Genomic DNA, 121,896 nt, shown 5'->3' with positions numbered 1-121,896 from the left:
AAGCCAAAGGAGTACACACCACCATCATGTCCATCGTCCATCGTCCCACCAGCCCCCACAACTTCACTCCCCCAAACAAAAAAAAAAAAAGCCCCGTCCATACTTTTTAACTCCCCCACGAATTTTCAACACGAAATCAAATCTTTCCTGCCACCACTCGACCCATCGCAAACGGGGGCCCCCCCGCTTGCTACCCACCGAGGCGACAACCCATTGGCAGTTTCTTTTCCTAAATTATCAGTTGAGGCTTGCCCCTACCCTACCTCCTTTCTGTTGGGAGGATACAGCAGAAACCGAATACCTTTGGTTAAAAAAAAAAAATTATCAAAAGAAAGTCCAAATCCAAGCTCATCAAAATATCCAGTCGAACCCGTCTTCACTCGAAAGCTTAAAACAATCGAGTTATCGACCGAATTGGATATATTAACTGCTTCACGTCACGCCAAACTCTTCGATGCAAGACTTTTTTAACACAACTCTCACGTGCATCTCAACACTTTCCACATGATTTCCACCAATTTTTCTTGCTCTTTCAAATTTTGGGTTATTGGTTTTGCATGTGAATCCTTCATAAACATGCCAAGCCCAAAAAAAAAAAAAAAAAAAAAAAACAAGGAGAATCACCAGCAGGGGATCCACCCCCAAGGATCAGATGGGCGAAAGCCCAGTCTCTGTACCAACCTCCACAAGTTAGCAGGCATGCATGCAGTGGATACATTGCATCTGTCCTCTCTGCTTCATTCATATTTACACTATCAACTCTGTCCACCCAGTACCTACGACTCTCGCATGACATTATAGAGCATCACCAACAAAAGCAGACCTGTTTCATATCTTCTCCCCCACATAATCTAGCAGTCCTACTTTATCATCAGAAGTCGTTCCATCAGATTTGTTCACTGAAGTTGCATAGCTAATGCATGCTAATTTTGTACAACCATATGCTTAGTCAGGAGCTTACCGAAACACTATAAGTTCGGCTTACACATTAGCACTGCCGATCCTACGGAAACTAGCGGGTTCATTTGCCACTACATGTTAAGCTAGCTCTTCACAGAAGATTTAAGCCACATACACCGAGAATGGTCAATCTACAAACCTGAGCTTCTCAATGTTTCATCCTTATGCTTGGGCGGCGGATGCTTTGGTTGCCAACAACACTGGTGATCCTCCACATAATAACCACAGAGAGCACTCTTCTTTCTCACAGGCTGGTCAACTTTCGATTGCTCAAGCTGGAAACTCCTCTTGGTCAAGAACATGGTAGACGGATGATCTGCATTTTCCCAGCGTAAGAATGGGAGTTTGCAATCTCTTCCCCGTCTTTGGTCACAAAATATGTTCACTTCCCGAGCACTATCGCGGCCCACATCTACAATCTCTCGAGGCTGACTTCTTTTGGCACCAATGCCATCGGCCAAATGAGGGCCCAATCGCAAAGACAGATCGCAACCAATCTCAGGAGGCGGCTTGAATATAGCTGATGCATCTAAGTTTTCAACTGGGTAGCTTTGAAAATTTCCCACGGTGTTGGACTGGGAGCACACTGCTCCGAAATGGGATAGATTTCTTTCGGTTTGGGGGCGACTGCCGTGATAATACAAGGGATAAACCGAGTACGATTTCGATGCAGTGTGAGCTTGGGTGGGTGACGCCTGGTTCAAAGTACGGTTAAAAGATGTGTAGTTCGGTTTAGCTGAATTAATAGGCTCAAATCTCGAATGATTCAGATACAACAAAACCGGGTCTGAAGTAATAGTCTGATTTCCTGGACTAGACTTCTCCATAATGGCATGAGGATCACCGGTCTGTTCTTGAGAATTCGCTCTCAGATATCGCTGAGGGCTATTGTTCCTTTGGCTCCTCGAGGCTCTTCTCGGAGTGCAGCCGAGAGTAAGGGCCGCTACAAGAACAGCCATAAGGAATCACAAAAAGAGAATCAACGGATTATACAATTTGACTTAGAAAGGTGAAGGGTCGGAAAAATTAGCTTGGATGCAAACGACATTAGGAGAGAGAACATAGGAAATCACATCACATCACACAACAAAGTGAGCCTGAACATAGACATTGCAACTCGAGAATCCACACCAACAAAGCAAGATATACCATACATTGCAAGAACCCAATCACAAGGAAGATGAAGGCGAGACCTTTACAAGAAAACCAGAAAAAAGAAAAAAAAAAAGATGAACTCAGGTTTTGTAACCTTCAATGCATGGCTGAAGTAGCTCTCCAGTTTCTGCACTCTCATCAAGTCTGATTATTGTGTTGATAGCATCGTTTGTACGCTCCAGAAGCGTTTCAAGATCCATGTACTCTGCCTATTCCGAATGTTTTCGAGATAGCCAAAAAGAAATCAATCAATGCACACCCTCCACTATGTACAAGACTAGGTTCAATTGCTGAAATTCTCTGTCGACAGAATACTTCGAGGTTGGAGAACAAAGAAAGAATTACAAGTACCTCGGAATTAGCTTTGGAGTACATGATTTCTTCAGCTTTCAGGGCAACAACAGGAAGCTTCTCTTGCCATTCTTTGTTCTTCTTCGTAGACGAGCTATGAACCTCGTTCACGACTCTAAAGATTTGCAACAAACCAGCACATATTACAACCAACCCAGACAAAGCATTTTCCAGAAGAAAACAAAGCGGAAAAGGAGGAAACAGTCGAAAGTCAAAAAGACGGACCTAAAAATTTCCTGGATGAGAGAACCTCTAATGGGTTGGTGCCTCTCACTGTGCCAAGCTTTCCTAACGCATTCGTAAGGTCTCGGGCCAGGTCTAGGCATCCTCTCCAAGAAAAGAACAGGGAACGCACAGCAATATGGAACGAAACAGAGAGCTCCGCTTCCTCGCGAGGAATGTGAAGGAAAAAAAAAAAATCAAAGCTTCGCGGTAACTTGCGGTGACCTCAGCCTCCTCCTCCTCCTCCTCCTCCTCCCTCCTCCTTCCTTGTGACTCTGAGCACTCGCTCTCACGCTTTTTTCTGATCAGCGCAGTACAAAAACTAAGCAAAGACGTATGGGGGAAGAGATGGAAAGAGAGAGACAGAGACAGAGCGAGAGGAAACAATTTTTTTTGGTGCAGAGCAGAGAGCGCAGTTGAAGAGGACCCATTTCCATTATTAAGAAAAAGAAGAAGGAATTGATGTTTTTGGTTGAAATCTGCTCGTCACGTTATCTTAAACAGACACCCCCCGGCCGCCCCCCCACAACATTCCTCAAACAGAAGATGCAGAAGATAATCCCAGAAAAATTGGAAAAAAAATCCATGCTTTTGAGTATGGTTTTCTCGTTACAAGAGAGCATAATCCAACTCTTTTTTTTCCCAAAGCTCGGTATGTTTCCATCTTTGATGGGCAGGCATCTTCCTATTTTTGATCAAAATACTATGATTCTTCTCTTAATTTTTTCTTCTTTTTTTTCTTAATCATTATATTTAGTTGTCGAGACCAGGCACTCAATTATTTGGGGAAGAGAGAGGGGGGGGGAAGGTTTGAATTGATATGATGGCTTGGGCGTGTCCCCCACTCATCCACATGCCTGCTTCCCCTAGCCCCCCACGAGTCTCTCTCTCTCTCTCTCTCTCTCTCTTCTTTTTCATTTATATGTTTTTTTTATTTCCTATCACAATTGGAAAAAAGAAGAAAAAATTACACGATGGGGACCCGTCAAGTAACTAAAAGGGATTCAGGGTACGATAAAGTTGCGGGGATTCGACTTCCGCGCTCGGTAGAGAAAGCAATGCAAAAAGTAAGAGAGGAAGAGCCAGGACAGGACATGTCTGAAAAAAAAAAAAAAAAAAAGTATCTAAAAGGAAGATTTTACTGAAAACAACAGCTGCTCTTAAAAAAAAAAAAATTGAAAGTAGGTATTCAGTACTCTTTTTCAAAAAAGAAAAAAAAATACTAACTCGACAGTCGGACAATAATATGATTATTTTTTTTATCGCACGATATCCCAATCAACGAGTACTTTATGTAAAATACGCGGTGATGATACGTGAAACTACGGTTAAGATTGTACCGCTTCTGACGGAATTGTCGGGAAAGCATCATCTTTCCAAAATATGTTGAAAAAGAAAAATTCAATTAAAAAAAAAAGGATCGAGGTATATGGAGAAGCGTAGTTGTTAGAAACGGTCGTGGCTCGTAACTTATTTAGGTGATGTGCATGCTTTTTACATACACGTGATCTACCCAAACCTACAAATTGAGTTCTTGGATGGGCGTTCTGACACGGCTCGTGAGTCGGGTTCCGACTAGAGATGAAAAAAACCGAATCGATCCGGACGGAGAATGGGTGATTTTCGATCCGATTCCCTGTTCTAGAAGGAACAGGACCCGCCGGATCGGACCAGCTATTATTTAATCCTATTTTTTTTCCTTAAACGCAAACTTAATTTTAGCTTATATATTAAAATTAAAGCACGAGTTTATCACCTTATAACAATCTACCGATTCTATTGGAGCGGCTGAAAATCGGACCGGAACGAAAACCGATCAAATCTCTAATTTCGGCCTAAAATTTATCTTGAGCAGAGAGGCTCACAGTTCGTCAGACACCAGATGTCGTTCTCTCGGGTTTGCTTGCACGTCAAGAACACGACGTTAAATTATTTCAAGCTCCTCTTATTTATAAAGTTTACATATTTTTCATGAAGTTGTACATTAATTTTATATACATATAAATATATATAAAATAATTTAAAAAGAGGATGGTAGGGGTCGCTATCGGTGGAGGACGGGGTAGGGGTCGCTAGCAAACCCCAACCTCTATTCAGCCGCTCTTTCTTGGTGAGGCTCGCAAGGCCTTTTTTTGTGACAGGACAATCAAAAGTCTCTCCCATTTGTTTTTTTTTTTTTACCTTGTGGGTAAAACAAAAACTTACCGCGAAAATACAAATCAAACCCTAAAATTTTTAAATCTCACAATCGAGTTTCACAACTTGTCACAAAGTTGTAATTGAATTCTAAAATTTTCAAAAAGTACAATCGATGGAAGGGATTTGATTTCATCGATTCGACGAGTCTTTAAGATCCGATTTCGCTTTCTTTGAAATTTTAGGGCTCGGTTACACCATCTGATTATGTTTTCGGGGACTTCCAACACACTTATCCTTTATTTTTAAAAATATGAGGTCGACGGCAGTTATTATTAAGTCTCCCATAAACATAGCATTTTGAGAAATTGAGAAGTAGAACAAATAGGCTCTCGGAGCATGCCGCGTCTCAAATCAATCTCCACCTCACCGGCCGACCAATCCTTGGCCTGCCGGCGGGGCCGCACCGCACCGCGCGATGCCTTTCCACGCCACGGCGAGGGGCATTCTCGTCCGGAGACTTTGTTTTTTTTTTTCCTCGCATGGGTGTTAACGTGCGCCATGGCGATGTCCTTCCCTTCCTTACACAACTCTCTTTTGCACATGATTTTAGTCCTATTCTTGGATGGAAAGCCTGAGGGAGTTACTAGTTAGGGTTGTCTTATTGCTTTTTGATGAGTCTTATCAAACGTCTGGTTTGATACTCAATCCCGTGAAGACAGACATCTATCCATTTAGCTGGTCTTGCTGAAATTACAGGAGAAATCTCAGCCCAAGCAAAAAGGGATAGTCCCACTTAAATAATTGGGATGCCTTCGATTTCGGAGAAATTAACGGTGAGAGTATCAGCCATTAATGTTCGACCGGTCAAATGTATGGGTCGGATCATAATCATGACATATTTATTGTAATGTAAATTTCTCGACCCATAAACCGATCAGGTCATATTGGTAAAACGCTTCCATATTTAATCCAATATAGGAAACTTGTTTCTTATAATTTTTTTTTAAATTGTAATTGCAAAAAAAAAATATGGACAATTTTTGTAATTTAAAAAAAAACATGATTTTTTTTATTTTGGGATGCAAAGTGCTGGTTCCCTTTGGGTAGCTTTGGATTGACATTGACAAACCAAAAGGGGAGGAGCTATTATTCCTCTTCCCCATTACAGCTTCCTCTCCTTATTCATGGAGAGAAATTTCCAAATTAAGAAAGCTTGCCAAGGCTTCGATTGAAAAGATCATTGGCAATGGCGATAATACTTTTCTCTAGCACGATCATTAGCACTTTAGATGACCCTCTTCCGGATAGATACGGTTTCGGAGATTATTCATGAATCTGGCTTTGTCTTTTCCAAGCTAAGGTTGCTGCTGTGATTGCCAAGCCTGCATCGGGTGTGTCCTAATGCTCGATCTGATGTTCTGGTTCGCGTTCGAGCTGCTGTCTCTTTCGAATTCTTATTTCCTAATGCTAATGAAGGCGGGACAAGTTGGAACTTGTCCGGCGGCCCCGTCCACTGTTCATGCGATGTCGTCGCTGAATCGAGGGATCATCTCTTCACCGAAGGTTCTTTCGCGAGGACCGTATGGATTTCCATTCGGACGGCTCCGGCTTCCCCGGGATGTTGTTGAGCTAGCTTGGACTCTGTCTTGCTTCCATGGTCCCTCTTCCCTTGTATCTTGCACGAGCTTAACTTGGAATGGCTTCTTCAAAGTGCAATGTTCATAGGTCCTTCTGCTGTCACATTCTTGTCGTGCTCGTGAGAGTTTTGTGAGCAGAGCACACTTGCTTTGGGAATTTGGTGATATAATTTCTTACTTTTTGAAAGAGATTAAAAGGATAAAATCATCCAAACTCGGGTTTATATGGCGAGAATTTGAACTTTTGAACTTTCTTGTTGAATCCAAAATAATCACATTAAATAACAAATATCTTGATATAATTCTTGTCCGCCCTACACTGAATTCCCTCATTTACTATAATTGTACATTTAATTTTGAGAAAGTGTCAAATAATAGCTTGAAGTGACTGATCTAATTTCAAATAAGGGACCGACAGCCAAATTTTTGCCGGTCGGCGAGCATGAGCGTATCATGTGCCATTTTCCTAGTCATGACTAGGGGCATTTTTGTCCAAGAAATGTACTTCTTCTTCTTCTTTCCTCCTTTTTCTCTTGCCCTTTTTTTCTTCTTTCTTCGGCTTGGGCTTAGACAGTGGCTAGTCACGAGCAATTGGAGGACGTGACCACATCGGCGACCCCAAATCTGAGCCCTACGGCTCGATTTCGGCCGTGATTCAAAACCATGCGGCGGAGGCGGCGGCGAGCCCTCCAACGGCAGTGGTAACGATAAGGCGATCCTAGCAGCGATTTCCTAGAAGCGTCCCGGCCACGACGACATCCGATGAGCGCGACTCTTTGATAAGTACATTGCTCGTGTGTGGTCTGATTTAGGACGATTGTTGGGCTTAGGTGCGTTAATTGCGTGGTTTCCGTTTGGGATCCGCTGTTTTGGGGCTGGTTTGGGGCCGAGACACATCGCTTTGTTAATAAGAAATGGTCTTGAAATAATCCAACAAAGCAACATGTTAGAAGACATGGCTCTGAAAATAGACCTATCGCGAGCGAACTCGCATCATCTCGTTCACTTCATCCACGGGAAAAACCCATACGTCCTCTCCAGATCGCGACGGTGTATCGGGCACCGGGCATCGTCGACGAACCAAGCTTGGACACAAGCTCTTCTCGGCCGAGATAGAGCGAGAATAAGTCAGACGGCCGGCACGATCAGTCAATCTTTTCTTAAACCCGTTATTTATTTTTCCACGCTTAGCTCCAACCGCTTCAAGCTGCAACAGAATGTATAATTAGGCCCGGCACAAGACAACTAAGATGATCCCATATGATAATTCGCAGAATTGTTGCATTAGATCACATTGTCGCGGATTGTTTTCCAACCTCAAAGCAAGTTAATCAGACAGAATTGTAATGGCCCACGAAAGAGTATTGAACAAACTGAAAAGACAAAAAAAAAAATTGAAAAATAGAAGGGGAAGCTTTGTACTACTCCATATAAGCAAGTTCCCGCCATAAAGCAGTTTAAAGCTAAGAGAGCAAGAGAAGGGAGAAAGGGAGAGCGTGAGGAAGTGCGCAAATCTATCGGAAGAGTGAACGAGCGTAAACTGAATAGCATGAGAAGTGTGAGATTTGAGCCTCACAGGTTAGCGGGCGGCAAAGTTTTAAATAAGGATCTAAAGTAAAAGTCGTTTCTCAAAAGAGAGGGGGCCTAGAACTGGATTTTAGCCGTGATTCAAAATCGGGCGGCGGCGGCAAGATCTCCCGAACGGTGGTAGTGCGAATGGCGGTGAAGGCCCAAGTGGCTTCCACAGCGACAAAGGCAGATGGTTTTGGCATGGTGCAACTTATAGACTATGTCCTAGGGCTTGATCTAGCGGCGCTTTTTTTTTTTTTTTATGGGAAATAAATGGTTTGAAATTTTTTTTTCCTGAAATTGATAGCTCATATCGCTTACAAAAACGATTGAACGAAAAGTATTTTGATCTTTTGCAAAAATGTTTAAACATGAATTGGTGTAAATAACGAAACCATCTTTCATTGACTAATTATTTCAAGCGATATGAGCCATCTTTTCCAGAAGAATGTCTTTCAAATCACTCTTTTTTTTTTTTTGCGAAACAAACGGAGCCAATAGTAAAACTCGATTTTCGCTACTCGATTCAACAATTCTTTTTCCTTTAGTCGTTTTCTTTACGTGGTACCCAGTTTTTGAACCATTTCCATGCGGATCCCAATCAAACCGCGCAGGTAATTCGGAACCGATCGAACAAACCCGATCGGCCAATCCGATTTGGAAATCACCGATGTGCGAGGAGATGGGAGGTCGGAATCAATGCGGGTCCAGGTACAAATTCCACGGCCCCGGTAAGTTCAACTTCAGATAATGGCATGTCTTTGATCCCTTTTGTGCGACAGCGGATAGAATTGCCCACCGCAAAAAGGATCGATCGACACTTCGACGCCTACGTACAACTCACGTGAATCGAATCACGAGATAAGACACATACGAACCAAATTAGCCTCCCACAACATCCCAATTCCTTCTTTCATAATCTTGTGATTCATACTAGCTACTCAAAACCTGTTTTGCGCCGGTCCTCGTTAGCCGCGGGGTCACGCGTTCGGGCCCCGTCACGAGCGCGATTCCTAACGTTACGAGGAGGAGAGTCCCGGTCCCCCCGGACGAGGCCGAGCTCGTTAAAACGTGACGGGCCCCCACGCATTATAGGCACCAGCATCGCACGAACTCAGGCAAAAAGGAGTGGGGCCCAGGGTGGGGCCCTGCATGGCCGACACGTAAGAGGGGCAAGAACAGAGCAGCTGCTCCCTCGCCAGTGTACTTGTGGAAACGTGCAGTGTCTGAAACCCCCGCCACGTATCATCACGAGGAAGAAACTAGTCACGTCATCGATTAAGGCAACAGCTTCAATTTTTTTTTTTCCAAATGTAATTCCTCAATTTTGATTTGTTCAAGAAAAAATTTCAAAAAAAAAAAACTCAAAATACTTTCAATTTTTTAAAAAATTCTCGAAATGAATTTTATTTCAAATAAAGATCTAAAATATTCTTTTATTTCAAAAAATGACCTGAAGAATAATATTTTCGTTTTTTACTTTTTAAAACTTATTCATTCTTTTTTATTTTTCTATTTTCCTTTTCCTTTTTTTTTTTCCCCTCTCCACTCTCCCGCCCATCGCCGGTCTTAGTTTCTCTTCAATGGTGGGCATCAGCTTGCCGGGTGACACGAGCGACGTGCGGTTGGAGGTCCTCGTAGGTGATCACGGGCATGGTTTTTTTGAAGGGCTCGCGATCGATCCGGCCGTCGAGGTCGTAGCGACTCACGTACTCGATGCGAGCATTGCGGCAGAGGATCTCGTTGAGGACCAGCCTCTAGACCTCATTGGCGGCGGTGACGTCTTCGATGAACTGGAGGGCCTTCTTATTCTTGTCGTGGAGGTTGTGGTCACCTTGGATCGAGGAAGGTGACGTAAGAGCGGCAAGAGTTGCAGAGGCCATTGTAGGCGAAGCCCTTGGTGAAGTTGTCGTTGGTGGTGTTGTCGCAGGCAGCTACTTGTTGATGTAGACTTGCTGAGAGAGGAGGAGGAGAGAGTTTAGAGAGAGATGGCGGACCCCATGAATCCCTCTGTTGCTCAAAGTAAGAATTGGAGTTGCTGGAGGAGGAAGATGAAGAAGAAGAAGCCGAGGACGACCTGCAATGGAGGAAGGGGGAAAAAGAGAAAAGGAAAATAGAAAAGAAAAGAAAAAATAGAAAAGGAGAAAAAGAAAAGGAAAATGAGAAAAAATTTAAAAAAAATGTAAAAAGACGAAAATATCCCTGCTACAATCCTTTATTGAAATAAAGAGAAGACTTTAAGTCCTTATTTGAAACGACGTCCACTTCGGACTTTTTTTTTTAGAAAACGAGAGTACTTGAAGTCTTTTTTTCGAAATCAACCCTTTATTCAATAATGAATATCCTTTTCGAATTTTAAATTTATTCAACAAAATCCTTGATTTTTTTTTATATGTTCAAAATGTAGTCTTTAAATTATATGAACATGTTTAACGTTGTCCTCTTATTAATTCAAATTTAAAAAACGTATTGAATATTTTCTTGCAATTCAGCGATTAAATTAAACATGGATCAAAAGTTTATGAACCATATTGATAAATAAATGCAAAGTTCGGAAGACAACGTTGCAGGTTCAAATAAATTTTAGAGACCTCACAGCAAGTTCGGATACCATTTGTGTGGTGGTCATCAAGAATCAATGACAATTAGAGTTGCAAAATTGCAATCTCTAACTGGAATCAGCAAAAGACCTTCCCGACATGGAATTGGAAAACAGGGCACCATTGCCACAAAAAAAAAAAAAACAGAGGAGTGGTTTTTCATGTCTGTCTCTGCTCTTTTTTTCGTTTTTTGGAGGGGGGCGGGGGTGGGGGAAGGAATCCATTAAGGACTGTGCTTAACGCAATCTCAGCCGTCAATTTAGCATAAGAACAGCCTTAACCCCGATCCGACCACCGTCTTCTCGCTCCAAAATCCCACTCCTCTCTCTCTCTCTCTCTAGATTTTCTCCCTTTCGATCGCGGTCACTCGCTTTCCCTTTTGCCCTTTTTCTTTTTCGGGCCTTCTTCTTCTTCTTCTTCTTCTTCCTTCCTTCCCCACTGGAGAGCTGAGTTGAGCGACAGGTATGTTGTCGCCGAACCCGCTCTCTCTCTTCTGTGCTCTGCTTCTCTGCTTGCCCTTGGCCATTGTCTTCACCATCAACACCGCCCCCGCCACCACCACCTCCTCCTCCTCCTCCGCCGCCGCGGACGAAGACGGCGACCCTGTGCCCGTGTCGTCGACCCCATCGCCGAATGCCCGATTCGACATCAAAGCCAACCTTGAAGGCAGGATCTTAGAATCAAGACTCCCGATTGATGAAGCCCCGCCACCGCCCATGGTCGCTGACGCCAACAACGCCGCCTCTCACCCGCCCCCTCCACCGCCCCCGCCGCCTCCGCCTCCGCCGCCGGTCAGTTACGACGATCCGGAGGACGAGGCGCTCTTCCGGGTGGCGGCCCTGGTCAGCCCGAAGCCGAATCGGCCCAAAAAGCTGGCCTTCATGTTCTTGACCACAACGGGCCTCCCATTCGCCCCACTATGGGAGGCCTACTTCAGCAGGACCCCAAAGGGCCTCTACAACATCTACGTACACGCCGACCCGACCCGACGACCCGGCCCGCACTTCACCGGCGTGTTCTCCGGCCGCGTCATCCCGTCCAAGCCTTCCCGCCGGCACACCCCGACGCTCATCTCGGCGGCGCGGAGGCTGCTCTCCCACGCGCTCCTCCACGACCCGGGCAACTCCATGTTCGCCCTCCTGTCCCCGTCGTGCGTGCCGCTCCGCTCCTTCAACTTCACCTACCGGACCCTGGCCAAGTCGCGGAGGAGCTTCATCGAGATACTCAAGAACGAGGTGGGGACGTACGACCGGTGGGCGGCGCGCGGGCCCGACGCGATGATCCCTGAGGTGGGCCTGGAGGACTTCCGGATCGGGTCCCAGTTCTGGGTGCTGACGCGGCGGCACGCCCGCGTGGCGGTGGGGGACACGCGGCTCTGGTCCAAGTTCAAGCTCCCGTGCGTGCACCGCGGCACGTGCTACCCGGAGGAGCACTACTTCCCCACCCTCCTCAGCATGCGGGACCCGCGGGGGTGCGTGCCGTGCACACTGACCCACGTGGACTGGAAGGGGCGGACCGACGGGCACCCCCGGACTTACCGGGCGGACGAGGTGGGCCCCGAGCTGGTCCGGCGGCTCAGGAGCGAGCGGCCCAGGTACGGCGACGACGGGGCCAACGGCACCGATCTGCTGGCGAGCCGGAGGCGCGACCCGTTCCTCTTCGCGAGGAAGTTCGCCCCAGGGGCGTCGGGAGCGCTGATGGCCATCGCGGGCGACGTCCTGTTCAAAGACTAGGGTGGCATTTTGGTAAATCTCTCGTTCCTTAAGGGGCGATTTAACTGTATAGAGATCGGGCAAAGCTTTATATCGCGTCGTTTCGTTTGTGATGATGATGAGTCATTGAACTGTACATCTGTTTCTGCTTAATCTAAGATTTGGTGGAACGTTTTTTATTGCTGTCAGTGTCATGTCATGGGTCTCTGCCGCTCGAGAAAGAGTGTCGTTGACTTTTGTGTCGTGTTGTGCTCTGGGGGTTTGACTGTGTTATCCGCCGCACGTGGCCAAGTGATGGCGGGTTCCTGTGAGGTCAGTAGGTACGTGGTTGAAAATGACTGGAGCGCTCTCCAAAAGTCCACGCAACCATTCTGGTCCATTCCACCTTCGTTGACTTTTGAGAGCACCCATTGATGAAGCCTTCAGTTTCTGTCGTTTTCGGATTGAATTGAGAGAGAGCGTGGGTGAGTGAACTTCCGTTTATACTTGAGAAAGCTTCTAAATATTCGACCCCAAAAAAAAAAAAACAATTCTACGAGAGGGGAAAAAAAAAAAACTGTCCTTAACCATGAAATCAGTGTTCTCCGTCTCTCGTACAACATCGACGTCGATGCCATTAAGGTCAAAGAACTTGTTGGGTCAACCACCGTTGTCGACATTCAAGTCCCATAATGACTTGACAACCTATTTTGTTTTTCTTTTTAAATTTGGGCCACCGGTGGCCCATCTTCACATCGGCCCAAGTCCCGTTCTGAGAGGATGAGGTTCATCACGTGCCGCATATTCTTAATCCTACGGCCTCAGATATGCGCAGCTTAGTTAATCCAATCCGACTTGATTTTTAAATTGTGAACATCTATTCCACCCTACAACAGTCTAACGAGGATCCATCATGGTTCAACACTTACTTTTATACAACTTATGCTTGTTTTAGGCTAAAATCACTCCATGTTAACCTTAAAAGTGGTCGACAGCTATGCGAACCGACACTTTCCAAGTGGCCTTTGTATCATGTCCGACACTCCCCGATACTACAACACTCTCCGGCATGTAATCGACATGTGATCAACACTTCAAACATGTCGGTGATACGCGAGTCCAGCATCCCGACATACTATTTCGATACGCACGAGATCAATTTTGAGCATTTTCAATAAATTAGGGATCAATAAAGATTTATAAAAAATATTTATACTTAAGTCATATACCTAGCCATCTCAAAATTAATATACCCAGCCAAAAAAAAAAAAAAAACCTAATCGTGCATCTCTAGTAGAAAAAGATTTTATATATTATCATGTATATATAAAAATATACTTTTAATATACGTTCTTGATTTTTTAGAAATCACGTGTCCGCATGACTTTATCATGTCGTGCTGTGTCGTGTCGCGTGTCGCGTCTTATGTCAATGCAACATAAATCGATTGTGCAGCATGGGGTATTGACACAACGATTGGATGCCTAAACATCAAAGAGTCACTGGACTGGGTGGCTCTACTTCACTTACTCGTCACCATCCCTACCCCCTATCTTCCAAAATGCTTTGAGGACCTTTTCTTAGGGCTCCTAAACACAGCAGAAAGCAACCCTTAAAGTTGCCAAGGGAACAACACATACCCCGTAAATAATCTAATCTAGCATCTACAAAAAGATCTTTTGGGTTGAAATCCGGTGCGGATCAATGAAACTTCTTCCACATGAGTTCAAATGTCATTCACTCACCGATGATGTGAGAGGATCCATATGAACTTGCCTACTGAAGTAGAACAAATGAACATGGGAACCTATCAGCCTAAGAGGGCAAATTGCGTAGATTTGTCCAACAAGCACTGCATAAATGGAGACCCATCAGCCGTCGTTTAGAAAACGTGTCGCGATTTCAGTGACCTAAATTCGAAGCTCTAGAGGATCCCCTATCGGTTCACAAAGACAATCCGGGTCGACCCCCGCCTAGCTAGACTTAGTCAGGATGATCTGAAAACCACGCGTCAAGGAGCGGAGGTCACACGAGTGGGGGACAATATGCACCGACTGCACAATCGGGAGACATTGCCTGACCTCGGTAGGCAAAAAACAAAAGACTCTTGAAGCATCAGACAAGGGGGTCAGTCCAAAAGGATATCGCAGTAAGTAGGTTCTTGAATAGCCAAAACACGAAACATCGTTCAAAGTCAGGAGACAAAGGGCTAAAGTCCAAAAGTCGATTCAAATCAATCATATGAAGTCCTTTTCAGTTGTCTGAGTGATTTTCTCCTTTCTTTGCATTTTGTAGTAGGCTATGGACTATCTGTTGTCGTCGTCCCCATAAACTTCTAATCCAATCTCTATCAATCTTACCCACTTCAGTTGTTTAATCATTCTATCCTCATCAAGTCAATTTGTGGGCTCGGTGCTGGAGTTGTCCCAGCCAAAACAGTGAAAATTAGATCCAAGGTTTAATATTTAGGGAGATGAGTTGTACATCTGTCACAAGGTTATACTATCAGCCTTTTCATGACCATTAGACACTCATCACCAACGCCTTTTAAGCCAAGATCATCTCTAGCAGAGGGAGTTCTATCCAAGACTAAAATCAAGACCTAGCCGCATGAGCACACAGATCTAAGATATTAAATCAGCAAGAAAATAATCAACAAAGCAAATAAGCTCCGGACTCTTCCAAGTGACACGAGAAACAGAAACGAAAGGAGCGAAAACAAAAATCTAAATTAAAGAACTGAATACTCTGGAAACAATTCCATGCATACTTGTGACAGGGAACGTTTAACTGGTTGCGAAAGTCAGTCTACTTTTACACGTGAAACAACAAAGCATGACATTACAACACGATGACAAATTAGTTCTGGTTATACTAGCGATGACTGCACAAAGGGTCGAGTTCATAGGAATTCTAATATTACAAGAAGCACGAACAGGTGCAGGATCCCCCTGGACGTCAGCATCCAAAATCTTCCTCAAAATGAGTACTTTCTTGGTTCACTCTTCCCTCTTCCCAAACCCGTGCACCAGAGTTGTAAAAAGGATCATAACATAAAATACAACTAAATACATAACTCGATAACAAAGCAAAAACAGAGTTGTATAGGTAAAAGCAAGTCACATCAATAATGAGAAGGATAGTACCCGGTCGGCGGCCCCATTCCATTGACCGGCGGCATGCCATAAGGCATTGTAGGAAGAGGACCTTGTGCATAGTAACCCGCCCCACTGATCTTGGCCAAGGTGGCTTGGCCTCGCATTCCATGCATTGCATATTGCTGCCATAGTTGTTGCTCTTGCACAAGTAAATGCTGTTTCTGCTCCATATCTGCCATCTGTACATACGAAGGAGGAGGGATGCTTAATGATGCAGCAAAAGGGTCCTGGTTAACTGTTTGGACAGTTCCATCGGGTGCAGGGAGAGCCAGTACTGGGGTTGTGTTCTTGCCAGGACCAGGTAAAGCAACACTGCTCGCACAACCTCCACCCAGTTGAGCAGTGCTCACATGTTGCCTCACCATTCCCTGGTCATACATGCCATTCAGTAGCAACGGATCAAGTCCACCACCTAAAGCCGCCTTCTGTTTTGATAAGTTACTGGCAGTCTCCACCAATGCCAATTCCCAATCTTCCTTGCCCGTCTCAGCAGCTGGGTTTTGCCAAGCAGAAGTGACCTCTGACTCACCATTAGATCGGAATGCTTCCCATGAACCATTGCCAGAATTAGCTGCTGGCCCCGCAAACAGAGCCAATGCAAGTTTATTACCTTGATCATCAGCAGTGACTCCATCATCCCTCAGATCCACCAAATCCGCTGTCACTTGCGGCTTCGGTGGCTCCGGTTTTGGCTCTGGAGGTGGTGCCGGAGTATAATTCTCTGGTGGAGGCAATGCCTTTATCTCGTTCATGTCAGGCACAGGCTCCTCCTCCTGAGCCACAGGAGGCAATTCCTCTCTCCTCTCGGGGCTCTTGGGTCTCTTTGCTCTATCCCTCACAAACTCCTCCAATGTCTCCAACAACTTACTGGTAATCCTTTGCACTTCAGGATACTCGGACGATCTTGCCACCCCTGTATCCTTACACCAGTTGTAGAACGCAATCAACTCATCAATTTGCTTAGCTGCACTAGCATAAGCATCAAAAGCCTTGATGCAATCTTGGTACTCCATATCGAAAAACTTATCAAGCAAAACAGCCAAAACCTCACAGATATCGGCATATATCTGAGAACTCTCCTTCACAACAGGGTACAAAGCAACCAAGATCAACCTACTATTCTTCGCCAGACCAGTTGGCCTACATGCCAAGAATCTATCCAATAGCCTCTGCAAGTGACCCATTTTGCCGAAAATTCGTTCTGGCTTCATTTCCCTCAGTGGCGTCACTACCCTTCTCTCTTCTTTCCCGTCTCTCACCACCACAGCATCACTCATATCCCCGTATGACCTTGACCTTCTCATCACTCCCCCATGATTTCCATTCTCTCCTCTATAATCACCGTAGTCATAATCAGATCCACGGGGCGGTGGTGACCTGAAATCATCTCTGCCTCCATACCTATCCTCACTGCGAACACTACCACCACCATTAGCACTTCCACTAGGACCGCTGCCGCCACCACTCTTTCTATCAAACAGAATCAGCTCAAGCCTCTGATCCAGATACATACCATAAGTCCTCACAAAAGCAGAGTGGTCCCATGAACTAGAGTGAGCCTCATCTCTAAAGTCAGACAGATTCAACAACCTAGCGCCACGCCTAGTCGCATACATTATCTCCTCATGGAAAATCGGGTCTCCATCATTCAACAAACGATGAATGAGCGTCAGGGATTTGAGAGCCACAATATAATCACGGGTCTTGCTAAGTCGCTTAGAAAGTGCAGAAACACACGCATGCACATATCCACGCGAGTACGAAGTCAAATTCAAAATCCGGCGAACATATTTCTCATCAGCAGGATCATCATCATGGCTCGTGGCTTTCACAATCGCTACTTCGAGCTCCGGTGCCATGTTGCTCCCAACCTTCGCAAGGCCAATGCTTGTCTGGTCCTTGACCGCCCCAAGGGCTTTGCGGATCGTGCTTTGAGACATCTTCACCCTACCAAGACCGCAAAAAGAGACTAATTTTATCGCTTGGCAAAAAGCATCACTCAAGAACAACGCTTTCCAGTGTTTAGTCAAGCAATGAATGACGAAACAACCTCCACGGTTAATCTCACTAAACCAATCACACTAGTAAACTTCAATCACTATAGTTTTACGTGATTAATCACGCGATAAACGACGTATTCAGCTCGACCGTTGGCTTCAGTAAGCTAAACCGCATAAATAAGATCGAATCGTTTGCCAGCGAGAGATCACCATGCTTTAATACAATTAATTACATGATATATGAGGTGCTGACCTCCGAGAAATTACCTTCAGAGTAAGCGTATCAGATCTGAAGAAAAAAAGCTCCGGCGAACTTGAAGCGGCGGCGATCCACAGACTCTAGCCAACAAAATGTAGGTCACCGAGCAAGAGCGAGGCGGATTTTCAACAGAAAACGGATCTCTTAAGATTAGAAGCGCCGATCACTGCTCTTCGTCCTCTCCGTCTGAGAACGGAAAGCAGTGAGGTGGATTCTCCAGAAGCGTAGTCAGATCCGCCGAAAACGAGCTCCGGCACAGTCGAAGCTCTGGCGACCCGTTGACTTCGTTGAAGAAGGCAACACCTCTCAAACGGAAGCCGCCGAGAGCTGGAAGTGAGCTGGCGCAAGGTCGCGGGGGGAGGGAACGGAGTCGGTACGCGGTCAAAAGTCCGCCAGCTTCCGCTTCCCTTCGTCTTCTCGAGCCCGAGAGAGGGGAGAGCGCGAGAGAGAAACGAGGTCGGAAAAGGCGGTCGGGCCGGCGGCGACTGGCCACCGTTGATCTGGCCGGAGTTCTAGACGGAGCGGTGATTCTATTGCCTCCTTCCGAAGCAAAACGCGTTCTTTTTTGTGGGCGAAGAGGGTCGGGGTGGGGGGTGGGAGTTGGGGTTTGGTGTGTCCGGGTTTATAATATTTGAGCGTGCGACGGAGTGCGTTTCACCGTGAAAGCGCAGCTTGATGGTGACCGGCGGCTTCCGTTCGTTGGATTTGAGGGGCGGCATCGGAAATGGACGGCGATCTGGGATTCTGAAGGCGGTCATGCTTGGGGTTCTGGTGGGCGCGCGCCCAGGGTCTCTCTGCTCCCTTCGGGGGGCTCAGATGTCGGTGTCCGTAAATGTACACATTGTACAGAGTTATTAGCCGGAAGTGGAAGTGGAAGTAGAAGGTTCTTATTTTATTAATTAATTAGTTTTTTTTTTATAATGATTTTCGAGCCTATCAGAATGAAAAAGATTCGACTTTCCAAATGAAGAAAGAACTGATATTTTGGGAAATTAAGGGCGCTCATGGCAACACTTCTGCTTACGAAACACCATCAGAAGCGAGAGTTGATATTTCAACTTCTCTATCAAAAGTTGATTTCTGATAAAAAAGGACGTTTGATAAAATTTCTACTTCAGAAATTTCTACTTTTAATCAAATACTAGCGGCGGGCGGCGGCCGACGGCGGCGGGCGACCGGCGGCGGCCGGTGGGCGGGTGTTGGTCACGTGAGTCGAAGAAGTGATTTCCGAAGTTGAGAAGTAATAATTTTTTACTACTCAAAGTTGGACAAAAATCCAACCAGAAGTAAAAATCTCTTTCAGAAATAGAAATTCATACCGGAAGTCAATATTTTTACCAAACGGATTTCGGTTTCAGAAGCACTTTTGAAGTGTCTTTACCAAACGAATTTCAACTTCAGAAGCACTTCTGAAACAAAAATTCTGCTTCTGAAGTGTTATCATGCGCGCCCTAAAATTGGTGGTTCCTAACTTCCTAGCATGTGTACTTCCAAGGATTTTCTTATGCCGTGTAGGTGTTGTTTGGTAGAATAACTAGCTCAAGGTAACGTAATCTCGGACGGCTAGTTCGACGCGGCCGGCCCGTCCCGCCCCGTCGCCGAATTCCAACTCGGTTCTTGTTTCTGAGCAAAACTTTGAGTTCACTTCAAACTCGAGTCTGGATTGTAAACCGAAGTTCTAAGTTGGGACGGTGTTGTCAACCGTCCGTTTACTTTTGCTCGAAACTAAAAAAACGTTGCTATTGTTTTTTTTTTCTTCTTTTTTTGTGGTTCAGAATGGTCAACGTTCTTGGCCGTAATGCTTCTGCGTGCACAAGATTGTACGATTTTTCTGTTGAAATCAAGGGAGTCTTTCCTCTGTACTTCTCAAAGACATCTTCAAACTTCAAAAACCCCTGACCGACCCTTGTACGAGTTCAAGCCCTTCAAGAATCGCGGCAAGGGCCGGTAGGCGTAAGCGGTTCCAAAGTCGATCCACATTCCACTTAGAACATATCCTGTCGAAACATGTTCATCATTTTTTTTAAACCTAAAACATATCATGTATATCTTGAAACCCGAAACATACCTTATCAATTAATTCTATAGTAGGTTTTATGATCTACGGGGAAACCGACCAATTTCTCTATTTTAATTTTTTTCATTTTTAGTTAAGCAATACATGAAAATGGACGCAACAACAAAAATCCACATTTGTCAATGGTAACAATCCAGAAATACGTATAATAAAATAAACAATAAAAAGTTCAAAACACTTAACATAAAACCTAAATTACAGTACTTCAGCCCTCAATCATCCATTAGAAAATTGCTTCAAATTCTACCCACCTGAAATTAAAAGAAATAACAAAACAGTCAATCACTTAAGAATAGTTTTAGATTAAAATTGCTATTACTTAAACTAAAACAATTATTAGAGAAACCTCACCACATGGTTCAACTCGCAAACTCTATTTACCGATGATAATCTCCTTGTTAAAAAAATCCATATGTAAGATGAACAGAATAGATTGAATAAAATAATCACTCAATAGATATACAAAGGAATTACAATATAAAAAAAATATATGCATCACTTACAATATATAATCTCCGGTGCATCGGTTCCCGATTCTTGTTATTGATTTTTACCCAAGAATTGATAACCGAACCCCATAATACAATTTCGCTTTTTTGAAACTAGGAACCTAGAATCGGACCGATTCCTAGGGTTGATTCGATCCGGTTCTTGATTGTACTCTAGACTCATACTCACCTCTAACTGATGGTAATGCGCATTTTCACGAGAAACAAAGTGTCATAAACACTGCGATTTTTCTCCTGTGGTTGCACGGACTGGACTTGGAACAAGAAAAAATGCAAGTATGTTAAAACATCCTATGTCACTTGATCACGAGATTGACGTGCTCTTTATATATTGGTGATCTCCCTTCACCTAAAAAATTAAAAGCTTAATCCGATAGATTTACATACTCTTTAAATACATGCAGTTTACAATTTATAATTGATAGCGATATTAAATCAAGTCTCAAGAGATGACCGTCATTCTTTATCACATTTTGAGACACACGCACATATATATATTAATTAGGTATTAGGTGACATCTAATTGGGGTGATTGGAGTTATCTTCGTGGACGAACTTCAACTGCTTAGTTGGACCTAAGTCGCTTGTTTGTTAATCGAACCCCTTTTTTCATTATGACGTTACTAGAACTTGACTTCACTTTTGTCGGCTTTAGTTATTTTTTTTGTAAATGTTGTGAGCTGGCGGTTCTTACGTTATCGCATTCAACCTTTTAATTTTTTCAATTAATTACAAGAAGATACACGAATATGATAAGCTCTCTTCGTCACGATGTCACCGTCATGCGACGGATCAAACATAATTCGGGTCTTCTAACCTTTCGTTGCTTATGTCTTTTGGTCACCTAACTTTTTTTTCACTGTCCAATCGGGACTTTTTTGCTGAATTTTTGCACTCAGATCCTTTATCGTACGAGACTCCGATATCGTAGCCATTTAAAAGAGTTAACATAAAGTATAGTTATGATATATCTCTTTATATATATATATATATATATATATTATATCAGGGTCCACGTATATTATATATTAATGGGGCCAATTTAGTCTCGATACTTTAAGTTTTATTCTTGACCCGAAATCGGTAATCATGTTGCCCTAAAGTCCAATGAAAGCCTGATTTTTTTATAGATAGTGGAGGGGTTAAAGTTATAATTTATGTTAGTGGAGGGACCAAAGCCAAAGACATAATAAAGTGAAAATTCCCCCCAAATGCTTTTTGGGTGTCCAATCTTTGATGGGAAAATCATAAAAAAAAATCATAAACATATTGTAATTGTGACAATTCAGATTTAAATATCTTTTTTTTTTTGTCGATTCAGCTCTAAAATTTTTATAATTGTGCTAATTCGTTCCCTCAAGCTAATTTTTTCTAGTCGGCGCTCACATAGATGCCGTCCGGCGACATAATATTTTAATAATGTATAGGTTTTTTTTTTTTTTTCTTTTCTTTTTCTTTCTTCTTTTTTTCTTCTTCCCTCTTCTTCGTCTAGCCCGCCACGGATGACGATCGGCAAGAGCTACGCGAGGCCGAGCCTCCCCACCCTAGATTTGGCGAGGCGGGACCTTGCCAATGGGTCGTCTCGTCTGGCCGGTTGTTTTCGGCTACCAACTAAAAGAAGAAGATGGAATAAAAAAAATAAAAAAGGTAAAAGAAAATAAAAAAATTATTATATAGTAGGATGGCCGGCGCCGACGTTAGTGCCGGTCGGCCAAAATTAGTCGGATGAACTGAATTTGCACAATTGCAAAAGAATTAGGACTGAATCGAAAAAAAAAGTTAATATTGAATTGGCACAGTTGCGATTGGTTTAGAACTTTTTTTTGGCGATTCTCCTGATCCCATGTATATTATATATTAATGGGGCCGACTTTAGTCCTGATTCTTCAAGTTGTACTCTCAACCACCAAATGAGTAATCACGTTGCCCTAAAGTCCAATGAAACGCTGATTTTTTTCATAAATAGTGGAAGGGCTAACCTTATAATTTATGTCAGTGGAAGGGCCAAAGCCAAAGCCATAATTAAGTGAAAGTCCCCCCCTTTTGGCTGTCCAATCTTGGAACATTGTTATGCTCAAAAGAGGCATCTAGCATGCCATCGATCGAGTATTTGGGAATTTGATGTCTCCAATAAAGAAGAAAATGGCATCTATGAAACCCTAATTTGCTAGGAATCCAATGCAATTTAGGTAGGCAGTGATTCTTTCTGGTGATTTGGTATCATTCCCAACTATTGGTGATGCAGAGAAACTCCACATTAAACCATTGAGCTCCAATATTTCGAGTCGCGTAATGTTTTTCCTAGTATTTCCTTCTAGTTTTATTCTAGAATTTATCTATTTCAATAGCATTTGTCCCAATCGAGTGGAACTTGTAAGGTTAGAGAGCTCAATCGGACAAATGGGTGGTTTAGATCGAAAATGGGTCGATCCATTTTGACTCGTTTAATATGTTCTGACCCATTTTTTAGAAATGCGAAGTTAGTGACCTATACCTAATATGTACCCCCGTATTCCGACTCGACCAGACCTTGGATTCATTTTCAGCAAATTTTCTCTTTCAAATTATCGCTTTTGAAGAATGGGCGGCTCCATGCATCAACTAATCGAGTCAGCGAGGCGCGTCGCGGATCGAGTTTTGGATGGGGGCATGAAGTTGGTGGTGAGGCTGAGGATGTTGGGTCTTGCTCAAGTGACTAGCAATGCCCTCGCTCCCGAAAATTCGTTCGCTTTTCCAGCGTCGGCCGGCCACGGTGGCCGGAATGCAACCGTTAGTCAATTATATAAGACGAGAAACAAATTTCTCTTATAAAATGAGGCCAACAAAATTGTAACTATACAGAAACTTTGAGCCACCAAACAGATTCAATTTTGGAATGTCCTCAACACTGACCACTTTATGCTCGGTTTACTAATTTGCTACCCACAAAAAATTACCCATCATTGAAAGGCAGAGAACCCCATGAAATTCCCGGACGAAGATTCATCATCTTCGACTTCCATGCAATCGTATTTCAAGTTAATCGAGGTTTTTTAACGTGCTCAAAGCTAGAAAAGCTTAATTTTAGCTAACCGAAAGAAAATCCAGCAACTATCAATCCCAATACGAACCATCCGCTCGAGAGATTGCAACCATGGATTCTACACATGTAAATTGTCTTGAGGGTCCCTGTAAAAAGCAAAGTGATAATCAAACTGACTAGTACATTGCATTGCAGATAGAGCATTAACTCTTGAGGCCTCCAGGAACTTTTGCTTTGAGAGTTCACTAGTTATTTGTTCAACCATGGATTTTTACACTTGGGAAGGCTTCGTTCTCTATGGCAAATGAACCTAAAACCAAGTCGCCGAGATCATTTGCTCCTCTTCCGCGATCCCGTGTGGACTCGCATGTGCCCGGTCGACGCATCCTTCATCCACCATAGGTAGAACACGGACGAGACTATGACCAGAGTGGCCGTGCATCCGAAAGCTATCCCCACAATCCTCCCGACCCGCTTCTTGTCTTGATGGGAGGACGTAACGGCAGCACCCGCGACTGCATCAGCATTTGTCGCCGGTTTATGGATTGCTCAGGGTGATAGGACATGGAATTGAGCAACGAAAATGCGCGAAGAGAGAGTGTTCCGGACGAACCTTGAGAGGCGTGGATTGCGGAGACGAGCGGTCCGTACGTGCTCTGAGACGGTATGCAGCAAGTGCCCTTCCCTGCCCATCGGAAGTGAATGTCCAGGACGGTGTTCGTGACATTTGCATCAAACGTCTTGACCAGGGCCCTGTTGGATCCGCCTGCTTCGTTTCGGATGTTGAGGTCTTGGAGGACACGCTCACCCTTTGATCAATCGAATCGCAACAGTCGTGCACAAGTAAGATTGAGCGGTCGGAGAAAGCACGAGGAGATACAAAAGTTTGTTCGTAAGCACGCCGTACCTGAATGTAGACGTCGAATATGCGCCTACTGAGGCCTTTCCAGGACTGCAAGTCATCCTCCATCTTAATTTCCGCAAAGTGAAGCTCAACGCTGTACTTTCCGTTCTTCAGGCCGAGGCCAAAGTACCGCAGCGAACTCGGCGAAACTCTGGCCGTCTTGTACAGCTCTGATTCCAGAGTCCCAGTTATTTGAGAGTCCGTCTTCGCTATGTACTGAGGTCCATTGGGATTGGAGATAAAGTACCCGCCATCGCTGACGCCCCATTGACGATTGGAGTTTGTGTAAACCGAAGCAGCTTCGAGTGGTTCGGAGTCATCGTTGTATCTCACGCCGGTTGCTGATGTTTGCTCCGTGCCTCCGCAGTTGATAGAAAAGGAAGCTGCAAAAGTATTTCACATTCTGCTGAACTCAGGATTGATTCAATCTGTATTTGCGAAAACCGGCATTGCGTTTCTCAACATCCCTTTTTTTTTGGCCATTTTCTCGCTTCATCAAACTCTGTTGTTTGTCGTACATTTAGGTAAAGATCAATGCTTTGTTGTGAAACAATGCATGACGTTGTGTCCATAGAGAAATTTCTCTGTTATAGTTGAACCCTATCCTAACTTCACATTCATATTAGACACTATGTGTTCCGACCCCATGCCGAAGCAAAATTTATTTGAAAAATCAGTATGCGATGACTAGAGCAAATACAATGCATGCGTAAAAGCAAAGATCATCCGCGAAAATTTTATCTAGACTTACTGGATTTGACTTTGTTTACGCACTTGGTACCGGCTTCAAGGCAGCGAAGCATTTCCAGTGCCTTCCTGCGTTAACAAGCAAGAAAACTTGTCAGAGATCCTTAAGCAAGAATATTCTGAAAATCGAAGATCGAGTACAACTGATCTTGCAGTGAAGGAAGATATTGCTGCCTCTGTTCGATTCGGGCTAATTATCGAGCGGAAGGTAAATATTTCTTAGGAGGATTGAATCTTTTGTTCGCTGTGCTATATAGCTTAGGATTTAAGTTAGCCTAAGACTCAACCTAATCCGCTTTTATACGCTTTTTGTGCTGATGAGGGCACGTCTCTAGGACAAAGTTTCGACAAAAGAATCTGAGGTTGCGGTGACAATACTACCTGTCCTCCAGATTATCTGCGTTTATGGACGTTCCGACAAAGTTCCTGAGAAAAAGAAAAAAAAAAAGAGAGAGATGATCATTCATTCTTCATGTTCGAAAACCAGGGAATTTGCAGCAATTTGCCACAATTCAAGAATGCGCTCCCCTACATAGAAAATTCACTCTTATCCACATTTGCCGGTAGATTTCCTGAAAGCGGATTGAACGACACGTCTCTGCAGTCACAAATGCGAAATCATACACTGGCATAAGTACATTCGACCAGAGATAACAGTGTTCAGTTTACTGTTTCCATCAGCAATCTTAAATCCTGGAGAAGCGCTTACAAGGCGGCAAGGCTTTGACTGACGATATTCGCAGGAGGCGCCCCAGTCAAGTTGTTGCTTCCAAGGAATCTGATGTTCATGAGCGGTTAATATACCATTGGCAAAGGCCATCTTCTTTCACGGTAGACATGTGGAGGAACTAGATAACATACAAGTATTGCAGTTGAGTGAAGCCCTGGAATGAATCTGGAATTGGGCCTTCCAACTTGTTGAAGCTCAAGTCCCTGATTCAAATGCATAATTTGAGTACAAGGATACAGCAGGTGCACATGTGTACCGGACTTTATCTGATTCAGACACAAGAACTTCAGAGTCTAGACGACTCACAGGTATATCAACTTAGAAAATGTGCCGATAATGTCTGGAATTTGTCCTGATAGTTGGCAACTTCTCAAAGATCTGTTAAATAGTAAGTTAGTCCACGAATAACAACACAGCATAAACACCCAGAAGGAAAAACAGGCACTTTTTACACAAAAGAATGGACAATCTTACAGCACAGATAAGCTTGTCTGATTTCTCAAGAAATCAAGAGAAGAGTCCTCCCCGCCAAGATCGCCAATTCTGCTGCAGAAAGATTGGCACGATCAAATTTTATTCGTATTAGCATAAGGAGTGAGAAACTCGGTGCACGAGGTAATTTTGATCATCTTAGACAGAGGATTCGAATCCGGCCGACTCGAACTAGTTGTGTATCAAAAGGATATATCTATGCATATCTGTGCGTGATACATTCCAATCCTGGAGGGAGAGTGCTATCAATCTCAAAGGTAAATAGTCAAATGGATGTAATGGAATCATAAATAAGTGACAGTTACAATGTACTTGCACTAAGGAATTAGGATATTACAGAGTGTCCAATTTGGTCAGAGCGCCAAAACTGTCCGGAATGGGACCTTCTAGGGACGTGCCTTCAAATCGCCTGAGAAAGATAAGTACTAGAGTTGTAAAAAGAGAACTCATTCCGACAAGGGATGCGTTCGAGAGCTAAAATGATGCGTACAGATCCACAAGCTCCGTCAATGTCCCGAGAAATTCAGGAAACTTTCCGGTGAAGAGATTATCAGATGCCCAACTGTGAAAGGAAACATAGCAGCAGTTGATTTTAATGAACATAATCACCACTATTCGTCATCACCAGCTGATTCAGAAACACAAATAAAAATTTCCATTATTAGAGAAATACAGTTTCTTAAGGGACTTCAAATTTGCCAGATCTTGCGGAATCGGTCCACTCACTCCGCTGCTATCAATGTACCTGGATTGATAACAGAAGAAAAAAGTCAAAATGGCCGGCTAAAGAGATGATGATTGACTAATAGAACAGCAAGATGTCCAGGATTGCTTCCGTAACGCAATTGAAGTGTCGAAAAAGACTCAATCAAGACTTGGTCACTACTCATAGTTAAGCAACACGGGTCGAAGTGGTTTATCATTGCTGCAGCTCTCGAAGCTGTTGCTTGAATAGGGAGCCATAGAAGGAAACCAAAGGTAAAACACAATAATTGACACTGTGAGATCGAAGTGAATTGGTGCTTACAGCTGCTCTAAGGAGGTCAGTTTTCCAAGCTCCGCAGGTAATGGTCCATCAAGATTGTTCGAGCTGAAGCTTCTGTGACATTGGCAAACTTCAAAAATTGACTAACAAGTTTCTAGGAACCTCACTAGGATATAGTAAACAGTTGCAGAAATGTGCTCACAGGGAAAGCAACTTGGTCATGTTACCAAGTTCCAGAGGCACTTGACCGGTCAAATTGTTTGTGCCTAGGCTACTGTCGAGTTCCTCGAACACCAAGAAGAATCAATAAAGTTCGTTAATGTGTAAGAATTATGACGACTAAGGTAGTGAAAATGGATTTATGAGCAGTGATGACTATAGAGAAGTTACAGGTACTGCATCTTTGATAGCTGTTCAAATTGAGCTGGTATGGGTCCAGTTAGAACATTCTGGGCCAAGTTTCTGAATCATGATTGTGAGACCAGATGATCAAATTGCGGCGACAGCAACAACAACAACAACAGCAATGCAAGAAATTTTGATTCCTCACAAGTCAACAAGCTCCTTCAGCTCAAACAACTCGTTTGGTATCTGACCCGAAATGTCTAGAGCATAGATTTTCCTAATTCAAGCACAAGTTGCCATGAGAGTTCAGAGGCACTAAACCAGCTGGGAAATGCCCGAAACGGCGAGAACTCACAAGTGGGCAATGTGGCAAACATTGCTGGAGCAATCGCAGGCTATTCGGGGATTAGAGGCATCCGATGCCCACGAAGCATTTTGAGCGCAAGGATCGACTGTCAAATCCAAGGAACTCCCCAGCTTCCAGTACTCTATGATCTTCTTCAGTGCAGCCGCTATTAATCGAAAAACCCAAAAAGGGGTGATTGTATGTAAAGACTAAGACTCCGTCCTCATGCTTCATTCCAAGTTTTGGAACAGTTGGCATGTGACCCAGGAGGCACAAGAGGAGGGAGAGAGGGAGAGAGAGAGACACCTTCATTAGCATCTGTCAGTTTTTGTGCAGAAGCAACCTGGATCACACAAAGGACAACCATAGACAGAATCGACACTCCCATGACTGAGCAGAAAGCAGCAACCACCACCACCACCACCACCACCAGCAGAACCAGCAGCAAACACACTCATACACTTAGAGAGAGAGTAGGACAAGGCCGGCTGGAGATGGTGGTCAACTGTGCGAGTCATGCAGATTCCTTCCCGCGAAAAGAGCAAGAACAAGATGGCATTTTTCGAAACTCTTCTTCTTCCTTCTTTCTCTGAATATTGTAATGAAAGAGAGAACATTCACGCAGTACAAACGCCTTCCTTTTCCCTTGACTGAAACCTTTGACCCCCCCTCCTCGGAATAAACAAACGAAAAACGGCACCAGCATCCATCCGTTCGTCCCATATTCGACGGCAAAAACGACTTTTTGCTACCTGCTCACCAATGTCAGCAGCAGAACTTCATTATTCAATGGGTTTTCCCTGTTCAAAATGGAGACATCGCTTGATATTTTCAGCTATAAAACAAAGGTCCAACTTGGGCTCCCAACAAGCTGATCACGTCAGATCCTGAGAAAAGATGTCTCGAGCTTTGACGGGCTCTTCAGCGTTGAGTTCGTAGAGCACGAGATCACCATGGACGTCACATGCTCAAATAAATTTTTTTACGCTGTCTAATAGTTTTATCGAGCTCGATGACCGACTCCGAAAGGGCTAGCAGTAGGTGCCGCCTCGTGACGCTTGGCGGTCGATGCAATTTTAGTATAGTTTTTTTGTCTCGTAATCTAAGATGTTTCGTGCGAAGTCGGCATATCTCGCCCTCTCGTGTTTGTTAATATGTCGTACTGTTCTCTACGATTTGATCCGGTCCCCTCAGAATAATCAGGGTCCGCCACTTGTTAAGCTTTTGAGTTGCAATTTTTAGCATGGTGTCAGGGTCCAATTCGACCCGCCACTAATAACTATAGGATCTTTGTTTCTTAAAAGATTGCGAAAAATTGCTCGAGATTGAATACGTACGTTTATTCTCATCTTTTGATGGCTTAAAACTCTTACGTCGAGAGTTATTAATTAATTCCGAATAAGGCCACTCCCCTTCTTATAAAATAGTAAATACTTAGATTTGAAGTCGAGCAAGTGAGGGCATATACGTAATTCCATCATGTGATTGACCACTAATAACTTTGGGGGATTTAGATTGAATCTTTGACTTAATTTTTCCAAGAGATGTTGGGCTTCCAAAGGCTCCTATTTCAAAAGTTCAATTTTTTTTGGGTCGGAGTTGATGAATACTTTTGTTTTCCAAGTTTGCCCTCATTAATATTTTCTGTATTCTATTTTGCCCTCTCTCTGCTATAAACCGTCTCTCTCCCTGAACGAATTGCGTAATCGACTGTTGCCAAGGATCGAGGGTCAAAGGTCACAGGCCTGTTAGACAAGATCTGAGGGTCGAAGCAGGATTTGGATGGGTCAAAAGTCGTCGACGGGTCATGCGAGGCTCGCCGATTGTCGCCGAGGTCACACGACCATTGGTGTCGTCTAGCCTGGCCCTTTCCGACGGCTCGGTCATCGCCGTTGCCGATTGCGTTCCCTAGGTTTGCTTCCGCTATTTTATGATTCCCGACCACTTTCCTTTTATATTTAGATTGCTTGACAAAAAAAACAAAACATTTAGTCTAACGGAAATAATGTCTACCAAATACTATGACTAAATATTTGAAAATCCTACTTGGAGGGATCTCCAGATCTTGCCCCGTTGAGCTCCCTCACCAGTGTCCTCAAGCCCGCTCTCTTCAGCTCCCTTCCGTTCGTCCCCTTCACCACCGGCTTCACCATATCAAACCACAATCTCCACCTCCAAGCCGTAGTCCTCGCTCAACTTCACCCCGTCGAAGGCGATTCGAACGCAAAACGAGCCTCGGGTTGTTGAGGGCCTCTGGAGCGACCTGGGGAGACAGGAGCGCCGCCAATGCGGTAGACGAAGCATTAGCGGTCGATGCAGAGGTGAAGGGCAGGAACGAGGTGGCGGACACCGCGCGCGGAGCTCCGGCGTCCCTTGACGTCGAAGCCGACAACGTGAGGGTAGTGAGGGGCGGAGAGGAGGTGCATGGAGATCCACCAGTGGATGGTATTGGGGGCAGCTATTGACAAGGGCAGACAGGCCTCTGTTGTGCACGGCGACCTGGACAGATCTGGCGCACTCGTGAGGAGATTTCCTGTCATTCGATGGTGATATCTATGTGACGCATAATTTCTCCTTTTCACCCTCAGTCGACGGAACACGATTGGCTGGTCGGCTATGACAATCGGTGGTGGTCGAAGGTGATGGCGATCTCGCCGTTGTCTGAAGTGAAAACAATCGGGTTTTCGTAGTGGTGGCCCTCGCACGGTGGCCGGCGAAGCAATATCCGAACACGTTATTCCATCACTCCATTGTTAGAAGATAACAAGGTGTATTAATGCATTTTTTTTAAAAGAGAAGTATCCAATTTGGGTTAATTCCACATTTGTCCCGCATTTCTTCTCCAGATATGTATCCGGTATAGAGAACGTCGCCAAATACTAGACATAATAATTCATTATTTTATTTGAACCCAAATCCGAACGACCAAACACAATATATATTACATTTCATAGCCATGCAAAAACATTGGAGCAAAAACTTTCCCTAGCGCACCCTTTTTATCTGTCCCTCAAGGCCCAAGGCCCAAAACCAATGGTACTGAACAAATGAGGCCCAAGGCCCACCCTTTTTATTGCCACTCAAGGCCCAAGGCCCAAAAACCGTGCACTGAACAAATCAGGCCCAAGGCCCAAAAGTTGAAGTTAACTGTCCCCCCTCCAAAATACAAACCAGACCAACAACCTTCAAACAGAGGAGGAGGAGGAGGAGGAAGAGGAGAGAGAGAAAAGAATGCAAATTTCTCCCTCTCTCTCTCTTCTCTCTCTTTCGAATATCCTCCGACACAAGCTTCCTCCATAGCCAACAAGCTTCGAATTCGCAAACCAACGTCGCTCAAAAGGTCGAGAAGCGCGAACCCTAGCGGCCTCGTCGCGCGCAACAATGCGTGTCCTTCTCTCCAAAGAATCCCTCCGATCCGTATAAAAATCCCCCTCTTCCCGAACCTCACATGGGTTGATCGTGACGACGCTCGCGAGCGACCCGATCGTCCCAAGTCCGTCGCCGGATTTCGGAGTCGCTTTGGGAGCTTCTCTTTTTGTCGTCTCGGGTTCCGTCATGTCTCGCAGCGAGATCATGGTCAGGGTTTACGACGACGACGACGATTGGGACGGCGACAATGCCGACGGCTCCCTCCGGGGGAGGATGGTGTGCAAGCGCCGCTCGTCCGTATCGTTGCCTTTCTCGCCGCTGACGGTGGTCGGCGGGATCTCCAGGAAGAGCTTCTCGTACAGTCAGCTCCCTCAGGAGCCTCTCAAGCTCTCTGTCCTCAAATTGGACGGCTCTCGCTTCGGTAATCTCTCTCTTTTCCGGCTTGTTCATTCTCCGTCTGTAGAATCAGCTCGAAAAGGTCCAGCTATTAGAAAGCCATGCAATGTGCGTTTCAGTGGAGTTCGTGCGAGGGATTTGAAGCGATTTGAGCTGCGATCGCTGAGTTAGGCGCTAGGCGCGTTTGGAACATGAATGTTGAGTTTACTTGCTCTGTTCTTAGGTTTCTCGCCATCGCCTCATTTTTACTTCATATGGTTCTAAGAATGTCGGCGAATTTCATTTGAGAACATTAATGTTTTGAAATTGAGAGAAATGCAGGTCCAGCTTTTCTCTTGCTGTGCAACTTCTCTGACATTACTCACATTGTCCCTTTCTTGTCCTGAAGATCGCTTGAAATGTGGGAGGATTTGAAGATATTTGAGTTGTCAATGGTATTGTAATCAACCAAATTGACCTTCGTATTGGAGTTACTGAGGACATCGATGCTATATTTACCCTTTAATGTCCCGCTGTTGACTTTTCACTTTGTTTGCCTGCTGAGAAATTCCCATGAAATTAACCAGTTGTATGAACAACGAATAACTTCAGTATAGTAGAACAAAGAGGAAATGAGTTGCAGTTGATACTTGCTATACCATATTTGTGTTTATGTGATGTCGAAAATAAGGCAAGGAGAAAGAGAGAGCTGTTCATACTGGTTGTAGATAAAGATTGGTCAATTTGATGTTTGAGGAGTTCAAAGTCCCTGCTTAATTTTGGTCCACAGATATCGAAGTCATGAAAATGGCGACGGTGTTGGAGCTCAAGGAGGCAGTGGAACATGTTTTCAGTTTCATGCCGAAGAAGGGACCGGGCAAGATATCATGGTATGATTCTTCTCTACAGTACAAGAACCAAAAGAGTTAGGCCTCTCACAGCTAAAAGCAGCGGTTGATTTGTTATGATAATCGTTAGCAGCATCGTTTTCTCCTTACTGCTGCATCTATTCCCAAAACTCTTGCGGATTTTGGCAGCAGCTCTGCTATAGCATTTTCTGATAAAACCTCTCCTGAAGATGCAATAGTCATCTGCCTTTTCTCTTGTCATGTTTCTTTGAAGGCCAAAAGTGAATGTAGTTCACATTTTCCCCTTTGATTGTACTTTATTTCTAGATAATATTCAGAAAGGCCACAATTAACATAAATAACTATTTCTGTTGCATCTGTTTCATATAGGCGGCATGTGTGGGGGCAATTTTGCTTATGCTACGATGGTCAGAAGCTAGTTACAGAGACTGATTATATAATTGACTACGGCATTAAGGATGGTGATGAGGTATGCTATGGCTTCCTTCAGATACTATAGATATCTGCATCGAGTTGCACGAAACGTGCTTATCAGAAATTTCATGACTGATGGACTGTTGTGTGTAGACATGTTCTTGGCAGCATCAGTAGGTCGGTGTCGGTAGTTTAGTTAGCCCCGGTTTCTTAATGCCGTTCTTGAACAATGTTAACGTTCTCACTATTCCATTTCTGCACAAGTATCTGAAGATGGTAACTGCATTTTTATGTTGCTCTAAAACAAGCATTAATTTCTTTATCGAATGTACTCCATGCTAATTATTCCCTCCTACTATGTAGCTTCATTTCATCCGGCATGTCTCAAGTTTCCCAAGCTTAACTAAGAAGAAATCTAGTGTCTGGCTTGCTGCTCCCAGAAAATCCAGGAGGTGAGATTTTCTTCATTTCTTTTTAGGTGTTTTCCATATCCTCTATCAGGTGTAATCATGCTTCTATGAAACTCACAGAAGTATTCTGCTTATGCACTAGTTCTAAGCCCACTAAATCAGTGGTCACTGAAATTGTACCTCTGTTAGACAGCAAATGCCCATGACATGGCTCATCATATGACATGTCAGCGATTAACTTCTTAATCCTGCCCTCAAACACACTTCTACAATTTTCGGGGCTTTGTTAAACATGAGGGAGCCGAAAAGTGCTCGAATTGTGCTGCATTCCATGTAATGGGTCCATAATCTAAGCTTGAAGATTGATCGTGTATTCATTATTTGGTTCCATCTATTTATTATGTTGACGTTTGACTCATCTTAATGGTGTGATTTGTAGATCCTTTTCGAGATCAAACAGCTCCGAAAAGGGAGAAGAAACCGAAGAAGGAGATATCGAGAACGGGAATCTCCCGCGTGACCAAAGAGGAGAGGATTTCAGCGAGGACATTAATTCCCCATCGGCAAATTTCCTGCAGGGGTGGTTCCCCTATTCTAGATTGGCCATGATAGAAGATAGAAGCAGCGTAGGCAAGGTCACTCGCTCAAAGTGTGTCGACGCCTTTTGGAACAGAGTAAGGGCGTTACTGGTGTTCTGTGCTAGGACACCATATAGTCGGAAGGATCTATGGAGAGATTGAAGAACTCCTCCTGCAGAGCCGGTCGGAGAGCACGGAGTACATTGGTCGTCGAAACTCGAGCCTGTCTGTTTGCACAAGCTGGCCCTGGCATTGAGCTTGTAATCACTCGGTACACGATGTCAGTATTAGATGGTTACTGATCGATTCCGACATGAGGCGATGTACTGTCCGGAGTGATTATTGATTCTCCTTTTTCCGCCTTGTTATCCCGAGCCCTTCGTGTAACGGAATCTCCTACTCAGACCTTTTCATTTCTTCCCCTCTTCTCCATAGATGAATTTCCAAAGTGTGATCTGAAATCTATCAACCTGTGGAGCGGAAGATCGAGTGGCGGTTATGAAATCTCACCTTAAAATGGAGGAACACTTACGAGTAAGTCAGTGATGATGTTAAGAACCAAGTGTGGAACATTCCCATCGGATCCCACGTGCGCAAGGCACGTGCGAAGCAGAAATTTAGAACCTCATCAATTTGTGTGGCGAAGGAAGAGATAGCGCTCCTCCAGAAGTCTGCATCCTCTCGTCCTCTTCTTCCTCCTCACTCGCTTAGTCTCTCCCCTTTTTATCACCTCTCCCTCCCACTTTCTCTCTCTCCAAAACGCAATCAGCAAGACCCGTCGCTAGAGAGAGAAAGTCTCGCCGCCGTCGTCGACCTCAAGATCGCAGCCATGGCCAAGATGATCGTGGCCTCCCCATCCTCCTGCAAGACCCAAATCCCACCTCCCCTCTCCGCCGCAAAACCCAAGCAACCCCCATCGCTCCCCCAGCTCAGGCTCCCGAAGCCCCTCGCCTCCCTCTCCCTGAAATCACTCCCCCTCCTCGCCGCGGCGGCGGCGCCCTCCGCTCTCCTCCTGGCCCAGCCGCTGCCGGCGCTGGCGGAGGAGTTCGAGAAGGCGGCGCTGTTCGACTTCAACCTGACGCTGCCCATCATCGCGGGGGAGTTCCTGCTGCTGATGTTCGCGCTGGACAAGATCTACTTCACGCCCATGGGGAAATTCATGGACGAGCGGGACGCGGCGATCAAGGAGAAGCTGAGCAGCGTGAAGGACACGTCGGCGGAGGTGAAGCAGCTGGAGGAGCAGGCGGCGGCGGTGATGCGGGCGGCGAGGGCGGAGATATCGGCGGCGCTCAGCAAGATGAAGAAGGAGACGCAGGCGGAGGTGGAGCAGAAGCTGCGGGAGGGGCGGCGCAAGGTGGAGGCGGAGCTGGAGGAGGCGCTGGTCAGCCTGGAGAGCCAGAAGGAGGAGACCATCAAGGCCCTCGACTCCCAGATCGCCGTCCTCAGCCAAGACATCGTCAACAAGGTCCTCCCCGTCCAATGATTTTTAACCATCCCCTGCTTTTCCCCCCACGCTTTGTAGTTAAAATCAATCCATGCCGAGATTCTTCACTGCATCTTTGAGAAGAAGATGAAAGGAAAAGGCTTTTGAGAATTGGGATTGGATTTGGATGCAAGAATGTTTGGAATTCTTGAATTAATCCTTATATTATCTGTGTAAAGAGATACTTTGTAAGTGGTAATGTGACTTCCGGTTAGTGCAATGCCATAGCTTGTCCATTGATGAATCTTTACTTGGCCCGCGATTGGGACCATGCTAGGCTCGAGCATTGGACCGGGTCGAGGGTCGGGGGCGGTCGGGCTCGAAGGACGAAAAGGGCGGGCCTAGCTTGGCAAGCCATTCGTTCTCAGGGCTCGGTCTGCCCCGAGCCTGTTCATTACTCGGTTAGCCACTCCATCATCCTCGGCCGGCCGACTTTACGTCCTTAATCAGGCCGTTTTGATCTGTTGCTTAGTCTTTGTACTCGACTTGATTTGCCAACTAGAAGTCATAATAAGTCGGGGGAAGGGATCAAGGGCATGTTGGAACGGCACAAGTTAGATTAATGGCTCGTATGGCAACACTTCTGCTTTAGAAATTAATTTCTAGTCAAAAGTTTATTTTTCTATTTCTAGAGAGAAATAAAAAAAAATTCACTTTTTCAAGTGCCTCTAAAATTACTTTTGAAAGAAAAAAATATTTCAGAAGTAGAAAAATACAATTACGTAGCCAAACAGATTTCTGCTCTAGAAATTGCATTACCAAATAAATTTTTACTCCATAAATATTTCCGGAGCAGCAATTCTATTCCAAATAGTTGTGATCCAATCCTTAGTCGATATTCGCAAGCTTATTATTTGTTGAAGTTTAAGTGGCTCTAAAGATTTGGCGCCAAGATGTTATAACTAGTCCTCCATCCACCAACCTACCTTTGATCACGGCATGTTTAGTATCAAGAAAAGGTTCGAGTCTGAAGAAGAAATGGAAATGGAAGAGCGTGTTGAATCTATCAAACTACCCCACGAGCTTATGAAATGAAGCATGTTTTTTCGAAATTCCTCATGACTTAAATCTCCAATGTCCCCGAACTTGATCACTTTGACCTAATAATCCCCTTGATTATCAAAATTTTAATAAAATTTAATATTTTTTTGAATTTTTTAATTATTTTATCTATTTATTTTATTATTTTTGTCGGTCTTTTTTTCTTTTCTTTTCTTTTTTTTAAATTAGGGTTGGCAGGAGGCCGAAAATTCAAAAGCTATAATATTTAAGTGAGCACCATATGAAAATTATGGCACTTGTACTTGTGGTGTCCTTATATGCTATAGTTGAAGAATTCTATAAATTCATAATAAGTTGCGTTGACGTTCAAAAAAGTACTTGCAATTTAGACATATAAGTATTTTCAATTCCAACAATAAGGTGCAAAATGTAAAACTTTTTCTCGTAGAGAACATCTCAAAATCGTGTTATATCAACTGGACAAAACTTTTTCTCGTAGAGAACATCTCAAAATCGTGTTATATCAACTGGACCGGAGTGTATGATCGAACATGTATGAAATTCACCAACGGAATGAATTGTAATAGGAACGCTTTAAAGAAATCGAATCCAATGTAGTGAAGGCTTCTTTTGGGACGAGAACGGCGGCAACGGCGACAGGCACGGCAGCATGCGACCATGGCAGGTGGTGATGTTGGAGGAGGCCCCGGGGTTGGGGCTTGTGTTGGGTTTGGAAATTTGGAGGCTAGGGTTTGTGTTGGATAAGTAGAGAGCAAGGGCGATGGGTTTTTTTCAATTAAAGGTAGGACAACCTGGTCATTTTACTTGCCAGATTTTTTTTTTTTTAAGGATCCGAAGCAATAATTTTGAAAATAGAGAATGAAAAGTGATATTGGAGTTGACATGACGAGGGTATTTAATATTCTTTTTCTTTTCATTTTCTTTCTTCGTTGTGTCGAAAAAGAAATTACAATCGAAAACATTAGAGCCGAATGACATAGCCCACAAAATTGAGTAAAAAAAAGAAGGAAGAAAAGCTGCATTTGAAAATAAATTTTGTGTTTACTTGTTGTGTGAATTATGGAGCTATTATAATTCATTAATTCCAAAGAGAACGCCCGTTTAATTCAAATGTTTTCCATCAAGCCTAAGAACAAGAAATAGGGGTTGGACCAACATTCCAATTTTTTTTTTAAACCAAAATTCCATTGGCGAGCCTAATTATAGATTGCATCAGTAGCTATAGACATACTGACCATTCACACATTCTAAATGTGACAAATTCCATGAAACCTACGGTGTTAGTGCGACGACGATGGTATGTACTTTCCACGAGACCCGGAGAAAGGCAACAAAATTCCGACCTAAATTAGCTGAATGGACTCAATTGGCATAAATATGAAGGTTTTGTTCTAAATTGATCTCATTAAAAGGTTTATGACCGAATCGACACTAATACTATAGGTTTACGAACTTTTCCATTAATTTTCCCCTTCCGAACGATATCCTAGGATTAGAAGTACGATTTCAACCGGTATACCAAGCCCGCTCAAGAAAGAGATAGCGAAAACGAAAATCCAATCTCTACGTATGAGAATTCAAACCACGTTCGTGCTCATTCTTGCATTATACGTCCTATTAATAATACAAGTCAAAAGGGTGAAGGGTGCGAAGCAATCTTCAACTCGTAGTGAGTCAAATTCTTGCGAGACAAATCTCCCTCCATCTCTCTCTCTCTCTCTCTCTCTCTCTCTCTCCCGTTGATTGCGCCAAAACGTAATCGTGCCCGATTTCGCTTCCTTCCTCCCGTTGGCTTCTTCTTCCAACTTCAGCAACACGAGAGAGAGAGAGCGAGAGAGACAGAGACAGCAAAAACAAACGAACGAAGAAGTCAACGCATCATTCCAACTTTTGAAGGACTGAGGATCCATCACGAAACGTGGTTAAAGTTCCTTTGCACGAAGCGGAGGAAATCAAGCCGCGAGTAGAGACGGTTGAGAGGCAATGTTCGGCGAGCCCGATTGCGATCGGTTTGATTGAGGAACAAGGCCGGACGTGAGAGTCAACTCCGTTATAAAATAGATCCCGAGGCGTGATTATACGACCATCTACTCTAAATGATGCGACCTTCGCTCGGCATGGCCAAGATAACGAATGTCCTTTATTTTATTTTTTTTAACTTGTCTCGGTGGCGAAACGGGCGACGAGACTAGCCTCGGAGTTTCGACGGCAGTCGAGTCCGATCCTCCGACTTTGAACTAAGCCAATAGCGTGTGCATCATTCTATGAGGGCCAATTTTTCTGAGTTTTACAAGATAAAAAAAAAAACCTAAAAAAAGCATTAAAAGTCAACTTCTTCTTTCCTATATTTTGAGCAATATATTCTATCTAAATATAAGAGACACCCTTTCGAAAAAAAAAAATTTTCTGCAATTTTGTCTGATCATAGGATAAATGTAAATATCAACCGTTATTCTCAATATTTCTAAAGATATGCGCCTAATTTTACACATCCCTATTAATGTGTTCGAAAAAAAAATTATAAAAATTTGTCAATTCAAGAACAAATACAAGACAAAAGCGGAAGATAAAAGTCGCTGTCGCGGTACATTTCCTCGATTTCTCTTTTCTCAATTAGGAAGGCCACGGAACTCGTGACTCCGATTCTAAAACCGCGAAATAAATTTCGGGGAAATTAAAAATACGGGTATTTCTTTTTGCCTATCTTCAAAACTGAATTTTTCAAGAAAGCAAAAGAAATATCATGACGTGATTGCAAATTTTTTTTTATTTGCCGATTAATCGTGATTTCCTCCATTTTTTCATTTCACCCAAAAAAAAAAAAAAAAAACAACCTCTTTTCTCACCATTAAATCACACCTCTCTCTCTCTCTCTCTCTCCCTTCTCGTAGCTACGGTACAGTCTCGTCAGTTTTCAGCTCCGAAAAATCGAACAAGGAAGAGTATCTGCCCGAACTCCAGGTAGAGATCCTTCGCGGTATTCAAACCGGTGCTTTCTTCTCCGAGGTACCTTCTAATTACGTATCATAAGCTCCTGGGTTTCTATGTCAGCGTTGCTTTTTTCTCTGTAAAGGCAACTAGTCCTGTGCCTCGTACTTTCGCTTTTTGGAAATTTGGTCCGGCGCTTCGTATTCTGTCGAGAAATCGCCCCTTTCTTCGGCTTCTGATCTGATTGCTCAAAATCGAAACTTTTGTGGGAACAGCGCGTTATTCCGTCTCTCCCGTTGAGTCCCGTGGAGACCCAGTTGAGTTCGTTTTCCCTTTTCTGTCGTTTCTATTCGAAGTGGTGGAGTGGCGATGGTTTTGGGCTCGAGTTGTGTTTGAATGTTTCGAAAGATTCGAGGAAAAGGGAAAAAAGCTCCCCAGACAGAGTCACAGAAATAGAAGTTCTCGTAGTATTGAGTGTTTTTTGTTTGATTGATTTCTTGAACTGCAAATTTGGTGATTTTTTTCCCAGCTGTTGTTTAGATGGTGGTTTCTGTGCTGGTTCATACTTGATTTTGTTACTGTTTCGAACTTGTTGATATGATTTGTAGTATCTGTAACCTCAGTTGACTGCAATTCGGATCTGTCTAAGTTCTTTCGGAGTATGGGCTGTCTTTGTAAACATTTTGTGCTTTTGTACAACATTAAAGTGGTGATCGTTCAGTCACCAGTGGAATTTGATCTTTATGTAGAGCTTTATCTTTGTTTTCTCAAATAGGTTTGCTGGGTAGTCTAAGCTGATCGTCATGCTTAGTCATGTCGGGGAGAATAACCTGTGGAGTTGAATCTTTTTTTCCTTGTTAATCGTTTTTTCAATGATGTTTATTGATAATTTTTCTATGTTGTTGCAGAAGGAGGGATGGCTGAAAAAGTCGTAGCTGCTAATCCGCCCACTGGCGAACCTCCTGCTTTTGAGTATGAGTTATTTGAAGGCGATCCCGACCACCTGAGGACCGTGGTGGCCACGTCAAACCAATCAACCCTGTGGATTGACCCTGCCACTATGAAACTTAGGCATAGAATTGGAAGGGGCTTGTTTGGTGATGTTTGGTTGGCAACTCATCATCAGTCAAGTGATGATTATGAAGAGTACCATGAAGTGGCTGTCAAGATGTTACATCCTATCAAGGAGGATCATGCAAGAGCTGTGTTAGATAAATTTAAGGATCTTTTCACCAAATGTCGAGGGACCGAAGGTGTTTGTTGGTTGCATGGAGTTTCTATTTTAAATGGAAAAGTGAGTTATGTGGTTTTTATAAAGTAGAAACTGTCTTATAAAGGTAGCTACCCTTTGCTAAGAATAACGCTCTCTGTATGTCTGCAGATATGCATTATCATGAAATTTTATGAGGGATCCGTTGGTGACAAGATGGCTCGTCTCAAGGCCGGAAAGCTCTCACTGCCAGAAGTTTTCAGGTGATGCAACCAAACTGGAAGTATTGCATCGTTAAACATGTTTTTTTTTCCGGTCGTACATCTTTAAACAATTAGTATGTGCTAATATTTGCCTTTTACAGGTATGGTGTTGATTTAGCTCAGGGTGTATCAGAGCTGCATTCAAAAGGGATTCTAGTCCTCAACCTTAAACCTTGTAACTTCCTTCTTGATGAAAAGGATCGAGCAGTTCTTGGAGACATTGGTATACCATCTGTACTTCTCGGAATCCCATTGCCCAGCTCAGATTTGACTCGCAAGCTAGGAACCCCAAACTACATGGCCCCTGAACAGTGGCAACCAGATGAAAGGGGCCCTATATCCTTTGAGACTGATTCCTGGGGCTTTGGCTGTTCCATTGTGGAGATGTTAACTGGTCTTCAGCCTTGGTTTGGTATGTCTGTCGACGAAATATACAACTCAGTTGTAAGAAAGCAGGAAAAACCACGGATCCCAAGTGGGCTACCTCCTCCAGTCGAGAACGTTCTACTGGGATGCTTCGAGTATGATTTTAGGAGCCGTCCATTAATGACAGACATTTTGCAAGCATTTAAAAGGTACTCCTTAGGTTCTGAGAATCTTTCCAAAGATACCAGTTGGGTTCCCTTGGTTCATCTGACAATTGCCATTTGTCTGTGCTGCTGTTTTTCTTTTTATCTTGTATAGAAACTTTTACCGATGGTTAAGCACGTAGTCAAATCAGTCAGGGTTTGGAGGATGAATATGAAGTTGCATTAGAGGATGTTCATGGTTGGTCATTGCCATGTGTGCTGCTGTGTTTGCGATTCGGTCTTTTGCAATTTCAGGGTTTGAATTGGTGGCTGTGTTTGTTGACAAGATCCTTTGGTTGTTTTATTTCTGTTTTCAAATATGTTGAGTAGACTTAAGATTTGGGTTATTGCTTAACTAGTTTTTTTCTTTTTTTCCTCCTAGAATTCAAGGTTTCAGTGCATTGCGAGTTTATACATATTTGCGTGCTTGTTTTCACTTGCAGTTAAAAGTGGCTATTGATTTTGCAGTGCACAAAATGCGGACTATAATGAAGCAGGATGGAGAGAGATTGGGAGTAGGGTAGGTAAAACAGGTAGCCTTGGTTACACAGAGTGGTTTCTTTCAAAGGATCAGCTCCAAGTGGGTGATGCCGTGCGTTCGAGAAAGCCATTGAAGTCATGCAAGCTAGAAAATATGGATGTCCCTGAAGGAGTGATTGTGGGCCTGGAGCGCGACACAGATCGAGATGGCTTTGTGCTGGTGAGGGTTCATGGCATCCATGACCCCTTGAGAATTCACATCTCGAAATTAGAGCGAGTCACTCATGGCCTGGCTGCTGGAGATTGGGTGCGGTTGAAGGAGGAGGACAAGAGGCACTCGTCTGTGGGCATTCTCCATTCCATTGACCGCAACGGAAGCGTCACCGTCGGATTCATCGGGATGGAGACCCTTTGGAAAGGAAGTTCTTTGGATTTACAGATGGCGGAATCTTACTGCGTAGGCCAATTTGTACGATTGAGAGCCAATGTTCTTAGCCCTCGATTTAAGTGGCCGCGTAAAAGGGAAGGCACTTGGGCCACGGGGAGGATATCTTGGATCTCACCGAACGGGTGCCTCATTGTGAAGTTTCCGGGGTTGTTGACATTTGGGGATGAATCGAGCAGCTTCATGGCCGATCCAGCGGAGGTGGAAATGGTCACTTTCGATACCTGTCCTGGGATTGTGAAGAAATACCAGCACCTTGAGGATTTTCATTGGTCAGTGAGACCGCTTGTCATTGCCATCAGTCTATTCACTGCCATGAAGCTCGGAGCTTTTGTCGGCAAGAAAATGGGAAGATCAACCGTCAAAAAGCCACACGGAAAAGAGCATCACGGCGAGCGTCAACAGGTGGACGGCCAAGCCGCAAGTAATCCAGCTTGGCTTCCGCCTCCGGTGGCCAACATCCTTTTCAGAGAAGGCGTCAGCGCTGGTGCTCAATAGCCGTGCTTCCGAAGGTTAGCCGGGGTTTACCTTCTGAAATGATGATGTCGTGGGAGACAATGTCGTTGCATATAATCACTTTGCTTGCAGACGGGCAAGTCCTGATGTCTTAACTGTTATCTTTTAAGCGTGTATATGTTCTTTTCCGTCAATAATTCCTTCAATCCATCCACAAAGGCCTCACGCACATGGACCGCCCCCGCGATGAGAGCCTCTCGCTACGCCGAAACCGACTCATTACAGTTCTTAGCCTGCCTTAGTAAGGTTTCTTGGCTGGACCTGACGGGGCAACATAGAAGCCACTAATAGCTCAAGCGTTATGTCGGCCCCCTTGCGCGGTTCCTTGAGATGCCGTGCCGAGCTGACGTGTGGGTTTTGCCGAGCAGTGAATTACTGGCCATGAAAGCCGCAAGTGTTGACAGCCCGTGGTCGGAGGAATCCGACATGTTGTAGCGCTGCCCACATGTGGCTATTCTCGGGATTGTGCATCGCCGGGGCTCGCGTGCCGGCGAGGCCCGACCCCCTAGATGGCTCTTCCTGCTTTCGACCTCCATCATCTGCTTGCTAATCATTCGTGATCCCAATCATTGGTGAAGTTAGATTCTGCTTGTTTATCTTGGCGGAGAAGAACATGGCAGACCCGTTAGGTCTTCACTCGTTTAATCATAGCATAGCAAGTTAGCAACACCGGAAAAAATAATGAATTGGGAAAAGACTAAAGGGCCCTTGATAACTCAACTGAGTATTGAAAATTAAAATCAAAATTAAATACTTAAGCGAAAAAAAAAATCAGCATTTAATTTTCAGTTTCTGCCAAACAGGCCCTGAGACTACTAATCAATTTCTTCTTTCAACTAGGTCCAGAGTTTAGGGCCCATTTGAAAGAAGAAAAGCCTATCTGGGCCCATTTCAGGCCACAAGTAGGAGCCCACATTATACAATCTCGCCACTTTGTTTCTTCTAGCCCTGGCCTTTCTGGACTAGGCCCATATTGGACATTGATGTATTCCCGATTGGGCCCAATTTTTTTTAGTCAATGGCCCAAATTCCAATTTCAACGCCTGATAATTTGTTGGTAGGCCATAAATCGAGGATTGATATTGGCTAATAGATGATTAGGAACTCCGCAAAAACGAATCGGCCCTAGAGAGTGCCGATCTACAAACAGAGATCGCGAATCGCGATAAAATCGAACGTAAGGGAATGGACGGTCTCCCCGGATGCGAGCCGCTCGGAGAAAATGTGACGTTACCAGATCTTCTTCGGGGAGAATGTTTTCGATTTTCCTTCGTGAACGAGAAAACCCCGTTCGAGATAAGTCTCGAGACGGCAGGACATGCAGTGCTCTTATGTTCTTATCTCGTAGGTTAGGTAGATTGATGCCGGATTAAATGCCCACCCACTTGCAATATCTTTTAGGATCAAAGCTCAAGATCCAGCTAATCTCCAGTGCTGCGGGCACCAAACCCTAAAATTGCTAGAAAAAACCATAAGACTTTGGGAATCAATTATCCAACATTTTGCCCTAATAAGAAAATGACCCCGCTTTTTTCAAAAAAGTAGGATTTGGATCCCTAGATAAGATCCGAGAGGATATCTCCCCCACCCCTCTTCAAGATCCATTTTCGTGAGCCGTTCGTTCGCATTTCAATCCGGTGGGCCCCACTTGGGAACTTTTTTTTTTTTGTAAATTTGGTCCAGTGGAAATTGACGATTGATGTTGGCTGCTCCACGCAGATCACCTCCCCCGGCCCGATATTCTCAAATCCTCGGACTGAATCTTTTCATGATGTAAAAAACACCAGACAACTGGGGGACAGAGGAGATGATGATTTGTTTTTTTTTAAGAAGAACTTTGATCCTTAAATATAATGATGGCGTGCGGCAATCAATGTCTCATCCTAAAGGTGAGATCAATCTAATCTAATCCCAATCTTAAAGTGATTGTTATCTCGAAAGACATCTAAGGAAGTAGAGTTAGAGATTCTAGTCGATCCAAAGCGGTCGAAGCGTTTGTCATCAAATGATGGAATATCATCGTGGGAATTCTTGTCGGTTTTTGTCGCGGCTAAAATGAGGCGTGCCCGTTCGTCTCCATCCGAATTCAATCGAGTCGTTTTCGTCTTGGGACGCGACTTTGAAAATGCAATGGACAACGTTTGACGTTAGAGTCGGTAAAGTTGATGGACGACATCGAGTGATACCCCGAGTCGGATTGGGGTTTTCGTCTAGCATATGACGCGACTTTGAAAATGCGATGGACATCATTTGATGTTAGAGCTGGTAAAGTTGATAGATGACATCGGGGTGATATTCGAGCCGAGTTGGAGCTTTTGTCCAGCATATTAGAAACGGGAATCGAGATGCTATGCTTGTAGACTGTGTTTTTCCTTTGTACAAAGAGCAACCCTAACCGCGCAATCCCTAAGCAAAGATGCTACAACGAGTTCATAAGGAGGGGCGATTTGATTTTTCTTTTTTTTTTTCCCAATGTGGGATTTTGCTTGGAGACATGTAGACGGGTCGGTTTAATATTGTCCATGTTATTATCATCACCATATATTCATACACTACGGCAAGAAACAAACAAAATCTCCAGCTTATTCAGCCCAATGGATAGAGGTGCCACGGCGGCTAAAAAGATTCTTAACATTGTCAAACCATTTGAGTATTTAAAAAAAAAATGTCACATCCGAAACGACCACTTAAATCATACTTACCTGCCAATAAGCATGTCGCTTTGCTAGTAAAGGGATTGAAAGGTGGGGATGTTAATATTAGAAGAAAGTATCAAAAAAGTCATAAACTTATTGTATTTGTGTCAATTCAGTTCTAAACCTTTTATTGGTGCTAATTTATCCTTAAACCATTTGTATTGATGTCAATTCAATCCTAAACATTTTACGTTTGTACCAATTCGGTCCTAAACCTTTTGCATTTGTGTTAATTCGATCATAAACTTTTGTATTTATGGTAATCGAGTCAATCCGGCCAATTTTGGCCAGAAGTTCACCGACATGGACGTCGATTTTCCTCCGTAGCACGGCCGGTGCTCGTGTGCACAATAGTATTTTTAAATATTTTTAATATTTTTTTCTATTTCTTATTTTTCATTTATAAATCACTAAAAAATTATTACCAATATTTAAAAATACTAAAATAATATTGAAAGATATTCACGTCGGCGCCGGCCGTGCCACAAAGGACAACTAACATCCACGTCGGTAAATTTCTGGCCAAAATTGGACGGATTAACTCAATTGCTACAAATGCAATAGGTTTAGGACCGAATTGTCACAAATGAAAAATATCCACATCGGCGTCGGCGTCGGCCGTGCCACAAAGGACAACTAACGTCCATGTCGGCGAATTTCTGGCCAAAATTGGCCGGATTGACTTAATTGCTATAAATGTAATAGGTTTATGACCGAATTGTCACAGATGTAAAATGTTTATGATTGAATTGATACCGATACAAAAGGTTTAGGACTGGATTGGCATCAATAAATTGTTTAAAATTAAATTGGCACAAATGCAATAGGTTTATGACTTTTTTGACACTTTTTTCCTAATGTTATAGGTGCGAGGTTTGACTCTCGTGCTCTGCAAAAAGGACAGAACAAAAGTCGGAGAGAGAGAGGAGAGTTGGAAATATGTAATATTAAAAAAAAAAGAGTCATACATACCTAATTTTATCCAAAGTAAAAGAAAAAGGGAAAAAACAAAAAAAAGAAGCGTCTTTTGAAAAAGAGATTCGACATCACACATGGTTGGGGAAGTGGATAAAGCCAACGTTAAAAGTGCGTTGGAACATCACAAGTTGAAGCAGCTTGTCCAGTGATTACCTAAACTTCAAAAAGCGTCCATGATAGAAAGATTCGATCTGAGATTAGCGGCGCGGCAATCGAGATGTGACGTATTACGTTGGACCCCCTCTTCTTATAATATCTATTTTCTTCGTACTCGTCGAATGCAGATAACACTAAGCACTTTTCCTAATTTTTCTATATATTAGTTACGCGTATTACCACAAAAAAAAAAAAAATTCAAAATATTGGGAATCACAAAATTTCTTTTACTAAGTAATTTTTTTTTCGTTTAAATTTCCGTTATTCGAGATAGAAAGCTTTCTAACTTAGCAAATCTCAAATAATTTTAAGACTCTCATTTTTTAAGAACAAATCCGCCGTCGTAAATGTTCAATTACCGATCATCCAATTCAGTAATGAGCCCGCGTCGAGATCTCCCGAGCGATTTGTAAGAACTTGCAATGCGCATCTACATTTGACGTGTTCATCACCATCGTCATCAATATATCGGAAGAAGACAGTTCAAGCGTATACAAGGAACTGCCCCCAACAATTATTGCAAAAGATTTTTTGGGGCCACTTATCGAATCAAAAAAATTATTGCAAAAATCTTCTAATCCTCTCCCCCCTCGTAGAAAGTGGCCCCCACCATCATAGGATGCTCTTTTCCATTTGGTGGGTCCCAAAAACCCTAGACAGACCTCTAATTTTTTTATATTTTTTAAAATTTGCCCCCGGATTCCTAAGAAGATTTCGTTTTTTAATCCTCAACCCCAACGGGGTTCCACAATGTGGCGACTCATAATGATTGTGATTGAATTTGTGGGCAGACGACACACCATGGAGGGGTCCTGTGGAAATGTGACTCTAAGGCTAAATTAGGTCGGCTCGAGGTCCCCCCCTTCCTTCGTGTCGTAGGTAAAAATAGTAGACATTAATCTATCGTGGCGTACATTTTAACGATCGATATCGAACCGCGTGGATCAAAAAAACATCATTTTAACTAGACGCGAAGGCTCGGTTATAAGGAAAAAGAAAATCCGATCATCCTGTCGTCGAATCGCGAAGAAGTGCATGCCGAATGTATGGTTATATCGATTCACCGTCGATGTCGATTCGTTTCCCATTCGACGTTTATTACGTGATTATTGGGCGACAACGCCCCCGGCCCCCCTTTTTTTTCGAACCTCGATTCAAGAAACAAAGCTAACAAATATCTATGGGATCGGACCGATGATCGTACTTGGCGACGACCGAGACACAGATGCAGCTTCGATGATTAGATGCGGCTGTAAATTAAGCGATACCTTATCCCCGAGGTCTTGGGGATGATGTTGCCCTGTTTTTTTGGCAACAGTACCCAAAAAAAAAAAAAGAGTGTATTCCTTCGCGTGCGTTATGAACAGTTGAGCCTTGCACGTTGTCGTGTCAATTGTTCCTTCCCCCGTTTGTTTGGTGGACGTGGACCCTTTCAATAGGGACATGCAACACTAGCACGCTTGCATAATGCACATGACATATCCATCCACAACCCATAGTTCTATCAAATCCATTTCACCTAATCTTTCAGAATTTAAAGGCTTTGACGTTGACCTACTATAGTCTTCCACTCCATTTTAGACCCAAAAAAATAAAAACAAACAAACAAACAAATTGGCGGGCTTGCTAGCTCTCGACGTGTGCAGTCGTGCGACGTTATGAATTTAGTTTCGCGATTCTAAAGGGGATAATGCTCTCGAAGCTGAAACATGCTCTTTTAAGCTCGTAGAACAACTAATCGTGTGCCTCTTAACCGAGATTAGGCTGATGAGCGCGTGCATTTGGGAAAAGGAATTGTGCAGGCCTAGCGCTCATTCTCCTCGAGACCATCATTTCTCCATCAACGGGCTAAGCGAGAGACGATGATGTATCCAACCTTATATACTTTCCTTACGTGTCTCTCTGTCTCAATTACTTATCTACCGCTTAATATTATTACGTTATTGAAAGCTTACAATCGGCATCTGTCGCTTCGGAATTTCCGTGACACGACATAGCTTTCGTTTGCCTTTTTAGGTTGGCCACGAAATTGCTTTGTGATTCCACAAATCCTTAACAGCTGAATTTCAATCAAATTTTTTTTATTTTTTTGTTATAAATCCAATGCTCATGTCAATTGGAAATTGGGAATTTACTCGTGGTGGGCCCACCTACCGTAAGTGGGCCAGAGCAACATTAGAAAAGGAAAGTTGGGACCAGCTTGAACGCGCGTGGGCTTCGAGCGGCTGCGGAAAGATTTCGAATTTCTCTATGAATTGATTGTTTCGCAAATCCACGACGCAAAAAAAAATCCGTATCCCAAACCGGGGCCCACACAATAAAAAAGCATTAATTTATTGGGGGCCAGCAAGCGCAAGACGACAAAACAGGACAGGTCACCGAGCAAGACACGTGTCATTCCTCGCGTGGAGACCACCCCTGGGACGACGCAAATCCAGCAACCAAACACGGAATTTTGCACCTTTGCAATCGCGACCCCCAACTCTTCGAATTGATGGAAATGTTGGGAAGGGTTTTTGTGAAGAAGATGTTGTTCAAGGCTATTTTGAATTACTTATTAAGCAACTATTTAAGAGAAAAATTTGAAAATTTCAATGCGCCAATTGTTACTTATATCGGATGCAATCGATGTCTTTAAAATTAAACGATCGTACACGAAATAAGCTTTATAAGTATCTAGGGTTTGACCAAAAAAAAAAAAAGGTATCCAGGGAGAATATGTGGCAATGCCCAATGTGAAAATAGTGCCACGAGTTTAAGAGTTGGATAAGACGTATAACAACATTCGATACGACACCAGTTCGATGCATCAATATTTCGAAATATCAGATGATTTAACAAAACCCTTTCTCAAATTATAACAAGGAATCCATCCTATAATAATTTTATTAAGATTAATCTTTGGACACTTGTCAAATAATCAATTTTAAAAAGAATTATTAACAAGCATGACTTGGCTCAAGAGGATATGTGCAAGCATTGGTCGATTTTTTCGAATATCGCATAATTTGCGTATTTTAACGGGATATGAACAACATCTCGAAGGTCGATTGAATTTTAAAAGGATTTTATTCACTAGCACCGTCAAAGCATTTACGAAAGGATCGCAATATGAACTATGCCAACTATTATTATTATTATTATTATTATTTTACTGACAAAAAAATCCGTTATTTTTTAAAAAATTTGCTTCACGCATCGGACGTGAAGCTTGGGATTTCGTTAAAAAGCATATAAAGAAAAAAACAAGTTAGTTTCGCAATTTCGCAATTTCGCAATTTTGGGTCAATGGTCTGGTCTGGAATGACGAGCACAGGACACGTGGATGGGGTCGCTGTCTTTAAAGACAATCGCGGGGCAATAACGCCACGTCATTAAAAGCGCTGTAAGTAGTAAAAAGAAAAGGACATCGGGTTTGGGGCGGGGACCACATCGGGGACCACATCCGAATCTTTACGAGATCTCCTGCCTGCTCGATTCTCTCTCTTTCTCTCTCTATATATATGCTAGCCGTCGATTTCTGTTGCACGTGTTTTGACGAAACTGCCCCTCACCTCGTTCTTGTCAAAAAGATTTACGAACAGGGACAACTCCGGCAGGGCGAAATCTACGGTACGAGAGTAAAGCCAGATCGCTGTTCCTCTTTTATTTATTTGTTTATTTTTTTTTTTGGATTTCGAATTGCTCCTTTAAATTTAATGCCGTAACGTTAGGTACTCTTGAAGAAGAAAACGATCGTAATGAGGCACGCCTTCTTATTATTATTATTATTATTATTATTATTTCATGCAAAGCTCTTTTTTCGACATGCAATTTGCGATTTTATTGATGTTAATTCCGACGATTTGTTATTTTTTTTCCCGAGGAATTGCTGTTATGTATCTCGATAACGTGAAGATGAGTCGTGCAATGAATGAATTACGGAGGTGCACGGGCATGTATAGTGTAGAATGCGGGAATGAGTTATGTTAATCAGGCGTCCTCTGATTCCGATTCTAAGTATTTAACGCGTAGTGTTTTGATTTTTTCTTTAAAGTCAATATATGAATCGAGAAATGCCATTTTCAGTAGAAATTACAAAACAATGTGCAAGTACGGTTTAACATCATGTGCCCGTGACGTGATTATGTTTGTAACCACCGTGGGCTTATATCGGTTGGCGAAATGTCTATCTTGTTACGTTATATTCGTTATTCGACACCTTATCTCTTTTGTCTTTTGTGTGTGTGTGTGCGCCTTTTTTTTTTGTTGCTTTTTCGCTCTGTGACATGCATCTATTATCTAAATAGATTATAACAATTAGCCGGCCCTAATAACAAGCGACCCTTCAACATTCGCGAATGAGATCCCACTAATCTCAACAAATTTAGCGTGTTGGTGGATCGTAAACAAACGGAAGCCAGTCGGGCGGCTCAACCCGATAGCAATCCGATTTCCCCATTTTCCGATGCTGCCGGTTTGACCCGGTTGGGATCAGCCGCACATAATTAGCAATCTGGTTTCAAATTAGACTATTTAAAACGCTTAATTTTGGATAATTTAATTTTAGTGATACCTGAATAATATATTATTTAGGGAGAGTAGAGAAAGCGTAGAGCATGGGTGTGTTGGAAAACAGGGGGGCGGCGGGGCTCCTTTTAACGACGCACGAATCCGGTCAGGAACATAAGAATCTTCCCTCTCTCTTTTTTCCGGATAAGCCATGTTGATTTCGATGTTTAGTCAACACAAAATCCACGTTCCGACCAAACCTAAGCACGGCTTAGATACCGTAAACAGTGTGCGCAATGCGCATCCCGGTTTCATACTTCTCACTCGCGTAAATAATTTCTCTGTTACCCCTCTTTAGAAATTTTGTCCATTTTGTCGCGGAATGGTTTCCTCACCGGGGGGGGAAAGAAACAATCACGTGGTCTTTAGATATTCACATCTTTAAAACGAGACATCAATCGGGTCCAAATTTTTCCTATCTAGTGAGCGGATCGTTGAAATTGCGAAAACCCTACTATTGCGGAGCCGGAATTTTTTTTTTCATGTGATTGCTGCCGCCAGCATTGTGATGTTTATTAGAAATGGCGCGTGCGAAAATCGGCAGGTAAACACCCCACTTAATGGGCTCGTGCACGGATGTTTAAGTAAGTTCATTATATTCGATAGTTCCTTAGAGGCTGCTGCAGGTACGTAGTGCAATAACTCCTTAAACGAAACTAATTATACCTACTATTATCGATCATTCTCCGAGCCATTTTATTCGTACCACTTTGGAGAAGGTTATATCTATATTCCAGAAAAGGGAATTACCCTTTATTTGATCCATGATCGAGCGTTTAATGAAGCTATTTATTGCTACTTTATTTAATCCAGAAAAAAAAATGCGAATCAAGATAAAAAACTCGCAAACCCGACTAAACTTAGAAGCGACTGATGTTTACATGGTCGGAGGGAATCTCCTTCCGACGAGATGTGCTGTTGGAGAAAAACAAAATGTCATCCAATGGCACGTGTCGAGCACGTGCCGAGAGGGTCACGTGATCCGCGCGCGGTGCCCATTTTTTTGCTTCGTGCTTCGGACAACACGAACATAAAATAAAAACAACGATAAAACAAATGTAGATGGAGATGAACAGGGGCAGCCTAGCATATCTGGTCTGACATTGAAAACCGAAACCAGGAAAAAGAGAAAGAGAGAGAGAGAGCGAGATTTGATTGAGCCCTGTTTAGGAGGGAAAATCCCCTCACCATTTAAGACCCCTCCCCATCCATCTAAATGCCGCTACAGCAACTGAGACTCATTACTCCCTCCCCACCCACTTGAAGTTAGCGCACATAAAACTCCATTGGAGCCCAGCTCCCTCACAGTAGTGACTCCACAGAGTGAGAGAGAGACACAGGGAGAGAGAAGTGGGGAAGAATGTTCGCAGCTGAGAACGGGCTGAGAGGAGACCCCAGGCTCCAGGCCATCTCTCGGGCCATCCGGGTCGTCCCCGACTTCCCCAAGCCAGGTGCTGGTTCTTTCAATCTCCAAACCTTTCGGGTCTCTCGAATTTGTACCCTTTGGGCTTTTCCTGTTGCATGCCCGGGGGGAAGTCTTTGGCCGGTTTTCCTGTTGTCAGCGGAATTTGGTCGAGTACTTGCTGTTCTTGGGCGCGTTTTCTTGAAAAAAAAGGTCTCATTGCTTTTTTGCCCCACCCACCCTCTGTTTTGTTGTAGGGATCATGTTCCAAGACATAACGACGCTGTTGCTGGATCACAAGGCGTTCAAGGACACGGTGGACATCTTCGTTGACCGGTACCGTGACATGGACATCTCTGTCGTTGCAGGCATGTGCTGTTTTCTTGTCAGCTCCCCATTTGGAGCGGAGTTCTCGTTTTGCCGGTTCTGGTCTAAATTTTTTTTTCTTTTCTTTTGTCCTTGTGGATGGGGAGCTGTGTTAGATTTCATCTGTCATTAGTTTTGTTAAAGTCGAAGGAAATTGTCATTATCTATAGCTGTTGGTGAACTAAATGTGAGTGAATGGGTGGGTAGTGGCAACTAGGAAACAAGGAGAAAATCTCACGAGAAAGTACGTTGTTTGGAAATGTTATCTTGTAAATTTTGTGAAAGGATTGGTTCCTCTTTCATTCTGAGTACTGTCAAAGCTGAAGTTGGTTGAAAAAAAAATAAAAAATCTTTCTTCAGGGGTAGAAGCCAGAGGATTCATGTTTGGTCCGGCAATTGCATTAGCTATCGGCGCAAAGTTTGTTCCTTTGCGTAAGCCCAGGAAGTTGCCAGGTACGTGTTTCTCTTCTTTCGGGTCTTTTGTTATAATCTTTACATATTTTAGCTTTGCATTTCTCCAACTGCACGTAAATCGAATCGACTCGTGCGATCTTTACAACATTTGCCCTTGGTAAGTGGAAATATTTCAGTGTTCTGTTCTCATCTTCAGGGGAAACAGAAGGTGGGCCGTAGAATGTGTGTGAAAGCCTTCCTTAATTTAATATATATTTTTTAAGTCGAGGGGATTGTTTTAGAAAGCTGAAGGCAGTGAAATGCTCATTCATTCTTTTGAAACTGGAATAATAACACAGAACTTGATAAATTTTCTGTGTAGTCTTTGTTATTTTAAAATCACAACCAGGAACAGAGCGAAAACAAGCAGCACTCGTGCAATTTGAGTTTTTTTCTTTTCTTTTTATCTCGACTCTTATGTTTTAATTTTTTCCTGTAGCAAATCTTGTTGCTCTCACGATTTGGTTTCTATGTAAATGCTTGAAAGTTTTCATTAAGTTCGAATGTTAACATGTAAAACCATGTATTTCATTACTCTTGTGAACTTATCATTTCTGTTCATTTTAAAACAAGCCCCAGAAATTGGATAGTTCACAAAAGATATATAGTTTCTGCGAATTTTTAAAGTAGTCCAAAGCAGGATCTACAGAGTGAAATCCACATACCACACTGCATTTCTTACCATCACCCTTTGCTGACACTGTTATGCACGAGTACCACAGCATTAGAGATCTAGTATAGTGTTATCGAACCATGGACAAAGCTTGTCTTCGGGGAGTAGGGTTTCCTATATACGTAGAGATCACGGACAGGGTCATGTCAGTGTAAGTCGTGTAGATGATCTCTGTTTGTGTCGTATGCGGGCGTCTATGTTTTGTACTTCGTCTGCATTCTGTTTGCTTTGTGTGTTTCATAGAGGTAGAAAGGATCTCAATTGCGACAAGGCCTGCAATGCTTGTTGATGATTCATGCAGGTGAAGTAATATCAGAATCTTACGTCTTGGAGTATGGAACTGACTGTCTCGAAATGCATGTGGGTGCTGTTGAGCCCGGGGAGCGTGCAATAGTGATCGATGATTTGGTAGCCACAGGTGGGACCTTGTCTGCTGCCATAAAACTTTTGGGTAAGTCTGGCCTTTAATCTTGCCTCGTGCATCTCATATGGTTTTATGCTGACCTTGATTTTAATTTTTTTGGCCAGAACGAGTTGGGGCTGAAGTAGTTGAATGTGCTTGTGTTATTGGCTTGCCTGAGGTCAAGGTAAGGCCTGTTAAGTACTGAGTACTGTTCTTTCACGTCGTATTTGTCATTGAATCTTCCCTAAAGTGATGCAGCAGCATAAGCGGATCACCTTTTCTCTGGTTTTGCCCTTTCTGTAGATGATGCATGAAAATTAAATGCACATTTCCCGAATAGTTTACATTTTCCGAACATACAGGATCGCCGCCGGATTAGGGGGAAGCCACTTTATATTCTCGTGGAGCCTCGGCTATTAGATGAATGCCGTTGAGGTAGGAAAAACTCCCTATAAAGTCGATGAAACTTTGATCGCATGGTTTTGGGTATTTTATGAATGTTATCTTCTTTTGTCTGGGCTCTCTGCTGGATTTGACGGTCCCTACCGAATAGATGAGTACATGAGGATTAGCTGTCATATGCTGATGTGTATTTGAGATTCCGATTCATCCGCCATTCTTTTGATTCTTCATCGTAACGGAACGGCTGATGCTATTGCCTATTATTTTCGGTGATCGTTGTGCAGTTGAGTCACATGATTAGGCCTGTCCAAAACATCATTCATCTCAGAATATGTAATTTTACCGCGTAGCTTTGCTTTTAACCTCTATCTTGGTTTTGCAGCTTTCTAGTCAAAGGTCGTGCTTGGGTTGATGAAGAGAAATGTGATGCTTGAGCTGCAATGGTTAGTGAAGAGTGGATTCTCTGCCCCACCTGGGTCAAATGCATCTTGTCCTCTGCTCCAGATATCTTTAGTTTGTGCACCGTTTCATTTGTAGTTCTGAACAAATTATCATTAGGAATACCCTCAGCGGGTCTTGTTTTTTTTTTTTCTGTTTCTTTTATTGATTTTTTTTTCTTGTCTTTTTGTAGATCAAATGCCCATTTGTAGCTTGATAATTTTACCATTTCTGTAGTAGGGGATGGCAATTTAGATGGTGCAAGTGATCATTGAATGTCTAAGCCAGGCCCAATTGTTCTCTGCAGACTGGTTTGATTGGGCGGGTCTTTTGGTTGCTTGTCTGGTTCAGCTTTGCTAGCCTTTAGCCCCCATGGAGCCGAATCGAGAAACCATTGCGGCCTTCGCGACGCTAAAACACGGCCCGACCGAACGACACTATCAGCGTTTTTGAGCATTCGCTAACCGCGTTCATGTCGGGTTAGAACGAGGGGTTTTGTAGTCGGTTTGCCATTCTTCTGTGCTTTTTTCATGCGGGTTTCAACATGGTTTAGTATCAAATTTGTTGGTCCACACTCTCGACCTCAGAAGCTCAGGATGTCAGCATTCTGGAATGCGTGGCGAGCTTTCTTCCTCCGCACGGAAACATCCTTGCGGCGGACCAATCGGATGCGAGGATGAGGGATCCTGTTGGGCCCCTCCCTATCTTTAGGTGTCCCCCTGATTGGTCCGAGCGTTACGCTTCGGATGAAGGGAAGAACAAGTGCCTGCGTACGTGCGTTTTGCATGGAGATGAATTGTGGCATATTTGGGGAAAGGGACTCAGCATGTGAACTTCTGCAAACCGACAATGGCCAATTCTCGTGGCTTACAACCGGCAACCAAGGAAATATCTTTTAGGGTTTCCAACTGTTTGATATGCACGCGAAGTCGCCTACCTATCTTGGAAACATTGGTCGATATCAAGTCAATCGCATTTCAAAAAGTATTTGGACGTAAACCGAGGCTCCCACCGTAAGCGCATTTTAGCGAAAATAACTTTCGTAGAACGGATTTTTGGGTTCGATTTTTCTCAATGTAACTTTTGGGATCGGATCATTTAATCAATTGTTCTTCATTGGTCTCCTGTTCTCGACATGGAGGATTTGCCATGAACACGATAGAGAGAGTCTGCGTACTTTTGTGTATGAAAGTAAATTGAGGATACACCAACTAACCACAACACTCGTAAACACACTTAGATTTGCGCATTTATACAATTCTCTATGCATGTCGGCATTCGCAACTTTCTTCCGTAGCCTGCCGAGAAAAGTACCAAAAAATTTATAAACTTATTGCATTAGTACCAATTCAGTCTTAAACTAGAACCAATTTAGTGATAAAACTTTTCACATTGGTACCAATTCATTCCATTCAGCCAATTTAAGCCATAAATTACTGACTTGGACACCGGCCATCCTACGTGACCCTCGCTGGTCATGGGTCGGCAAAGGCAATGAGAGAGAGAGAGAGAGAGAGGAAAAAAGAAAGAAAAATAAATCACATATATTATTAAAAGTTGTCCACATTAGCACCGGTTGTGCCACGTTGGACGACTGTCGTCCAAGTTACCAATTTTAGGTCTAAATTGGTTGGATGGATTGAATTGGTATCAATGTAAAAAAGGTTTGTGACTCCATTGAAAGGTTTAGGACTAAATTGACACTAATGCAATAGGTTAATGAATTTTTTGGCATTATATATCTTTTGCAATGGTAATAAGTAGTTCAAAAAACACAATTGCAGCGTCTTTAATTATTTAAAACACATTTAACGGAATTATCTTCATGGGGATCTGAAACTAAATTGACATATACTATAATTAAAGCCAAAAAGGCAAAGAAAAAACTACGAGTGATTATAATTAAATTGACAAGATTACCAACCATAATCAATTAATCATTACAGAGACGTATGGCAAACAAGCTTGCCCAGTTATTTCCAATAAATGACACAAACATCAACAATAACCAAATAATTAAAACCGTCTCTTTACCTTAAAGTACAAATAACCAATACAAAAGCTCATACAACACTCGGGAAAGAAATGATTGCACCCAAGAACATTACAAAGACGACAACGTTGGAAGACGCAAACACGCATTAAAGCAGTACAAACATTCGAATGAAGACCCCATCTTGATGAAATCTTTTCCTATTCGCACTGGAAGCCAGGAGGGATTGACTTCGCACATGCGCTGACGATGACGCTCAGTGCAATGGGAACGTTCAGGTGGATTCCCAGCACATTGGCCTTGATGGCGGTGCACAGGCAGAGGGCCACTTCCAAATCGGCCAGGCCCTCGAGCAACGCGCAGCACGGGCTGGACGGCGGGGTCCCGACGGTGACGCCCACGAGTCCGAGGAGGTCCACGCACACTCCGAGCTTCAACGTGTCCCTCGGGCAAGCGGCGGGGGTAGGGCACGGGGGCTTCGGCGGTGGCATGCACGTATTGCAAGCGTTGGAGACGGCCGTGAGGAGGAGGAGGGAGAGAATGAGAATGGGGGTGGAACGAGCCATCGGGACGAAGGAAGGAGAAGGTCTCTTTTTTTTTTGGTTTAGGGTTGTTTCTTGGAGCAAAGGATGAGGTTGAAGGAAGGAGGGTGTTGAGTGATTTAAAGGGGGGATTTGAGAGGTGGGAGTGTTGTGTTGTGGAAGGAGATAGTGAGGTGCTTGGTGATAAGTTTTGCACCACAATTGTAACGTTTTGTATGCATGCGGAAATTGGGTGTTATCGTTCTTTGGTTGCTACTAGGATATTTGGTGATAACACACAGTATGGAACGGTGTAGAGAGAGAGAGAGAGAGAGAGAGAGAGAGAGAGAGAGAGCCCTTTCCTTTTTGTCGAAAAAAATTCTAAAGTAAGTCTAAAAGATAAATCAACTTGATATAGGTTCCAGAGACTCGCTTATTCCACAAAAGCGGGTCCGTCATAGCTTCAAAGCACAACCGCGGCAGATCACCAAAACTCGCATCGGTGATGTGTTGACCCGAAATTTCCTTTATTGGTAGCTACGGCTTTGCCAAAAGACGGTGCACATTTAGGTTCAAGGTTCCTAGCACCATCACTGTTTAGAGACAACAACAACAATATCAACATATTGAACGAACATAGAAAATGCATTGTAAATCCCACATATATTTCTAGATTGGATTAGAAGAGTGCCTAAATCTAGATATTACTCAAGATCGGGAGAGAAGATCCGAAAAGTAAATACCAGTTGATTATAAAATCACTTTCGGATAAGCTGAATGCTAAAGGAAGGTAACCCCGTAGACTTGAGAGGTGATTGACTATATGGAGAAAGCACCGGAACCAAAGCGAGCGAGTAGATCCGGAAGAGCAAATTCAAAGAGCATATTCTTTCGAAATTCTTGCGCTACGAATTCCGAGCTCCCATGATAAAATTCTCCACTTTTGTAGAGTAAATCAACGGTGTCATCCTCGAAATCAATGAAGAGATAGGAAGAGGGAGAGGGGAGGGAGAGAGAAAAGTCCTTTAGGTTCGGCGTTCCTAGTACCATCACTGTATAGAGACAACAAGAACAATATCAACATATTGAACGAACATAGAAAACGCATTGTAAATCCCACATATATTTCTAGATCAGATTAGAAGAGTGCCGAAATTTAGATATAACTCAAGATCGGGAGAGAAGATCCGCAAAGTAAATACCGGTTGATTATAAAATCACTTTCGGATAAGTTGAATGCTAAAGGAAGGTGATCCCATAGACTTGAGAGGTGATCGACTATATGGAGAAAGCATCAGAACCAAAGCGAGCGAGTAGATCCGGAAGAGCAAATTCAAAGAGCATATTCTTTCGAAATTCTTGCGCTACGAATTCCGAGCTCGTGTGATAAAATTCTCCACTTTTGTAGAGTAAGTGAACGGTGTCATCCTTGAAATCAACGAAGAGATAGGAAGAGGGAGAGGGGAGGGAGAGAGAGAAAAGTCCTTTAAATTACGGGTTTTCTTTTGGCAATGTGCCACCTTTAGATTAATTAGTCAAATTGCCCTCTTAACTCACTCGACATTTGTTTGGATCTACTCTAAGTCATAGAAAATAACCATGGCTTTTATAGTATTAAGCATATGATCTGATATAAAAGGCCGTGTAACTTTAGAAAGTAACTAGCATCTTAAAACAGTTCCAAATATCTAATATGAACCATAGATGGTAACACGCAGTGACATATACTCACAAGCCATCTGTTCGAATCGTAGTCTTTCGTCAATTCATCATAGTACATTAATTCTCTAGGGTTAAGTACTTATGGCTTCAAGATGACATTACAATCCCTATGATTTTCCAGGGTTGGAATGAACATTTGGTTGGAAAAATTGTACAAGTGGCTAGATTGTCCGAAGCCAACAAACAGAAGAAAGAATCAAGGGAGTCTTTGGCGGGTAAATAGACGGCCATGGCTACTGGCTAGAGCAAAGTTGCAGCGAGCAGCTGAAGCAGGATGTGGGACAAGCGAAGGCATGGCTTTACAGCTCGAGACATGCGTGTTTGATGCTCGCTGCCTTGTCTTCTACCTCGTCCGGGAACGACAGGATCGATTTCATCGACTCTTTCCAGCCCCCACCCCACCCCAAACCAGCAATTATTGAGGCCAACCCTTCACATGCTCCAGGAATTTCCTCTTGTCGGGGAGTCATCATCTCTTTCCAGGAGGGAGGAGGGTTCCCCAAAGAAAGGGGAAATGTTTTTAGGCATGGTATAATCTCAACTGTTGATCTCCATATCATCGCCTCCTATTTTGCGTAAAGCACTAATTGATTAAAACATCGCTAGACTATCAGATTAGCAGCTCGCCGATGAGAAATACAATCTTTCCATACACGTTATGGTCGTTTTGTTCCTAGGCTGGTTGATTGAAACACCGCAGACTCGTAGGATTGAGAAAAAACTTTGGGCGATACAGTGCTGCTTTCGTTTTCCTCTCTCTCTCTCTAGGAGCTGTTTTTTGTTCGTTTCTTTCCCAATGTTTGCGGCTATCAAGGATTCGGAGAAAATCTTGTAGCCCAGCCATGTCGGGGGGTAGATCTCTGAATTGTCCACTTGCTTATTGGAGATGCGTGCCGGCGAAGGCAAGCGCGTTTCCTATCGAAGAGATAGCGCGGGCCATCTCGACGATCCGTCTCGGAGCCTAAAAAAATGGCGATTTTAGACGGCCGTTTTGATACGTGAAGAAGGCTCTAGCACTTTCTTCCTCGCTCGTGGAGTTTGGATTCGGTATGTAGTTCTTTTTCATGTCGAATTACGATAGTTACGTAGCTTGAAGTAGATAATCTTAAAAACTAAAGCTTATAGATGGAGATGTAATCAACGGATGTCGTTGGTTCGCATGGTAAAAAAAAGGGGCCATTCGTCGCACCTGGTTCCTGTTAATGTTTCCAAAAGATGAGACAAGAAGTGATAGTAAGACTTGTACGAGACAAATTCGAAAAACAAGAAATGGTTGCACCTGAATTTGTCGTACAGATCTAGGTCATTGCGAAATTATTGCGGCTACGTAGGCCGGGCAATGGGAGGGCCAAGGAGGGTCTTGGGTTTTCCTTGCTTTTATCCGTTTTAAAAGGAGAAATGATTATGCGATTGTAATTGGCTCATTCTAGAGGTTAACGATCTATTTCGGATCATAAAAAGATAAATTACTAATGATTAAAAATTATAGTGAAGTCCCTTTTTCAAAATTTTATGGCTCAAAATATATCGTTATTGTTACAGTCGCATAAAAATTATTACACCAACAAAAACCCTTTCAGAAGTAATGGGAAGAGTTGGGATGGCTTTCGACCTGGAAATACTTGCTGCCATGGAAGTTAAGTTTCCTCTTCGTGATGTTAATGTGATGTTAATTTGAAGTCCATCAATTTTGAAATTGGACATAGCAATTGCGAATAACACGACGGGGACGACAAACCGCTCGAATACATGCATATATTAGGCAAAACGATCTTGATTAACATGTCGTGATCATATTTATTTGTGATTCGTGTCGAGTGATTTTGTGGATAGAACAACTTAATAAAAAGATAAAAGAGAAGGACAAATTTCGGCCAAATGCCTTGTTGGGTCGAGGCCATTATTGAATAAAATTTGAGTGAATGAATGGGTATAGAGCAATAGATTTTCTCCATATGGTAGGTAGGTTGAGCCCAACGTGCCTTACATTGATGACCCTTCTGTTTCATTTTTGGGCCGTAAATTGAAGTTCCTAATTTTCTTAGGCCCAAATCAGAACGGCCCGCCGAGATCCACCTAATCATTCCTCTTAAGTGTTTTGAGTAGGTGAAAAGAGAAAAAAAAAAGTTGAAATTGTGATATGAGAGGAAAATAAATCGTAGGGCACGTTTATTTTGCGCAAAATTAATAGTTTCGAAAATATATTTTAAAAATGTTGGCTTGTATCGCTTACAAAAATAAATGATGAAACTATGAAAGTGACTAGATATAAATTGTTATCGATGATGAGAATATCCTTCGTTCATTAATTTTTCTAAGCGATCATTTTTCAAAAAATAGCTTTGAAATAATTAATTTTTTCGCTAAGCAATCGGAGTGTGGTTTTCGAGATTGGTTAAAAGTGAAAAGTTTAGGCAGCGTATAGTACAACTCCGGAAAAAGTGTTTCTTTTCCTAAAGTGTTCCCGAAACATTTTGGAAACAGAAACGCGTATGGTAAAAAAGCGTTCTCAAAGTGTTCCGGGAACACTTTTGAGAAACAGAAACACTTTTCGAGCAGAAACAAAAAACAAAAAAAACTTGCTTTTATACTTTTAAAACACTTTTTAGAAACACATTTGGAATATTTTTTAGAAACAATTGGGAAAAATTTTATTTTTGAACATACTCTCTTCTCTTTTGTTCTTGCACAATGTTGACATCCCGATTTTTTTTATCATTTTATTTTAAAAAATTAATTAAAAATACCAAAACAATTCATAAAATTATAAAATCAACCTTGGAAGCTTTGGCCTAGCCTTAGGAATCAATTTTGAACAAAAAATATTTTTCGTAATTTTTCACATTTTTAGGATTTATTTTAATTATAAAAATAGCCAAAATCGGGAAAAAAAGTATTCGTGATCATAAAAATGTGCAAAAATAGTCCATATTTTTATTTTAAATCTCTTTTCATTTTGGCCTCTTAAAGTTTTAAAAATTCAGTTTGAGACCACATGCCTCTTCATTGAACATAATCCTAAATTGACTAAAAAATTTCATTTTAAATCATTTTAGCCAAAAAATTTTACTTTTAGAGTCATGACATGAGACTTTGATACCCTACATCTCATTTCAACCCTCATATTTGGAAAAATTACACAATTGGACTAAAAGGACTTAAATGCACAAATATTTCTCATTTTAGTCCCCGGTTTCACTCAAAGTGTAATTAATATTTTTCTAGGGGTTCCCATTTAAAGGTAATCATATTTTTAACTACTCGGGAACATTTACGTGTGACTCATAATTGTAATTTTTCATATATATAGAAAACATATTTGATGTTCTCGTTGTCCAATTCCAATTCGTCTTTGTTGACACCTAAATTTTGGCTATCCCTTTTAGTCATTAATTTTTGCATAAAAATTAAGGACTACCCTTAGTGCTTAGAAAAATATTTAAATCATTCTTCATATAAGATGGTTTATTTTAGGCATCACGTTTCGATTTGGACCGGTGGCAGATGAATTTAAAATGATGGTTCTAAGCTCTTGGCGATGAAAATCGGCTCAAACCCACAACTGAAATTTGAAATGATTGTTAGAGTTGGTTGTCCAGAATCTTCAGAGGATATAAATAGTTGAATGAGATAACATTGATCAAGGCAAAAAAATTGGAAAAAGTGATTTGGCTCGGTATGGTTTGTTAGGCTCTCTAGCCTATAAAAGAATCCTTTACAGAAGGGTGATGGGGGCTTCGTAAAAAAAAAATGGTGACCAGAGAGAGAGGCAGCCATTCTTTTGAGAGAAAAGTGAGCATTGGAAGGGAGAGCAGAACGTGGAGCTCCACAGTACGATAGGTCAAAAAAGTTAGGGGGGACCGATAATTTTCAGCAAGGATTAGAGAGTAGCTGAGAGTTTGATTGTCTCTTCGAGGTTGAGACAATTCTCTTAAAACCGAACCATTGTGCACCTACCCCCTCGAGTCGTAGCCTCAATCTCCGCCGATCCTCCTCCGTACACGATGTGACCTCACCATCCGGCGTTGTTCTCCATCGCCCAGCAACTTGTTCTTTGGCGCTACTGATCCAGCACTAATCTCTTAAAGTTTAGGACTCAATTCGAGCCTGAACGGTGGCTGTTTTGGGACGTGAATCTGTCAAAGGTGTGCTGCTGGGAGTTTGCTCAGAAAAGGTGAGTTTTCTTGACTTTTAATCACTGATCTATATTTGTTTAACTGATAGTATGTGTATACGTGCATGATCTTGATTGAAGGAATGTTGATTGGCGATAAAAAAATAAAAAAAGTTCATTTTCATGCTCAAAATCGGAAATTAATGATTCACTGTTAAAAGTTCAGACCTTCTCTTTGGATGAGTTCGTTTTAACCATGGAGTTGCTTGAATAATTTTTGAGAATTGATGTAATTCGATGTGGAAAATCTTTTTCTTAAAAGATAAATTATTCGGCAGTTTTAAATGGTTCGGTTAAACAAGGACAAGGTCGGACTTATTTTTGGTAAACTAAAATTGGAATTTTTGGCACACATGCAACCTACTTGGCCGAATCATGTCGTGGATAATAACCATGAAAATTGGACTAGATGAAAAGAAATCAAAATTTGTGAGCAAGATGAGGTTTCAGTACACATGTTCACGGCCAAAATTTGACATGCGGATTAGCTTCGTTGCAATAATTATCTCTTGATATGCTGTGTTCATCCGATCGTTTGTTTGATATTGTCTCGAATATTGCATATTCACTTGCCTAGTCCAAAAATTTTGCGTCTTAAGACACTCAAGACATATTTTTGTGATATCGCCTATCCTAGAAAGTTTCATGAATGCATTGCATGAAGGTGGATTTCTTTTTTTTTTTTAAAATACACAGGTTAGATCGGGAAAATTTTATTTTCCTAATCCGCAACTTGTCACACGAGCAAGGATTTGAGTTCAATCGTCAATCGTAGAATTATCAATTAAAGATTGACCCAAATATTCGGGACATATTTTCAAAAATCAGTTGAGATATCCACTTTCCCGATTGATTTAATCGGCATAATGTCTTTAGGATGAATATTTTCTTGCGTGATATTTAAAATTCTAAAAGATATTGCGTTGGATCAATTATCATGTTCAAATAAATTTGCATCCTTAAATTAAAATCATGTAGATATTTGCATGTTAATTTAATTTTAGAATAGGTTGATTTAGATTCGCATTCTAGGATAGAATATGCATATTTGCATTGATTTTCATGTCTAAAATAATTTATCCGCTAGGGATTAGGCAAACCTGAACCCTCAAATATGTAAGATAATTATCTTTAGCCATAGTTTTATTTAGGGTCATTCATTAATCTGAAAAAATACAAAAAAATTAAAACAAACTTGCCATGTCATTTGCATGCTAGGTTTAGATCATATAGAATTTGCATGTTTAGGTCTTCAATTAATTCGTAAGTCATGTAGTCAATTTAATTAGATCGTAACATCATTTGTACATTAGTTTCATTTAATTGCATGTCATCTAGGTTAGTCGGGTAGTTAAATTAATTTCATATGCATGCTTAGGATTTCCTTGCATTTAATTTAATTCATTTGCATCTTAGATTAAATTCATGCATTATATAGGTTAGTCTTTATCCCATTAAAAAGCAAAAATTCAAAAATGAGAACAATTTGTCTTGGTGTATGCTTTCTACAATTACCTTGTTCAATTAATTGATTGTGCAATCGTATGATAACCTTTGTTAGCGACTTAGGTTAAAATCAATTAATGTTGCCCAACAAAATTTTTTTATGAAATAAAATGGTACCGAAAGAGCGTTAGAGTAATCTAGTGTAATCTAGTCACCGGACTTAAAATCTCTGGTTGGTAGAAGTAATTTAGTTCTCCCACTAATTTACTTAGGTTTCTAATCGACTTACCAAAAACGATTAGTGGCGACTCCAATCAAATATTTTTGCATGTTAAGTTGCGATTTGGTATGGACTTGGGAGAGTCCAAGTTAGGTTAGTTGAATAATTGACCTGATAATCCATTAGCCTAGAATCTTCGAATTTTAGGTCTCGGCAGTCTTCTCTTTCGGTTTTTTTTTATAGTTGATCTCATCCATATTGTAATTTGATAAATCGTGCATAAATTACTTATACATATATTGATCTAATTTGATTTAATAAGTTAAAAAGATAAAGACATCTTAATTTTAATATATATAGCCCCCTTAATTAAATGAAAAAATTAGGAACAATTTTTTTGCGCTTACTAAACACATTTCTTTTCTTTTTCTTTATTATTCTAGGAATAGAAACTTTATGTAGTTACCAAACGTATTTCTATTCATTTTTTATTCCGGAAACATAATTTTTTTGCGATTACCAAACGCGTTTCTGTTCCCAAAAATCGTTGTCAGGAACAGAAACAGAAAAAAAAAAGTGTTTTTGTTTCAAAAGTTGTTCTGGGAGCTGAAACGTTACCATACACAGCCTTAATCTCTTTCTTAAAAAGTAAATTTTTTAGCAGAAATCGATTGAGGGAGAGAGGGCTTGAGGAAGAGAGCTTGACGTTGAGAGATTGAGTATTGATTGTCTCTTTCTGATTTTAACTTCAGGAAAGAAAAAAATATATATATTAATTTTTTAAATGACTCCAAAACTATTTCTGAAGAAAAATATGCTTTAGAAATAAAAAAAATAAAATTACATAATTAAATAGATTTTTGCTCTAGAAGTAGTAGCACACCTGTAGAGTCGGCAGCACGGGAAAAGATTATTAACGCAATAATATTCTTTTGGGCCGGCAAATCATCAATTCAATCGAATCCTCGATAACGACGTTCGTGTCCATTTGTGGTCAAACCTTGGTAACGTGTCATCACCGATGACGTTGGTTGGTCGGCAGCTATCACGAGCCCGCCACGTGCGTCCATAAACCGTCTCTTTGAGGTTTCGTGAAAAACCGAGCAATATGAAGGTACTTTATTTAACTTTAATCATCGTTATTTCCCACAAAAATATTTTCATAATAACGAATCACGCCTAAATATTTTCATCGCTGGTAAAAAAAAATTATATGTTGAATACCTCTTTTCGTGCGAGATATAAATGATTAAAATTAAGAGTCTTTTTTCAAATCATTAAACAATCGAAGGAGCGACGATTTTTCACATTAAATGCATAATTCACTCCGAATTCCACATATTTATTTGGATAAGGACACATTGTTCTTATCAGAAGAATGAAAAAGAAAAGAATAGCGATATAAATGATTTATGAACTTTGACACAATCATATTCATGAATTTCAAATTTGTCCAATGTAATCCTTGACGTCCGTAAACCGTTTCTTAAATCTAAATATGTACAAAAAATTTCAAAGACCACGTCGAACAAATTAAAAGTTTAGGAACCACATTGCAGATTGGGCTAACGTTTACGGGCCCACATTGAATAAATCTATAGTTCAGCACATTGGGCCGGAAAGTTTCGATCACAAAAACTAAGGGCCAGTATGGTAACCATTCTCATTCTCCGATTCTCATCCCAGAATAGTAAAAAATGAGAATGCTGTTTGGTAACGTAAATAATTCTGATTCTGATTACGTTATCGGAATCGGTTTTGAAGAATCAGAATTAGTTTTAAAGTAAAATTCAGAAGCAAAAAAAAGTTGCTTACGGAAAAAGAATGACTTTTGAAAATAGCAAACAAAATGAAGTCTCACATCTCTTATTTTTTCCTTATAATTTTCTCGTCATTTTTTCCCCTCTACCTAATAAAAATAAAATAAAATAATAATTTAAAAAAAAAGACAAAAAATTTAGAAAATCCTAAAAAATAGAAAAAGCTTAGATTATGCTAGTTTGACTTTATTTTCATAAAATTGGGCCTAAATTTCATAGATTTCACTCTTCTACAAAGAATATTGCGGATGATGAGGGCATCCAACATGCATACTAGTAGCCGTGCGTCACAAGATGTTTTTATGTATTTAGAAAACGCAACATTTAAAGAACTTTAAATATCATGTATTAAAATTTGTATTTCATTCATGACATGCTAAAAAACAATGTATTTTAAATTATTTGAGTGTGCATTGAAAATTAGTCTTTAATTTAGGATGAAATTTTATAAATTATCCGGATAGTTATTTGACTTAAATGAAAAAAATAGGGAAAGAATCATTTTTTTTTAAACATAAATTTTGTGCAGTTATCAAACACGTTACGATTCTCTAAAACTCATTCAGAATGAGAATCAAAAAATTCATTTGAACCAGAATCGGTTTTCTCGGATCAGAATGAGAATCAGAGAATGAGAATGGTTACCATGCGGGCCCTAAACGTCCATAGACTTTATGATTTGATGGTTCGCCGAATCAATCAAAAGTTGCACAAATTCGAGCTCAAAATGAATAGAGGGATTTGGAGAAAAAACAAAGATTGGTGCAAGAAAGAGAGAACAAAGCCTTCTTATGATTTCATCTTGGAACTTACGAATTCCGTGATGAAGCTTGCGATTTTCACTATCTTTTTTGCTTGGCGTTCTTCCCATTTCCGTAGAGAAGGGAAAGATCTATCCCCGTGCACATCCCAAAGGGCGGAAAAGGAAATGGAAGAAGATAATTAAAGTTATATCCTTCGGACCCGACACCCAGCAAGAAAGAGGAAGCGGAACGAGCTAAACTTCGTGCTTCGTACATCTGTACCCGCCACGAAGCTTTTCTTGATTTGACCTCCATCCATCACAGAGCTGAGAGAGAAGAGGGAAGAGAGAGAGAGAGAGAGAGCAGTCATCTCGGTTGATTGCTTGGTCGCTACCTGGGGTTCATCCTCCGAGCGAGAGAGACGGAGAGGGGTGATGGCGATACTGTACGCGCTGGTGGCGAGGGGATCGGTGGTGCTGGCGGAGTTCAGCGCGACGGCCACGAACGCCAGCCAGATCGCCAGGCAGATCCTCGAGAAGACCCCCGGCACCCACGACAGCCACGCCTCCTACTCCCAGGATCGCTACATCTTCCACGTCAAGCGCACCGACGGCCTCACCGTCCTCTGTATGGCCGACGACACCGCCGGCCGTTAGTCCCCCCCAGCCCCCCTCTTCTCATTTTCTTTCTTTCCTTTGCTGCCCTCGATTCGATTCCGAGACGTGTGCCGATTGGCCTCGGCTCGATGCGTCGCCTGCCTGATCTCGGAGCGATCGAAAACGACTTTCCTTTTGACCGTGAGCAATCGCAGCTTGATTCGACAAGGCTCCGCAATTTGTCGCTTGTGGCTGTAGTCTCACGTGTTTCCTGTGGATCTCAACTCATATACACCAACCTTGATTCACTTACGCGGCGTTTAGGATTGATCGCCTTCGATTAAAAACGTGATCTTTTCGCTTCCTTCTTTCATCCGGTTAACCGAGTAGGTGAAATTCGCGGAGCTTATGTAGAATTTGGACCTGGACACGTGTAGTTCGCAGTTTCACCTCACACCCATTTAGTCTGTCTCTCTTACTGAGCTTATTGCGGCAGCATCATTAGCATTCTGAATTAGGGTTGGGGTAGTGCCAATGAGATGCTTGGGCATCCCTGTCCTTCCTCTTGTGCTTCTGAAGATATGACCGCCATGTTCACAAAACTAGCAAACTCACAGAGACCAAATGATTATTTCTTACTACCTGAACAGCCTTTCCAGTCTTTCATGGATTCTATGTTCGGAGTCCTTCCTGAAATTGGGTGAGGGGACAAGGGATCTAGCTACGGTCAATGTAATAAGATGATTTGAATGGTTACCTTCTTTATTCCAAGCTTCTAGTTTCATGTGATTAAGGGGTTGCTCCCTCTCTTGATTTTCCTTCGACCTCCTAAGTTGAAGCACTCTAGTTTTATTTGTTTGTCCTCTTTATTCCTATCGATTAGTCATAGTTTGGTTTTCAGATTACTTTCAGTAAGAGATTTGGCTGTTTTGAAGAGTTATACAGCTTTTAATGAGCTTGGTTTAGATTGAGAAGACCTTCAGCATTGTCCCCCGTGTGATTGCAGTCAGTGTAGTCTAGCATCCTGTTTGCCTCTTTCTTCTGCATATCTTTAGGTTAAGCAAAGAGAATGCTAATTGAGATTGGTTTGTCGTATGCTTGGTGATGTAATAGAATCTTGTTGGGTCTGCAATGTGGGCTACTTGACTAAATGCCCATTTAAGGTCTATCTGTCACTCAGTGGATTACATTTGTAACTCAGTCTTCGTAGACCAGTTTTGCTCATAAGCAAAACTTCTCTTGGCGGATATTTGAATTCCCATTAAGTTTAAGCATGATTTGTCATGTTTGTTGCGGAGTGGAGTGCTTATTCATAAAGAGAGATCTTCAGTGCTGTAGATGAAGAGTTTCTGCAATACTTGCTAAGTTGAAATTGTATATACTCGACTATTGTCTATTTAGTTCCAGCACCTGTGCAATGTACTCAGACATCTTTTTGGTAGATTTCCACTAAGTTTAGGTTATCGATTATGTACAGGGAGAATTCCGTTTGCCTTTCTTGAAGACATTCATCAGAGATTTGTTAGGACTTATGGCCGTGCAGTTCTCTCTGCTCAGGCTTATGCCATGAATGATGAATTTTCAAGGGTTTTAAGCCAGCAAATGGAGTATTATTCCAATGATCCAAATGCAGATAGAATTAATCGGTTGAAAGGTGAAATGAGTCAGGTAAATTCAGCACCCTTGTAACGTAATGTAATGTACTGTAAAATGGGGTAAAGTCATCAGCCTTTCATCAACTATTGTTTTCGGTTATTGCATCTGAAGGCTACTTACCAGGAATGTTTAGATTAAGCAGTGTACCTAATAAGTTGCTGATGTCATAAATTAGGTTCATCTATCCAATAAAATGAGATGGATATATGATGTGTATGTAGTGCAGCAATAAGTTTGCATGCTTAAAATTAATGTGGCTGGTATGCATTGGCTCAAGCTGTTTGTGTATGAATTATTAGGGTAGAAGTTCCTTTTGCTGACACTGGTTTACCTATAGGTTCGAAATGTCATGATTGAAAATATTGACAAAGTTTTGGATAGAGGTGATCGTTTGGAATTGCTGGTTGATAAAACTGCCAACATGCAAGGGAACACCTTCCGGTTCAGAAAGCAGGCTCGTCGCTTCAGAAGCAATGTATGGTGGAGAAATGTGAAGCTCACGTAAGTTCTGAGTTCTTTGTCAATTTAGAACAGTCTTGGATGAATTCAAATGACCATCAATTATGTTTCATGTGAAGTTTGGTCTGAAGATGACTAAAATTTCATTGCAAAGTGCAATCATTGAGAATTTACGCTGATGAGTCAAATGCTATTATCTTAGGCTTGTTGAAAACTGCAATGGACTCACATTATATGGTTGAAGATGGAATACTTTCTTTTCATCAATACTACCCGAAAAAATATTGGCACAATATAAAATTTTCAGCTAAAACCATGCTCTGCTACTTCCCAAGTCTAGACAGAGAGGCAGGGCTTTGGATGTTCTTCTTTTTTTTGGTAAGGTAAGTATGTTTGGATGTTCTTCTTTGTTGTCACTAATAAGATGTTTCTGACACTTTGCAGGGTTGCGCTTATTATTCTCCTTTTGGTAATTGTTTATGTTGTACTAGCATTTGTCTGCCATGGCCTCGCTCTACCATCCTGCATTAAGTGAGGATCAATGATTGGTGAGCTTTGAATATTCTTCTTCGATTGATTTAACCTCCCCTGTTTTTTTGTTCTTTGTATTTGGGTGAAATTGGGGATTGTTGTAAGGTGTCTTGGTTCTCTTGTCCAGGATTTGAAATTCTTCCTTGTGTGGTCGCGTGTGTATGTGTTTCTAATGGAGAGTGGAAGAGGTTTATGTCTCTCATCTACCTTATTGTGGCTTGATGGGTCAAGAACAAATTTTTCTGGTGTAAAATTATAGAGATTGCTTAGACTTTGGATTCTTTTCTTCAATGGTAAAAATTGACCAATCTAGGATACATTGTTTGCTTTGATCCATGTGAGTGTGACCAAAGAGGAAGAAGAAGCTATAGAGGAATGCCCCGACCCGATGGAGCTATCAAGCTCGTGTTCTCGAACCTTTTTAGTCGCGCCGACATGAATTTTGGGAAGATTCATTCTGATTTTAGCTGCAATTTCTATGATTGCAAGATTTACTTTTGGCGGGAAGATTCTATAGAACTCAGTTGACTGAATCACAGATTTCTCATCCAGTGATTGCTAATAATGGTGTTAATTTAGACATGGCCAAATGGGCCCGGCGGCCCGAAACTGCCAGTTCCGATCCGTTTTTAAAAAAAAAAAAAAAAAGGGGAGACACGGGGGAAAGAGCCGTGGCCCGTTGGGCTCGGGAACCGGCAGTTCCGAACCGGAACCGGCCCGGAACCGCTGGTTCCACCTTTTCGTGGAACTGGAACCGCCGGTTCCTAAAATGGAACCGGCCATGTCTATGTTAATTCTTCGAATGTGTTAGTCATTTTGATTCTTTCACTGGTCATTTTTCTCAAATGTGTTGGTAAAATTATGGATTATGTGGGATTGTCCTTGTCGAGGGATGTGAATTCCCATGGTGAGAAATGTGAACGAGAGATGAAGAAACTCTTCGTTCCTGCTGTAACTGAAATAGAACCTTCCCTGTCCCAACAGAGGTTAAATGTCTCAGAGACTGTCTTAATCTACCTCTCACGCTCACGAATCTGAAAGGTACGGACTTGATTTTCCAGGGCATCGTCAATCAAAGAAATGTATTAACAAATCAACTTCAGGACAGAGGAGATGTCTGATTATTTCTGGGATAATGGTCGAACATAGCAGAATTATCACGAGGACTCCTTGTGGTTTCATACCAATTCATACGCATGGCCAAGACTGATGTGAATCTAAATGTTTTTTTACTTGAAGAGTCCGAGATCCTAAAACTATGATGTCCCGCCTTCAGCTTCAGCAGATAAATGACTTCGTTTCGTAATTGTTAAGAGTTTTCACCGGGGCAGTGCCGGTGATTGCAATCTTTGCTGGCTGTATAATTTTGAGGCGATCGACTCTGAATGATTTAAGTAAACAAGCGAAGAGTCTTATTCACGCACTCGAGAAGGGTTCGTCCTATTCCTCTACCATCATTCTTAAGCAAAGGAAAATTGATCAACGAACAAATTACACAATATACGTTGTAAAATTCCCTTTTGCACATTACAAAAATTATGTATATCATATTCTTTTATTTGTCTGTTTGGAAAGATCTTTTGCTTAAAATGCTTTATGCCTCCACGGAGCGTCACAGAAGCAAAAAAGAGTGTTGTAGTAACGAAAAAGCCCGCGAGTTTCGCGTGCAAACTGGTTTTAACCCGAGAGGAAGGCATTGCAAAGTTGAAGAAAAGAATCGAACCCGAAGCAGAGATCCAGCATTATCGTTCACAATTCATTGCAGTTCCTTCAAAACGATCCGTTAAGCTCAATCACATCCATCTGGAGTCCTCATCCTTCTGCAATGCCACTCGCTACTGCTCATTGCATGATCCCTGCGAGCTAGAATTCTTGCAGAGTCTCGTGCTCAGACCCATCTAACGTCTTGTACCAAGGGAGGAAAATTAAAGGAGGGAAGAATGGGTTTCGTCTCTGGCCTGATCACTGGGTTGGCCCTTGGCATTGGGTTGGTTTTCGCATTCGCTTATTACGAGAGTATCCGATCCAAGCGTCGCTCCGATTTGGTATACGCATATACGTGCCTCTTGTCCTATGTCTTCTCTTTTAATTTTGGAACGATTCTGATATGTTGTCACCCTGGTGATCTTTAATCTGTCCTGCCATGCATGCATGCATGCATATTGGACAATGCATAAGCTTGTGCTGTTTGCTATTAATTTGTTTCTCCGTTTCTTATTCTGTATACTTTTTTTTTCCTGATTGGTTGAAGGCGGCGACGATCGCGGCGTTCACGAGGATGACGTTGGCAGATTCGAAAAAGATCCTGCAAGGCGAGTGTTACCCTTCTTGGGTTGTCTTTACTCAGCGACAGAAGTTGAGTTTTTTTTCCGTTATATACCTCACAATTCTTAAGGTTTTGTTTCCATATAACCATGGATGGATGATCATTTTGTAATTGTGTAGTTAATAAGCTTGCATCCATGTTTATGTGTGCGCATCATTTCATGTGGCACTTCGTTGTAGGAAACTAATTGTCGAACCAAGCAAACTGATTGTATTTTAATGAGGCGATTGCTCTGAGACTTGTTTCTTTTACTAATTCCAGTTAAATTGGCTCAACATCCAACTTAAGAAGATTTGGCCTTATGTTGACACGGTATTTTTCCCTCTCTTCGCCCACCACCTTCATCGATCTTTCTGTCGTTATGGTATATACAGGTGATTGGCCGCTGTTGTTTTTCTCTGATAATGTTTCGAATCGTTTGATGCCCCAGGCAGCTTCTGAGCTGATACGAAATACTGTAGAGCCAACTCTCGAGCAGTATAGGCCGGCTGTCTTAGCATCCCTCACATTCTCGAAGTTGACTCTGGGGACAGTGGCTCCTCAATTCACAGGTTCTTGTTTTCAAATTTAGTACATTGGTACTGAGTAAGAAGTGCCATTGCTTGCTAAGAAAGAATCAAGTCAATGACGCACAGAAGTGAATTGCTTGATACCGTCTTCTCTGTCGAGTATGCGTGTCAGACAAATTATTTTTAGAAGTAAATGCAGATTGACATTGCAAATTGAGCTCTTTACTAGTCTCGGTTATAGTCTGATAAGGAACTCGTCTCGAAAGAACTTTCATCTCCTGTTAATTCTTGTCAACACTGACAACCGGATGGGTACTTTAGTCTTCTTCATAAAGCCGCCATTGTTTTGAGGTCCATTGGGAAAAGTGGCTAGACTCGTTAAATATCATGTGCACCAGGAATTTGGATCGTCGATGCTGAAAGCAAAAGTGGGCAAATCACCATGGAGTTGGAAATGAAGTGGGATGGTGATCTTCTTATAGAACTTGATATCAGAACGCTAGTTGGCGTAGGCTTGCCTGTGCAGGTAATTCTAACCACTGCTTTTCTCTGCATGGGCCTTTGTCTCCCATTTCAGGTCAATGTGAAAATTTTCTGCAGCCATAAGCAATAGACAACCACAAATTTATAAAAAAGAACTACAAATTCTCTTTTAAAGGCATCTTAGATTGCAGTAATTACTTGTTTTCCTGGAAGAATTGAATGAAAATTTCAGTGTTCCGTCGATGTCGTAGCACAACTTCATCTTGCTTTGGCTGCTAATATTTACAGTTGATTTGGTATAGGTGTTTTCTAAAGATGGCATTCAGGTCATGCTACAAGAGTGAACTTATAGCTTTCTCACTCGTGTCACCCTGCTATGTAGGTGAAAAATATAGGATTTACTGGGGTTTTCAGGCTAATTTTCAAACCACTAGTGGATGAAATTCCTTGTTTCGGAGCTGTTTGTTATTCTTTGCGAGAAAAGGTGAGATTTTCAGTTTCTTTTCTCTCACCCTTTTGATCATCTACACTACTATATCACAAGATACAGAGTACTTTAAGGTCTAACAATTTCAACATGGGTTTATGCTTTGTTGGACCCGCCCTTTTTTGCACTACGTATGGCATTCGAAGCTCACACTTGGTGCTTGTTTTTGTGCCCTTTTCTAGCAGAAGAATCTTGACTTTAAACTAAGCATTGCTGGTGGTGATATAAAAGCAATCCCTAGGGTTGCTGAAGCTATCGAGGTCTGCTATTTTCTCTATCCTTGCTATTTGTGTTCTGTGCCAATGATCCCAATATCACAGAATGAGTGGATAGCTTCCTGGATTGCCTAAGAAATAGTTGAGAATGACAGAAAAATGGATGGATCGTTTGGAGAAACTGTAGATCGTGACAAATAGCCTCGTGAAAACTGCAAGAAACTGAACTTATAGGTTGCTCTAGGCTGTTGTTGGAGCAAAGTGCATCAATTTGGCAATTTTTACCGAGTTTGCTCACTGGATCATGTATGCATTTTCAGGAAACAATACGGGATGCTCTTGAAGACACATTGACATGGCCAGTGAGGAAGATTGTTCCCATACTGCCTGGGGATTATAGGTACAAATCGATAAGATCCAACTAGATATCAACCTATGAAGGAAAATTCACTCTATTGTTGTCTTCACATTCCTGATGATTTACTCTGGTATATGGATACATTTGGAAAAACAAAGCTGAAATAACTATATTTTTTTTTTTTGGTTTGTACAACTTGCTAGGCGAACATATCGTGTCCCTGGCCAATGCTGTTTAAATGTTAGGCCATCAGTAACAAGCTATAGGGTGCTCAAAATGATGGCATGAGTAGCAGACTTTCTGTATCGACTGACAAAGTTTCTTGAGAAAAGTGATGTCGGCATCTATTTATACTTTTTCTACATAGAAGTGCTCTCATACCAATGCGGATTGTTTGGTGTTCTTTGGCTATGCTCTGTGACAGTGACTTGGAACTGAAGCCTGTTGGAACATTAGAAGTGAAGCTTGTGCAAGCAAAGGACCTAGCCAATAAAGATCTTATCGGGAAATCTGATCCATTTGCTGTTCTATTCGTGCGTCCACTGCGGAGTAAAACGAAAACTAGCAAAACCATTGTAAGTGAACTAACTTGCTCCTTCTGTAATATTGAGAAAGAAAACCTGCTCCAGTATACCTATTCGAATTCTTTCTTTCCGGGGAAAAGCAATAGCTAATTCCTCTTTTCTCGCCGTTTTCAGAACAATCAGTTAAATCCAGTATGGAATGAGCATTTTGACTTCATCGTCGAGGATTTATCGACCCAGCACTTAACAATAAGAGTTTTCGACGATGAAGGCATTCAAGCTTCTGAACTCATCGGTTGTGCTCAAGTTCCATTAAATATCCTTGAGCCTGGAAAAGTGAAGGATGTGTGGTTATACCTGGTGAAGGATCTGGAGGTGCAAAGAGATACAAAGAACCGGGGTCAGGTCAGATAGCATCCTGGATTTTCCAACACGCTCTTCTTGATTTCACCTAACCTTTTAGTTCCTTTGAATGTAAATGAAACTATTTGTTTCCTTCAAGCATTAAGAAGGAAATGTCTCAATTGACAGCACAGCGTGTGTCTGCTTATTAATTCATCAAGAAGGAAAGGGTCTGTTGTAAAGTTGCAATTTTGAGCGCAGAATTACATTTTCTTGTAGCTGCATTTGCTTGAATTTGGATAAACTTTGTTTAGGCTATTTAAAAACATATGGTCCCTCTTTTGGACTGTTTCTTGTCACTAGGTGCAATTGGAGCTCTTGTATTGTCCCAAAGGCACGGACAATATCATAAAGAATCCGTTCAAATCGGGTGTGAAGTTGACATCGCTCGAGAAGGTGCTTGAAGGCGGAACCCACGAAGCAGATGCAACTTCATCTCAGAAGAAAAAGGATGTGATTGTTCGAGGAGTACTGTCCGTGACCGTGATCTCAGCCCAGGATTTGCCGGCTGTTGACTTGATGGGAAAAGCCGACCCTTATGTCGTTCTTACGATGAAGAAATCGGGAGCCAAATTTAAAACCAGGGTGAGATCCTGCAGCAGGCAGCCTTATATGTTCAAATCTTTTTCCACCTAAAGATTCAAGAGAGCCATTCGTCACCGTCAGCCCTCCGGCCACCTAAAGCTGCTTCAGAAATCCTGGATTGGATTCTAAACGTTTTTGAATGAAGCTATCTGATATACTTTCCATTTATGTTATCGTATTTTCCATTTCCTTCTTGTTGACTTCTAAGCGCCTTTGGTCATTCTGTTTGAATTAGGTGTTGAATGATGTTTTGAATCCGGTCTGGAATCAGACTTTCGACATCATTGTGGAGGATGGGCTGCATGATATGCTTGTTGTAGAAGTTTGGGACCATGACACTTTTGGAAAGGTACTTTTCTCCTCCTTAATCTTTTTTTCTTTTAATATTCGCCTTCAAATGCGACGTGATATATAGCATGTAACATAAGAGATGCATGATTTCCACTCTTTGTGATAATTCTGTGGTTGGTGAAACTTTTGGTTTGTTTTATGTGATCTGTCAAAAGAACAACTATAAATACAGAGGAGGAGACAGTATAAGAGCACCTTATGATACACACCAGATATCATGAAAGACTGTACTGTTTCGAAAAGGATGATGTAAGATCAGCTGTGCATTGCAAATGGCAGATGTCTCGAAAAAATTTATCGATAATCTCGACTTTTCGGAGTTCGCTCTGCAAAATCTCAATGGATAAAGGAACAGTCAAGAAGAGAAAATAGATAGAAAACATGATGCTTGTGAAAAATCAGATTTTTAATGGCGACTTCCGGACAAGCTGTGATATTACAGTACCATGCTCTTGGTCTTTCCTTGTTCTTGTTGATCGGCGAGTACCATATCTCTTGCCTAATCCTGATCTTGTTCTTAACTTTGCAGAATAAGATTGGGAAATGCATAATGACACTAACCAGGGTGATATTAGAAGGGGAAGTGCGGGATACTTTTCCTTTAGATGGGAAGTCGGGAAAGATCAATTTGCATCTCAAGTGGACTGCACAGCCCGTGTTCCGCAACGATTGAAAGATGAGCGAGGGGAGTGACGGTTCTCAACTTCTTCATACATCTGCAGGCTCATGAGTGACAGATACATCATACAGGAAAAACAGATGTAATATGATAAAACTCTGCAACCATGCAAAGAAATCATACGGCTTTGTGTTTTCGGTAAGAGTTTCAAGCAAAAGTTAAAGAATGACAGGAGAGATACAGATTGGTTTCGCGTCTGTAGATGTCAGAGAACATTATTACAAATTACACTGAGATTCTTGTAAGATCAGATAAAGCATCTATTGTTGGAGAGTTCATTGCACAAATGCTTGCACAAAACCCATTCAAAGGTGGCGCATGGCTTATCTCATGAGAAGCATTTTCTCCAGCACAAGCTTAAGTGCTACTGAATTAATTCTCTGTTGGTTTTCATGCGGACGGACAGGGCATGAAGAGTCATCATCTGTCTGGCTAGGAGTGTCGTATATAACGGGTGGTGATTTCCATCTAACAGCATAAACTTCCCATCCATTTGATAAATACGAATCAGCATTACGTTTGACTTTATTACCCGGGTCATTTTATTTTAATTTTTTTGCTTTCCTCATTAAATCAAACAGCTTTTGTATGTGCTAATGTGAATTAGAACAGATGTATGATTATGCCGGAGAAGAGGTTTTTCATAGCAGGTGTTAAAAGAGTTCCTTGCACCGGAGAGGCAAAATTGCAGTAGCAATGACAAGAAACATCTCAAAACCACAGGAAGATAAATTGAAAACAGTAATTTGCAAATTGAGATTGTCTGCATCAATTAAAGAAACCAAAGAATTTCTTGTGTGTGTAGAGCGAGAGAGAGAGAGGAGGGGGGAGGAGGGAGAGGTTTATTACATCCAGGGCTCAATACCCAAACCAGATATGGGGACACAAACTTACACTTATCCCATTTACATATCAATGACAAACATAATCACAACCTACTTTACCTCCCATTTAAGCCTGCATGTCTATAGGTATCCTCAAAACGACGCCAAGTGCATGATTAGTGCACTGGTAAGAGCTAAATGGACAGTACCATCCACATAATCCATGAATCATTGTGCTACAAACCCAACTTCTTTGAGAACCAGTCTGAAAGATTTGCTATCACAAATCCTACGAATACCTGCAATGTTGTCGACTGCATCAATATAACCATTATGTTCAACACTCGGAAAATAGTTAAAGTGGAGATCCCACCACACAGAAATACTTATTCAGGATAGACAGATTGATATGTGAAGGAATTGACTGCAATCTTATGTTATGAGCAGATCAGAGAAATGCAAGAGCTCATAGGACAAATTTCCTCCGAAGAGTATAGTTGTTTATAAAGTATTTGATCAGGTTCACAACTAGCTGAGTCCTAGACCTAAATAAACTGAGTGCACTTATTTTATGCATCAGATTGACCCACTTTGGACCAGAATAAGAAATTCACATCACTTAACAAGCGCTCAACTTTTGCTGCTTAATCTGTTAGCTTTTACTTTTATCAGTTTGAATTTACAATTTCCTGAAAGAAAGTAGCTTCCATCACTGTCGACTTGTAATTGCACAAAGTGGAGCCCCTGGGCACAAAGGACGTAAATTTCCTTGCAGATGCCTGATTGGTCAAGATGTTACAGATCGAATTGTTTTCTAAAGTGAAGCTGTTGTGTTGCCTTGATATCCAATTGACCAAATGCTAATAGACAGGGAACTCTCTTATGATTACAGGAATACCAGAATAAAACAGCAGGGACTGTTGTCATTCTCTTCCTTGGTAAGGGTAGCAGGAAACAACCTATCAGCTATATGTTGTCACCAAGAAATTAAAAGTGCCATGCTTTGGACGTCTAATAACTCATCCAGGAAGAAAGGTCCTATATTTCCATCAGCAGAAGTTTATCATAATTACACTAATTCTGCCAGAAGTTATTTTGGTAATTATACACATTAGGGCAAGACCCTGATAATGATTGACACAATGTAGCTATACAGCAACATAGGGAGTTCTTGTAAGAATTTCAACCAAAAGTCAGGTGAAGCATATGTCAGATCCCCTACACAAAATGTACACAAACAGCATATCAAAATGTGCATACATGCACTATCAACGATGAAAGCAGTAATTTTTCAACTTTTTGGCAATGTAATAAGTTCCTGACAAACTTGGACTACATCTTTCAAAGATGCCTCGATTAAAAACTTAGCTCCACATGTATAATAATGAAATACATGCATGTCACAGACAGCTTCCCCTTTTAAGTTTTTGTATTCAGGCCATCTCGTATTATTGTGTTACCAGTGAAGGCATGTCCTAGTTTAGATGCCTGATAGCCCTACCACTAAGATTGATTAGTCACCTGAGTTGAGCCGAGGATGTAAATTGCGGAATAATGACGACCATGGATCACCATGTCAGCCAACATTGCAAGTGGTATGGTGAGAGACATCCCTAGAGTAGCCACTAATGGTGTGGTCCATACAACACATAATGCCCTGCAAGATATTCAGACACGTGGGGTCAGGAATGGCATGGGTGAAATGTCTTACCGAAGAAATAAAGGTGCATACCAGAAATAGTCGGAAAGGACACTTCCAATAAAGCCATTGGCAAGAACAACTTCATCCATTTTTACAGAATGAGGAATTGTGAACTCAGGCTCTATCCCCAATGCTGTCAATGGCAATACTACAAGATGAAAGACAGATTCAAGTCAAAAATCAAGAAGCTACCACAAATTCAGGAAAGGAAATTAAAATAAAAAAAAATAACGAGAAAAAATTCAAGTTGATGATGTTGCAGAAGTTCTCATAATAATCATCACACCTAAAAAATGTGGAGCAGAATGTCTTGAAAGTTTGTTGTATCCTTTCTCCGAAAAACAAGAGGACAACTAAATGGGTCCTCTTACCTTACCAAAAAAAAAAACTAAATGGGTCCTCTTTAACCTTAGGATAGAAGATGGCAGGAATTTCTCAAATCAAGGGACCAATATGCTCTTAAAAGTCACTTTCTCTTAAAAACTAAGGATTATTATATAGAGAGCACTCCAAATTATGAGTTGTTGAGTCTGCAAGATTTCCGGCTGCTTGACCATTCGTAAAACATTTAATGCATGAGAAAGCAAGCCAAAGTTTTATAAAGGTGCAAACAGGAAGGGTTTTAAACAGCAAAATTTCCATTTTTTCAGGCCCCATCAAGTGTTAAGATTTTGCAGAGATTACCAGGAAAATATAATTTGACTAGGGGTAAGAATGAAAACTATAGAAAAATAAAAAAGGTAAAAGGCCAATGGAGACATGCACATACATATAGTTGCCACCCAAGTTGCCTAAAAGTTCGACCAAAGGAAAAAAAAAATTTGCCCGAAAAGGAATCAGGTTTTTCCATTGTCCTATCTCGAGAGAGAGAGGGAGGATCTTACCAAGCCACCATAGAGCTACAAGTGTAAACAATCCAATGTATCCAAACAACTTCTGCACATCAACTCCCTCCCCTTCTTCACCAGCAAACTTCTTGAGAAGTACTGTAACATTTGTTATAGTTCACTAGAAGGTTGATATAAAATAGAATGACATTATTGAGAGAATATCGTACCTGTGAATAGCCCATACGACATAGCTGAAAGCAAGCCAAAGAGATCCCCAACAAGAGATCGTTTCCCATTTCTGACAATTATGTAGTTGCCATAAAATAAATTAGGCATCACAATATGCAAACATGCATTAAAGCATGCTATTTTGCTCACGTAAATGGTTCTTTGTACTATTAAGAAAATATGGGAAAACTACAGACTCAATGAAGATGGAGAGGGCATGAAGAGTCACCACGGATGGAGGAATTAAACGTAAAGAAAAAAAGCAATTATTAAATCATTTCTTCTCACAATCAGCAACTTGTGTATTGCCAAAATTAAAACTCCGAAGACCAATGCCATTAAATAATAAAAGGACGGTAACAAATGTAATCTTTTGTGGTCATGTATGCAATACAAAGGTAAAATGTTAAATCTCTAGGAACCCCTCTGATTGTCTGTCTTCATGAAGGACAGGACCCTGATAACAAAAACTATATGTAATTAATCTTGCATAGAAACTCCATTGATTGTATTTTTTGTAAGACAACTGAAAAGAGAAAGGATCGGGATGAATCTGGTGTGCTGGGATACAGAATTGCTTTAGCCTCTTTCCTTAGATATCACCGTAGTCCAATTTAAGGTGTAAACTCCAGACTAAAATGGTGCCCAACACATCGCATGTGAAAAAAGAATTAAAATATTATATGGTACCACTATATGAGAACATTTCATAGCAATAAGAATTAGAGAAGTCAAATTTGAAGATCTAACAAAGCCTCTTCCCTCGGAAAAATAAAAGCTGAAAATGCAACTTCATTTAACCCTAGCCAGGGCATTCTCCCCAATAATGATGCTGAAGTTTCACAAACAAGGGCCTCTCCAGTTTGCAACTCCGGCAATAGCGAACACTCATATTAGAGAAAAAAATAATGGCACCACCAACTTTGCAAGTCAGCTACAAAGTGCCAAACTTTAATCCACTTATATGTAAAAGTATAAACAACAGCATCTCTAAGAAACTTACGAAGAAGTGTTAAATTTGGAGTCGTCAGCTGCCCAAGTTTTCCCAAGAGTTGTCATGGCAACACCAGCCATGCTGACGAAGACTGCTACAACTTTTGATACATTTAAAGAATCTTGGCCCAAAAGGACGCCGATGAACAGAGTGAAAAGACCTGAAGTGGATGATAATACGGTCGTACTAGCTACACTTGTTCTTGCGAGGGCCGCATTTGATAAATACTGCAATCCATACAATACTGTCAATCAACACTACGCAGTTCCTGTTCTACTGTATGAAGCTTGATCCTACTCCTATGATTAACAGAATAACTACAGAGTATTGACTCAAGGACAACGAAATAAACAGTTTCCACTCAAATGATTATTGCTTTGTGGCAGGATCATGCCTCAAAAGAGCTCGTTGCCAAAAACCCGAACGTTCAAAACTTGAGATAAAGTCACTCAAAGCCGCAAGCAACATACATCAGGCACCTGATGGAAATGTGTCAGAATGGTAGCTGACAACATGGACAGGATATAAGGTCAAACATCATACATGCACTACAAGGACACGAAATCTATCCGGGCCACATAAGAAAATTCCCAAGAAAGCAAGTTTATAGCCAGTTGAAACAATAATAACAAAAACAAGGACATTCAACAATATCAAGGAAAGTAACCTAAGATAAACAAAGGTACCAATCCGTACTAAGGATCTTAAGAGCCACTGGAATAACCAAAATGCACTTGTGAAAATGTGAACACTTGCCCCATATGTATATACATACGTAACTGATTCATTTTTTCCAAATCTAAGCCTGGAATCTGTATATCTATACCAAGTGTATGAAAAAGTTCATATTATCCAGGAAAATTATATTATTAAGTCCAGTCAAAGAAACAACAACACTAATAAATGTCCATATCAACATTTGACTCCATCAAACACAAACAGTTGTACGGAGTTATTTGTCATTTTTCCATTGATAGGTAAAAGTTAGAAGTAGAAAGACGAAAACTAGTTTACCCAAAAAAGGGAGGGAACACTCAAAAGCTAATCAAGTTGAATACCTCTGTTACAAACCAGATAGGGGCAATGTAACATCCATAGATAGCAATCTCCCTCGTTGTTAGCTCCCTTTTCCTATCATCTTTTCGTTTAGATACCAATGGACTTGTTTCTCCATTAGGTGAGATGTCAGCTTCACTATCTTTTCTGGTCAAAGCAGATTCAATTTCAAACACGTTCTGTGCACCAATGTATTTTAGAGGAGAACTAAATCCAGCAGAAGCTTCATTTGTGCTTTCTGCATGTTTGCCACCTTTCGAATTGCGCTGTTTAAGTAATTTACATATCCAGTCCTTGAGAAATGCTATTGGGAGGTAAACTACCATAAGAGAAGCTCCAAGATACGTCACTGCAAATGGCTGCTTGTAATCTGTAAAAATACCCTGTAGTGAGAAAGTTCGCATCATATGAGACATAACTCAAGCACAATATACAACGAAAAAAGTAAAAGAAACAAAGAAAGAGTCGTCATTATAATTTGCATGATTGGAAACGGGCATCTCAGCTTCATATTGTGACTATTGTCTAATGGAGCTGCCCCATTTCCCTCATACCATTCATAAAGTATAAGATGAAATTTTAACTGAAACTTGATTAAGTTGACTTTACTACTACATAAAAAATCACATGGTAACCGCTACTACAAATTTCCAGTAAAAAAGAAACATAAAATGGAAACAGCTCAGGCAATACTAGCAGTCTATTTCCTCGGGGGAGTTTGCATTACGTGAATTGCATGCTAGAGCACTAGATATTACTAATGAAAGTACTATAATTTTACTGGGCATAAAAAGTCTATTTGGGCAAGTGGGGGAGCAAGAGAAGACTGGGATAATAGCAGCATAAGAGGCTTACTGCAAGTACATGGGCACAAGCTGCCAAGGAAACCAGCTACGTAAAACATACCTTCTTGCTTTCAAATATCTCATAACCTGAGTAGAAGTGCAGGTCATATTCTCCAGAAAACTTAGTACAGAGATTCATACAATGGAGCCACCATTAATGCACTAAAAGCCTGAGGGAAATGTAGATAATCTTGTACGATCATTTCGCCTCCGTGTCAAGCTGTTAATCATTGTTTTACTTAGCTAGCCATTCAGTAGGCTGGACTTCATATTACACGACAGGAATCAGAATCGTAATTGTTGGACAGCCTCAAACTACATGGAGAGACCCTAGATACTATGATTTATTGAGCCTCAATTACTTGATCAAAACATAGAACGGCATTTCAGCACAGAACATAATCCAATCATCCATGTCAAACCAATAGTGATATTCCAAACCACAAGGTCAATCTCAAGCAAACCCGATTGGAATGAAAGTGACAAAATGCCTAGCTTCGACTTTATTTTCTCGCAACCACCCTTGAAAAGAAGGTTCACGAGCATTAGCAAATCCAGCAAGTTCACCTCAGGTAAATCCAAAACCCAACATTCTTTTTGAAGCAAGATAAAGACTCCCCTAGTTAGTTCTCAAAACATGCCTTAACAATCACCTAAAAGGCAAGGACATTGGTAACGTCCCATCCGGTTCAGAAACCATAGAAAAAGCACCATAAAGCTTGAGAGACCACGAAATTCCCAGCAAACAGAAAGCATGGAATTCATGAGAAATATAAGAGACCAACCTGGGTGACTTCAGCAGAGGTAACCCAGATGATTACAACCGCAGCTATAAGAAACAAACCAGCCCTGTATCTCCAACCCATGAGAGAAATCTAGCCCGACCCAGACGATCAAACCGAGCTAAAACTCGGACCAATTCTTCAGATCTCCAAGCTATTTAAAAAAAAAAAATTCAACTTGGTACTCAGAAGAGCGAGAGATCTTGGATCGCGTGATTCAAATGCTTGAGGCTGAGTTGGGAAGAAACGGGTGCTCTAGGGAGAGGCCAAAAAACACAGGACCAAGAAGCAAGGCGATGGATTTCGACTGCGTTCTTCTGGGGAAGAAATTTACCAAGAAATCAAAAGGGGTTGAAGAGGTAGAGAAGAAGCAAAGGAATGTACGGGAGGAAACTAATTAATGTTAGAGAATCGCCAAATTAATTGCCGCCTTCGTCAGAAATTTGGTGGGCCATCAGCTAACGTTGCGAGTCTCCTTCGTGTCCGCTCAAAACAATTCTCTCCCTACCGTTAGAAATTGCAAAATTCCGTCTCTCCTCCTGACCAGCGTCCTACATTTTTGGAATCCGGTCAAATTTGGGCGTGCGTGAAAATTAGTGGACTCTACTAAGAAAAACATCCCAAAGTGGCCAACATCATTAATGCATGTCCGTTCAAGCGCACGAATTATTAGACTCTGGTACTTGTCGGTCTCAGCCTAATTGATGAAAATGTCAAAGAAAAGGAATTTTTTGCTGAAATTTTACGGTTTAGTGTAATAAGGGAAATTAATTGGACCTTAACTTTAATTTGATTCTTGAAAAAATGAATAATTTAAAAAATATTTTTTAAAAAATTAATTTTTTTTATCACTTGCAGAAATGAAAAAAAAAAATTTATCATCTACGAAAATATTTAGATATAAACTTTCATCGATGGTGAAAATGTTTTATCGACTAATTATTTCAAAAGATATAAGTGATCAATTTTAAAATTTTGAGGAAAATATTTGTGAAAATATTTATTTCCTTGTGAAACAAATAGATGCTTAATTTACACTTTCCGATTAATGTATCACACGTTCATGGAGAACGCATTATTGAAATTTATAAAAAATGATCTCACTTTCAACTCAAATAATTCCACGTGCGGTATAAGGAGGATGCTAAAGTTTTCTTAATGTCACATAGCACAAACCAAGATTTTGAGCTTGTGCAAGGACCGTAAAAGATTTACAAAAAGAGAACAAATGTTTTAAGATTAAAGCTCCATTTATTTCATAGAAAATGAATGATTTGAAAAATATTTTGTCTAAAATGATTGGTAATATTGCTTGAAATATTAATGGAAAATATTTTTATACAATCAGTGAATGAAAGAGTCATTTTTTCGTCCGACAACAGTTTATGTCTAAACATATTAATGAATGATAGAAATATTTTCCCTTCATTTAGTTTTGCAAGCGATATAAGCGATCATTTTTACGAAAATGATTTTCAGATCGTTTATTTTATGCGAAATAAATGGAGGCCAAAAACATTCTAAGAGGTTAATTTAGAGGGTTATAGTAAGAGGAAAATTGTTTAATAGATAGTCAAACGAGAATCTATGGTAATTGGATTTATTTTGGAAAATAAATGTAAGTGGACATAAGACGAGAGAAATTTGTGAAATTAAATTTATCTCAACTCTTTTTGAATCACCACTTTTATTCGTCGAACCCATGTAATTGTAATACTTATAAGAACGAACTATAATACTACGGTCATCTTAATAATAGGAACGAATCACAAGCATGAAAAGTTCATCTCGATAGTAGGCACGACCTATAATGGAAATTTGCTTTCCAATAGTAGTTTTCGTTCTTTGCATAGTATGGATAGATGATTAAACATTTTAATTATGCTATGTCCACTCTCTCTCTCTCTCTCTCTCTCTCTCTCTCCCTACGGCGAACAGTAGGTGTCCACATTAGCGATTTTCCTCTAAAATTGGTCGGATAAACTGAATTGACAAAACATGAAAATGTCTAAGATCCGAATTGGCAAAATTAAAACATTTAACACCGAATTGATAAAAAAGGCAACATGTTTAGGATTTTTTGGACAATTTTCCCAAAGGGTAGAGATAGGAAAAGCCATAATCCTATTTTACTTTAACCTTTTCACGTTTTGCTAATTCAACCCATCCGGCCAATTTTGGCAAGAAATAGTTGACTCAAGTAATTTTTAATAATAATTTAATTTTTTATTTGGGGATTTTTTGATTTTTATTTTGGTAAATTTTTTCTTCCCTTTTTATTTATTGTGGCCGGCAAGGGTTGCATAATGAAAAAAAAATGGCAAAATTAAAATATTCTTAAAAATTGTCCACCTCGGCTCCAACGAATAGCCGGTGTCCACATCAGCGATTTCTCTCTAAAATTGACCGGATAGACTGAATTGACAAAACATGAAAATGTCTAGGATTTGAATTGGCAAATTAAAACGTTTGACACTGAATTGATAAAAAGAGCAACATGTTCAGGATTTTTTGGACAGTTTTCCTAAAAGGGTAGAGATAGAAAATGGCACGACTAGCGCTAGCGGCCTCCGTGAACGTATTATGGTGCCACTTGGTACGAAGATTATGATACTTACTACTTAGTAAGTGAGCAAATGAAGCTTTTCAAAAGGTAGCTTGGGTTCTGTAACCCAAGAAAAAAAAAAAGGAAAGGTAGCTTGGGAGCTTCCAATGGAATATGCCGAACCATGCTCATCCGAGCGTTGGCAACAACCGCACTCGTTTACTTTATGTCCAACATTAATTAGTCGGTAGTGTCACAATTCGTGGTGCAAGATTTTTCCCTACTATGATCGGTACCCTCCTTTCTAATATTTTCCAAATGCGCATCAATTTTATGTCGGGCTCGCGTGCGTATAAAAACGACCGTCACTAAGCAATGTCTTTTTCTTAATTTATAAATTCTTATGCTTTGCCAACTCATGGACGGAAGCCGGATAATATAATCATATACGAGGTCTAGGATTATGAGATCTAATTAACGACTTTAATGTTAGATAATATGTTTCCAAAGTTGATTGCACTAATCAATGCCAGTTGCTTGGTAAGAAAAATCATTTTAGTTGGGCACAGAATGGGTGGGACTTGTCCTTTTGTTTCAGCTTTGGAACCAACTAAAGCCGAAGTGGTTGATGGTGTAATTTTGACTGTGAGGTTCTTGTGTTGACGTAAAGACAATTGACCAAGTATTTAGCAAAATTACACATTATTCATCGATAGACTTGAGCAAATCCTTAAACTACTTCGTCCGAACTCTAGTACTTGGATGAGCTTGTACCAAAAAATGGAACGGAACGGTACAATTTGAGATATGGTAGGTCGTTAAGGGCGCGCACGGCAACACTTCTGCTTACGAAACACCATCAGAAGCGAGAGTTGATTTTTCAACTTCTCTATCAAGAGTAGAAGTTGATTTTTCTATTTCTGTTTCAGAAGTTGATTTATGATAAAAAAAAAAAAAAGACGTTTGATAAAATTTCTACTTCTGAAATTTCTACTTTTAATCAAATACCGACGGCGAGCGGTGGCGGGTGGCGAGCGACGACGGCGGCGGCGGCCGACGAGCGGCAGCGGCGGCGACAGGTGGCCGGCGAGCGACGGCCGGTGACCGGCGGGCGGGCGTTGGTCGGTGGAGTCAAAGAAGTGATTTCTCAAACCGAGAAGTAAAAATTTTTTACTTCTCAAAGTTGGCCAAAAATCCAACCAGAAGTAGAAATCTCTTTCAGAAGTAGAAATTCCTACTAGAAGTCAATATTTTTACCAAACGGATTTCAGTTTCAAAAGCACTTTTGAAGTGCCTTTACCAAACGAATTTCCGCTTCTGAAGTGTTATAATGCGCGCCCTAAATTAACATACTATTAAATAAAAATTGCAATATATATATATATATATATATATATATATATATATATATCCCTAGAAAGCAACTAAGTTGACGATTTTATCCATCTGTCAAGGGTGTTCTAGACTTTTAAAGAATGGACATTAAATTTGTAAGTTAAGGGCGCGCATGGCAACACTTTTACTTCAGAAATCAACTTCTACTTCAGAAGCAGAAGTTGATTTTTCTACTTCTGCTTCATAAGTTGATTTCTGATCCGAGAAAAGTATTTGATAACGTAACAAAATTTCCGCTTTTGGAACAGAAATTCGTTTGGTAACGGTTGAAAATTTTTACTTTTGGAACATTATTAATACAAAATATTCTACGAAAAATTATTGATCATAACCTAAAATACGTGTTATTCAAGAAAAGTTAAATACAAATATTGATGGATTTACCTATAATTCATCATTTTATTAAGTGTTCCACCCCTAAGCTAGTTCACCAACAATCCACATAATGGATCATTACTCGCCTTGTGGAACTAAAGCTGAACCTACCATCTCAAATCTAAATAATCCGAAACCCAATATATAATGGTGGGAAGAGTTAGATTAACTTTGTGTTGGGAGAAATTAACAAAAACAATCCATCTAACTTGAAATTGATAATTCATCAACACATTTTTTAGCTGTCCTCTTTAGAAAGGAGTAGCCTCTTTTCATTGGGTCATGGGTCATCCGTGGCGATTTCGACTCGCGTCTTATGTAATTTATGATATTAGTAAATTAATTCATGAAAGAGGGATTTATCGAGAAGTATTTATAATTATTGTAGCCAAATTTTCGAATAGGTTCTTGTTTTAAGGGTTTTTTTTTTCTTAGTACCATGTCCAACACTCCTCAGCTGTGGATGTATTGTCATTCTGGTCCTTATTCATCAGGACAATATTTCATCTGAAACTAAATCTTATCGATATACACATCACTTAAATCTTAAATGACACTGCCTATTCTAGGCTAATTGAAATGTAGAAATAACAATTTTCATCATCATCCGATGACACCAACTCCTGCACATTTCTTATTGTGTACTCTCAAGTAGTATATATATCCCCAAACAAAATACAAAGCTAGGGATACAAAAGAAACCCTTCATTCCTAAATTTGGCCCATTTGAGATTAGCCAAACGAACATACATCTACAATATTATTAAAGTATGCATAGAAAAATAGAACCAAAAAACCAAGTAAGGTTGTACCATATGAGACCCCCAAACAGTTTCATCCTCCGTGACAACTTTTTTGTTTACATTATCCCATTGAGCTTTCTTTTATGGCCTGCTCTTGCCTTCTTTTTGCTCACACAAAACGAGCGCAAAAGAACCAAACTTGCCCTACTCTTTTCTTTCTCGTTTTCTCTCGCTCACCCCCCACTGACCCCAAAACACCAGACCTTCTTTCTTTCATTACTCTGGTTATCTCTCACCGTCTATGCGGACCCCCCCGCCATGAACTCTCTCCGCCGCCCAACGGAGCTCTCTCCTTAAGTCAAGGAGGGACATCTCAGCGAACAACCCAAGTTCATTGCCCATTAGGAAGTTCGGCCATCTAAAACAAACTGCAAAATCTGACTTTTCTTCTCTGGGTTTGTCCCTTGAACGCAATCACAATCTGTAATCGGTAAATCCAGCACAAACGCGAAAGAGGGAGAAAACCCTAACCTTCAACATATCTGAGTTCCTAAATGCAAACACGAATTGGAGCTACCGATGGATCTCCGGAAGGCGATAGATAGAGAAGGGGATCAGCAGCTCGGAAGGGCGAATTGGAATCAGTGGCTCATTGAGGTCGTAGTCAGTGGCTCCGGGAGGCGACGGACGAGGCGGAGGTAAAGGTGAAGGCGTGATTTGGAGTGAGAGAGCTTCACAATGTCGTCGGCCTCATCAGGAGAGCGGAGAGAGTAGAGGTGGCCACGTTTTGGAACCGGCTGGTTTTGGTTCATGAACCGGCGGTTCCGGGCCGGTTCAAGGGCCGATTCCGGTTTTGATTTTTATACTTAATTTTTAAATAATAAATAATAAATTATCAAATATAATTTGTCATTAAATTGTACATTGTAATAAAAATTGGGAGGAAAAAAGGGAGGGGGAAGGGATTTGAACTTAAAGAATTATCATTAAGGACCTACATATTTTCTTGGGGATAGAAGAACAATCGTTGCTACCCGTTCCGGTAGTCGTGGCGGTGATATTTCCATCATCATTATCGAAGAATTTAGCTTTTGCGTTGCGATCCATTTCTTGTTGTCCAAATTGAGCATTTGTCCAATCATCAAGACAAGCTTGAGCCTCCACCGAATCCCGATGTAATCTTGAATGTCGGTCGTCCAAAATTAATCTCCCAGCACTAAATGATTGTTCAACCGCAACTGTTGAACAAGTGATTGCTAAAATCTGTTTTGCGATGAGAACGATGGTTGAGAATTGAGTTAATGTTTCTTCCACCATTCTAGAATTGGAAAATCTGTGCTTTCGAATTCACCAAACTCAAAAGAAATGGTTAAATATATCTCTATTTCAGAAATATTACATATTGCCCCCTTTTATCTTTTTTGCTTACTTATCAGTATTTTGTACCTTTTACTAATTCTATTACTCTCCCGCTTTGTACGTCACTAGGTTGGGAAGATCTACTATCACCTAAATCATATATACTATAAATTTCACTATACAATTCTACTATTGCGTTTTTAACCGCTGCTTGTATAATTATAACATTTATTGTTTCATTCAAATGTGAACATTCACAATAGCTATTTAGATAATCACCTAAACCATCTAATTTCATACGTGGATCGAAATCAAAAGCAATCAAATAAATAAGAAAAATTTCGGTATAATAAAGTAGCCATTTTTTCGTATTGCTATAATAGTCGGAGCTAATTGATCATCTTTTTCATATTCTTCAAAAACACCAGCAATATTAACACACTCTATTAAAAATAAATACGTAATAAGATAATAAATATCAGATAAACTATAAGTTGCATCGTTAAATACTTTTAAAAATCTTTTTTTTTGTTGCAAATATCCTAATCTTGTGGGAATAAATTAATTTCGGATACATTAATCGAAATAAACGTACATAATAAATCTTTATAAGCAAAAGATTGATTAAACAACTAGTAGATAGAATTCCTACGAGTCGGAACAGTTTTTGAATTTTTTTTGGTGTTCTCTTATTTGCTTTACAAAATCTACCCAATTCTTTCATAATTTGGGGATGTTTCTATAAAAATTGAATTGCTTTCTTTATTGGGCTGAGAAAAGTATCAAGAGTTCGTAAATCATCTTGTACACATAAATTTAAAACATGTCAAGTACATTTAATGCCAAAAAATTATCCACCAAAAGTGAGTTTACAAATCTTTTTTAAATCAAGAATGGAAGCGGTATTTGCCACGGCATTATCAAAACCAACTGAAAAAAATTTATTAATTAAATTATCCTCTTCTAAAACTTGCTTAATTACTCTATAAATATTATTAGCCGTGTGCTTATCATCAAAAAATCGAAATGCAATAAATCTTTTTTGAACGTTTCAATCGTCACCTATCCATGACATATAATACTCATATAAGAATGAGTTTGCCAAAGATCACTCCAAATGTCGCTACCTATATGCACACGTCCATTGAAATTCGTAAAAAAAAAATTCAAATCTTTTTTTCCTTTTTTATAAAGCCCAAAATTTTCCCGTTTAAGAGTATTTCTCGGAACAAGTTTTACTTGCGGAGTACATGCAGTGTTTATAAAAAAAAATTAAAATCAAAATTTTCACCAACATTAAACGGTAAACGATCAATGGCAGCATATTGAGCTAATGTTTCTTTATAAACTTTTTTATTCTAACGAAATAAAAGAAGAACGTTAGATTGGCGTACCCGAAAATTCTCTCTCTCTCTCTCTCTCTCTCTCTCTCTCTCTCTCTCTCTCTCTGTGTTAAGATTCGGAGGGTGACTGACATGTAATAATTCTCCTTCCCCAAGTGGTTATAGCATTGACACGACACGTGGCATATAACACGACATGACACGATACGTCGACATGTGATTTCAGAAAAAATAGAAAATTCCGACATGTTGGGTTATCGATTAGGTTTTTTTTTTTGGACCGGCTATGCATATTCATTTTGGGGTGACTGGGTATATGACTTAAGTATATATATATTTAATAAATTTACATTGAGACCCCTAATTTATTGAAAATGCTTAAAAATTGACTCCATGCGTATTGAAATGGCATGTCGAGATGCTAGACTCGAGCGTTGTTGGCATGTATGGAGCGCTAAGTACGTGTCGGTCGCATGTCGAGGAGTGTTGGACACGACATGAAAGTCCCCGAAAATTGTTGGTGCTACATAGCTTATGGCCTCAATCTCTTTCTCTCTCTAAATAAGAAATTTTGAGCGAATTCTAACAACCCACGTGTTTTTAAATATCAAATAAAAAGATTTCCCTTTTTTTTTTTCTTCTTCTTCTTCTTCTTTTTTTTTTTTTTTTTTTCGGGGTCGAAATTCTTTTTTCTATTTGTTAAAGTTGACAAAAATGATCAAATGGGCTTCTCACCTTTGTTCTAAAGGAAGCCTATCTAAAAAGGCCAAAAAAGGGGAAATGAAGCTAAAGATACAACAAAGAAATGAATCCAATGGCAATTATGTACTCATGGAGCCAAAAACATGACAAAAATTTCTGAACAACTCATTTAAGGCGAAGAACCCCACAAAACCTCGGCAGAGACGCTGGCAACCTCGGCCTCGGAGACGCAACCTTCCTTCACCCTCCTCAGTATCTCCATCTTGAACTCTCCCCTCTCTCGATTGGTCAGCCCTTCTCCGACCTCCACTTGCACCGCGAATTTCGCCACGCACCCATCGAACCCTCCGCCGCCGCCATGGTCGATCTGGTCTCGTCGCTGTAATTCAAGAAGCGTCTCGACCAGCCCCTGTTCGAGCACGGCCTCGATCACTTCCTTCCTTCCGTGGTAAGCGATTTCGCACAGGCAATCGAAGGCGGCGACTCGAGTGGCCGGGTCCGGCGATCTCAAGAGGCCCATGATTCTCGGGATTCCCCCCAGCGACTCGATCTCGTCGATCAAGGGGCTCCGCACGAGCGCGATCAGCGAGGTGAGCACCTCGATGGAACGGCGCGAGCCCATCGAGATCAACGCTTCGAGGGTCGGACCCATCAGCACCAAACCCACGAACACGTTCCGGTTGAACCGGATCAGGGCTACCATCACTCGAGCCGCGTGCTCTCTTATGGTTCTTGAACACGCGTTGTCGCAGAGTATCGATTCAAGGAACTGAAACACCTTGGCCTTCAGGATCAGGTCTTGGTAATCTCTGTCGAAGCCTCGGGATAGCCTTTGCTCGAGCTCGGTCAAGACCTTCACTTGTTCCCCTTCGTCCTCCGACCGGTCCAGCGTGCGGACGAACCTGAAAATGCTGTCTTTGTCGACGTAAGCTTGGGCTTCGCGCTCGATCTGGCCCCCGAGTTGGGATATCTTGTAGTAAATGGCTTGTCTGCGGATAATGGATCGGAGCCCATATCCCTGAGCCGCCTTGAGCTCGTTGAGCGCCGTCTGGAGGTTGCAGAGCAAGTGAGAGAGCTTGAACAGGCTCGGGTCGGTCTCAAGAAGCTCCTTAATTTCGTTGCCCAGATTGAGAACAGCTATAACGGAAGCTTGGGGGTCTTTGGTGAGGAAGACGGTAAAGCTTTGGAGCTCCTTGGAGGCGTTCTTGAGGAGTTGCAGCACGCCGAGGGAGCCTCCTTGTTGCTCGGGTTGCTCCTGTTTGGTCGCGTCCATAGATGTGTCAAGAGCGAAGGACAGCTGTTTGTGTTTTTGCGTGCGAGAGAAGCGAGAGAAGAGAGAGGGAGACGGAGAGGCAGCGGAGGTTTGTCATCTACTAGTCAAGTCGAACGGACGCACCAACCTTTCAGAAATCTCACATACAAAGCTAATTAGGGTTTTTTTTTACCAAGCACACGTTTTGGCCCCTCATGCATGATGGACTTTTGAGAGGCATCTGGAGAATGTGCGAGGGCGCACTCTGTTCATCTAGTGGGACTACAAGTTTGTGCGGTGTGATTGTTCAATGTATCATCACTGACCTAAGCACACAAGTTCGGCCTGAAAAGAAGCCAAATATAAGACCGGCATGATCCTAAAATGGGTTCGTGTTAGGGGCGAATCGGGATCGAGTTGTAGCAAGGAAGAAGACGATGGATGAACATGACCCTGTGCGAAAAATCGTCCTCTCGGGTCCCAGTTGGGCTCGAGTCTTCCATGCCAATTTAGCATGGGCTAATATTGGTCGGACCATTTTCGGTCCAACCCAAACCTATTCACATTCACCCATTTGATACCTCTATGTATTAGGCTAAAGAATATGGTAGATAGTGACATAGTTTCCGGGACAACACAACTAAAGTATGGTGTTGTTCAGCACATGTTTCGGTTCTTACATGGTATTTGTTACATGGAAAAGTAAAATGGTGCTGAAGAGCAAGGACGAGGTTGAGATCCAAGATATTTTCGTTCATTTTTTTCGAAAACTTACTGTTAAGAGCACTATGTATGCAACTATTATTGTAGTATATATCAGGTAATACCCTATTCAGCAACACAATAAATCAAGTACATTTGTCTAGATCAAATTTTCCGAACCGTGTGATCATGAAATTTCTAGATGTAACTACTAAAGCTGATTTAAACCTTTTCTCGTTCCATTTAGGAGAGGTTCAAAGATCATAAGTCTGCATCTTTTCATGTAGCTTCGGTCGGGAAACTTGGATCTTAGAATGACGAGTTCACATCTTTACTGACAAAAACTGATTTAAAGCATTGTAAGCTTGAATTATCGTAATAATCTTTTGATCTAAATAGTAATATATCGAAAAAGGGAATTACCCATGTGTTACCAAGGGGTTAAAAAAAAAAAAAGGCGACCGTGCAAGCAGAAAATGACAATTGACGCAGTCAATCGCGAATGGACAAAATGAAAGTTTGTCACGCGTCGTAAATTAGTCAATATCTTACCATTCCTCGCTAAGGGTAGTTTTGTCCCGTCACTCAAAAAGCTGTGGAGGCAGCAAAATCCATCCCGTGGATTTTAAGCCGTGCCCTTAGTTTTATTTGTCTCACTAAATGGTTTTATTTTATCTCTCGACAATTCCATTAGTAAACTGATTTTTTCCGTCGACCCATGATCTTCGTAAAAGTTAAAATTTGGATATATATATTTTTCTCTCTTTTCAAATTTATATATATAATTCTTTCTTTTGTGTCGTGTAATTTCATGAAGGTGATTTTGCATATCTTGCTTTATTTTTGTCCTAGTTGATCTTGATTCGACAATCAAAGTAGATTGATTTTTCCCCCAATAACCGAATACTTTTGTTTGTAAATACTGCATATTTGATTCCATCCATAAATCAATTTTCTTCCCTATGAGTTCGAGTCTCAATAAGAATTGGAATTCTTACTGTTTGTTCATATGTCATGATGTGAATTGAACCAAGTAGGAATTAAACTTACGAATCGCCAATTATGAGTTGGGCGCTTGCCATTTTGTAAACAATGTAATAGGTCCCCAATTTTTTTGATTGATGTAGACTTAAGACTTGATCCGTCTAATTACATAACTTTATTAGGATTTGAATAAGTACAAGAATTTCGGGACAAAAAGAGGTTTGGTTGATTGGGATTATGAGCCACAAGCCTACAATGGGCATGTGCTACTTTACTTGGAAGGGCAAATCCGCCCCCAAATCTTATCTCCAAGGTTTCTTGGAATGTAGTGAATTGCCACTTATGAATGGCGAGAAACAAGAAGAATCATGAATATATGTTATTTATTTCAAGCAATGTCATATGGTATGTTCACTTGAAATTGAATGGTCCATTAATTTCTCTCTGTCCATTGTCATTTATAAGTTTTCTAAACGACACCCGACAAAAATACAAATACTCTCGAGCTTGTGCAAAGGAACCACCTAAAATCGAATTGCCCAAGAAACCAAAAATCCAAACTTTTCTTGTAATAGGGACGATGTGGAAATTCGACTGTAAGATGAATCTCTATACCTTTAAACCGTAATCTCTTAAATCTCTTATACTTTTCAGATTTAAGCAAAAAATCTTTCTTTATTTTTGCACACGCACGTAATATATTCGAGGTCTATAGTTTTCATAGAAAACAAATGGACAAACAAGACCAAAGTTACACCATGTAAATGTATAGACCCGTCGCCATTACATAAGATAAGAATAATAAAAAAAATAAAAGTATGTATGACTTAAAATCTGAATACCAATAATGAAGAAAATCCTTTTCCTTTTCTACCTTAGCAAAAAAATGGAAACATGTCAGTGTGAACTTACATATAGTTGCCATCGAAGTTGCCTAAAAGAAATTATGTTTTTCTATTTTCCTAGCTCATGAAGAGAGAGAGAGAGAGAGAGAGAGAGAGAGAGAGAGAGAGAATCTTACCAAGCTATCGTAGGAAACAATCCAATGTGTCCAAAAAACTTTTGCACATCAACTCCCTTCGCTTCTTCTTTATTCCAATTTATGGCATTGTTTATTTATTGACTCCGATTTGCGATGACACTTTTGAAAGAGGGCGTTCGTAATTACTTGGAAAAACCTGGCCACCACGTGGCCAATTGTCGCGCCGTGTTCGTCGATGCCACAAAAATAAGGCTCCCATTACGAGAAATTGGTCAGATGCAGTCGTTCGGCGGGCCAAGGAAGGAACTCAAGTCATCAAGATGGTATTGAAGGTTAGACAGATAGGTACCTGCATTCTCTAAGAGTGGAAATCGAGAAGTTGGGAGCAAATGTTGCTCTTGTTTTGTCGGGGGACATAAAGTCCGTGGTCATATGAATTTGCTCCTTTAGGCAAATCTAGTATGGAGCGGCCCCGGCACAGGGAAGTGCCACCTTCCATAGCGGCGTCCGAACACTGAAGTTTCGTCCATGCTGGCTATGGTTTGTTTTTGTGTGTAACATGTAACTTTCTTTCCTCTTTGTAGAAGAAGAACCATCTTGAAGTCTTAAGAACCCGAGAGTATCCTAAAAAGTAATAGGAGATCCAAAATCGAAAGACCAAACCTACAATCTTTCTTTATCTTGTTGATTTTGCCTCCTCTTCAAAGGATTAATCAACAAAGACAGGCAAAAAGGGTACATGTTTGTGTTATTATTGATAAACGAAACAAACTTAGATGGAAGGAAAAAAAAAGAGAAATAAATATCATTCGAGCCAAACCAATCGAACGAGGAATTTAATTATTCTTTATCACTATTTTATTTCCATATACTAATTGCATGTGCAAAATGCAATGGTCTAATTACACATAGGAATGTGTAGAATAATTATTCGTGCACTTGAATTTTATTTTGTATGACAAATAAGATTGGAAAAGTTAAAAGAAAATTAAGAGAAATACGGAGGAGAATGGAGATTCGAACCCGGGCCCCCACTTCTGCTGCGTCCCACAAAGTGGGCCCCAATATTTAGTTGTGCTATGTTTGATGATCTTTTCATGTACATGAATGGGGTCGGGCAACCAACATAAAAATGACACGTGGCTTGCTCTTGGGAAACCTTGACTAGGTAACATTGTTTTGGTGCCATTCTATGCGGTCCTGCGACCTTCTTTTTCTCTTCCATAGGATTAAGCAGTAATTAAGCGACGACCGTGCCACGTAACTTTTTGATAAGTGCCTGAGTGACATAATTTTTTAAAATTATTGATCACAAGTGCTATGCCACGTTACATTTCCGACACTTGGATAAGCAATTTTTAAAATTTTTTGAAACTTAAGCAATCAATTAAAAGTTATAGTACTCAAACGAACTTTTTTTTTTAAAAATGTATGTTATTTAAGTAATTGCAAAAAAAAAAAGTTGTGGCATTCAAGTAAATAAAGCATACGCTTATCGCAGGTCCATTGTTGAACCGCAAAGTCACTGCACCCTCATCGAAATTAAATTTCTCCCAAGTTAACCTCGGATTTAAAGTTGCCGATCCAAGACTTAGCAGCTCAGATGGTGCCTGTGTCAATTGTGTAGCTTCACAATGGGAAGTAGATAATAAAATTGGAGTTTGCTGCACACTCAAGTGTTGCTTCATTTTTGTCCTTTCTTGTAACATGATATTCAACAAAAGGGACGCTACAAATTTTGGCCCTTATTCAAGCTTTCCTGATTGCTTCTTCATCAGATCCAATATGAGATATTATTCCTTGAGAGTTAGCAAAATCAGATGTCATGCCTAGGGAGTGGATTCAATAGTTCCTTTCTCGCTACACCATTGCCCGAACTGTCTGAATCGATTCGTGTTGGGACACCAAATGACATGGGGACCGAGCGACGGTTAAAACGTGAAGTTGCGAAAATATAATATGATTGGTTTCTTCTATTGATTGTGTTGATGTGAAGACACCAACCAGTTGTTGCATGCACTCGTCCATTTGGATCTAATCAAAACCCTATGGATGCTCGACGAAATCCTGCGGGATGGATGAGTGATCAGAGAAATCTTTTTATAGAATCGGGTCCGCTATACCATTGCCCGGCGAATAGCACATATAGATTTTAAGCAACTGCTGTAGCATGAAGTATACTCACTTTTTCCTCTTCAATGCGATAATCCGTGGAGGATGAAATGCCATTGAGACGATCTGATCAGTTACATGTTTCTGGCTACCGTTTCAGGCATGGAAACTTCATGAGAGGGGAGAGATGGTGCAGCTGGGGGACGCACCACTGAACGGTGACTGTGATGTTGAAGAGGTCTGGGGATGCATGAAGGTGGGTCTTCTCTGCACACAGGAGATGCCAAAGATACGGCCGACCATGTGGCCTGTGGCGAAAATGCTAACTGGGGAGATAGATGCTAATGCGGTGAAGATTTCGAGACCAGGGTTGCTTTCCGAGTTCATGGGCATTAAAGTCGACCTCGGCCATACGACAGTCACGGACAAGTCGAACATAGGTGACACATCAGACTCAGCAGGCACCGCAAAGCCATATGACTCGTCTTCCTCTTCAGAAGACATAACCACTTCATATGCTACAATGACCTTCGATTCGATATATGGCCGGAGCACTAGAGAAGGGTCACGAGGATACGATAACATCCCGGTTGTTAAGACTCCCTGTAGAATCTTTACTGGAGTTGGAATAGCATGCTCCAAAGGGACGCCATTTTTGTTTTGCTGATGCGAGAAAGTTCCGGCACTGTAAATCCTTTAAATCAGTCAGATTTCATTTGATTTTTTGTTTGTATCTCGAGATATAAATATCTCAGCCGAGTTGAATGAAGAGCGCCATCCAAGATTTTTTCCACTGTCAAGAATAAATGAGCAAACTACTAGAGCAAATATGCTTATGCCACAGGCTGCTCATGTCACTGGCTAATTGATCTAGGCATTTCCACGCTCACTGGGCAGGGATTGTAGGGAGAAGCTTTGAACTTGAATTACAAAAACTCCCGTAGATTACGACCGTAAATCTCTCCTCGATCTAACGGTGGATATTGCTCTTCCCCATCCATTAATCACTTTGCACCTCCCTATCTATCAATAACTCTCTAAAATAGGGTATGTTTTACAATATCGTCTAACTCCAATAATATTGTAAATAACTCAAGAGAAAGTTGTTCTTGTTACATGGTTCACGGTCCTTCGAACGTGCAAATCTCTAGACCGTGTGACAAATCAGAATTGATATTGACTAACCGCTTTAGCTTGTTGTTTAACATTAAGCGAATAGGCTACCCATATCTCTATTCGGAAAAAAATTGCGCCCTTCGTTTCCTCTTTTTTCATCCATCACATGTGTGGAGGTTCTCAATGGCAATTTTGAGCTAATTTTGTTTGTGTTCTATCGAATTTAGGTTTTCCTTAGTAATTTTATGTCGTGACACGAAATGTCACTCCTCCGATCTTGTCAACTCTGTTCTACTGTTTCAACCAAAAAAAAAGAATATGTTCTACTGAAAAAACCTTTCTTGTGTTCGTATCTGATCAATATTTTTGAAAAATCGAGGTATAATGTTTGTGTATATCCATTTGTTTCAGTTTTAAAAAAAGGAAAAAGAAAAAGAAATTGTCTTTCAACCATGGCTAAAATAGTGGGCCAAATTTTACCGGCCTGTTGTTTATCAACTTCATATTATTTAGAACACCTTATCTGCTTGTACTCTGTTTAGCCTATCGGTCATTTTTCAGCTTCTTCTTGATATGTTAGAATTACCTTGAATGAATTCTTTAGTTCTTTGCTTCCGTCTCTCACAAACAAGGTTTACAAACATGATGACACAAAGCTTTCCATTGATAAGTTGTTGCTCACTTAGCTCAAAGCAAAACTGGTTTAACTAAATATTCAGCCAGATTATTGGTCTTTGTTTTGCAGTGATTATTATTATCCTTGCTCTATCAGGTGTTTGAGCTCAAAGATGATTCTTTGTTGCTGATGCTGTGTTGTGATTTAGAATTGATTTTGACAAGTAGGAATGATTGGATTTGTTACTTTTGTCTTTCATTGCCAGATGTGGTGTATGTCCCTTTCATGTGAATTGAAAACTTCTTGTTGAAATTGGTCTTCCTGGAAATATCATAATTACTATGATAGTAGCTATGAGGATGTTTATGATAGGTATTGGGTGGGTACTGAAGCAAAAGTTTCTATTACCTGTTAATTTTTTGTGCGAATGGCTCTTGAAGTGCTAGTCCTTTTGCGTGTAGTCATTGATAATCTTGATTTATTGCTGTTCCTTTTATTTTGTCTGACCACCATTTGTTACACGTGCTATTACAGTGAAGAAGAAGCCAGAATGAAGATCTACTCAGTTTCAACAAGGCACTACTTTGCATTTGGAGCCCTTGTATCTGAAGAAAACATGGGCGGAATGCCACCCCAAAACAACATTGGTGGACCGCCGCAGCATAACATGGGCGAGATGCCTTCTCAGAGCAATATAGGAGGGATGCCTCACGGCAATACGGGTGGAATGCCGCTGCAAGACATGGGGGCTGCTCCAAAGATGGAAGGGTATTCACAGAATCAAGGATAGTCCAATACCACGCCTCAAAGGGATGCCGGGGCTATGCCAAACCATCAGAGCCAGAACTACACTGCTAGCAGGGACCCGTCGACTGTACCGGGTGGAAATGCTTATTAGGCATAGAATGTTGGCCGGGAGAGAACTCGGTTCGCCGACCGTGGGATTTCGTTGTATAGCTAAAATGGATGAACCTACCTGATGCAATATAAATGTTCAGAACATGGTTTTAACCGTGATCAGAAAGACTTGCATTGACCTATTGCTTTTAACCGTGATCATGTTCGAAACTGTATATAAATGTTCTTAGGAAACCATGGTTTTCATTCTTATGTCCTGGTACTTGGAAATCTCATGTACCAGTGCTTGGTGTGGCTGATGATGTTGAAGTCTTACCGCTTCTAGTACTATTCCTTGCCGAGCCATTGTTGAGAGTTGGGATCGGGTTGACGTGATGTTTCCTTGCACTGCAATTCCCCTGCAACAGAACTTCATAAATTTTGCAGATTGTTCTTTCTTGTTCGCGAGGGCAGGTCGAGAACCATCCAAGGTGTCCCATCCAAGTCGGACGCCTCAATCTTGATTGTATAATTGATCACTCAAGAACTTGATCTCATGAGCCTTTTGTTAGTTTGCCTTCCATCGTATTACAAATTGCGAGGAATTTATCAGTCATTAGTTGCAGCAGATTGTGATTGCATTTGGCATGTAACGTATCCCCATTTTTTACTGCAACCAACTTCAAATTTGCTCCCACTTCAAGATTGGTTTTGCGAAGAGTTTCTCTAGCAATTCTTGCCTTTCTTCATGAGCATACAGAACATTTTACTTGCATTTTGAGTTTTCATTCTGATCGTTTAGATAAAATGGTCGTAACATTTGACATAATACTTAGCAATCAATCAATAACGTAATAAAATGGCTCAAATTGCCGCAATTGCTGCCCAACATCATGAGCTATGAAGCACAAAAAAAAAAAAAAAGGATAACCAAGAATCGAACTAAGTTTTTCGGTTTGGTTTAGGACGAGTTTTGATTCGATTCAGGCATATTTCCTAATGATTGGATTCAATTCCGTTTGAAATTTAACCAGAAGGGGTTAAAAGCTTTCAAGAGTGGTCGTTCCATGAGCTCAGCCTCAGATAAAATTGGAATGATGAGGGCCACTAGAAAGTGGGATAACTTCGACTGCACCTATAACTTGCTTAGTAAAGAGCATCTGACAATTTGAAGCTCTTTCATACTAGCCTTTTACATTGAAATCGACTTAGTGGGATAGTTGTGTCAACTTCATGGGTGATTAGTTCCCTTCCTACTTGATGTCATTACATGAGGACAAATGTTTGGTCGACATCCCTCCTCCTTCAATACGATGATGTGCCTGAAGACACCTTGTCTACTGTTGAAATGCTCAGTAGTGCTGCAGTAGTTAGAAAAAGAAATTGGCAGAGAAAACTACGATAAAGAAATCTACGTCCGGTGATAACAGATATAAATGATCATTCAACAAGTCATTAATTGCCGCTTGGAACTTGGCCTGAACATTCCTGAATGGATAAACCTTCCTGATAAGCATGTGAAGAGAATTCATCGGGCCTTGGACTCGGACGACGTTGACTTAGTCAGATTGCCGCTGAAGGAGGGCCATGCTACTCTGGATGATGCATATGCACATCACTATGCCGGGTAGCACATTGTGATGCGAAGACCAGGACCGAGCTTCTTGATGCTGGAATTGCTGATATGAATTGTAGAAATGGAAGAGGCTTCAGAGTTTTGCACTAGACCAAAGGAAAGAACATGGGAAGTAAAAAACATCAAATTGGAAATTTTCCTACCATCTACTTCTCACAAAAACTTCAAAATTTTTCACTCAAACCTCCATTCTCTCCACTTTCCCAAACGGAGCATAAATGTCACTTACCAGTGCACGAGATGGGGGTGTTGCCATTTGAGACTGCTGATATTCCAGTACAGTCCAATCAAATACATAATCAAACTGGAAACCTGGGGAATAGATTACCTTGTCAAATAAGAAAGTGGAAATTATGCTGTGGCTCCCTTACAGATAAACAAATGATCTGTATTGGCAATACATACATAAGTAGTTGGCTAAATCAGAAAGGTCAAAATGTATACAAAACCTTCGCGGATGAAGAGGTCACGGAATAGTCTCTTTAAGTAACAATAATTTGGCTTATCACGAAATCGCAGTGAACGGCAAATATGAAGATAGGATGCAAATTCTGTCGGATAACCACGACAAAGAGCCTGTGAAGCATCAGAGTTCATGAGTCCATAGAACTAGAAATGACCGAATATGCTCGCAAAGATACAACATACCTCAACTGAGGTAGAAGCCTTTTTCTCACTAATCTTCTCACTCTTTTCTTCCTCGGTTCCTGCTTTCAATCCCTGCCAAGGGAGACTGCAAAGAAAGGAGTAGTTCCAATTACTGGAAAAAACTAAAAACCTATCACCTAATCAACAATATAAGATAGGCAGCGACAGTTTACCTTCCTCTTAGGAAATACATAAGAACATAACCAAGAGACTCTAGATCATCCCTCCGACTTTGCTCTATTAAGACCAACAAAAGAAGAGAAAAAGAAATCAGCAATGAAAGGAAAAAGAAAAGAACCAAAAAGCTCACTACTCCAAATGAAGGAATGGGTTACCGTACCAATGCCAAGATGAGTGTTCCTGCTTGCATATCTTGCGGTTCCAGTCAATTTCTTCTTTCCCCTGGATGTTCAATCAACAAGCACAATGAGCTACTGCTCACCATGATACCCATAGCCTCGAATGGTAGACTTTGTCAAGGCAAACATCGTACGTCAAAAACTTCTATTGAAAGAATACAACAGTTGATTTCTTTGAGGTGACAACAGTAACTACAGAATCCACAGTCCATACAGCCTTCAGTGACCCCTCTAAAACGTAATAACTGCTACTGAAGCCTCTAGTTAGCTGGAGGGGCAGAGTAATTTGGAGAAGACCATCATTCACAGCGCACATGGGACAACCAACAAAATAGCAACAGCAACTCACTTTCCAGTTTAAATATAATTGACACGCTACACGCTACGCCCTCATGAAGTTAGGGTAGTGTAACAAGATTGTCGTTGCTTTTTCTGTTATTTTTTACTCATTGTTCTTGTGTATTCCTCACGTACAAGAACAGAAGCTTACTAAGAAACCAAATTTCATAGGTCATAAAAGATAACGACCGCAATCATCTGAATATACTGCCTCAACAATGCAGGCTTAAAGTCCACATGACTGCAATGACATCATCCGCGTAAACTAAAATCAGGATTGAAGCATGACCTTCTTTTAGGTAATCATTCTGACGCATAATGCCAATGGCATCAAGATACAACATGCTGAACAGGTTAAGAGAAAACTCAATCACTGCAAAAAAGGAAGGTACAAATACTAATTTAAGCATGTAAATAACCTACAAGAAGGAGAGTATCCTCGAAAGCTCAACTCACCTGCCGAAAGGAATGTGCTCACGAGTTGATCTGTCTCTGTATTTCTTGGCAAGACCAAAGTCAATAACGTGCACCTGAAGAAAGGTATGAAGAGAACCACATTACATACTAGATCCAAAAAGGTATCACACAAGTCGAACCAGTATGTAAAAAGCACAAACCTGATTGGCGCCTATTCCCAAACCCATCACGAAATTTTCTGGCTTGATATCTCGATGCAAAAATGACTGGGAGTGAACAAACTCGACTCGATCAATCTAACGAAAACCATAAGCATCAGCACGGTTTAAAGACACTCTAACCGAGAACACAGGGGACATTGCAAGCGACGAATCAAACCATTTGATCTGCAAGCATCAAAACCGTCTTCAAGGAAAATTTTCTACCACAGAAGTTAAATAGATGTTCAAGACTGGGTCCAAACAAATCCATCACAAGTACATTGAAATGTCCCTCAACACCAGACCATCTCACATTCGGAATCCCAGCTGCAAAAGGCAGAGAATGAGTAGCTATGGTAATGGCATTGACGGAACAACATTGAATTTAAAGCCGTGGAGAAGGAACCATTACTTCCTCCTTGCAGGATCCGATACACTTTTGTTTCATATGGCAATTGAGGATGCTTTTTTTTTATTCTCTCCTGAAAATCAATCAATCAGAAACATAAATGAATCAATCAAACTATGCTGTAAGTCTCTCAAACAAATTCAAAAATGACAAAGCCCGAAGAAGATTATAGACCACTCACTAGCTTGATGGCGACCTCTTCATTCGTCACACGTCAGCCCATACAGCCAAAAATTTCAACAACAAAGAAGGGGTGGGGGATCGGCAAATCAAGTTAACGACGGACCGAGATAGATCTCTCCCGAGGACAGACGACCGATCCTCCCACCGAGCCGGAAATTTTTCCCCACGCGAGTCTCCATCGCCCGCTTCGCCAAAAAGCGATTCGAAACCCTAACCTCCACCGAGTTACGCGAAGAAGAAGAACCATGCAAAACTCCCGTGTGGTTTTTTGATTTATCACCTTTTTACTGCTTATAATTCCATCTCTCTCTGTCTCTTTTTTCTCAGCTTTTGCGCTCGCTTGAGAAGGAGCGCACCAAAAGCCACGTGCCATCTTTTAACTTCCGTAAAAAAAAAAAAAATTCATAAAATTACTGAATTAGATGACACGTGACAATAACTCAATTGACGTGACAATCCACGTAGAAATTCTCTTCTTCTTCTTCTTCTTCCTTTTTTTTTTTTTTCCAAATTGCGCTTCTCTTCGAACCACTTACATTTTAAGCAACTGAACATCCTAATTTGTTGAATTGGATTAGTGCGCCGAACAAAGCTACAAAATTAAAAAAAAATAGCAAAGGCAAAAAGATGAACGAGTTCCGATGCATCATTACTAAGATCGAAGATGCCGATGAAGGAGAAGACCATCTAGAGTTTTCCGTGCTCTAAACAGAGAGAATGAGCCCTAGTTATTTTTAGATTATGGCCAATTAAAGAAACATATAGAGAGTTATGGATTTCCATATGAACTTGCTACCTTAACTGATTTATCGTCATTTGTCATTGACCTAAGTAATTTCATGATAAAATTTTACAAAAGCTAGCAGAGGGCAAATGTGTCAAGTATGTACCGATTCGGTTTTTCTGATTACCCAAAAATTACCAATTAGAAATATTTCGGTGACCCAAATTTAATTTTGACTAATTCGAGATTTTTTTTGTGATATTTAAAGTTGATTGTTCACTCGACGCAGCAAATTACATCTCAAGGGTTAAGGAACCTTGTGAGATTTCTCTGTGGTTGTTGATATAATTAAATATTATGACAAAACGAGCACCGTTCCAATGTGGGGACATTGGAAAATATTTTCTCTGAGTGATTATAGAATCGCCGGAGTACCTATCTAATTCGTTACAACATATTCATGGCTCTCTGAGATTCAAAATATGAGTACCCTCCATTCGACCGCCCACCATAACCAAATATGTCAGAAGACCTCCTCCTCCTCCATAGGAACATCCCCGCTCCCGTGTCCCTTGAAGCCCCTATCTCGAAGGAGGCCAAGGAAGAGGCCGAGACATTGGAGCTTGAGACTTCTTGGCTCATCATGCTAAGAGCTGCAGGATTTTTCGGGGTGGATTTGCCGCGTGTCTTTGGGCAGACGAGCTCGCCGTGAGAGAAGTCGAGACCGATTGGTTTTGCAGCATCTGCTGTTGATTCTTCATCGGCGATTTGGGTCGGAGAGCCTCTATCTCAGGAGCGGTCACCACAAGATGAGGAGCAACTGGGGGTGGATTTCGCCCTCCCCCCACCTTTGCCATACCTTTCCGTCTTAACGTATGCCTGAAAAGTTATCATCCGACTTTCAATCCTCCCAGGATGAATTAAGCTAGCAAAAAGTATCAAAATTCCAACATGCCTTCAGAATTTTCGGTTACGAATTCACGGGGCCGTCTTTTTGCCCGTGGTCGCTGGTATCACGGCAATGATTTAGATGGGGAACACAGGAGGATTTCTGGGTTCATTTTAATGAGGTGGGCAGTGAGAGGTGATGGCGAGATCAAGAAGCTGCTGACAAAGTGGCAAGCTTCTTCAAAGATGATGGCAGCATTCGTAAAACAAATTCAGAAATCAAATCATGAACCTCCGCATTAAAGCTCAAAGAGGATAGTCCCTTGCCCACGGTCAACCAACCAGTTCGAATATTACGGTCTTCACCAAGCAGCTCCAGCCTCCTGCGGCCAAGAGCTAAGTGCTCGATTATGCGATACATATCTTCAGGCCTCTGGGTTGAACATGCATTTCCCTTGAATTATGAACCATACTTACATCAGAACCCCCTGACATGACAGGGATTGATGTCAACACACAAGCTGCCAGTAAAAGAACTGCTAGGACAAGGAAGACCTGTTGCTCATAGACCCGTTGGAAAAGCTTCGATTGGAGAGTCCACATGTGACTTCCATGGAAATGTATACAGAAATTAAGATTCTCTCCTAACTAGTATGCTTCGGGAGGTTTTGGTGGACTAATGCTGCATTATGAGGGCAGGTAATCATTTTGTCAACTTTGCATCTACTCTTCGATTTTCTGTTCTTCCTTTAGAAGGTGTGCTCTAGGTGAAACCAAAGTCATTTTCCAATTGTGCTTTGGCAGATTGGTGCAGTTTGACAAAAAGTCCAAAATCACTTGAGGAAACCCCCCGTTCCTTCATAGTTTCATGTTGAAAGCTTGGCTCCGGAGTGAAAGATTTATAAGAAAGGGCTGGCCCACTGATCCATTCACTAAAATAATACACTAGCTGACTCAAACTGTGCCAATCGAGATTGCAGGTGCATATTACAGCTTCACAGAGTACTTGCATTATGTTTTGGAAAGGAGTAATAAAATCACCTTTGATAATCTAACCATTTACATCTAAAGAAACAAGCAGCTCAGTTTGCCCAGCATGTGTGTCAGGACTAAAATGGCAGGAACATATATAAACAGCAAGTTCCCCCTAAGAATTACTGACCATAAGGGGGTTCCTCAGCAATTATTACATCGGTATCATAGTTTGATTGCCGCCCATCTCAACCCTTTGGACGTGGATGAAAACTGCAACCTTTTACTGAAGGAGTAGTTGGCGACTACTTTCCCATTCCATTGTAATTATTTGTCAGACTCGAGCCAATATTACAGAACCTGCAACTATTGTTAAGAAGATACTGTTTGTTGCATTTAATTTCATTGAACGTTGTGTGGGGTGGATAGAAAAGAAAAGGCTGTTGAAGAGGCAAACTATGAGTTCTAATATCTACAATTTTGCTTTCGCAGGTACCAACTCATTATCACTTGAATTATCGATTCCAAAACAAAAACGCTATAATCGTGCATTTATATTCAAACTTCTGTTCGATAATTCAGGTGATGATGAGTTGGTACCTGCGAAAGCAAAGTTGTAGATATTAGAACTCACAGTCTGCCTCTTCAACAGCATTTTCTTTTCTATCCACCCCGCACAACGTTCAATGAAATTAAACGCAACAAACAATGTCTTCTTAAACATAGTTGCAAGTTCTGTAATATTGGCTCGAGTCTGACAAATAATTACAATGGAATGGGAAAGTAGTCGCCAACTACTCCTTCAGTAAAAGGTTGCAGTTTTTGTTCATCCACGTCCAAAGGGTTAAGATGGGCGGCAATCAAACTATGATAGGAGACACTTGTGAAGGAAATGAATTAAAACCTATAAATGTTTATTGCTGACGGCTAAATATAAACTCTACAATTAGATGAACTGAGTTAAACTCAGTAAATTAAAGGGTATTGTTAACAATGTCCAAAGTTACTTACTAATAATATTTAATGAGAAATTATTTGATCTTCAAAATACCATTAATTATATACATCACGAGAAAAAATAAGTGCCATGAAAGATTACAAGTTATTTTATTGGTCATAATATAGTTGTCTTAGGGACATTTTTGCTCGCAAATTTTTGATAAAACTATAGTTAGAAATAAACCATCTTGGCTAAGTAGCTGGTGAAGAAAATGAATCAATACCTATAAATGTTTATTGTTTATGGCTAATTATAAATTCTACAATTAGATGAACTCTGTTAAACTCATTAAATTAAAGGGTACTGTTAACAATGTCCAGAGTTACTTATTAATCATATTTAATGAGAAATCATTTGACCTTTGAAATACTATTAATCACATACACCACGAGAAAAAATAAGTGCAATGAAAGATTACAAATTATTTTATTGGTCATAACATTGTTGTCCTAGGGGCATTTTTGCACCCAAAATTTTTGACAGAACTATAGTTAGAAATAAATCATCTTGGATGGGTAGGTAATGAAAAGAGGCAGGATCGGAATTTTTTGGCCATTCTACCAATTTTGCTTTGCCATTGAATTTGCAAGGCTTGGGAACAGAAGTTTGAATATAAATGCGAGGTTATAGCATTTTTGTTTTGAAATCGATAATTCGGATGATGATTATTTGGTACCTGCGAAAGCAACGTTGTAGTGGTTAAAACTCACAATCTGTCTCTTTGTTGACACCTAAATTTGGATTTCCTTAAATCATTCATTTAAAGCATAAAATGAGAGTTAGTCATAATTCTTAAATATAAAAAGAACTTTTCATGCATTGCATATTTATTTTTTGTCGATCATTGCATTTAGGGTCAGAGATGAGTCAATTGAGTTTAATTTCAACAAGCGGCTGGACCAAACTCGGTCTAAGATTTTTGACCGAACCCACAATGGGTTGTGCTGAATTTTTGTGAGCTATTTGGGCCCATTTCTAGCTCAATTTGATTTGTTCAAGTCCATTTAGTTTGTAAAGGCTTTCAATTTAATGTCTATTATTCATAAAACCAATTTGAGCCCAAGGGTGTGCGATCAAGCCCGCAAGAGCATGAAATTCGGATAGCCCATGATAGTCTCTCTTGCGGTTGAAGTTTGTGAGGAATTTTAATGGAATCGGACTCTTAAAGATCAGAAATTTAATCTTATGGTCATTAACGAGTCATATTAGTTTATAAATACCTCGTTATGGCTTAGGGTTGAGGGGGCCACATAATTTTACATATACGGCAAAATGGGGAGCGACATAATAGAAGCGCGTAGCCACAAGATCAGAGAAGAAAAGGGTTCCGGTTCTTCGTGCGGGTTCGAAAGAATGGCGTGATCGGGGAAGAAGATTGACTTCTCCGTGGGGGAAAAGTCCAAGAGGGGAAGGCGTTCAATTTTTCTTTCTCTTAAACAAGAAGAATTACTTCTGTCTTTTCTCTCTTTTTCTTTGCAGGATCTACTTCTTTTGCACCGATTATAGAAATGGCCACGACAATTATGGAATAGGAAGTAGGAAGTGCAGCCTAGCACGTGTCCGGGTTCAACCCCGTGATGGCAAATTCATGGAGGTGGTGCCTTGGGTCCAAATTGTGTGTTTGGCAACCTTATTGTGGCATCTGGATCACCTCACTTGCACATCGGTGGTTTCTCGACAAAGTAGCCGGTAATCTTGACGATCAACATCATAACGCTCGATATTAAGTTAAGCCCATCGAGAACCAAAAAAGCTGATCGTGTGCCCTCTTCGGTCGAGCGCCATTGTTGTCCTTGATCGCAAGCACCGCAGTTGTTGCAATAAGGCCAATCGTAAACCTCCAGGTGCTGAGATGAGGCGACTGTTCCGAGATTCACGTACCGAAAGCAATCCGTTCCCGCACTCCCGAGCCTCGCATGGATGATGTTATTTTCGGGTTCAATTTTAATGTGTTTATCTTTACGGAGTTCCGGTGTTATCTTCGATGTCTTGCGTATAGCCATCCATATTGCGGCTCCTAATTAGCATAGTGTTTTCTCAATAACATATCTATATCTCTTTTGATCACCTTTTACACACATGCATGCAGGAAGCTTCTCACGTGGATTCATGGGTGTTCGTGAACACCCATAGTGCTTCCTTGTCCTCATCATAAATTTTTTCAATATTCGTCCTACCTTCATCGCAGACATTTAGGCGACCACCAAGACCTTGTGAGCGGCCCCCTAACAGCACCACCAAATCAGCCCCGAGGTCTCCAATCTCGGCCATCCAGCCCCGGCGCAACCTAGTAGCCTTGTTCGGCCAAAATCAGCCGGACCGCAGTTGCTGTTCAATTCGTTTATCTAATGTCCAGCCTTTGTTTGAGGTCGACCAGCCTTTGTTTTACTATTATTCGAAGTTCTAATCTTGTGTCAACTTGTCTTAGATCATTCAAGAGTGTTTTCTTGGCGAATTGAGCTTAAAAGGTGCTAACTTTGGGGGATTCTTTGAGTTAGTGCAAGTGCAGAATTTTAGCTTGAAAAAGGTAAGATTTTTTTTTTTGAACTTTTGATTGCAAGTCCATGCTCTTTTGATTGGAAATTTGTATGTATGTTCTTGTAGCTCAATGAACATAAACAATTTGCATATCAAAATTTGGAAAGTTCAAGCCTTTTATCAATCTTTGCTAAGAATAAAAAATTGAGCATTGTTGCATAAGAAGTCCGATCTTTTGAGTAAATTCAGTTTATTCATGAAATTGTTTGAATAATTCTTGAGAATCGATATACTTTAATTGGAAAAAACTCTTTTCTCAAAGTTTAAAGATTGTTCGGCATTTTTCTAAGACCAAAATTGAATTGTAAAAGATAAGAATTTTTTGTGGAACAAGAATTGATTTTCGGCACACATTTACCTCTCTTGGCCGAATTGCGCATTGTGGATAATCTCTTTGCTTTGAATCTTATCTTGTGTTGGTTGACTTGGCTTTATTTTTGATTATCTGATAATAATTCTGTGTTATGGATAAGTATCGTGCTTAATTGGATAATATATGATTGTTGTGGATGAACTTTGCTTTGAATGTTTATCCTTAGCACATGAGTTGGTTGGATTGTTTATCTCGAGTTCGAATTATCTTATCTCTTGCAAATTTTCTGAATGTATTCAATTTGAGGATAAGGTTTGATTGGATTGGATGTTTATCTTATTTTCAAGAATTGTCTAAAATAAAATTTTCAAATCTTAAAGATAATTTCTCAAATTAAAAGTGGATCAAGTTTTTTAGATAAGGAAAGGTGGACCTCAATGCCATATTTTTGGCCACCTCTCTCATATTTTCAAAAAATCCAAAATAAATTGACTCATTTTTATTTTATTTTTGTTGTGCTTGTTTGTTTTGATTTGTTATAAAGTTTGCACAATTTTAAACAAACATGCCCATAATATATGCTCCCCTATGTGCCTAAACCCATCAGAAAATTAAATTGCACGCCTTAACCATGATATCATGGAATGAGATGGTAATTTAGTATAGAAATTTGTGTTCTGCCTTTTGGCTAAAATGATGTTGTTTTTCTATACACATATTTACATACTGGCTCGAATTCTTGAGGATGTAGTTGATAAAATTTCGCTTTAGTCTAGATCTTTGGGAATGAGAGGATTTTTTCGAAAAATTCGGAATTCAAGGTATATTATGGGCATTTTTGTTTATTTTTGTTCAAGCTTTTGATTGTTTCTTTCTTATTTCATTTAATTCAAAAATCCAAAAAGAAAAATCAAATCTCTTTTTCGTATATCATATGGTTCCATATCACATTTTTCCAAATTAATCACTCAAATCACATTGATCAATTGAAAGGGAATTTTTCATGAAATTGGTACCAAAAGGACATTAATTTTTTCAATTAATGTAATCAAGTCCCCGGACTCACTTTCTCTGGTTCGTAGAAATAAAATAGTTCTCCCGCTATTTTATATAGGTTTCTAATTAACCTACCGTAAATGATTAGTGGCTACTCCAATTGAACATTTTTCATGAATTGAACCTAAGTTGCGATTCGGTAGGACTTGGGAGGGTCCGAATTAGGTTAGTTGATTTTATTAACCTGATAATCCATTAGCTCGATTTTAGGTCGCGACACTCTTCGACAGCCATTTCTTGTCTATTCATCTCGCACAATGTTTAATGGATTAAATGTAACAAATAGCGTCTTGCGATTGCATGTTTGTCCACATATTACTGGAAGTTCCGCATCCCCTCCCCATCTTCCGTTTTCCCATTTGATGACTTTTTTTTAAAAAAAAAATCTAATAAAAAAGAGTAGATGAGACAAATAGTCCATAAACTTTCATTCAATATGCAATATGATCTCTAAACTTTAACTTAATATGCAATTGATCGAACATTTTCATACAGCCCAGATACTAAATTATATATGTTTTCCAAAAGTCCATAGATCACATTGAACAAATAAGAGTTCGGGAAGAACATCGCATATTGAACTAAAGTTCGGGGACCGCATTACATGTTGGGTTAAAATGTATGAACAATTTTACTTTGTTATCTCATAATATGATAAGGAAAAACAATAAAATCATGAATGATTAATCAAGGGCATGGAGGAGGGTAATAATATTTTAATTTTTTTGAATTTATTTATTCTTATTTTTTCCTTTTATTTTTCTATTTTTATTTTTTATGCCTTGGGCAAGGGATGGCTAGCCCAGGGTCGGCGAGGGCAACCCTTGCCATCCTAGACCGAAGTTTCCTAGGCAATGACCTCCACACAAGGCTTGGCGATGGCCAGCGGAGGGAACAAGAAAGAATAACAAAGAAAAGGGAAAAAAAAAGTAAAGAAAAAAAAATAGAAGAAAAGAAAAAAAATGAAAAAAATCATGAAAATGCTAAAATATTACAAAAAATTGTCTCCGCCATTGCCGACCGTGCTACGTAAGACAAGCAACGTCCACATCATTCGATTTATGTCCAAAATTTACCAGATAGGCTTAATTGATAAAATTAAAATGTTTAAGATTGAATTAGCAAACGTGCTATAGATTTATAACCTTCTGGACAATTTTTACGGAAAGCATACTAGTCCACCATACGAAAGCCGATCACCGAAATATTTATGATAGTAACACCAGAAATGAAAGATGAATCGCTAGATTACATCATATTACAAATCATCATGTCTTCTATTAACGCGTGCAATTTTTGCAAGCATGGGCAAGAGACGACATGAAGTTGCACCTCCTATGAAGGACCATTTTATGCACGCAAACCCTTTTTTGTTGTTGTTGTTGTTGTTGTTGTTATTGAAAGCTTGCATGCATGCGAATTTCACAATCATCAAATGGCTCATAACTCTAATTCGTAACTTTGAACTTTTCTACTCCAAATTCAATTTATTTAAATTTTTCTGGGATGTAGCAGATCTCTAGTCTTCCTACACACTGTTTTTCTCCGATTTCTAGCTGATGGCAACATCCCCCTTTTTATTGGATTCTCATATGATAGTTTCCTCCATCTCGTGCTCGAAAAATTTTCTAAAATGGATATAAAAATTAAGGCAAAAAATTTGAGAGGAAAAAGAGTTTTCCAGAAAAAAAAATGCTATTTGACTTGAGATCGGAATGCTTGTGATGCGCGTATACGGTGGTGCCTAATAAATACAACGTTTTTGACCAAAAAGTAACAATAAATAACTATAACGCTGGTCGTCATAATAGCTTGAGTTGAGCATCGAAATCAAGGGCAGAAAGAAAATGAATAGTTTAAAAAGGAGAGAGTATTTAGCAAGCTAGCTACTCAATATAAAGTATGAGAAGAAGTCAATATTGCAACATATGGCACATATTTGACTCTTTTAGTCTTTTACTTTATTTTTCCTGACAAAAAAAAAAGTCTTTTATTTTGTTTTGGTCTATAGATTGATAATTTAGGAGCAAGAGCGCAGAGGTCTAACTATTTGGAGGTGCATGGAACACTCCTACGAGCCTCATAAAAGAGTTGAATGTGATTTAATGATTTTGTTTAAATTGTTTTTTCTCATTTCACATATTGTGTTCATGATCATTTTCGACTTGTTTGGGATTTTGGGATAACGGGTTCATTCTTTTTTATTGTTAGAATATATCTTAATCTCAATTCATGGCAATAGGGAAGGCCCAAATAAGCTTTCCTATAAAATAGTATCACGATTCATGAGTCATCTAATTCCACCCAAGTCACAATTGATCGTAACTATATTGGTGCATAAATGTCTTCCGACTCGCCTTGCCTATTTGATTTGGCAAATAAGACCCCTCCCTCCATAGAGAAACTACGATTTGATCTGCATTAATTTATGTAAAGAAATTATATTTTCATTGGGTTAAGATGATTTAATACAAATTTATAGTCTACGAAAGTTCTTTATTTTATGGAATGGATAGTTGCTTTGTCTACCCTGTTAGATTATTAAATTTACACATTTATGTGGTTACCAACATTTGAGATTGAAGTTGCTCTGGATTTGTTTTATATTGTTTGTAGAAGTGTTATACCCAAAGCATATTTGAGTGCCACCAGTAGCATTTCCGTTTAAGCAAGCTGCTGGGTCAAGGCGAGTTGCACAAACCAAAAGGAATATTTTTACAGACTTAAAGGGTTTTTCATGGATTATTAGGTATTCGCATCACCATTCCCATATGTTGAATTTGTAATTAATTAGAAAAAAAAGCAAAATCTCTGTACACAAAAAAGTTGATAGGAAAACTACCTAGCAATTGCGCTGCGGAGCCCATTACTACAAAATTGATGGCGATTGAAATTATGGTGACTTTATTGTCCAAACATTATTTTGAGAAAAGAGAGTAATCAAAACGCACAAAAATAACCGATAAGATGGCTACATTGCTATCCTATGAGAGGAATAGGCATCATAGAATCCACAGGAGACCCACAACCAAAGGACACCGCATCCATGGAGCTGGGCGGGCCCATGTTGTAGAAAGGTTTTGCCGTTGTAGAAAGGTTTTGCCGTTGGTTGAGGCGGGATTGAACCCAGAGAAATACAATTGAAGGAGCGAAAGACAGAGTAACCGGAGAAGAACCGCAACGTGTGTACATGACGGGAGATGGAAGAGGAAAATACTGAAGACAGCTACTGCAGAGGCGAGAAACGTGAACGAGGACGAACCGGACATGCAAATTGAGGTTGGAATTGATCACTTGGGACTTGTTTTATGATATGCCAAGAATCCTTTGTCATATAGTCCATTCCCCGTTGAACTCTGGATTTTCTTCTGCGACATTGTATGTCATCGGCTTCTTTTCTTTTTCATACGATGGATGACAACCATGTTTGTGAGGACAGTCCATTTGACCAATTTTCGCTGCTCCGTTAGAGGAAGGTGGAGCGAAGAAATTGTTATCCAGGTTGTCCGGAACTTTCATGACGCCCTCTTGATAACCGTCGACATAAAAGGCCTTTTTATGTGATGTCCTTGCAAGCACCATGCAGCAACCCCTCATCATATTCACCGCTCGGCGGCACATTTAGTTGCATGTTTTCGCTGTACTTACCCACGATTGTGCGGACTGCTTCACAAAAGATCTTTTCACTAAATAAATTTTTTCCTTATTGCCCTTGCCCCTTATTTCATCAGACCACTCTCGTGAGGATGTACATAAATAATTACCACATGAACCACAACCAACCCCACACCAACCCCCTCACCTACCACAAATTTTATTGTGTAAAATCATAAATTTTTATGAGAATTTGTATTTTTTCTCAAACCCATGAACAGTCGACACTATCATCCTATGCCATGTCGTTCCATTAATGAAGAATATTTTCGGGAGTTCCGGTTCCCACTCTCAAAACTAAAAACAAAAAATTGATTTCTCATAATCATTACGGAAATAAGGCAATTCCTAACAAACCTGTTTGGTTATTGTGGTGCCCACCCTATGCCTATAGAATCGGTAGAACACGTTATTTGGTTATTGTGGATCGACCCAACAGAGTTTTGGGTACATGATTTCGGTTCGGAACCGGCGGTCCCGGTCAACGGGCCGGTGTCGGTTATTCCACGGGCCGGTTTATGGCCTAAACCAGCCCATGGCAATGTCTAAGATTGCATTAGTCCGAATTGACCGAATTGACCGAATCTAAGAAAATGACATTCCTAGCCACCATTCTCTCCAAAGTCTATTGTCGTGAAAGCGGGGCATGACGCCAGTAGCTCAAACACATGGATGGAATTGCACAAGTTTTGAGAAAATTTCAAAAGCACGACAGATTCATTTCCGTGTGTTACTTCTGGGTGATAACGCTAGGGTTTCGTCCGCCCTATTCTTCTTTCCCTTTCATGTAGTGCTAACTTGGAGCCATTTTCAATTACTAAACATGCTTAAAAATTAGAAAATAAATGGTATCCTTCATATTACTTTTCATAGAAATTAAAATTAAAGAGATCTAAAATCGAGCGATTAACATAACTTCATTATGGAATAAAATCCCGTGAACAATGACATATTAGACTAATGAAATTTCTTTTGATCCATGAATTAATGTAGAACATCGGTGTCATCATGTGTAAGTTTCAAGCTTATCTAGGGCAACTAGGGTGTACTTTAGAGAATAATTTTTCTCTTTTCTGCTGCTTGCTTCGATTAAAAATTGAAAATAGAGGTACGGGCTAATAGCAATAAATGAAAAGGTGCATCTCAAGAAATGTAACACTTAGGAGGAATAGTATTAGTATGTTTTTAATGAAAAAAAATTTCTCAAATCAGAGTTACGAAAAGAGCTTTCCGTGCTCGAAAGCATTGAGTTTTCATAAGTTCAAGTTAAAATAAATTTGAAAAAGTCTGTAATAATTATTAATCAATAGCCTAATATTAAGAATGACTTATTAATTTATTTATAACAACCTCTGTGGAATTGTTAGAATAATTTAGTCGGATTAAAAAGTGTAAGATTGGTGACACAATGACCTAGTCGTGTTGAAATTAACAAATCAGAAATGATGTTAATCCTTTGCTATGAAAAAAAAAAAACTCAATGACAATTATTAAGATTTTGAAATAATAATTTAGGATTACAAATATGATTAGCTAATAATAAGTCACAATTATTGCATTATATTAGGCAAAATTATCGTGTAAAATTAGAAATTTTTATGAGAATTTGTATTTCTTCTCAAACCCATGAGCGGTCAACACCATCATCCTATGCTGCGTTGTTGCATTGATGAAGAATGTATCCGGAAGTTTTGATCCCCACTCTCAAAACTAAAAACAAAAATTTGATTCCTCATTGTTGACACTCGATTTTGATCGGTTTTTCTTTTGAAAAAATCTTTAAAAATCCATAAAAATTCATAAAATCGAAAAATCAGTTTTGGAAGCCTTGGCCAAGCTCAAAGATCCATTTTTGAACAAAAAATATTTTTCGATATTTTTCACATTTTTTAGTATTTTCCGTATATTAGAAAAATACACAAAATTACGAAAAATAGCATTTTTCGGCCTAAAAAAATATAGGAAAATATCCAATATTTTTCCTTTAATTCCCTCTTCATTTTGGCCATTTAAAAATTGAAAAATTCAACTTGGGGTCACATGAGTCTTTGCAAATGTGGACCTAAATTGAGCCAAAAAAAATCATTTGAGGTCTTTCTATTATTTTTCTTACTTTGAGTCAGTTATGACATTTGATTCCTACACCTTTAATTGCATTTTAGTCCAATCAATTTCAATTTTTGAGCAGATTGCAAATTGTGCTTCTTTGCATTTCCAATTTAGTCCTCGATTTTCAATTAGGGTCAAATTGATCATTTAAAAGGCGAACCCATATAGAAATGAACGTTGACCCTCACGTTTTTTGGTGTTCTAAACACATTGGTGAGGTTAGATTGACAAAAAATGGTCAATTAGGGCCCTAATTGAGCAGATTTTATGTTCGGGTCGAATTTGAAATTTGGGGCTTTTGCATGAAATTGTACCAATTTGTTTCGAAATTGACATTCATAAAGGGTATCCATATTCTAATGTTCAATTTTGACATTAATTTCATGCGAATTGGTCAAATGGACAGTTAATTGGACCAAAAACTTGAAATCGGGTTGGGTTGACCAACCCGGTCAACCCATTGATTTTGTTGACCAAGAGCCACAGAACTCATTTTGCAGCTTTTTCTTTGTACGTCCAGTGGTTGCAGAGGGAAGACCCAACAAATTCATCTAAAAAAATAATACCCAACTTCCCCAACTTCCGATGATTCACGGGTAGCCTACCCACATCATTCCAAGGTGATCTTAGTTGGTGAAATCGTCGGACGCACGGGGAGTGGAGACAAAAACGAAAAAAAATCTGTTGGGGGGATTGGACATTCAGTTGCAACAGATCCACAAGAAGAACAAAGAAGATGAGAGAAGGAGGTCTTCGTTGGGTACAAAAAAAAAGGGGGAAGAGAACAGAAGTGGGGATTTAGAGAGAGATTAGAGAGGGAGAAAAAGAAAGAGGGATTTAGAGAGAAAAAAGCGAGAGAGGAGGGCAGGAGAGAGAGGGAGTAGTCGCCAGCGGGGGTGGACGGCTCTGCTCAAAGGCGAAGAAGAAGGAGCTCGTCGCTGTCGGGGAACGATCCGCACGAGTTTGAGCAATAAGACCGCTTCTTTCGAGTTCAAGGAAACGCCGGGATCACCGTCGATCGTCGCTAAGCACCGCCATCGCCGCCGTGAAGGTCCGTTCCTTTTGATCTCATCATGCTCTGTTTTTTGTTGGATTTACTGTTCAAATCTGGCCATGAGTTGTTAGATTTGTTTTGGCGTATCTCGCACTTCGTTTAGCATCTAGAACGACCGCTAAGCTTCGCTATGTCTTCCTTGTTCATTTTCCTTGCATTGAAATGAACCGAACGTCGAGATTGACCTCCGTACGGACTTCGCGGGAGTCGCGATTCGTGAACGTCGATGGACGATAGTCGCTGGCCAAGATCGCTCAGGTAAGTCCTCAAACTCTTTTTGTGATGTTAGTTAAGGTTAAAAATTGCGAAACGAACGGCTGAAAATGTTGGAAGTGGATTTCGCCGGAATCTGGAAATTTAGGTACTGTTGCGGGCTATTTAGGGAGTTTAGCGGCGTTGGCTTGGGAAAATATTGATCTAGGATGATGGATTAGTTGGTTTAGATAGGTTTGGGCAAAAAAAAACGTAGATTTTTGGCTCGTTTGACGATTTTCCGGTGAAGTTGCCGGAATGTTGTCGCCGGAACAGTGTCGCCGACGACACTGTTCTTCTTCTTCGATGAGTCGTTCACCGGTCAATGCATGTTGACTCGGGTCAACGCCCACGTGGCTGCCACGTTAGTGTGTGCGGTTGCAACAAGAAACAGAAAATCGCGTTTGATCCAACGGTCGAACATGTGCCACGTGTCTCAATCTTAGATTTTTTGGATAATAAATGGATTTTTCAAAATATTCTGATTTAAAAAAAAAAAAATTCATTTTTGTGATCGCGCGACCCAGGTTTGGCCGCGTGTCACATTTCTGATCGTTGGATCAATTTTTTTAAAATTCAGATAATAAAGAAAAATCATTTTCGGAATAAAAAAATAATCCTCGATCAGACGGTTGTGGATTAGCCACATCGTCAGATCTTGACCGTAGATCTG

General features: G+C 40.8%; 13 protein-coding genes and 1 long non-coding RNA gene across 35 annotated transcripts; 7 read left to right on the top strand and 7 right to left on the bottom strand.

Moving 5' to 3' along the window:
- Positions 1-868: 868 nt before the first annotated feature.
- Positions 869-2,939, bottom strand: LOC115753715. 3 transcript variants are annotated; one of them, XM_030692463.2, is made up of 5 exons: positions 2,692-2,939; positions 2,467-2,581; positions 2,210-2,324; positions 1,498-1,903; positions 869-1,467 (listed from the first exon to the last, which is right to left on the bottom strand). In XM_030692463.2, exons 1-5 carry the CDS (start codon positions 2,790-2,792, stop codon positions 1,092-1,094), a joined length of 1,113 nt encoding a protein of 370 aa, XP_030548323.1. In that variant the 5' UTR covers positions 2,793-2,939; the 3' UTR covers positions 869-1,091. The 3 variants fall into 3 exon arrangements, with proteins under 3 accessions (XP_030548323.1, XP_030548321.1, XP_030548324.1); XM_030692461.2 differs by having other exon boundaries at positions 869-1,903; XM_030692464.2 differs by lacking the exon at positions 2,692-2,939 and having other exon boundaries at positions 869-1,903; positions 2,210-2,320; positions 2,467-2,586.
- Positions 2,940-11,055: 8,116 nt separating this feature from the next.
- LOC115753714 (glycosyltransferase BC10) lies at positions 11,056-12,522 on the top strand. Its single transcript, XM_030692460.2, has one exon. It carries the CDS (start codon positions 11,098-11,100, stop codon positions 12,364-12,366), a length of 1,269 nt encoding a protein of 422 aa, XP_030548320.1. The 5' UTR covers positions 11,056-11,097; the 3' UTR covers positions 12,367-12,522.
- Positions 12,523-15,030: 2,508 nt separating this feature from the next.
- Positions 15,031-18,502, bottom strand: LOC115753710 (putative clathrin assembly protein At2g25430). 2 transcript variants are annotated; one of them, XM_030692448.2, is made up of 2 exons: positions 17,736-18,502; positions 15,031-17,429 (listed from the first exon to the last, which is right to left on the bottom strand). In XM_030692448.2, exon 2 carries the CDS (start codon positions 17,420-17,422, stop codon positions 15,449-15,451), a length of 1,974 nt encoding a protein of 657 aa, XP_030548308.1. In that variant the 5' UTR covers positions 17,423-17,429; positions 17,736-18,502; the 3' UTR covers positions 15,031-15,448. The 2 variants fall into 2 exon arrangements, with proteins under 2 accessions (XP_030548308.1, XP_030548309.1); XM_030692449.2 differs by having other exon boundaries at positions 17,750-18,502.
- Positions 18,503-23,328: 4,826 nt separating this feature from the next.
- Positions 23,329-28,790, bottom strand: LOC115753711 (probable LRR receptor-like serine/threonine-protein kinase At1g56130). The gene is made up of 19 exons (XM_030692451.2): positions 28,205-28,790; positions 27,908-28,064; positions 27,758-27,829; positions 27,598-27,669; positions 27,410-27,481; positions 27,250-27,321; positions 26,896-26,967; positions 26,713-26,784; positions 26,560-26,631; positions 26,205-26,276; positions 26,037-26,108; positions 25,862-25,933; positions 25,710-25,778; positions 25,533-25,598; positions 25,382-25,426; positions 25,005-25,069; positions 24,257-24,636; positions 23,963-24,158; positions 23,329-23,864 (listed from the first exon to the last, which is right to left on the bottom strand). The coding sequence occupies exons 1-19, from the start codon at positions 28,284-28,286 to the stop codon at positions 23,680-23,682; spliced, it is 1,965 nt and encodes a 654-aa protein (XP_030548311.1). The 5' UTR covers positions 28,287-28,790; the 3' UTR covers positions 23,329-23,679.
- A 2,296-nt stretch (positions 28,791-31,086) lies between these two features.
- LOC115753716 lies at positions 31,087-34,081 on the top strand. Its single transcript, XM_030692465.2, has 5 exons — positions 31,087-31,688; positions 32,433-32,532; positions 32,881-32,980; positions 33,289-33,377; positions 33,775-34,081. The coding sequence occupies exons 1-5, from the start codon at positions 31,454-31,456 to the stop codon at positions 34,073-34,075; spliced, it is 825 nt and encodes a 274-aa protein (XP_030548325.1). The 5' UTR covers positions 31,087-31,453; the 3' UTR covers positions 34,076-34,081.
- A 247-nt stretch (positions 34,082-34,328) lies between these two features.
- Positions 34,329-35,621, top strand: LOC115753717 (ATP synthase subunit b', chloroplastic). Its single transcript, XM_030692467.1, has 2 exons — positions 34,329-34,336; positions 34,666-35,621. The coding sequence occupies exon 2, from the start codon at positions 34,743-34,745 to the stop codon at positions 35,394-35,396; it is 654 nt and encodes a 217-aa protein (XP_030548327.1). The 5' UTR covers positions 34,329-34,336; positions 34,666-34,742; the 3' UTR covers positions 35,397-35,621.
- Positions 35,622-38,236: 2,615 nt separating this feature from the next.
- On the top strand, positions 38,237-67,550 carry LOC115753718 (adenine phosphoribosyltransferase 5-like). Of its 4 annotated transcripts, none has more exons than XM_030692470.2 (9): positions 38,237-38,264; positions 46,442-46,456; positions 52,544-52,662; positions 52,871-52,981; positions 53,340-53,432; positions 54,407-54,556; positions 54,634-54,692; positions 54,871-54,943; positions 55,293-55,582. In XM_030692470.2, the coding sequence occupies exons 3-8, from the start codon at positions 52,572-52,574 to the stop codon at positions 54,940-54,942; spliced, it is 576 nt and encodes a 191-aa protein (XP_030548330.1). In that variant the 5' UTR covers positions 38,237-38,264; positions 46,442-46,456; positions 52,544-52,571; the 3' UTR covers position 54,943; positions 55,293-55,582. The 4 variants fall into 4 exon arrangements, 3 of the variants coding, with proteins under 3 accessions (XP_030548330.1, XP_030548329.1, XP_048133237.1); XM_030692469.2 differs by having other exon boundaries at positions 38,237-38,266; positions 46,451-46,456; XM_048277280.1 differs by lacking the exon at positions 46,442-46,456.
- Positions 39,263-42,964, top strand: LOC115753712 (E3 ubiquitin-protein ligase KEG). 8 transcript variants are annotated; one of them, XM_030692456.2, is made up of 6 exons: positions 39,335-39,369; positions 39,401-39,425; positions 40,256-40,641; positions 40,729-40,820; positions 40,922-41,395; positions 41,858-42,964. In XM_030692456.2, the coding sequence occupies exons 3-6, from the start codon at positions 40,264-40,266 to the stop codon at positions 42,810-42,812; spliced, it is 1,899 nt and encodes a 632-aa protein (XP_030548316.1). In that variant the 5' UTR covers positions 39,335-39,369; positions 39,401-39,425; positions 40,256-40,263; the 3' UTR covers positions 42,813-42,964. The 8 variants fall into 8 exon arrangements, with proteins under 8 accessions (XP_030548313.1, XP_048133230.1, XP_030548316.1 ...); XM_048277276.1 differs by lacking the exons at positions 39,335-39,369; positions 39,401-39,425 and adding an exon at positions 39,449-39,663 and having other exon boundaries at positions 41,858-42,789; positions 42,827-42,964; XM_030692453.1 differs by lacking the exon at positions 39,401-39,425 and having other exon boundaries at positions 39,263-39,380.
- On the bottom strand, positions 57,223-74,752 carry LOC115753703 (14 kDa proline-rich protein DC2.15-like). Of its 3 annotated transcripts, none has more exons than XM_030692437.2 (2): positions 74,746-74,752; positions 57,223-57,929 (listed from the first exon to the last, which is right to left on the bottom strand). In XM_030692437.2, exon 2 carries the CDS (start codon positions 57,905-57,907, stop codon positions 57,542-57,544), a length of 366 nt encoding a protein of 121 aa, XP_030548297.1. In that variant the 5' UTR covers positions 57,908-57,929; positions 74,746-74,752; the 3' UTR covers positions 57,223-57,541. The 3 variants fall into 3 exon arrangements, with proteins under 3 accessions (XP_030548297.1, XP_030548296.1, XP_048133238.1); XM_030692436.2 differs by lacking the exon at positions 74,746-74,752 and adding an exon at positions 73,867-73,872; XM_048277281.1 differs by lacking the exon at positions 74,746-74,752 and adding an exon at positions 65,382-65,386.
- Positions 58,179-71,758, top strand: LOC115753702 (vesicle-associated membrane protein 711). 4 transcript variants are annotated; one of them, XM_048277277.1, is made up of 5 exons: positions 58,179-58,217; positions 68,411-68,638; positions 70,061-70,251; positions 70,577-70,740; positions 71,143-71,500. In XM_048277277.1, the coding sequence occupies exons 2-5, from the start codon at positions 68,422-68,424 to the stop codon at positions 71,231-71,233; spliced, it is 663 nt and encodes a 220-aa protein (XP_048133234.1). In that variant the 5' UTR covers positions 58,179-58,217; positions 68,411-68,421; the 3' UTR covers positions 71,234-71,500. The 4 variants fall into 4 exon arrangements, with proteins under 4 accessions (XP_048133234.1, XP_048133235.1, XP_048133236.1 ...); XM_048277278.1 differs by having other exon boundaries at positions 58,184-58,216; positions 68,415-68,638; XM_048277279.1 differs by lacking the exon at positions 58,179-58,217 and adding an exon at positions 71,543-71,758 and having other exon boundaries at positions 68,399-68,638; positions 71,143-71,246.
- LOC115753698 (synaptotagmin-5-like) lies at positions 72,810-78,290 on the top strand. The gene is made up of 13 exons (XM_030692425.2): positions 72,810-73,274; positions 73,481-73,585; positions 73,817-73,867; positions 73,986-74,106; positions 74,463-74,590; positions 74,930-75,031; positions 75,220-75,294; positions 75,570-75,649; positions 76,032-76,182; positions 76,306-76,536; positions 76,837-77,118; positions 77,354-77,467; positions 77,999-78,290. The coding sequence occupies exons 1-13, from the start codon at positions 73,170-73,172 to the stop codon at positions 78,140-78,142; spliced, it is 1,689 nt and encodes a 562-aa protein (XP_030548285.1). The 5' UTR covers positions 72,810-73,169; the 3' UTR covers positions 78,143-78,290.
- A 590-nt stretch (positions 78,291-78,880) lies between these two features.
- Positions 78,881-85,789, bottom strand: LOC115753700 (uncharacterized vacuolar membrane protein YML018C-like). Of its 3 annotated transcripts, none has more exons than XM_030692428.2 (8): positions 85,413-85,781; positions 83,785-84,165; positions 82,736-82,953; positions 81,732-81,802; positions 81,559-81,660; positions 80,705-80,822; positions 80,494-80,629; positions 78,881-79,271 (listed from the first exon to the last, which is right to left on the bottom strand). In XM_030692428.2, the coding sequence occupies exons 1-8, from the start codon at positions 85,491-85,493 to the stop codon at positions 79,209-79,211; spliced, it is 1,170 nt and encodes a 389-aa protein (XP_030548288.1). In that variant the 5' UTR covers positions 85,494-85,781; the 3' UTR covers positions 78,881-79,208. The 3 variants fall into 3 exon arrangements, with proteins under 3 accessions (XP_030548288.1, XP_030548290.1, XP_030548291.1); XM_030692430.2 differs by having other exon boundaries at positions 83,785-84,152; XM_030692431.2 differs by lacking the exons at positions 78,881-79,271; positions 80,494-80,629; positions 80,705-80,822 and adding an exon at positions 81,058-81,390 and having other exon boundaries at positions 81,537-81,660; positions 85,413-85,789.
- Positions 85,790-103,716: 17,927 nt separating this feature from the next.
- On the bottom strand, positions 103,717-105,935 carry LOC115753701 (casein kinase 1-like protein 1). Of its 2 annotated transcripts, none has more exons than XM_048277868.1 (6): positions 105,097-105,935; positions 104,930-104,993; positions 104,757-104,841; positions 104,558-104,684; positions 104,338-104,420; positions 103,717-104,179 (listed from the first exon to the last, which is right to left on the bottom strand). In XM_048277868.1, the coding sequence occupies exons 2-6, from the start codon at positions 104,947-104,949 to the stop codon at positions 104,063-104,065; spliced, it is 432 nt and encodes a 143-aa protein (XP_048133825.1). In that variant the 5' UTR covers positions 104,950-104,993; positions 105,097-105,935; the 3' UTR covers positions 103,717-104,062. The 2 variants fall into 2 exon arrangements, with proteins under 2 accessions (XP_048133825.1, XP_048133824.1); XM_048277867.1 differs by having other exon boundaries at positions 103,720-104,151.
- A 153-nt stretch (positions 105,936-106,088) lies between these two features.
- LOC125312524 lies at positions 106,089-106,527 on the bottom strand. The gene is made up of 3 exons (XR_007198207.1): positions 106,484-106,527; positions 106,250-106,398; positions 106,089-106,167 (listed from the first exon to the last, which is right to left on the bottom strand). It is a non-coding gene; the product is annotated as an uncharacterized LOC125312524 (long non-coding RNA).
- Positions 106,528-121,896: the final 15,369 nt, after the last annotated feature.

The sequence above is a fragment of the Rhodamnia argentea genome, chromosome 4 (genome assembly GCF_020921035.1).
Source record: "Rhodamnia argentea isolate NSW1041297 chromosome 4, ASM2092103v1, whole genome shotgun sequence".
Classification (NCBI taxonomy): Eukaryota; Viridiplantae; Streptophyta; class Magnoliopsida; order Myrtales; family Myrtaceae; genus Rhodamnia; species Rhodamnia argentea.
Note: the sequence above shows the minus strand (reverse complement) of the source record. Positions and strands in the feature narration are given on the sequence as shown.

Excerpts from the sequence above, each read along its gene's own strand:
- LOC115753702 (XM_048277279.1), top strand. The coding sequence starts at position 68,422 with ATGGCGATACTGTACGCGCTGGTGGCGAGGGGATCGGTGGTGCTGGCG. Across the intron at positions 68,639-70,060 it reads GGCCGACGACACCGCCGGCC|GGAGAATTCCGTTTGCCTTT; the intron begins GTTAGTCCCCCC and ends GATTATGTACAG. Across the intron at positions 70,741-71,142 it reads TGGAGAAATGTGAAGCTCAC|GGTTGCGCTTATTATTCTCC; the intron begins GTAAGTTCTGAG and ends GACACTTTGCAG.
- LOC115753718 (XM_048277280.1), top strand. The coding sequence starts at position 52,572 with ATGTTCGCAGCTGAGAACGGGCTGAGAGGAGACCCCAGGCTCCAGGCC. Across the intron at positions 52,663-52,870 it reads CCCCGACTTCCCCAAGCCAG|GGATCATGTTCCAAGACATA; the intron begins GTGCTGGTTCTT and ends GTTTTGTTGTAG. Across the intron at positions 54,693-54,870 it reads TTGGCTTGCCTGAGGTCAAG|GATCGCCGCCGGATTAGGGG; the intron begins GTAAGGCCTGTT and ends CCGAACATACAG.
- LOC115753715 (XM_030692461.2), bottom strand. The coding sequence starts at position 2,792 with ATGCCTAGACCTGGCCCGAGACCTTACGAATGCGTTAGGAAAGCTTGG. Across the intron at positions 2,582-2,691 it reads CTCATCCAGGAAATTTTTAG|AGTCGTGAACGAGGTTCATA; the intron begins GTCCGTCTTTTT and ends GCAAATCTTTAG. Across the intron at positions 2,325-2,466 it reads ACTCCAAAGCTAATTCCGAG|GCAGAGTACATGGATCTTGA; the intron begins GTACTTGTAATT and ends CATTCGGAATAG.
- LOC115753712 (XM_030692453.1), top strand. The coding sequence starts at position 40,264 with ATGGCTGAAAAAGTCGTAGCTGCTAATCCGCCCACTGGCGAACCTCCT. Across the intron at positions 40,642-40,728 it reads TTTCTATTTTAAATGGAAAA|ATATGCATTATCATGAAATT; the intron begins GTGAGTTATGTG and ends GTATGTCTGCAG. Across the intron at positions 40,821-40,921 it reads TCACTGCCAGAAGTTTTCAG|GTATGGTGTTGATTTAGCTC; the intron begins GTGATGCAACCA and ends TGCCTTTTACAG.
- LOC115753717 (XM_030692467.1), top strand. The coding sequence starts at position 34,743 with ATGGCCAAGATGATCGTGGCCTCCCCATCCTCCTGCAAGACCCAAATC.
- LOC115753711 (XM_030692451.2), bottom strand. The coding sequence starts at position 28,286 with ATGGGAGTGTCGATTCTGTCTATGGTTGTCCTTTGTGTGATCCAGGTT. Across the intron at positions 26,785-26,895 it reads TTGAAGTCCCTTAAGAAACT|TTGGGCATCTGATAATCTCT; the intron begins GTATTTCTCTAA and ends TTCCTTTCACAG. Across the intron at positions 26,632-26,712 it reads TTGACGGAGCTTGTGGATCT|GCGATTTGAAGGCACGTCCC; the intron begins GTACGCATCATT and ends TATCTTTCTCAG.
- LOC115753716 (XM_030692465.2), top strand. The coding sequence starts at position 31,454 with ATGTCTCGCAGCGAGATCATGGTCAGGGTTTACGACGACGACGACGAT. Across the intron at positions 31,689-32,432 it reads ATTGGACGGCTCTCGCTTCG|ATATCGAAGTCATGAAAATG; the intron begins GTAATCTCTCTC and ends TTTGGTCCACAG. Across the intron at positions 33,378-33,774 it reads GCTCCCAGAAAATCCAGGAG|ATCCTTTTCGAGATCAAACA; the intron begins GTGAGATTTTCT and ends TGTGATTTGTAG.
- LOC115753698 (XM_030692425.2), top strand. The coding sequence starts at position 73,170 with ATGGGTTTCGTCTCTGGCCTGATCACTGGGTTGGCCCTTGGCATTGGG. Across the intron at positions 73,275-73,480 it reads CCAAGCGTCGCTCCGATTTG|GCGGCGACGATCGCGGCGTT; the intron begins GTATACGCATAT and ends GATTGGTTGAAG. Across the intron at positions 73,586-73,816 it reads TCTTTACTCAGCGACAGAAG|TTAAATTGGCTCAACATCCA; the intron begins TTGAGTTTTTTT and ends TACTAATTCCAG.
- LOC115753700 (XM_030692428.2), bottom strand. The coding sequence starts at position 85,493 with ATGGGTTGGAGATACAGGGCTGGTTTGTTTCTTATAGCTGCGGTTGTA. Across the intron at positions 81,803-82,735 it reads TCCAAATTTAACACTTCTTC|AAATGGGAAACGATCTCTTG; the intron begins GTAAGTTTCTTA and ends CATAATTGTCAG. Across the intron at positions 80,630-80,704 it reads GTCCTTTCCGACTATTTCTG|GGCATTATGTGTTGTATGGA; the intron begins GTATGCACCTTT and ends AATATCTTGCAG.
- LOC115753710 (XM_030692448.2), bottom strand. The coding sequence starts at position 17,422 with ATGTCTCAAAGCACGATCCGCAAAGCCCTTGGGGCGGTCAAGGACCAG.
- LOC115753714 (XM_030692460.2), top strand. The coding sequence starts at position 11,098 with ATGTTGTCGCCGAACCCGCTCTCTCTCTTCTGTGCTCTGCTTCTCTGC.
- LOC115753701 (XM_048277867.1), bottom strand. The coding sequence starts at position 104,949 with ATGTATTTCCTAAGAGGAAG. Across the intron at positions 104,685-104,756 it reads AGGCTTCTACCTCAGTTGAG|GCTCTTTGTCGTGGTTATCC; the intron begins GTATGTTGTATC and ends GATGCTTCACAG. Across the intron at positions 104,421-104,557 it reads TGACCTCTTCATCCGCGAAG|GTTTCCAGTTTGATTATGTA; the intron begins GTTTTGTATACA and ends TCTATTCCCCAG.
- LOC115753703 (XM_030692437.2), bottom strand. The coding sequence starts at position 57,907 with ATGGCTCGTTCCACCCCCATTCTCATTCTCTCCCTCCTCCTCCTCACG.